The sequence below is a fragment of the Chenopodium album genome, chromosome 27, assembly GCF_948465745.1.
Source record: "Chenopodium album chromosome 27, dcCheAlbu1.1, whole genome shotgun sequence".
NCBI classification, from domain to species: domain Eukaryota; kingdom Viridiplantae; phylum Streptophyta; class Magnoliopsida; order Caryophyllales; family Amaranthaceae; genus Chenopodium; species Chenopodium album.
The window spans coordinates 2,754,227-2,876,122 of record NC_137860.1 but is presented as its reverse complement, the minus strand read 5'-3'; the positions used below and the strand labels follow the sequence as shown (position 1 = coordinate 2,876,122).

The 121,896-nt window shown below is 34.5% G+C and overlaps 11 protein-coding genes, 1 non-coding gene and 2 pseudogenes across 19 annotated transcripts; 9 read left to right on the top strand and 5 right to left on the bottom strand.

Moving 5' to 3' along the window:
• The first annotated feature begins 288 nt into the window (after positions 1-288).
• Positions 289-8,762, top strand: LOC145620897 (heterogeneous nuclear ribonucleoprotein 1-like). Of its 3 annotated transcripts, none has more exons than XM_081675622.1 (5): positions 289-837; positions 966-1,095; positions 1,351-1,576; positions 1,797-2,997; positions 8,215-8,762. In XM_081675622.1, the coding sequence occupies exons 3-5, from the start codon at positions 1,355-1,357 to the stop codon at positions 8,226-8,228; spliced, it is 1,437 nt and encodes a 478-aa protein (XP_081531748.1). In that variant the 5' UTR covers positions 289-837; positions 966-1,095; positions 1,351-1,354; the 3' UTR covers positions 8,229-8,762. The 3 variants fall into 3 exon arrangements, with proteins under 3 accessions (XP_081531748.1, XP_081531749.1, XP_081531750.1); XM_081675623.1 differs by having other exon boundaries at positions 289-856; XM_081675624.1 differs by lacking the exon at positions 966-1,095.
• Positions 8,763-10,254: 1,492 nt separating this feature from the next.
• Positions 10,255-10,335, top strand: TRNAL-CAG (transfer RNA leucine (anticodon CAG)). The gene has a single exon. It is a non-coding gene; the product is annotated as a tRNA-Leu (tRNA).
• Positions 10,336-10,747: 412 nt separating this feature from the next.
• On the bottom strand, positions 10,748-12,210 carry LOC145621264 (cytochrome b561 and DOMON domain-containing protein At2g04850-like). Its single transcript, XM_081676004.1, has one exon. The coding sequence runs from the start codon at positions 12,208-12,210 to the stop codon at positions 11,002-11,004; it is 1,209 nt and encodes a 402-aa protein (XP_081532130.1). The 3' UTR covers positions 10,748-11,001.
• Positions 12,211-16,717: 4,507 nt separating this feature from the next.
• Positions 16,718-22,334, top strand: LOC145619458 (GCN5-related N-acetyltransferase 9-like). Its single transcript, XM_081674148.1, has 6 exons — positions 16,718-16,951; positions 18,997-19,068; positions 19,149-19,236; positions 20,496-20,628; positions 20,736-20,774; positions 21,200-22,334. Exons 1-6 carry the CDS (start codon positions 16,777-16,779, stop codon positions 21,278-21,280), a joined length of 588 nt encoding a protein of 195 aa, XP_081530274.1. The 5' UTR covers positions 16,718-16,776; the 3' UTR covers positions 21,281-22,334.
• On the bottom strand, positions 21,694-22,257 carry LOC145619012 (cytochrome b561 and DOMON domain-containing protein At5g47530 pseudogene; annotated as a pseudogene).
• Positions 22,335-22,863: 529 nt separating the features above from the next.
• On the bottom strand, positions 22,864-28,362 carry LOC145621172 (26S proteasome non-ATPase regulatory subunit 11 homolog pseudogene; annotated as a pseudogene). Its single transcript, XR_014108360.1, has 2 exons — positions 28,211-28,362; positions 22,864-24,460 (listed from the first exon to the last, which is right to left on the bottom strand). The product of XR_014108360.1 is annotated as a 26S proteasome non-ATPase regulatory subunit 11 homolog pseudogene (transcript).
• An 8,860-nt stretch (positions 28,363-37,222) lies between these two features.
• Positions 37,223-42,996, top strand: LOC145620356 (cytochrome b561 and DOMON domain-containing protein At5g35735-like). The gene is made up of 4 exons (XM_081675021.1): positions 37,223-37,775; positions 38,893-39,123; positions 40,703-40,957; positions 42,500-42,996. Exons 1-4 carry the CDS (start codon positions 37,395-37,397, stop codon positions 42,809-42,811), a joined length of 1,179 nt encoding a protein of 392 aa, XP_081531147.1. The 5' UTR covers positions 37,223-37,394; the 3' UTR covers positions 42,812-42,996.
• Positions 42,997-44,707: 1,711 nt separating this feature from the next.
• LOC145620903 (F-box protein CPR1-like) lies at positions 44,708-62,904 on the top strand. Of its 2 annotated transcripts, none has more exons than XM_081675634.1 (3): positions 44,708-46,073; positions 46,655-46,725; positions 62,548-62,904. In XM_081675634.1, exons 1-2 carry the CDS (start codon positions 44,944-44,946, stop codon positions 46,692-46,694), a joined length of 1,170 nt encoding a protein of 389 aa, XP_081531760.1. In that variant the 5' UTR covers positions 44,708-44,943; the 3' UTR covers positions 46,695-46,725; positions 62,548-62,904. The 2 variants fall into 2 exon arrangements, with proteins under 2 accessions (XP_081531760.1, XP_081531761.1); XM_081675635.1 differs by lacking the exon at positions 62,548-62,904 and adding an exon at positions 48,778-48,890.
• Positions 58,402-59,520, top strand: LOC145619011 (F-box protein CPR1-like). The gene has a single exon (XM_081673614.1). The coding sequence runs from the start codon at positions 58,402-58,404 to the stop codon at positions 59,518-59,520; it is 1,119 nt and encodes a 372-aa protein (XP_081529740.1).
• Positions 62,905-69,418: 6,514 nt separating the features above from the next.
• Positions 69,419-74,482, top strand: LOC145620900 (F-box protein CPR1-like). Of its 4 annotated transcripts, none has more exons than XM_081675631.1 (3): positions 69,419-70,665; positions 71,266-71,344; positions 74,085-74,482. In XM_081675631.1, exons 1-2 carry the CDS (start codon positions 69,542-69,544, stop codon positions 71,300-71,302), a joined length of 1,161 nt encoding a protein of 386 aa, XP_081531757.1. In that variant the 5' UTR covers positions 69,419-69,541; the 3' UTR covers positions 71,303-71,344; positions 74,085-74,482. The 4 variants fall into 4 exon arrangements, with proteins under 4 accessions (XP_081531757.1, XP_081531754.1, XP_081531755.1 ...); XM_081675628.1 differs by having other exon boundaries at positions 71,263-71,344; XM_081675629.1 differs by lacking the exon at positions 74,085-74,482 and adding an exon at positions 73,942-74,024 and having other exon boundaries at positions 71,263-71,344.
• A 16,666-nt stretch (positions 74,483-91,148) lies between these two features.
• On the bottom strand, positions 91,149-94,531 carry LOC145619010 (uncharacterized). Its single transcript, XM_081673613.1, has 3 exons — positions 92,565-94,531; positions 91,693-92,193; positions 91,149-91,521 (listed from the first exon to the last, which is right to left on the bottom strand). Exons 1-3 carry the CDS (start codon positions 94,529-94,531, stop codon positions 91,149-91,151), a joined length of 2,841 nt encoding a protein of 946 aa, XP_081529739.1.
• Positions 94,532-95,003: 472 nt separating this feature from the next.
• LOC145619009 (uncharacterized) lies at positions 95,004-97,088 on the bottom strand. The gene is made up of 2 exons (XM_081673612.1): positions 95,806-97,088; positions 95,004-95,754 (listed from the first exon to the last, which is right to left on the bottom strand). Exons 1-2 carry the CDS (start codon positions 97,086-97,088, stop codon positions 95,004-95,006), a joined length of 2,034 nt encoding a protein of 677 aa, XP_081529738.1.
• Positions 97,089-104,108: 7,020 nt separating this feature from the next.
• Positions 104,109-104,780, top strand: LOC145619008 (F-box protein CPR1-like). The gene has a single exon (XM_081673611.1). The coding sequence runs from the start codon at positions 104,109-104,111 to the stop codon at positions 104,778-104,780; it is 672 nt and encodes a 223-aa protein (XP_081529737.1).
• Positions 104,781-118,247: 13,467 nt separating this feature from the next.
• Positions 118,248-119,693, top strand: LOC145619007 (F-box protein At3g07870-like). The gene has a single exon (XM_081673610.1). It carries the CDS (start codon positions 118,248-118,250, stop codon positions 119,691-119,693), a length of 1,446 nt encoding a protein of 481 aa, XP_081529736.1.
• Positions 119,694-121,896: the final 2,203 nt, after the last annotated feature.

Below are 121,896 nucleotides of genomic sequence, written 5' to 3'. Positions count from 1 at the left end.
TTGAGATTTGATCTCAGGTTTTGAATAATATCCCTGATTGAATCAACTCCTTTCTCGATCGACCACTAATTTCGAAACCTAAACCCCTTTTGCAAAGAAAGAGGGCCAATGCAAATAAAATGGGCCAAAAAAGGAAGAGCAAAAACCAAGCAAATAAATGGGCTAAAACAATAGGGATGATTGTGATGGAGCAACATAAGAGAAGGTGTAATGTGTAATTGTGTACTATAACTATGGTATGAAATTGCCCATAAGTATATAAGTAGAAGAATGGGAGGACAAGCAATCTTCCCCCATTATCAGATCGAACGTCCCATTTTTCACATCACCTCCTATTTCTCTCTCCTCTCTCTTCCTCCTTCTTCTTCTTTCTTACTGTACAAAATCATTTCTTTTTATTTTTATTTTTTTAAATACCCATTTTCACCTCAAAAACTTCAAAAAAAACCCCCCAAAAATATATATTTTCGTTCACCATTTTTAATTTTCCTACACACAAAATATCCATATTTTTGTCTGTTTTTTTTTTAATTTTATTTTTTATTTTATTTATTTTGGTTGGCTGTAAAACGCTTCAATCGTCAGTCCAATCTTAATATAAAATTTTAATTTTAATTAAATTAATAAAAATAGTTGTAGACATTTTTAGCTAAATTTGAATCAAAATTATTATTTGACTTAAAATTGGAATAAATTTATAAAAAGGGGACTCCATTTTTAATTTTGTTTGGAGGTTTGTATTGAGGAAGATATGCTTAACATGTCCTCAATCTTTCCTCTCATCAGATCTTAGCCTTATTTTTCTCTCAAATTCCGCATCCGGGTCATCTTCAATCGGTGGGTAATTTAATTTAATGTATGTTCATAATTTTGATATGGGTATTTGATCTTTGTTGAGTTAGCTGTTTTTCTTGATCTGGGATTTTTTTTATATAATTGAAATGTATATGATCGGTAATTTTCAGGGTATTATTTCATAATTCTGGATTTTATTGATCGAATGAAGGATCCGATGTTTTTTGATTGAATCCGAAAACATACCATTTTGTAATTCGGCATTGTGATTTTGTTGGGGTTTGTGATTCCTTAGGCCAGGTATGGTTCAATTGCATTTCAATTCATTTGCGTAGTAGAATTGAATTTGGTCAATGATAAATGTTGTATGTTTGAGTTTCAACTATTGTTAGTTGCGGATTATAGCTGAATTTTATGTAAATGTATTGGATCCACGACGAAAGTGTGCTTAATCTTGTTTAGAAAGTTGTGTGTTTGTGTTGGATTGACTTGTTAGCTGTTTGAGTTTGAAAATTCGGTGAGGTTTAATGAAAATATTCTATATTTGGTTTGTAGAAATATGCAATCCGACCTTGGTAAGCTATTTATTGGTGGAATCTCTTGGGAGACGAATGAGGAACGTCTTAGGGATTATTTTAGCACCTTTGGGGAGGTGATAGAAGCTGTGATCATGAAGGATCGGACCACTGGCCGTGCTCGGGGCTTTGGTTTCATTGTCTTTTCAGACCCAGCTGTTGCTGATAGAGTTGTCCAGGAGAAGCACAACATTGATGGAAGAATGGTAATCAACTGGCATATACTTGAGCTTTCTATACATATTTTTTTGTTGTTTTTTTTAATGAATTTTGCACTTAGAATTTATGTTTTGATGTGGAGGCTAGCTTCTGAAGCTTCCAAGGTTTGATTTTGTCAATTAATATGGTGTTTGGATGAATGCTGAAAGGTTTGCATATATGTGTAGTCCTGTGCTTTCATGCTGATTTTGGTTTTTTTGACTTTAGGTTGAGGCAAAGAAGGCTGTTCCTAGAGATGATCAAAACATTCTAAGTAGAACTAGTGGCAGTGCACATGGCTCTCCAGGCCCAAGCCGCACTAGGAAGATTTTTGTTGGAGGCTTGGCTTCCACTGTTACTGAGAGTGATTTTAAAATTTACTTTGAGCAGTTTGGTACAATTACAGATGTTGTCGTGATGTATGATCATAATACACAGAGACCAAGAGGTTTTGGGTTCATTACTTATGATTCAGAGGAAGCAGTGGATAGGGTTTTGATCAAAACATTCCACGAACTAAATGGTAAAATGGTCGAGGTCAAGCGTGCAGTCCCCAAAGAGTTATCACCTGGTCCTAGTCGTAGTCCAATTGGTAGTTATAATTATGGTCTAAACAGGGTCAACAACTTCCTAAATGGCTACACTCAAGGATACAATCCAAGTGCACTTGGAGGTTATGGAGTAAGAATGGATGGCAGATTCAATGCAATTGCAAGTGGACGAAGTGGGTTCCCTCCATTTGGTTCTGGTTTTGGAATGGGTATGAATTTTGAGCCAAATCTAAATGCTAATTATGGTGGAAACGCTAACTTCGGTAGCAGTCTCAGCTACGGACGTGGTGTGAACCCCTACTTTATGGGTAGCTCTAATAGGTTTGGTAGTCCGGTTGGCTATGATAGTGGAAATGGGGGAAGCTCATCCCTGTTTAGCTCATCTAGGAACCTGTGGGGAAATGGGGGACTTAATTATAGCTCAAACTCTTCTACGTCCGCTGCTTTTAATGGGTCTGGGTCAGGGACTGGTAACGTTGGAGGATCCTTTGGAAGTGGCAATGTGAACTGGGGTTCCTCACAAATGTCTGGTCAGGCTGGGGGGAATGCTGTTGGCAGTGGGAATCTGAATTATGTTGGGGCTGATACCAGTTATAATCTGAGTGGTGGAGGATATGGAAGAAACACTGGAAATAATGTAGCCCCAACATCATCATCTTATGCATCATCAAATGGTGGTGGGTATGATGGGGCATTTACAGACTTGTATGGCAGTAGCTCGATTTATGGAGACTCTCCTTGGAGAGCATCAACTCCTGAGAGAGATGGTTCTAGCTCTTTTAGTTATGGGCTCGGGAATGCCGGTCCAGATGTATCTGCTAAAGGGTCTGCTGGTTTTGTGGGAGGATATAGTGTTAATAAGAGACAACCAAACAGAGGTTAGATTTTATGATGAATATTTTTCTTTTTTGTTCCTTTTTTCAGCTGCATTATAGCCAATGGTGATTTGCTATCCTAAAGCCCTCTAAAAGTGGTAGGAGTTTGTACAACTGAAATATCTTGCCAAATACAAGAAAAACATGGATATGAGAATTTAAAAACTCGTGCATTAGAAGCTGATTTTCGATGGAGTTTTTTTAATTCCCCATCATGTAAGAACATATCGTTTTATGCTCACCTCTTGTCTCCTCCTTAGTCCTTATCGGCCGTGAACCTGAAACCCTCCTTATCGTGTATAATTAAAATTTTATTTTCCTTTTTTGTTAGTCAATTTGCTGTACTTTATAAAACTAGAACATGACCTTGTTATTATATCAATCTAGATTTTGAAGTCAGTATGGAGTAGAACTTTTCGGCAGTTGGTGCCCGTATATCTCCTTAATATAACCAGACTAATTTGTCTCATTTAGTGCACTATGGTTTTAATGTGAGCTTCGATTGTAAGAAGTTAGATATCGATGGCTCTTCCTGAGACTCTTTACCAAGAAAGTGCTTAATTTTGCACCTTGGCTATGCTTCTTTGTATAATTAACATAGCCTATCCACTAGGCATCAATTGGCTATAGACTTAAGGTTGAGTATTTATTTAAACTGAACTAAATTGATGAAACTTTGTTATTGTCAACTTTTTTTTTCTTTTCAAATTGGTTATCTCAAATTTGGATGCATAAGGTTGATGATTTGGGTTCTAGCTGCATCTGATAATCTGAGTGGACAATTTTGCTTAGTTGGTCTTGTATTGCTTTTTCTATGTCGGACTCAGATCCTTTTCTAGGATGGTATTCTTATCATCAACATGGAAGTGTAGTTTTGAATTTCTGACATTACTCATCATACTTAATAACATGATTTAACATATCTTTTCATGTTTTTTCTCTAAAACTTACTCCATAGTTAAATCAAGATAAGATTTATTACAGCCCCTTTATCTTCTTGTTGGGAGGTCTGAGTGAGGGTTGGCGAGTATTGTGCTATGGTACATCTGTAGAAAACACTGATATGTTCTCATATATCCGCGGCATCCCATTCTTGGCGAGGTACAATATGTGATGAAAGACCCTTTTCTCTGCCGCTAAAGGTATATAGTTTGATCATATTTCTAAGAGGTCATCTACCTATAAGGAATTAAGGGTTTAGACCCCCCCTCTTTCTCTATTTCATCCCCTCACATAAAAACACACAATTGCAAACGTAAAAATTGAGGACCTACATTTAAGGATATAACATTTCGGTAGATTGGTTTACTTGTGCTCTAGTTTCTACACCTGTTTCTTCCTCTCAGTGGCTCTCTATCAAGAACTCGTTGTATTCTGTAAAACTTTTTCCTAGGGTTGGAGACTGGTGAGTGAAGACCTGAGTGCATCCTAAACATTGGTTAGTAGATTTAAGGAGTTAGTAAATGTTTAGGATATGGATCAATTTAGGTTGATTGTTTAAATTACACAAATGAGATGTTATTTTAAGTTTGGGTTAGTTGCCATATTTTTATTTTGGAGCTTTGCTGATTCTCTGCTGGTGTTGGTGGATGGATTTGCACATATTGGGGGTCGAAGTGGGAAAAGAGAAGTTTAATTAGAGGTGTGCTTGCTATATCTTTTTATGAATTATGTGATATTACGCCAAGCTCAAATTGAGAATTTGTAAATTGTTTATTTGTTTCGTTCAAGCATCAACTGCTGTATATTTGCTGCTTTACCTTTCTGCAATTTGTGCAAAATTTCCTGCAGTGGATCCACAGACGTTCTTGCATTAGGTTGATCTACAGATGGACTTAGTGCACTTTGTACTGGCCAAAGGTGGATATTTTTCAATGAATAAACTTACATAGGCGCTCAATCAATTTTTAGTTGAGCTGATTGATTCACTGTCCTTTGAACTTTATTTATTATAATTAGGGGGAATTATTTTAAGAAGAAAGAAAAAAGTTCTGCCAAAGGGGAAAGTGTTTTGTAGAGTTGATTACTAATAAGTGGCTTGCCAATTTTGCTTAACATTATAAAATCTAGGACAATCTCCACAGAGTGGCACCGAAGGAAGAATTCATTGAGTGTAAAATGCTAAATCCTGCACATTTGATGATTACTAGTAACACAAAACCCAAAGAATAACTAGGCATGCCAATCTTCAAAGGAACTTCCTCCCCTTATTCTTCCAAAACTTACACATGTTGTGGATTTAATGTGATGATTTCTTTTGTTAAGGTTTTCACTAATGTGCTGCTCTTTTTGTATAAACATTGTGTCTTGATAATTATTTCTTTATACAATTGGACCAACCAAGCTGAGCTAGCCTTTAGGACGCAATACCACAGCTTTTGGCACTAAAACAGAACTTTCGCTTGTTGTAGCCATGGATGAACTTGGATAAACCCTGGATAGACTCTGATTTGTTGTTCTTGAAAATAATTCTCCCTCAAATGCTTATCAACAAAATTAGAAGTCAAGCCACCAACTACAAATGTAGCACTTACACCATCAGCAAGTGTAGCATTTATTCCATAGATATGGTGTTATCAATGACCATTTCTAGATTACAATACACACATGAAAAACACATTAAGACTATCACCTATATCCTATTTATACTTGTCTAAGGTCAGCTAACATATGTTTGGGAAGTTGGTTCACAAATTAGTTCACAAGCACATATATACCCTATTTCCTTTTGAAATAGTGCTTTTTAGATTCAACTTTGCTGAGTGTTTACTATGATGAGCATTATATACTTATAAAAGTCGGGGTGGTGAAAGTGTGAGCTCAAGTATCCCAAATTAGTCATAGTGTGAGTCTCTTCTTAGAATGGTATCCTAAAGTATACTGTGTTCCAGAGGACCAGAACTACTTATGTGACCCAGTTGTACTTGGCATTATATAATGCTGCCTGGGAATTCCTCATAATGGAATCCAGTATATGTAAGAGCCTAAGAGGACTTTAGAAAAGGCACCCAACAAAACAAGCAAACTCATTGAAGGCACAAAATCAAAGTTTTGTTATTTAAACAATAGGATCTACCTAATTTAACCACAACCCTAGCCTAGGAATGTCCCATAATGGACTGTTGGACTCCATTGGAGAAAGTTGCTTAAATCAGAATGCCTCGTTAAATTACTTCCCATTATCCATGGTAAAGGGTCTAGCAGTGTCTAACAGAAGCAACCTCTGTACTATTGTAATGAAAGGCTATGTACATACATCTAAGTATCTAACCACCTTTACCATTTACACTGCCTAAGACAAGCGCATCTTAGAGGCATTGGGACAATGTCATTCAATTGTTTTGGTTGTTGAGTCAGTAATTTGGTGATCAATAACACTGGAGTTGGTTTTGTGATTATGGGTCATGGAGCAATTCTGGTTTAAAAATTATGTTTTTGTGTGGTTCATACTTGGCAAATGTTATGGCTAGATTATGTAGAAGTTGTATGTTCTTTTTACTTGTCAAATCATCCTAGTTTAAATCCTGGAGACATTTTTCATACCAAGGGTTATATTATGTGTAGCTATTATCTTAGCTAAAGTAGAGATTTTTTGTAAAGATGTACACTATAAACACTGCTCTGACTGATAACAGTGCTGGAATAAGAAGTGTTTTTTAGGCAGTCACTACTCACTATTCATTAGTGCTCTCTGTCTTGGCCTTAGCAGTTACCGAGGAACAGATGCTGTTTAATTGATGGAAAGTGGATTCTCTGAGCCAAGGAACAGAATATATTGTTTTGTTGATGGAAGAGGACTTGCTACTTTTTCATTGGCAAAACATGAGTGATGCAAGAGCATAATCACGAGTCTTCTATTATGTGATATAAGAACTAGATAAAATTGTTGGAAGCATGCTGATTGAACTATGGTAGATGTTTTTATTCAGAAGATCCTTGTGCTGTATTCTTTTAGTTAAACTTATTTGGAGGTGAGAATTTTAGTCATAGTTTTGAGAAGAAAAACCACCTTAACATGATGCGCCATAAAGGTCCATAATGCTATTGATTGTTACCTGTTAACAAAGCGGATAGTCCATAACTCCATATATAGCAGCTCTTATATGTTCCATTTACTATTTTGACATTGCTGAATGTGTAACCCCAAAATTTTATTCATTCTTACTTAAAAGCCCTGCTGACATTAAATTCTTATTGCTGACATTTTACAAATTACTAAATGTTTATTATGGGTAGAAAAGTGGTTACATGGTAAACAACTTCTTGTAGGACATGATATAGTTGCATACTTACTGTTGCCTCATTAGCATTGGATAAATCTGTCTTTCTGGATACATAGCATGTATCCACTAACTGAAATTGAAAAGTTTTTGCTTACTAATGCTGCAGTTCTATTTCTTCTTCTAATGGATGCATTGAACCTCATACACAATCAGTTATACACTAGCTATACTGTTTATTTTCTCTAGAAACCTGTTCCTATGATATTCAGATCTCAATTACTTACAGGCTGTTGTACTGTAGGATCTTCCCATGAATTCTAACAATGTCAACCATTGCCTAGAAAAAAAATGCCATAGGCTAGTAGCGTTTGAAACATATGGAGCACTAACTAGATTAATGAGTCGTATTCTGTGTGCATGGCTGCTTTTTTCATGACCTAAAATTAACCTGAGCAAAGCGTTCTTTTTACTTGTGTCTGGTTTCCGTATCAAAAGTGCTTTTGATTTGTCTCTGTGTGTGTGTGTATGGAGGGGTGGGAATTTAGTGATTGATTTTTGGGGGGGGGGGGGGGGTGGGGGTTACTAAGTTCAAGGCTCCAGGGTGGGGTCATCTTATTAAGACTAAGCTCAAACAACTTTTTGATTGATTTTACATTTTTTAATAGTGAAGTTGGTTGATTTTTTTTTTTAGGCTTCATGTATACAATCTATACATGTTCTTTGATTGATTGATTATATGCTAGTCATCTGTAAACATGTTCTTTGCGTGAAGAAAATGTGTATAAATGACACACTTTGATCTATCATGAATATGTAATCATGTTTCAGAATTGCTTATATTGAATTTTTCTTGGTAATATGTGTTTCTTTAAGCTTAACATTTATTACTAGTGAATACTCTTGAACATTATTCGAAATATTCTGATCTCATGCAATTCAATTCCAGAAAGTTGATGCTCCATATCAATTCTGACTTGTTTTTCTTCTTCCTTGACAGGACTTCCTAGCTAGAAGGCTATATATCAGGAAATTATTGTAGATGGAGCAATCTGGCAATGCAGATGAAGGTGACTGAATATAGTCCAGTTTAAATTCTGAAAGTTAATTTACATAGAACTGACTGGAGTGCCTGTTCTGAAGATTACGTAGCAATAGGGAAGTTGTAAGGGATTTTGTTTTTGTGGCTTGAGTATTTTGAGTCATCATTCTAGGGTTTTTGAGTGAGGTGTAAAATCAGATTGCGGGATATAGTCAAATTGTATCATTCATCTCCGGGAGGTGTTGGGATACATGGTAAAGGATAGACAAGCCCCCTTTTTTCTCTTTTCCTTCTCCAATTTTACCATCAATTTTCTTTTCTTTTTTTTTTTTTTGTTTTCCATATATTTTGTTATGTGATGTAATAGTTATGACAGAGCGTGGGTTCTTGTCAAGTACATTTTCATTTTTCTTTTGGATTGTACGGGGGCTTCTTGTTGATTTACTAGTGTGGAACTATTGAAGGAACCCAACTAGGGTTCTCATGAATAAGGTTCTTTTTATATTTTTCTGATCCTCATTCACTGTAGAAACTTTATGTGGCTGCTGAACTTAATTGTTATTACGATATGACTTGATGAATAATTCTCATCGTTTTTCTCGTCTCTTAATAGCAATGGACTAAATTTTTTTTTGCAATGTTTGTATTTTCTATCTCATGATATCGGCAACTCCAAAGTTTACATGCAAGTTTAGGTGGTAGTTGAGCATGAAACAGTCTATTAGTTTCTGTCAACTGTAATGTAAGATAACTTGCATCAGGCTCTGTAACAGCTAGACTTTTGAAGAAGATGCTAACCGTCGCAACGGTTCTATGCTTCTATTGATGCTTAATTTCTGCCAGTTGATCAGTTGTTATGATCTTAAAATGATAGTATTTTCATTTGTCGAAGTATTCAAGGAATCAGGTAAAATGGTAAATCCTCCCTTAAAGTTAGGTGAACTGTCTTGTGAAAAGTGATAAGCTGGTGATTATAGTCAAGGTTTATATACTTAGGTTTATACGTAGTGTTGACATTTTGTGGAATTATTGGCATATAAGTTTAGAGAGATTGTCAATGAAGATATGTTAGTACAGTATTAACCACTCATAAAAGACTTTTGAATCAAAATTACAAAATTCTAAGTATTATGTAGCAGTTAAACATAAATAATACTACTCCTTGGAGATAACTTCGAACAACTAAAGAACCACATCTTTGGGGTAGATTACGTTCATGGATATCTCCATCCTCCGAGAAGTACTAGGAGAATCTATTTATTGAGACGATTCTAACAAGGTCGCACAAGATTATTTATATATATATATATATATATATATATATATATATATATATATATATATATATATATATATATATATATATATATATATATATTTCTTTATGTATAATTCACAAACATTAGTAAAAGTATGTCAAATGAATAGTGCAAAAGTGTCGATGGAATAAGTAATAAAATACGGCAGGAGTAAATATTTTCAAGCATTAGACAAACATAACTTGACTCGCTTATACGAAAAGAAAAAAAAAAAAAAAAAAGGTTTTTGGGTTATTCAATGCTGAAATTTTGGTTAATAATTAGCCCGTTCGAAAAAACCCTATCCATCTGATTTGCGGATTGGGCATGGGATATTTGGCGCGAACACAAATCCAAATGAATGATCGATACTTAAGCTTGAAATGATCTCTCCTTCGAAAACTAATTTGGAGAAGAATTCGGAGAATCCTAATTTGCATTTGCAATAAAACCTACTCGTATGATGAAAAACCAATAGCATTAGGCATTAGCTTTGGTTAATTATTTCAAAAAGATCAATCCAAATGAGATTAATCCTAAAGATAAATTATGTGCCTGAAAAAAAGGAAAAAATAAAAAAGGGAAAAAAAAAAAAAAAAAAACCATAGATGATTTTTTGGCGGTAAAAGATTTCGAATTCTGGAGAACGTCATAAGTAATAAGTAGATATATAACTAAACTCTGCAAATCATAATAAAAGGTCAAGATGGCCGAGTTGGTCTAAGGCGCCAGTTTCAGGTACTGGTCCGAAAGGGCATGGGTTCGAATCCCATTCTTGACATTCTATTTTTAATTTTTGTTACATGTTCTAGATCACATTCTTGACACACTTTGACCTTTTAAAGAAAATAACTTTTCAACTTGAATGTTTTATTAGTATTATTTGGAAATAAAGTAGCTAGATTAGCATCTCATATAGAGGGCCAACTTTTTATTTTTTATTTTTTCTATTTGATGTTTAGAGAGCTACAAAGATGGGTGATGAGAATCGGTCCTAGGATCACTTAAAATCGGAAGAGAGCTCTAACCACTTGAGTTATCCCTCATCACTTTTAGATGGCCAACTTATTAATATGGAGGGAAAAAAAATTGATGCAAGAGGCGAACTAGTAATTAAGTTGGGGTAAATCAGTAAATGAAGCTTAATTAGCCAAAATATGCACCGCTTGATTCGCTTCTTTGGGCGGTGATAATTGTATTCATTTTCTCCTATCAATTGAATCTTGTAACTTACATAGGAAAAAAAAAATACTAGGGGTAGTAAGAAAAATAGAAGAAAGATTAGGCCCCTTTTTTGTCTAAATTGGTGAAGATTATGGACATTATAGCTTCAATTGATGAACAAAGGAGTAGAATTTCTCGATTATACATTTGTAAAAATAAACCTCAATAATTGCGAAAAAGAATTTGTTAAAAACGGAAAAAAGTATAAAGCAAAATTTGTTCATCAATTGAAGCTACCACTAGCTTTCTCCGAGCTTGGATTTGTTATGACTCCATCTCTTTTCAATTTTTCTTCCTCGGCTTTTCTACAAAAAACAACCCAACTATTAACCTCCAATGCTATACATATACCAATCAAGGTAGATAAGCACAAACAATAGGCCAATTTCGCGTATGACCGGCTTGCCTCCATTGCTTCAAACCCTTGAAAAACATTCACAACCCCTAATACCACACAAGCATACCCTACAAAATGATGGTATGACTTCCAATATTTTCTATACTTGTTCGTTGTCTTTGGCCTAAATAATAATGCTAGTGTTTGTAGACTTCCCAAGCATACCGCGATAAACCCTAGCTTCCTATGCAATCCATATACTTTGCCGGGTGATAGTTCCCCTAGTTTAAGCCCTATCGCGAAACCAATGGTTCCTAGGAAGAATCCGGTGAGTTGCATGCCGGCATGCACGTAGAACCACGTAGGGCCTAATGCTTCTATATGTCTTAAGTAACGTGACATGATTATACCTATTGGAAGCATGACTCCCCATGAGATTCCATTCATAACACCATGTACTATTTTCAAGGTTTTTAGGTCATTTTCGTGTCTTGCAACACCGGAAAGGAGGTCTATGGTGGTTGTAGAAGAGAGGTCATTGATCGTAGTTGGATGTATGGTAGGCGAATATCCTTGGACATAAACACCGCGATTCCATACAACATGGATCTTTGTTTTGTTAGGGGAGAGCTTGATTGTGGCATATATTTCAACTTGGGCTCCATCATGTATTGTGGCTAATTTTCCACCATACATTTTTGCTGATGATGTTAACAAGTGGATATGATCAAGAGGGCGCGATAATAATGGAGTCTTTTGGAGTTTAACCGTTGGATCTAAAATATAAGGGAGGAGGACTAGTTGGCCTGAGTTAGGATCCGGGAAGGCAATTAGGGTTCGGGTGCCTGTCATCTCTGCAGTAGTAGGATTGATCCCCCAACCTACCCATCCCGAAGGAGATATGAAGTTACCAAAGAAGACAACATCAAGGGTGGCATTGTGCGCGTGGTAAGTCCACGCAAGGGATGCTTGTTGGGTAGGGAGTGTCATACATTTTTCAAAATTTTTGGTACTAGTAATTGTGGTACAATGGGAGGATGTTACGGGTCGAAATTGAGGGGAGAAGACAAGGGAAAATAAGAGAATAAGGATCATGGTGGTAGAGGAAGAGCAAGGAGATACTAAAGAATTTGAAGATATATTTAGTGTTCATGATGTCTAATGATGAAGATGGATAAATGCATATGAGTGTGTGTGATAATTAGATGGGAAAATAATGTCTAGGACATGATAATGCGTGCTTAACTTTGAAGCCAAGACAATAGTATAAAATGTTACTTAAATTAGTGGATTATATGTGTGAATTAAATACAATGATGTTTGGTAATGTGTTGTAATAATGATGGCTCAAATTCATCCTAACAACTTTATTGCTTGGAATGCAAAACTCATGATGATGAGCTCTATGTTTGTTACAATGTGTGACGCAGTTTTTAGTGGAAAAAAGGTGCATCAAAGCACATACAATATCTTTAATTTACGTCGTTGCTTTGTGCTTGGCTTTCAAGCAAACTTTAAGAACGGATAATATACTCGGATATGTATGTATAACTTGATTTTTATGATACTCATTATTTTAATTTATTGGACCATACACAAATTTATAACATAAGAGATTAGGGAAAATTTTATTACGTACAAACCCAATTACTGAGCAACCAAGTTTATCTTAATGTTCCATCCTAAAATAAATTGACAAAGTAATCTACTAGTGTTATAATTTGGACGTACTTATTCTACTATGTATTTCTTATTTGTAGCTTTTACTTGAAACAATTAATCCTAACGCATCATATATCATATAAACTGCTTGTTTCCAAAAAAAATAAAAAATATAGGATAAACTGCTAACAATATTTACTCTAAAATTCGCCTACTTAATTGGCTTGTTCTCTTGGTAAAAAACCTCCTAAATAAAAAATTTAAGCTTGAAAATGTTACGTGATGATAACGGTCTTACAATTGATGATATATCATGAAAATCCATCTATTGGACCTGTTATTAAAGAATAGGTTCAAATATTTTATTAAGGAATACTTCTTATATGATTCATTCGTTATAGTATCCTACGTTATTTTACATGATTAAAGTTTTAGGTTTTTTTTTTTGTTTTTGTTTTTTTTTTTTTCTTCAACAAAGTTGATACGGAGTAATTAATAAATTTCCTTGGGAGCATTTGGATAAAAAGATATTCCTGTAATATTTTAGTAGAAAGGTATCTTCTTAAATTTTATACATAAGTCATCATAAATTCATAATGGGTACACCAAAAAATTGATTGATGGTTTGTTAGCCAACAATCTTCACTAACAATCATGAAAAAATTATCCAACAATCAAAAGTTCAAATTTATGTATGAAAAACGAGCAACAAATAAAAGTAGAGGAGTGTACAAGTCTATATATAGTATTTACACTTAGGTATGTAATTATGTACGTATACTAAAATCTGTATTTTAGGTGGTTGGTGCAGAGAAAATTATTGAGTACCATATTTCATATGATAAAATTGATAAAGGGAAATTATAATGAGTAACATACACTTGTTATTGCATAATTGTTCATCTTAAGTGGCTTAGAATTTCTTAAAAGAATATGAGTAAAATAAGTATTATGTACATACTCTTTAGTCCGTACTATGTTTGATAACATTGTACATATTGACCAAAAATACATCACAAGAGCACGATTGAATTTTATACGTTGTTAAGATAAAACTATTGATGTCTCCTACACTAGAATCAGTGTATTACGTGGTTATCAAATGTCACTCTTACGTGATAAATATATATTATAAAAATTTTAAGGTTTTTTTTTTTTTTTTTTTTTTTTGACAAGAAAAAAAAAATTAAAAGGTGAAAATGAAAAGTTGATACTTTTCTCTTTTCATAAAATGGGAGAAAGAGCGATCCAGCTTGTTAATAAGTTCGACTAATAAATCTATAAAGTCGCGTATGGTCAAGTATGACAAATAAAATATAGTGAACAAACTAAATAATTAATTATCATGACTCAATCGACTCTAATCTTATGTACTACTGTATTAATATGACAATATAGGGATCATGTTTCACAATTCACGAGATAGTAGTGCTAACGGAGTATGATTGATATAGGCTATCTCAACTCTCAAAGTCTATCATGTACAAAAAATCACTAATCTGCAATTATTTTATTTAGATGGAATAACATGTTTTTTACTATAGGCTACCTTTATTTATTTATTTATTTATTTTTGGTGAAACAGAACTATTAGTAATTTAGTATAGGCTACTTATAAAGTTACAAGTTATGATTTGTAGAATATTAAATTGGGCGATTGGATTGATTACCAACGTTGAATTAAGCCTACTCACTTGATGGGCTTAATAAGTGGGCTTGAGTGCTTATATCAACTTATCAAGTACTTCATACATTATTGTCTTTAGATATAAGCTTCGTTATCAAGTAAACAATATGTTGCTTCAAAAAAAAAGTAAACAATATGTCATCCATCCTTTTAATTGAGCACTGCCCAATTCATTCTCCAAGTATAATCGTCTTTTCAAGTGCCATTGTAAGGGTACATGCGTCATTTGCATTGAATGGCCAACTTACAACTGTAGAGCAATAATTGCATGAATGGATGGATAGTTGTCCAAAATCAATGAACTAATGGTCACGGTATTTGAACATATTTACGAAAAGTGCCACCAGATTAACATGGCATTTCAACTTGTATTTGCTGCTTTAAATTTAATCGTATTACTTTGTTTATTTTAACTTTTTCACTATTTAGACTCATCACTTTGACCAATATTCATACTTCATATACTAGTACTAGTATAAAAGTAAACATTGTCACGTTGGTACTTGCTAGAATTACCTCAATGCATAGTTTAGGAATATTAATATTTAAAATTTGCACATATTGATGATAATTAAGGATATCATCGTTCAAAATACGACATTGGCAAATGTTTGATTAAATTGGGGCGCTTAAACGAAAACAGGGAGAGTACATGTTACGTTGAGGTGTCCTCCCTTACCACTTTTGGTATGTTTTTTCATTTGCTCTTTTCTTATGTGCACAACTTTGTCGGGCCCTAATAATGTGAAGATTGGAGATATAGGACAATTTTTTAAAGAATGGAGAGAGTAATTGAGATGTGCAAGGCACAATAATGAAGAGACAGAGGAAATGAACCTTGCCTAATAGTATACCCGTGGAAAGACTCTCATAGTCTCATGGAATAATCTTTTTGACTAGCTAAACTGGGTTGGAAATGACTCAACCTAAAAAAACGACGATTATTCTTGAGTGTTTCCACCTGAAGATCCTTCATATTGAACTAAATTAAGGGAAAATGAAAATTAAGTGGCAATATCGCTCTCATCAACTCTACCCAATCAAAAAATCATTGATAAAACACGAGCCCAAACATAAAGGAACGGAGGAAATACCGAACAGTAAAGTTGAGTTTTTTCTATGGAGGCGGATGCACCATGCTTGGTGCATCCAATGTTCTTTAAAAAAGGCGGAATGAACATTTAGCTATTCAGTAAAGAACATATAGTTGTTTTGTAAAGAACATATAGCTATTTTATAAAGAACATCCAGTTTTATATTTTTTTTGTAAATCTAAAGAACATTTGTAATTTTAGTAAAGAACATGATAATATTAAAGAACATTATTCATATAGTAAATGTATATTTGGTATAAATGATCATGTATGTATATGAAAATGTACATTTTACTGTATTATAATGTACATTGTATTATATTCTAATGAACATATATGTTATAATGTTGGTTACATGCATGTTTTATGTACATGTTATTATTTGCATCATATAAGTATATGAAAAAAGAACATTTTACTGTATTTTAATGTACATTGTATTATTTGGATCTACAACTTTTTTCTAAATTTGTCTATTTGCTTGCTTTCTTCTTCCAAAATATATTAATCGGTTGATCTTCTTCAAGAATTTCATTTTACTTCTCATTGCAACAACAAAATTATATCAAAATCGCAATTAATTTTCAATAAAATCAAATTTATAAAAAACAAACACTCAAACTCAAAATAAACAAGTATGAATGTCAAATAAACAAGTATAAATGTCGAATTTGGTCTTATCTTTGGTTTTTATTTGTCATATTGAACAATTTTGGGCTTAAAATTTCGAATTTCTTGAAATTTTGTTTGAGGTTTGAGGAATTTAAATGGGTTTGAAGTTTTGTTTGGAGAGAAAGTGAAATTTTGGTAAAAAAAAAAATTTAAATGATTTGTAATTAATTTATGGTAAAAAATAATAATTATAGTACTATTTATCTATTTGATTATACAAAATTTCATTTAAAAAAAAAAAAATATACAAAATTGTTGCATAAAAAACTGATGTACATTATAAATGAACACTATATTCTTTTATATATATGTCCATGTACATTATAAATGACTACTATGTTCTTTTATATGACCATGTTCATTAGTATATATTTAAATGTTCTTTCCGCGTTTTTGTATTTTGGAGGGATGCACCACGTGGATCGTGCATCCGCCGTCACGAACCAACTATTACCCGAATTGGACGAAATGGGTTATAGACAAAAACTTTCTCAATTAATTGCGTTGCCGAGCAGCAGAAGTGTAAAAGTAGAAGAAAATACAACGATGGGAGTAAGCTTGGAAGGAGAAAAGGTGATATTGGTGCCATACATGAAAGAACATGTTCCCAATTACCATCAATGGATGCAAGATCCTTACCTTCTCTTTGTTACTGGCTCCGAGCCACTTACCCTTGATCAGGAGTATGAAATGCAGCTCTCTTGGTCCCAAGACCCCCTCAGTACTTCTTCTTTCTCTCCCTTTTCCAGGTTTATGTTGCATGATACTTGATGGGTTTTGCTGATATTTGTGTAATTGTTGAAATTTTTATAGTGGATGCATTTTTTTTGGAATAATATATGATGGGTTGTTAAAATTTTGTAAGATTTTTCATTTGTGGATGCATTTTATGTGATAGATTTTAATTTAGGTTTTGTGGGATTGTTGTTGATGTTATTATGCTTGGAGTTTAATGTATGATTGACTTGATTTAGGTTATCTGCAAGTTTATGAGTAAATAGCTCAATTAATTAGGTGCCTTAGGATTCATTGCTGTTGTACTAGTATGAAATATAGAAGAAAAATGAGGACCTGTATCTTATTATCCTTGTAAAAATTGCAATTACCCTTCAATTGAATGAGTTTGGGAAGGAACAACCATAGCTTGGTTTTAGCAAATGAAGTTTAGTGGTGTCAACTGTTAAATCTTTAGTAAAAATGTCAGCTTTTTCTGAAACTAATAGGATATCTCCTGCAATTCATTTCCATAGATAATAATAGTCGAAGAATTTGTTTGTGGTGAGTCAGTGATCATGGAAACTGCTTGTTGAGTTTTATATGACTCTGATATATCACAGTAAAGTTAGACTAGGTCTTTGAGGGAAGGACTAAGTTCAGCTAGATAATGCTTGATCCAGGCAGTATTTGTTACAGGACTAGAAACTGTCCTACATACAGCCTCTATGGATGATTTAGAGGCAAAAACCACCTTAGACTTGAGCATTATACACCAATGAGTCCGGCCCAATGTCCATATGCCATCTTCGATTGTTGATTTAAGCTTTTAAAATGATATTACATATCATGATAGGCCATTCTTCTAAATGCTCAGCAAGTACATGCAGTGATGCAGATAAACTTAAAAACAAGATGTGAAGTAGGGATGTGTACATAATTGGAAAACTTACACATCATATTCAATCAATGGGCTTGTCATGGATATATTTTGTATTATGGACTATTCTCTGAGAGGGATAATGTGTTTCAAGAAGCAATGGCCAGGGGATGTAGCATTATGGTTCTCTAGTGTGAAGATGAACCATACAACTATTGTCAAGAATGTTTTTTGAAAAAGGAAATAACAAATTAGAGTGCACTTCTCAGCCTGAATCTTAAGATATTATTGGACCTCACCTTAAATTTTATCATTTTACCCGTAGTAAGGAATCTTTTTGCCATCTTTTTACAGATTGAGGGAATGTTAATGCTGACTCGGAAAAAAAAATCTGGGTTCATTTCCCCAATTTTGCGTATTTGTTTCCCTTCCATGCAGTGTGGGGGTAATAGTAGATCTCCAAGATACTACTTAGAGAAGTATGGAGATGGAATATAGATTCAATTGCATGTTTCTGACAATAGGAGATGACCCACTCTGGATACGACAAATAGTCACAGTAATGGCTATGGATTTTTTGAGTGGCTAGAATTAGAATAGCCCTTATTAATAGTGTATATACAATGAAAGATTTAGGGTAAATGCAGATTTGATTAAACCCAAAGAAAGGAACACTGGGAAAACATGTGAGGGGCTACATAATAGAGAGGAAACTTGGATGGAGATAATTGGTATTAAAGAAGAAAATAGAAATGTTGGTTAAATTGTTGGGCATCAGCACTGCATGTTGTGACAGACAATACAGGAGATATTGGGTAGACAATAGAAAAGGATACTTCAAATGCAGGCCATCTATGAATTTCAATGAGCTATAGGAGCAGAGAAGAAGTTATGTGGGTGAAAGAAGAGAATAAAAGAGAAAGGAATCTCAGATTTTTGGTACTATGAAATTCTGATACTATGTGCAAGTTTATATTGAAGAGTCAACTCATAAGGAGCCCTGGATGACATGTATATGAAAAGGAGAAAGAATACACATTATTGTCGTTCTTTCCTGATTGATAGATTCTGTTATTTTTGTGTGATTCTACGTGCCGTCATGTTTGGAAGCGTTTCTGTTGCATAATACTCGATTCAATTTATTTAAGTTGCGGTAACTGGATATCTTTCAGAGCGCACTTTCATTGTTCTGGATAAGCAGATGATTGTGGGGGAATATGTACATGGCCAACCCCATATTGAAGGTAGATTTAATCTCTAATCATTCTCATGACTGTAATTTTTATGGTGTTCCTGAGTATATTTTTTGTTTCTTTATCTTCAGCTATGGTTGGTGATGTTAATATATATATGAATGATCCTGAGGACCCTCTTTTTGCGGAGATTGAGATAATGATAGCTGAGCCTAAAAGGTGTGTCCTTAATTATTTACTCATAAATTCAATAGATTTGGAAATTCCTGGTTGACCCCTGCAAAAAGTTAAATTAATAGCAGTATATAGTGTTGTTGTTTTTTTTTTTTTGATTTTTTTTTTTTTTTTAAAGACTATTATTTGTGACATGATGTCCAAAAAAGTTGAGGCTTGTGCATGTATATCAATTGTTAGTCTTCTGTATAGATCATGATTTGCATCACTTGTCTTTTGTAATTTAATGTTAGAAATAGGTCATTCACCTTTGAAAAGAATATAATGGGAGAAACCAAATTGAAAGGTGAAGGAATGCTTTGAGACAGTGTGTGTAACTATAAAAGCTAAGGTAGTTCCAGTATGATGATTTCTTCATAAGAAAGGTAATCACTGAAGTATAACAAAACGAGAATAAGAGAAGGTTATAAGTTGTTTTTTAAAGATCTCTAAAATTGGGAAGCCTTATAATTGATACCCAGGTTGTCTGTCTCTCCATACAAGATCGGAACAGACTATGTATGAAAATTCTTGGAAGATATGTGATTATATCTGAACCCAAATGTCTATACTTGAAATGATCAAGTGGAACGTATTATGATGTTGGCTAGCTTGTGCAAGTATATGATGTTTTCATTTATTAATACATGAAACGTAACATCATGAAAACATTGTTTCAATGTACTGTATTATATTTGTAACCCACCTGGGTTCTTCAGTATATCCATTTGCTTGAAATTATGGTAATTATCTCCGTAGTAGAACTAATTTCAGTACTTCTGACTAGTATGCATGTCTATAATAAATTGAGTTGTCTTCTTGCCTTACCTCATAAGATGTATATGTGCATATAGATTGAGATCGTTCTGTTGTCTACATGCTGCTTTGGATATGACTGTGCAGCTATATACTTGCATTTTAATTGCAGTATGTATATTTGCATATAGATTGGGAGTGTTTAATTGCCTCCGTGCTGCCTTGGATATAACTATGCAGCTACAGACTTGCATTTTTAATTGCAGTTAGTATTATTGAGAGCGATGACATCTCTGTCTAGTTCCACTTGACGCTAAAATAATGCAAAATTGTGAATTACCTATGATAGTCTCTTGTAGTATTCAGGGCAGGAAAAAAAAAAAAGAAAAAAAAAACAAGCGTAACTATGGGCTAGAAATCACTTAACTACTGCCAATGTTTTATTTTATTAACTAGAGAAATTCACAACAAATATATCTTAAGCTATGTAATCTCTCTTGGTAGAATAGTCGTGGCAAAGGACTAGGAAAGGAAGCAGTCATGATGATGATGGCTTTTGCTGTTGAGAATGTTGGGATCCATACATTTCGTGCCAAAATCGGAGAGTCAAATCAAGCATCGCTTCTTCTGTTCCACAAATTGGTTTGCCCCTCTTACTGCCACTTGCGTATCTCTCTCTCTTTTTTTTTTGAAGGAAACTTGCGTATCTCTTTTAATTACTCCTTGGTTGATCTCTTCTTTGACACCAGGGTTTTCAGGACTCCTCATTCAGTGAAGCTTTTAAGGAGGTGAGCTCAAGGGGAACATTTAGATCTTTAATCATGATTCTAACTCATTATCTACATTGTGTATTACTTGTGTTGTTGGTTACTGGTTAGGGTTGTTTGGATTTAGACTTTTCTACTTTCTATTTTCTTTCCCCTGGCCGATATAGTGACATAAGATGGCAGTCACTCAATCGCTGTAAGTTGGGATGTTGGGTGGTAACCGAAACTGTAGCAGTCGCCATTGTATCCTCAGAATTGTAAAATCATTTCCGAGGAGAAGTGGTGATCTGGCTGGAGTAGTGCAGATCTCTATTTTTTGGTTGCTTTTAACTACAGAACTATATAAGTTTCACCAAATCTGGAATTAGTATCCATTTTGATGTAAATTGTTTACTTCACAATATCATTTCTGCGAAGTGGTACTCACTTCTTTTGTGACTTTGCAGTGGACATTGGAGTTGCCAGTAACGAAACCCAAAAGGGATGAGTTGCTGCAAAGCGTTGGTAATATGGTCACTCATTCATAGCCTTCATCGCTTGATTGAATACATTCTTCTGAGTGGCAAGGAAATTGCTGATTCCATCTCTCTTGGTCATGACGACAATAAATCAATGACAAGAAAGAGATGATTTATTTTTAAGACACACTACTTGGAGGAGTCAGAGCAATTTCTCAAACATTTGTTGAAACTATATAAATGAATTTATCTAGTGTAGCTGAAAAAATCCAGCCAGATTTAGGAAATGAGGAATAAGTAGCTTTTACACTTTACATACTTGAACTTTTTTTTTATTTTTTTATTGCACTAGTGTTTTTGGTGATGAATAGGATATTGTGTGTGAATTACAAGGAGTGCTTGTAGTAATTCTTCTACTAAGGTTATGTTATCTATTTGCTTAAAAAAAATCCTATATTAGGGCTACTGCCTCGAAGTTTGATCTATACTGACAGGAAATTCAGTGTTCCAGATGACCTAACATATGGTCCGAAATGTGGATGAGACTGGGGAATATCATTTGACACTGCATTCCCAGCTTGCCAGGCGATGTTAAAAGTTGTTTCGTTGCTTAGCGGGCCAAGAAGAGCAGAGATGATCATCTCATCGTTTGAGTACTCTGCTGAAAGCTCTGAGACCGGGAAACTAAGAGGTTCAGGTTTCATGTTAGGGTTGTAGCTTCTGATTTGACTAGTGTAGGCTTTCATATTGCCTTTGAGATCCTGGAAGGCAACCAGTGCTTGTGTTCCAACCATACCACTTCCAGTTGGGTTAATCCCCCATGCAATCCATCCTCTAGGTGTCTGGCTTGCTCTGTATGCTATGTGAACTGTTTCTGCCGTAGAATTGTAGTTCCAATGGAGATAGGCTTCTAGAACTGGAAGGTCAGCGCATGACTGAAAATCCCTCTGGTCGGAAAATTTGTAGTTTTTACAAGTTTGGGCCGAAGACATGAGAGACAATGAAGCAATGGTACAGACTATCAGGATGGTTCTTGTGATGGCCATGAGAGCTACCGCTTTACTGATGTTTTTTTTTTTGAATTTTCTGATGGGAAAGTATGAAAAATCGAATTTTTTACTGATGCTTGAGAATGCTGTTTAAAAAAGGTTTTCTTGGTTTAAAAATTCGAAGAATACAAGGTTATCTTTTTCATGTTAAGGTGGTAAGCATTTTATTTATATATTTCAAATCTGTGATAAATATCATGAAGAATTTAAAATTAAAGTAGTTGGCTGCTTCAATTTGAATGTTTCATAGTTTAAGCACTGGAAATTAAATATGAACTGGTTATTGATATTGGAACAGACTCAGTCTTGAGTGCATGCTCCATTATTTGTTGTTTATCATGTCTTTATCATGGTCATTCCTTAAAAAATTCACCAGGACTTTCAAATCAAGTTTTGTTTGGTTTTCTATGTTATCAAGTAAGATGGACCTGTTAATGAAGGAATAGGGGCAAATTAGACCATTTCCCGATTTGATTTATCAATCTCGTGTGTTTTTATTCCAAAAATGTAACCTTTTTGAATTGAAATGACAAATGTAACACAGAAGCCATAATTCTCCTGTTAAACAAGAATTGAAACCATTTGTGAAATGCCTATATGCACATCAGCATACCAGATGTAACACCTGAAATAATAGCAATTCAAATAGAAAGCAAACGTCAAGCAGCATCACCTACAAATATTTATTGCCCTTGCTATGAAACAAAAGCAATTCTTCAAATGCCGTTGACAAAATTAGACATCGAATGGTAAATATCTATTTCAAGCTAGATCTGAGACGATATGCAAACACAGAAATCAAAAACAGTTTCTACAAATTTTCGTTTTCCACGACAATGGCAGACTATAACTCCAATTAGCTTTCACGGAACCACAATAGGAGCACTTTGAGACCCTGTACCCTTACGCCATAATCTTAGCAGATCTGACAAAAAGGCTGTCGACAACCTTTGCAACATTGGAAATGGTATCCAGGGTAGCTTCATAAATAGCCTCAGTCTTGGGATCATCAAAGATAATAAGGCATCCTGCACCCTGATCAAGAGTCCCTGCAAATTTCTTGTCCAAAATCATCTGAGATAATTTCCTCTCCACATGATCAAGGGGGAGTTCGATCAACTCAGCAATGTGGGCGATCTCAACGCTTGAAAATGGCTCGATCAGTCTGCAAAGATTCTGCTCCAACAGAGTGTCATAAAGAGATGATAGATGCCTGTGAACAATAGGGTCTTCTTGCAGTTGATCCTTAAAGTTTACCAATGAAGCCTCAAAAAGTTTAAGAGAACGCTTTGAATAAGCATCAGCAATAGCTTTCATCGCATCAAGATCAGGGCCCAAGTACTGCAAGCCTGCTTTGGAAGATATAATTCCAGCAACATCATCAGCTTGATTCACCATGACTTTGCACAAAAGCATGTATTTCAGACTGTATACTGCTCTGGGATCCTCAAGAGCATTAAAGGCCTCAAAAGCTTCAAAGAAGTAACTGTAGGCAGTTTTATAGTCTTTCTCCTCGGCATGGAGTATCCCACTCTGCAGGTCTATTGTCCCCTGCTGAGCTGGAGGCACATATATGGCATTGGCTGCTGTTCTAGCTGCAGTAAGGGCAGCCTTGGCTTTGGGTAGGTTTCTCAAAGAGAAATGAAGCTTGCTCTCCAGTAACTCAATGTCCACTAAGAGAAGTTTATCATCTAATCTTCTGACCTCCTTTATCAGACCTGAAAGGAGAGACAACGCTTCAGAGTACTCCTTGATCTCCATCAACAAAGCAGCAAGTCTGGCCTCAACTCGTTGGCGAAGGAAAGTTCGTTTCTCGTCACGAGTCCACTGTACCATATCTTTGCAAAGGGAGATCTGGAGTTCAGTTGAGTTAGGTATTTTAGCCACTGTGTCAATGATTCCTCGCACAATTTTCGCAGTTTTAGCTTTGGGAATCATGGAAAAGTAGGACCTCAACTGAGTCAACAGAATCCGAAGATCTTCAGCCTTGTTTTCTTGCCTAAGATAATCAGTGAGCTTTGTGATTGCCTGTTCCTTTATGCGCAAAGCATCAGGTGAAGAAGAAGGATCTGCAAGCACTCGCTGCAGAATTGTAATTGACTCTGCAGCACTATTTGCTTCCAGAGCCTGTTCAAGGGATTCTGTGGTTGCAGGCAGAAAGTTGGCCATTGTTGTTTAGTATTGGTGATAAAATAAAGTCCTGTGAAGACAAAATAAAGCAATATTAGTGTTACGTTATTAGCAATATGTTTAGTTGTATACAGTTCACACACACACACACACACAATACCAGGAAAGAAAGAGGCTGGGGTATGCGCAATACATAGTGGAACTTCAAATGGGCGAGCAAAGAAAACTAATTCTGCACTACGTTACAAAAACAACAAATAGGAAATAATAATCAACTAAAAAAAGCAACAAAGTAACAACAGAAGATAGAGAAAAAATGGTTGGCAAGGAGGTAAATAACTGATTACACACTGTAAAAACTTTCCAAAGCCTAAGTTGTGGAACATAGAATAATAAGTAACATATCATAGGATCATGAAAAGACAGGCAAGCAAACCCCCCACCCCCCTCCCTCCTCCTCCTATCCTGCTCCATCATCATCATGAATTCAAAGCTGCTATGGGCATCTTAAAAAGCTTGTGTATCAAAAAGAAAATAAATAAAAGTTTTAATCCTGGAATTCCCCATTAGCACAGAAACCATAGCCTGTTAGGCAGTAAATTGAAAAGGCTCAATCCAGTTAAGAAGAAAAGTCATGAATTCCTTTTAACAAACCTATTGAAGAACAATACTTAACAATGTAAACCCATTCGGACAAACACCCTCCACCAGCATTCGAGAATAATAATACAACCCAACTCAAAACAACCCGATTGGAGCAAAACCCAAAATTAAAGTATGAAAATTTCTCTCACATTTCGTCAAACAGGTTCTAGGCAGAACCCAAATTTTAAAATTTCGCATAACGACTCAACACATACTGCCCAACATTCAAATCAACAATGGAAACACTCTTTATTAACATCCCATGAAAAAGATGAAGGATTCGTTCATCCTTCAAATCATCAATAAAAGCCAATAATTTTCATGCTGATTAGAGGAGAGAGAAGGATGTAATCGTTGAATTTGTTTCTGGGAAATCACAATTTGGGTTGCTTTAAAGAAATTAGGGTTTTAAAGGGATTAAAGCAATTGCTCATCAAAGTGACGGAATAACAGAACCATACAACTGACATACAGACAGCAAATATGTGGAAATCAACCGGCAAAACCATACAACTCACATTCAGACATGATTCAGATCTCAAGAAATGAACAATTATACAAGATCTAATAGAAGAAATGAACGAATAAATCAGTATTCAGCCTCACAAGCTAAATGCATGAAATTCAAACTAATTGTACAAACAAATCAATCATAATCCACACACAAAACAGTAGTGATTTGGGACGAAAACTACAAGAAATTTAAGAACTTACAGCGAAATTCAAGATGATTGGTAGCAATTAAGAGATCAGATCGAATTAGTTCTCTTGAAAAATCTTAAGATCTAGAAATTGAAACTAGGGGAGAGAGAGAGAATGGAGAGCTACAGCACAAGAGCGGATTAATGATTCAATTTGTTACGTTCAGGGCTTCAGGCTTTAGCCACTAGGGTATACTGGTACAATAGGTTTTCCTTTTTTATTTTTTTTTTAAAAAAAAAAAAAAAAAAAAAAAAAAAAAAAAAAAAAAAAAAAACTAAACTAAACTAAGGGATTTGGCTTGGCCCTAAATTTAAAATGAAAGCCAATATAGGTTGGGTCACAAGTCATATCACTAAGGTGAGTTCAATGAACCTGATCCAATTAGTTAATTGGGTTAGGCACTTCTTTAGCAAGTTATTTGTGAGTTGGAAATTTCAATCTAAACCTAGCCCGTTTAAATTTTAGGTCGTTTTGGGTAGACATTTGAAGATCTCAGCCAAAACCCATAATTTTGTGTAAGGTTCAGATTTTCCCATCCCTACATAAAATGGCAAGCATAAGGGTAAACACCTTCAAATTATATCAACAAACTCTAATTCAGATGTTTTGACAGCAAATATGTTGGAGATGCTACGATGGCATATTTTGGGACATTTTGAACGTATTTCAGCCATTTCATATCTAAAAGGTTTCTATAATTCCGGAAAGCCAATAGCTACAAGTTTTAGTGGAAGACAAGGATAATCTCCAACTGCAAACTAAACATGCTACACTTCCAAAATAAAGTAGTAGCAGTTTGAGAAACATCAGCAGTTATAGACTTGTACATTTGTACGTCTAATACACTGTTATAAAGGTTGTCCTCAAAAGTAAAGTTTCATGATCTACGGGGTAGAGTACCCATACCCGACACTTCACATTACAATTAGATAATTAATGCAATGACGGAACTATGAATCTCTAACAAAGACGAAAGAGGGTTAATAAGCCAGAAAAGAAGAGAGCTTAGGGAGAGAACAACTTATCTTATTGTAATTGGTTGAAGGGGAACTTAAAAGCGTCACAGGAACTGCTTTAGGCTACAATGTTATAGTGGTATTTGTACGCATGGATGTAGAAAGGCATGATTGGAAGGCATAATTGGGTAAACACCAAACTAAGTTACTCATATAATATTGGGTTTGAGGGCCTTAATTTCTGAAAGCATTAGTTTGAAGCTTTATGATTAGACAATTCTTGATAAAAACTTAAATCAATATTTTAATCCTATTCAAAATATCACAAGTTCGCACAATTTTGACTTTGGCATTATTTATATAATAACTCTAACGACATTTTCATACTATTATATAAAAAACAAATATTATTGTGTAATATGTTCGAGTATTGGATTAGTCTATATATTTTTCAAATACTAACAATTATACTTATTACAATATTAAGGGTCACAAACTAGGGAATTGACAAATGTGTCACTTATGCAATTATTTAGGAATAGGAGTACTATATTGAGTCCAGCAAAAGTGCCCAATTTTACTACAAATTCTCCATGTCCTAAGTTTGAGCCATGTCAAGTCATTCTTGTAAATGACACTCAAACCAATGGTCCCTAACTGAAAGGTGATGGAAATGTGGAAGATATTGATAATAGCTTCAAATGGAGAGTGCACTTGACATCAAATTAGCAATACAACATCAACAAGTTTAAATGCCTTTTTACAATCAAATACTTTGTAAACTCAATCTGAGCTTTTAAGCTCTCCTCCGATTGATCTAATCCAAAGTTACATAAAAACCTAAAGATTACCATCCACCATCAGACCCATCTTTTGTATCATACCCTCCTCAGATTTCACACACCTAACATAGACTTGTCCAGCTCGGAATAACCGATAACCTAAATACGAGTAAAATTTTAGGTCATTTATCTAAAGAGTATTAGAAGTTTAACAAGATGGCCAAAACTTCATCCATGACTCCCATCCCCTTTCACTGAGACATTTGAAAGCCCCTATACAGCTTAATTCATCCTCTTTATAAGCAAATGATACTCATAAAAAAATCCATATCAAAAATAAACTTGTGACCATATTATTCGAGGCGAAATTTAATCAAACTAGTTACAAAAAAAATCGAAAATGACATATAATAATCCAACATTCAATAAGTTCGATAAACAATTCAAAGTTCAAACAAATACAATATCATATCTGACAAAACGAAATCTAGGAAAAATAATATATAAACTGAAAGCAAATTTGACTAAATTTGGCTAAATTTCACAAATGAACATTTAAAATTAATTCAATTACAGCTTAAACCCCAAAGATCATGCAATTAATTCACAATTTCTGGAATATAAAAATGAACAAATAATAGATCTAATGAGTAAATTAAGGTTACAAAGATGCGCTAAATTTGAAAAAACAGTAGTAATTGAAATGAAAGAGTGAATTGAAGAAAAATGAAAAACCTGAATTTGGGGAAATCTTAGTGAATTGGAGTTGTTCGTCGACAGTGCGTGGCCGCTTTTCTCTCTCCTGTTGTTCTGGGTTTTGTCAAGTTTTCTTGCTGAAGGAGCAACTTCTGGGTTTTCTCTTTCTAACTACAATTGTAGATGAAATCATGAAATTAGTGAAGTAGTATTATTGGGCTTAGAGAGACTGGACTTTGATTCAATACAATACCCAAATTTAAGCCCGATATTGAGAGGTTGTGCTTGTTGGCTTGTGTCAAGAGCTCGAGCTATTTGAGCTCGACTCGATCAATATAATATTTTATGTACCCGGTTATATATATAGGTAGGTTCAATTAAGGTGTATGTTTGCTCCTTTTAAGGTTTAAAATGTTCGAAAAAATTAAATAAGCCTTAAACAAAAAATTTCATCAAAATTAGGTTCAACTATTATTTGTATGGGCAAAGTTTCAGGTACGGCAAGAGATAAACTACTTTTAACAAAAATATGATGGAAAATGATATCATAAGAAAATAGTACTATAATAGATAATTGTTGATTAGATCTAATTTAGCTTAGTTAGTTAATTGGGGTTGTACCCAAGGTCTGTGATCAAATCTTGTCAGCATCATTGTCTACACCAGAAGAAAAATCATTCGTCTATCAATGCGTAATTAGCAAACTAGCCCCTAACTATTGGGGTACAAATTACCTAGAACCCAATAATTTTACAAGATCGAGTTAAACTTGTCATTGAGTAAAAAATTTAATGATCTAATGATATATAATTAGTCTCATGACTTAAGATTATAAGCATAAAACTTAACAAATACAATGTGACTATGTGAGTATGATTAAAAAAAACTTTGGAACACAAAAGTGGGAACATAATAAAACACGCAGGTAGACGGGAAAAGCGAAAAGCATATGATTCATTCAACAAATCAATCTACGTACGTGTAAACACATTGGAAAAAAATATTAAGGATTTGGGCCCAAATCCAACTTCTCTATCGGTTGCAACTACTTGCCGAACAGGTGAACTTCCCCCACACTCTTTTTTTTATATTCGTGGCGTACGTACACTGTACACATGGCTGCATTTCTTCTGCATTGTGGTCTCATTCTCAAACCGATAACTCTCCCTTCGTCCCAGATTAACTAGACAACTAACATATGGTGTTAAGAGAGCCATAAAGGCGAGGATGAGAATCGATCCCAGGATCTCCTACAAGCAGGAGAGAAACTCTAACCACTTGAGCTATCCCTCACTCTCAGCTTAATTATAGCTTAATTATAGCTTAATTATTATGTGATGTAAGGAAGTATCATAATATTAGTAACTTCATTTTAAATTATTTGGAATCTTTTATTTAGTAAGGAATTCTTTATTTAGTAAATTCATTCTACTTGGAATTTCCGAGTCCTTGTACATGGAATCTTGGATTGTACTCCAATTTTTAATAAACTGTCTATTTTTCGATGACAAGATCATTACTCAACCCTTATGTAACAACTAAGAATCTTCTAAGGTTGTACGAGTATGTAGCAAACTCTTTCAATTCTAGTCTTAAATTCTACCAATACTATCTTTGGAATGTCAAAAACTATTTTTCCACTAACGGTATCCTACGCGCGCGATGCGCGCGGAGGGGCTAGATCTTGCGGAGAAGTTGTATTGACGTGTATTTACACCTTTGGTTAGGGTGGTAGACCTAGTAATTTTAATACTGACTATTTGATTTATGTGCATATGTGGTGAATTTGTAGAATTATAAGAAAGCCACCAAAATCTTTTAAGACAATTATTTTTTAAATCCTCAAAAGTTTAACAGTGTTATTTCAAAATTATTATTATTATTATATAATATTTAATTGTTTTCCATCCCTTCATATTTTAAGCGGCCATTGTTAGTTTAGAACTCTCAATTGTTGTGCATATTTCAATAGTACTTAGTATAATATTTCTATCGTGTTTTTCTTCAAATGAATTTTTTTGTGAGCTTTGGTCATATGGAGTAATAATATGTAAACAAGTTCTTTAATGTTCTACGACGACCATCTAATATCTATACCAATACTAAAGCAATAACCAATTAGTTATATTTTTCATCTTAAATTCTCTTCATAATTAATACCATTTTTTTCTACCACGGATTTCCCTTGATTTTAGGATTTTTAGCTCTTTATACCTCTTGATAACATACGCCAGCTCAAATATCACCAAATATATGATGTTGTTTATATGTACACTTAAAAAGCTAATTAACCACATAGTGAGGGATAACTCAAGTGGTTAGAGCTCCCCTCTCGGTCCAAGAGATCTTTGGATCGATTCTCATCATTCGCCCTTGTGGCTCTCTAAACACCAAAAAAAGCTAATAAACCTTAACATTAGTTGCAATTAAAACACGACAAGATTTTTTTTTTTTTTGGGGGGAGGGGGGGAGGGAATGATAAGTTAGTAGGATTTTATTCCAAATCAAACTTCGCAAGAGTCAAGAGATTTTGCGGAAATAAGAAGAGCAACTATGAAAAAGTAAAAATAAACAGTCACTTGGTAATAAACCGTTTCATTGTACATACAAATTTTTTCTTTTTAAATAATAATAATAATATCATATAAGTGTAAAGCATTAGAATTTTTTTATTTTAAAAAAAAAAATCATTACAAATTATTTGTTAACAAAAATAAAATTAATTGATGATATGTTTAATGATTAAAAAACATTAAATATATTAATGATAGTAAACATATTAATGAGGGTATTAAAGTAAATACACATTTTGTACACAACTTTGTACATAGTTTTGAGGGTATAATTGGTAGTACACTATTCCTGAGAGATGTTTTCTACTTTTTATAAGGTAGGGATTATAAGATAGGGATATAATCCATAAGAGGAAGAGATCACAAAAAATTAGAAAAACCAGAGAAGAGAATGTGGTCATCTCTTTCTGGAAAGGATGTATGTTGTGGATCCTATATTCATTTATGATTTGTACTTCGTATATGTTAACTTAAGCAATCTTGTCTAAAACAAACATTGAACCACAAGACATCAAGGTTGCTAGTTTGTTTCAATTTTAAGGAAAAAAAAAGGATGAATAGAACTATCAATTTTACCAATATATACCCGTCAAAAAAAAAAAAAAAAAATTTACCAATATATAGCGCAGATAAAGGGTTAGGAAGGATGCATAAATTCATTTATCAAAGAAAAAGCGGTTATAGAAATTGTACATGCATCGTCGATTCACCGACAATGTTTGCTCCCAAGAAGATTAGTAACCATGGAGAAATAACTTTGAACATACTCTTTCTAAATCAGAACAGGCCCTAAGAGTGTGTTTTTTTCACCCGATTTACTTATATGAACTTATTTTATCTTATATGAAACAACCTGAACTTATTAAACCTTATGAAAACTTATTTTAGTTATAATTTGTACTTAGATAACCTTTATTTTAACTTATTTTTCTTGAACTGGGTAACTAAACTTATCTGAATTTTATTACTAGTACATTTGAAATAAATGAAAAAATAAGCTGAACAAAACAGTCTTCTAATTGAATTATTAATAACTATAGCAAACCAATCCAATTACTTAAATTTTTGATATATGTATAATGTCTTTAATTAGTTAGGACATACAAATTTATTGTATACCTTAATTAAGGACAAAGATTTATAAAACCCATCCCTAAAACTTTTTTGGTGCTTATGAACATCATAGCGATCATATATCAACCACTATAATTATATGAAGTCAAAATCACACGGATCAAGTAGTAAACATTGAGAAAGATTTGATGTATGTTTGTGTGGAATACTATGCCCCAAATGAGAGTGAGTCTAACCACAACTGGAATTATTCTAATCTTAACGGTGAAGTTGGTTGTAATTTTAAAGGATAACTAATCTCATCATCAAACTGCCATAAAATGTATAGATGGATACATGTAAATTTTGAAAGACACAAAAGTGAGTGTGACACAACCGGTACTTTTGTTATTTATCTCATGAGAATAAAATATTATGTTAAGTGATTGAAAGATTAAAATTATGTCTACTTATAATTCAAAATTTGACAATTTCTTCACTTTTTCATATGTTTTTATTATAATGTAAAAGCATAACAATTTGCATTTGATTGGACTCTACCCTTACACATTAACAACTTATTTGGAGAAAGTCGAACATGACTTACCATTTACACTTATCCAGGAGTATAGTATTATTGTCTTTGACACAAGGAAAGCAAGAATCAAATGAAGAAGATGAGCATATTCAATTAAGGAAATCAAAGTAATTAGGTGTAAACTCCAACTACATTATAACTTGTAATTAACTTCTATTGAGTCTAGCTAATTGTAAATTTGTAAACATGCTAATTTTGTCCTTAATAAATTAGACAACTAAAGATAGAGAAGAACAATCAGTTACGTTTTTTCAACTAATTGAATAATTCACCATTTGTCGGATATTTTGATTTCTTGTTAGTTTAATTAATTGTTTATAATAATTGGGAAATCGGACCAAATCCATGTGAATACGGGAGTTGCCGAGTTGGTGCATATGAGCAAAAGGCCAATTTGACAGGCCATCACCATTCACCACCGTATGAGTATGAGGTATGACCAAGTAATTAACTTTCTTCTCTTTCTTTATTGCTAACTTCGAATTTTCATTTTAATCACTTTTCTTTGTTTTCCTTTGACCATTACTATACTTTGACTTTCTAACAAAATAGAATCCCAAAATCTACATTTTGTATACCAAATTCGGCTAATTGTCTAAATGATTTGATAAATTATGAAACAATATGAAATGGACCTAGGCAACCCGAACAGGGAGGAGGATTGGAGGAGAGTTAGGCCCACAAACAAGGCTTTGGACTTTCCATACTAAAACCAATTGGCAATAGTAGGAGTTCCTCCTCTACTTTATAAAGTGGAACCACCTCTCCTCTTTCTCCAATGTGGAACACTCAAAAGTGAACATTGGGTTCCAACATAATTAATTTTTGAAAATGATATACGAGTATAAAACCTTCAACATTACATGTAAAGAGTTAAAGGGAAAAATATCTTGCTAATGAGCGTCCTGGGTCGTTAGATAACTAATTAATACTGCGTATAAAATCTAAGAAAATATTAATTTTGAAATTAATATTAAAATCACATGTCAATTGGTGTAATTAATACAGAGTAATGTTTATTTTACCTTAATATATCTACTTTTAGTCGATGACTCTAGACTAGTAGCCGCTAGAGGCCTAGAGATATGCATTAGTGAATCACCAGAAAAAAGGAAAAAAAAAAAAAAAAAAAAAAAAAGTATGAGAGAATATAAAAGGTTTGAAGCCTCAATTGAAGCCTTAGTACTTATCAACTTAGCACAAATCTATGAAGTGAATTAGGTAATCAGCAGATGCATTAACAAAGTTGGGAGACAAATAAAAAACTCGACTTCCCCTTTAAAAAATTTCTCCGTATCAAAGTGTACATATAACTTTGACTTATATTTTCTTGATTTATATTAGGCATACTTCCTTAAAATCCTTCAATACCGTACAATTCCAAAATAAAACTTCAAAGAGTAAATAAATATTGAGCTAGATTAAGAAATAGAAAATACGTTATCATCTCCAAATTATAATACTCCGTATCAAGCAGCCAAGCATGATTTAGTATCTTTTGTGATTGGATTTGTTGACCATGGACTTTAAAAAATATGCAGCAATGAGGCCCCATATCTTATTTTTACAAAGGACCTGTTCACATTTACTTAATTTCAGTTCAGTTCAATTCCAATCAGTTTAGTTCAGTTCAGTTTTATTCAGTTCAGTTCAGTTCAGCTCTTAATTTCCCTCTCTTATAAAATATTCATTTCAGTTCAGTTCAGCTCCAATCAGTTCAGTTCAACTCAGTTCAGTAAATATGAGCATGCCCTAAACTAAAATTATTTTTACTTAACTGATAATATTTTTGCTGAACTTACATTATTTTTACTAAACTGAAATTAATTTTACTAAGCTGAAATTATATTTACTGATTCTCTGTTATATTTTCTTCTTAAAGGTACTGATTTTTACTGAACTGGAATTATTTTTACTGAACTGAAATTAATTTTACTGAACTGAAATTATTTTTGTTGAACTGAAATTATTTTTACTGAATATAACTATTTTTTAAGGTGAAATGAACAAGGCCTAAATTATAAAGTCAAAATAACATTAAATCCATATTAATTATTTTAAAAGTTTTTCAAGATATTATTATTACATACTCCTATCCCAATATAATAAACCATAATTATATTTTGATTTGTTTTAAAGTAATTGCTCACTTTTTTTTTTTTTTTTTTTTTTTTTGCTGAACTTTAAATTATTTTTGCTGAACTTAAATTATTTTTATTGTACTGAAATTAATTTTGATGAACTGAAATTATTTTTACTGAATCTCTATTATATTTCTTCTTTACATTTACTGAATCTCTATTATATTTCTTCTTTACATTTACTAAATCTCTATTATAAATTGAGGATTTTCTAATGTATGTCCAATAGGCACGTTGCACATTTTGCATTAAAAAAAAAGGCACATTGGACATAGACATAAAAGTTTCTTTATCAATAAAGTATTCTAATAAATAATAATTTTCCATAATAAAAACTTCTCATTAGCATTCCTCTCAAGGTAGTAGATGTTTTTATCAAATCATATTAACATAGGTTTTATCTTACCCAAAAATCTTGTCCTTAAAATATAAAGTCTTGTGAATTTCTTTATTGCGAGTAGAGTGTTTTTGTTTTGTTTTTTTTTTTTTTTTTTTTTTTTTTTTTTTTTTTTTTTATAAAAAAAAAGAAGAAAAGATATATGTATTATCAAAAAGAAAAAAAAAACCTACATCCCACATTGTAATTTTCTATTCACAGCTAATTACTATCGTCTTAATTTATAGTTGTCTTTAATCAACCCAACTCCCATCCTTAATTAAATTGATACTCCCGATCTCCTTTGAAAGACAAGGTTTATCTCTTCTTTTTGGGAGAGAAATTTCTTAGTTTTGAATCCATTATATTAGATCTAATGGATTGTCGTGAAATTATTTCGTTGGTGAAAAAGTTATCAGGTTTTTCGAATACAGACAGATGAAGCCGAAGAAAAACATCCTCACGGCTACAAAGGATCGTTAGATTATCTCTCTAACAAGGATGCATTTTCTAGTGATATAAGCGGGAGATGTTCCACAATGCAAGATCTACTCGACGATCATAGTTTTTATGAAGGAGAAGTTAATTTGATTCAATATCTTATGTATTTGTTAACGTTGAATCTCTATGGTAGATGTCGTATGACATTTAATTAATGAAATATTTTTGCTATTCCAAAAAAAAAAAAAAAAAAAAAAATTAAAAACTCCCTCCATCCCAAAATAATTGAGACATTGATTTTTTTATTTTTTTTTCACTATTCATATATTAGCTTTGACTATAATTTTTTACTAACATAATAAATCATATTTTGTCATAAAATATATCGTTAAATAGGTATTCCGTATTAAATAAAGTTTCATAATATAAAATTTGCTATAATTTACAATAGTATTTACTTATATAAAAATAAGGTCAAACTAATGCATCAACATGTATACAAAGGTTGAATGTGTCCGTTATTCTGGGAAAGAGGGAGTAACAACGAAAGTATCACGAATACTTAGGGCCTGTTCACTTCAGCTTAATTTCAGTTCAGTTCAGTTAGTTCAGTTCAGCTCTAATCAGTTCCGTTCAATTCAGTTCAGTTCAACTCCAATCAGTTCAGTTCAACTCTAATAAGTTTAGTTTAATTCAGTTCAGTTCAGCTCATAATTTCCTTCTCTCATATCATTTCAGCTTAATTCAGTTCAGTTCAGTTCAGCTCCAATCAGTTCAGTTTAGTTCAACTCCAATCAGTTCAATCATTACATTCCTATTAGTAGGTACTTTTCAAATATGAAATTTCATAATTTTAAAAATTACGAAAAGTGAAGACATTCAACGATAAATAATCGCAAATAAGAAAATAAGATTTGATTTGATCTAATCTGATTATTTTTAAAATAAATTGATATCAATTTATTTAAGTTGAACTACACATACTCTCTTAAAAACCCTAAAATTTTCTCTGTTCTCTCTCTTAAAAACCCTAAAATTTTCTCTGTTCTCTCTCTTCAAACCTAGCCACCCTACCATATTAAAACTTAGGGGCTGCCATCGACTTTTATTGATGGTAAGCCCCAAATTCTTCTTTAATTTAATGTTTTTGGTCAATAAAGATCACAATCAGTATGGTGATTATAGTCAGTCCCTCCATGTAGGGTTTTGTCAGTCCCTCCATGTAGGGTTTAGTATTGTTTGGTTGTTTGATTTTAGTGTGTGCAGGGATACAAATTTTGAAGATTCGTCTTGTAAATTTGTGGAATTGCGCGTCTGTTGGTATAGGGGTGCAGATTTAGAAGATTCGTCTGACAAATTTGCAGATCTTGATGATCAATCAAGTTATATCTCTTTTGCGACTATACATCAATGGAGCTCCGTCAAGAACGATGCAAAGACATCTAAAATTATCCAGGAGCAGTTCAGAAGCAATGCCATTAGTTTAGGAGTATTTAATTCTTGTATTGAGAATTTAGATCTCTTAAGGGATGATTGTAAGTGCCGAATGACTATTATTATTTAATGAAATCACCCCTCCCTATTCCATTCAAAAAAAAAGTTGAACTACACATAGCCTTGTAAAGGAGAAATTAGGGAATATTATTAAAATATAAAATGGGTAGTTGTGGATTATGTTTGGGTCTCGGCCTTCCCCACCAAAGACCAAAGCTTTCCTTTAATTCCAAAACACTAGTAGCAAGAATTGGTCAACTACTCCAACTCTTCTTCATGCCTATAACTCAATCAAAACTCCCCACCCTCACCAAACCCAACACATAAACCAATAGAACCTTCCTTTTTCCCACACCCCCTTTTCATTACAATCTCTATATAATTCCATTTTCCACCCCTTCTTTCCCTTGATCAAAACTTCCTCCCTTTATTTGGTCCTCTCTACCCAATTACTCTCCCCCCTCTCTCTATAAAACCCACAACCCCCATTTGAGCACCCGCTCGTCTGACAAAACTGATTCATATCCGATTACTCGATTAGTGGAAGATGGGATCAACAACGAGACTTTCGTTGCTAATACTATCAATATCTTTCTTAGTCACAACGGCGATAGCACAAACAACATGTAGAGCACACACCTTTACAAACAACCAACAATATAGCAGTTGTAGTGATCTCCCTGAATTGAATTCATTCTTATATTGGACCTATGACTCGACAGCCGGTACCGCCAACATCGCCTTCCGAACCACCGGGGTTAACCCGACCTCGTACTGGATCGCGTGGGCCCTTAACCCGACTGGGTCCGGCATGGTTGGGGCTCAGGCTTTGGTTGCCTACCAAAATTCTTCCAGCAGCGTTCACGCCTACACATCCTCTGTTACTTCTACTGCCACCACTCTTGCTCAAAGTAGCATCAGTTTCCGGGTATTTACTATTACTCCTTTTTAATTATTCAACAGATTATACTTTTATTATTATTATTATTATTATTATTATTAATCCCAATGAAATTGTGTATTTTTTAAAATTATTCATTACATTTTTTTTGAAGGATTAAATTTCACTCTAAGAAAATTAATAGAGTATCTAAATCAATTGTGATCGTCAATTACTTTTAAATTTCTAATTAAATTGATCGGTATCAAGAATCAGCGTGATAAAAGTACGGAGTAGCTTTATTTTCTCTCTATTTGATCACTAGATACAAGTATATGGGCAAAAGAAGTAATCTTGTTTTAATACAGAGTATTGCATAAGATATTTACTACCGGCTATGCCAAAAATAAATTGTCACTTTGTCAATAATAGAAACGTGTATTAGCTAATACGGAGTATTATAAAATAAAAGTATATGAATTTCCCATGAAGAATTAATAATAATTAATTGTGATTTTAATGTTACAGTCAAAAAAAGATTTTTTATATTTAATTATTATTTCTAATAAGTTGTGCTTTAGGATGATGTAATTGTTACACTATGATGATATTGGCAATTTGGTACCATTGCGGTACAATTGGGTAAAGGTCAATACAAAGTTTTAAGTTAGCATTGATTTATTAAAATACAATACTTTTTCAGTGGAAGAAAAGTCTAAATTTTACAGGTAGTTTCTTATGGAGTTAGAGAAAAGAAAATGTGATTTGGTATCTAGATTAATTGTATGTTATCATCACTAATAGGAAAAATAAAGATTTGATTTGCAATAATAAAAACCAGCTATTTATTCCTTATGTGCATGTTATTAAATTGACTAGTGTTTAATTTTAGAATCAATCAAAATGATCACTAGCTGCCCTATTGATTGAAATGGACAGACTAGCTCATCACTCGTTATTATAGTCAAGTTATAATTGTTACATTACTAGTTTAAATTAGTATAAACTAAATAGTGTTATTTTTATTTGTATTATATATTTATTCCCATGCTAATAATTGGTGTATTGTTTACAATATGTCATTATTAGATAATTATATGTACGTGGTACATAATAAAATTGGTAACTCGACTAATTCATATGAGATGGTACAACTATAATTCAGGTGAGCAACTTATCGGCAACTAGCGGGACCAATGAGATGACAATATTTGCAACTATTCGGCCACCAAGTACGACGGTGAACCAGGTGTGGCAAGTGGGCCCAGTGAGCGGAGGCAGTCCAGGGCAACATCCTCTTAACAGTGCTAACACCAAGTCCTCTGGTTCTATTAACTTCCTTTCTGGCCAAGCTACCGCAGGTGGTGCAACTATTCAAAGACTTAAACAAAAGAATGTAAGTTTTCAATTTCAAAACTCTCACTCGGTTTTTTACTCATTTCTAATACAATCGACTCCATAAAGCTGTAGAGGTGTTCAAAATTACATGACCTGACCTTTTATTGACTCGTGACAAAAAAATTGTCTAATGCTATTACACATTTACACAAAGTTTAGGAAAAATAAATACAATTAAGCCCCTAAGCTAGTTGGGATTAGTTTAATTCCTACCTCTGTTGAAATTTCAACCAACTTACCTACTCTTCTTTTATTAAAGCTCATTCAATTCTTGCGTATATCTTTGAAAGAGTCATTAAGCATTATGTTATTGCTTGTTTCTAATGTTATAAATTAATGCATAAGTTTTAAGTTGTAAGTCCCTTTTAAAATTTAAAATCAAGTGTCAAGCATACTTAAGCACATTAATTAAGTATTGTATTACTCATTTGGTTGCAAAATATAAGAAGTTTTAGCCATTTTGAATGTTACTACCAATAATTTAATTTAAGGATTAGGCGTTACACTATCAATATAATAGTTCTTTGTCTTCTTCCATCATCAATATACAATTAACTAAAATAGATTATTAAAACTTATTTAGTTCTAATAAAAGAGATTAAAGTAATAATGCCTACTTTGTGAGTTGTAACCTTAGCACATGTGTTTGGTAGTCTTTGATCATGATGAAATCATTAAAATTAAGCGAACAAATTTGAGGCTAACATGTGTGTAAGTGTAACCACTGCCTCGTACTAACATGGAAAAATTATGTAAACAAATTATTGGATCTTTTGGTTGGTGAGCTATTTTCGTGTCAACAACGACATGCTCTTTTTTTCAATCTCTTTTTCTTTTTCTTATTATTTCCGCGTTTAAATCCTATTATGTTGTATTCAAATGCACTTAAAATTAGATGCATCGAATATAATTTTTTTCCTTATTTGATACGAGTAATTCTTGTATGCATTCTGATGCATTTAACGCAAAGATTATCATATATTCATACAGTATATGTTAATATCTTTTGATACCACTTTTAATAAATGCACCCGAATATATGTACTATAAGAAGTTTCGTTGTCGAAACATCACACGCTTAGATATTGAAAAAATCATTCTGTCAGCGTTTTGAACTAGACAAAGAAAAGAATGTTATTGTTCACCCACTACCAATAAGCATGATGTTGATGTGAAAATTAAAATTTAGAAACCATTTCTTTTGAAAAACTTGACACTTGAACATCTTAACTTTTTTTGTGGTTATTTAATTCTTAAGACTTTTTAGTCAATATATTCATGTTTTCACTTTTTATTTTCTAACTATTAGAGTATTATAGATTCACATGTTTACTTTATAATTTCCTCAAATTTTATGTATTACACATAGTCAAAGATTTATAGATATAGTCAACAAAGGTCAAAGAGACATCAAATTAGACATCTAATTCTTGGCAATATGTTAAGATGGTAGTTGGTACTAAGTTAACCTTACATTTTGTTTTTAATTTTTAATTGTTGTCATGTTATTTGAGAGTGTGTAAACTAATATTAAGCAAATTGGATAATCGTAATTAAATTGGGGCTGTTAATTGCAGACACATGGAGTTTTGAATGCAATTAGTTGGGGGATTTTAATGCCATTGGGAGCTATAATAGCAAGGTACGTGAAGGTGTTCCCATCAGCAGATCCAGCATGGTTCTACCTTCATATAACTTGCCAAATCTCTGCCTATATCATCGGAGTTGCTGGTTGGGGTACCGGTCTTAAACTTGGTAGTCAATCCGTGGGTATTGTTTACCACGTCCATCGTAACATTGGGATCGCTCTTTTCTGCCTCGCCACTCTTCAGGTTTAACTTACTTCTCTTATCATTATTTGAATTGATATATTACATCATCTTAACCCGTTATTATTATTAACGGACTATAACATTGTTGGATATATAAAGAGATAGGGTTATCAGTTAAAATATCATCTCGTAGAACTGTGCATCAAGTAATGACATGTTATATTCTAAGTGTATGAGAATCAATATCATTTCACTTTATTGATACAATATACTCCAATATCTTTATCTTTCTATCTTCTAGAGACTTGTAATGGACTATAAACACGATACATTAGAAAATTCATGTTAAGAACACGTAACATGAATTATATGGAAAGTGATGAATAATGCATATATAGCTTTTTTGACTAAGTTGCCATATTTATGGGGCCAGGTAGGTAAGTTAACTCAACTAACACGGTATGTTCTATAAATCATAAAATTTCAAGGTAGAGTTCGTAGGAACTTCTGACGTCTAGCTTTTAGATTGTCAATTTTGGTTATAATGTAAATTTATGCGGTTATGCCTTTTAATGCCGGTCCATTTTTTATTACTACTACTTGCATAAAATTATACGAGTACAATTTTCTAGTCTAGATAAAACATCACCACCTAACACCCTTATTCTAGAATTACCATATAACTTTGATTAGCAATTACATGTACGTAGATATATGTTTCAAAATAAATGTCTCGTTTAGTTTTGATAATTTAATTTTGGAGAAAAACAGTAATATAAGAGGAGGACAATGAGATTTAGGTGATTAATTTTTATTTGCAAAATTTATCAAATTACCACGAAACATAAATTTGTTACTTCCTTAAAAGTTAAAACAATGGCTCTACAATGGAAAAAAAGGGGTTTGAAAAAGTATCATATTGATATTGTTTAAAGTAGTACCAACTACCAAGTACCAACTACCAAAGTCAAAGAATTCTAAGTCTACCTAACAGTCATTTTCTAACTTCAAATTTTGGTTGATACGTACTTTTGTTTCATTTTCTAAGTACTCGTATGTATCTTGGCTCAAAATCTAAGATAGAATTGATTTTTTTTTTATATTCAAACCTTTGGAAGCTTCTTCTTGTTGTGGACTTATGGGACTTATTTCAACTCAACATTTTATAATCACACATTATAAGACATACATTTTCCATGAACAATATAATAGGAGATTTTGTTTGTGTTAGTTGACTAATATGTTCATAACTTCATATATATTGTGTCGTACTAGGAAGCTCGTTTTTATTGTCTCTATATATTGTATAGAATATATATGTATTCCCGAGGTTTTGTCCTTATTAAAAGTGTGGATTTTTTTTACAAGTCAGATAAATGATTGCATTTTTATATTTTTTCGAAATTTGAATAGAGTTCATAGAACTTCTAATAGAAAAGATGATTTTCTTGATACTGTACTTTTTTCTGTAAAATCTAAGATACTCGCCCAGCTTAATGTTAAATTACAACTATATATGTACAAACATCTGAACCTACTTGTCACACAATTAGAGTAGGAGAGAAATCGTTTTGACATAGTTTCAATTTCTTTGAATTTCAGGTATTTGCCCTACTTCTAAGGCCAAACAAAGACCACAAGTACAGATTGTACTGGAAGGTCTACCATCACGGCATTGGATACATAGTGATCATCTTGAGTATCATCAACATCTACCAAGGATTCGACAAAGTGTTGATGCCAGAGAAGAAATGGAAGAGAATATACTCAGGCATCCTCATTGCTTTGGGAGCCATTGCTGTTGTATTGGAGGCATTTACATGGACCGTCGTGTACAAGAAGAAGAAGACTGATCAACAGAAACATGGTCACCATGCTAATGGAACCAATGGATTTACTAATAGTTATGCATAGACTGCATGCTGCTGTTTTGTAAATTTTTCTATACGTTTGTTTCAAATTTAGGCTTATTATTTTAGGTTGTATTATAAACTACAGATTTTGAATATTTTCTTCTTTTAAATCTCCTTTTGTATTATTGTTGCCAGTGAGTTATAGGGCATATTTGATTGTTTTTATTAATATGATAGTTTTGGTCCGATCCATTGCCTTTTGTGCTCTTGCACACAATTTTTTTCCTCCTCCTTTTTTTTTTTTTCCTAATAAGTGATGAGCTATATTTTTTATACATGAATTAAGGGCCTACTCTTTAGATTAATTTCAGTTCAATTCCTAATATCCCCTCTCATAAAATATTCAATTCAGTTCAGTTCGGTTCAATCAATCAGAACAGGTCCTAAAAATGTGCACTTTCTTTTTAAGCCATATCAAACTTTCTCTATGATGATGTACGCAGGTACCAAATTATGCAACTTCGATCTTTTTTTAGTGAAGAGTGGATGTCATTTATTCTAATTATTTAAAGTACTAGAATTATGCAAGACATGAGATCAAATTTTATCTAACAATAATACTCTAATAATAGAAATGTAACTCCATGGTTTTCAAAAAAAAAAAAAGAAATGTAACTCCATGAGAATGTTTTATTTACAACAAAAAAAAAACAAAAAAAAAAAAACAAAAAAAAAGGCAAGCATTGAGCTAGACAAGTAATGAAGGTAAAATATGAAGGGACACTTGTGGTCATAGTTAGCCATGACTTTCAAACCTATTGCTCCATTTACCTTCGATTCGAGTAAATGAGTAATGGTGGTGAAAGCAAATTGTTTCAAACTAAAGGTTACCCATATTGTGTTTCACAAAAAAAAAAAAAAAAAAAAAGGTTACCCATATTGGGCATTTACAATTATAAAGCTCGCATTTGAGCTTCAACTTTGCATATAAAAAACCAATGAAACTTTGCATTTGAGCTTCAACGTCTTAGGATTTGTGATCAATTTTTAAGTTGCTAAGATCACCTTAATATTAAATTTAGTTGAAAACGACTTTAAATGTTTGGAGTCGAACTAAACTAATCAGTGGGTTGAAGGCTCTTTCTCAATTTCAATAATTTTCAATTACATTTTGTTTTATGTAAAAAATTTGCTAAGTGCATAGAATATTGGAATGTATTCATTTTTAGTTAGTTGTATAACGAAAATGTATTGTGTTTTATCTTTAACATATTCATAGTTATTGCAAATATTCCGATTCTTACAAGCTACAGAAAATTATTTAGCATAACATGATACGAGTAATACATTAAAATTCATCTCAAATTCCCAATAGCATGATATGCACTGCACTCACCTTTGATTCAATATTTCAACTACCAAGATTAATAAATTTGGCCTTTTGGGAGTGGGTGGAAGGCCGAAGAGAGAATCTCCATCCCAAAATGCCTCTAGTGAGGTTAGAATAAACCTTAATCACCTATACAAAATAAAGCCCACAATGTTGGGCCAACCGGTTTTGTGTTAAAAACCCACCAAAATCTTTAATCACCCATGGGTCCTGTTTGGCAAAACTAGCAATAGTAGGGAACTTTTAGCGATTAAGTAGCGGGTAGCTGTTAGAGTAGCAAATACTTAGTAGTGGGTAGAGGTTGCCTGTCAATATAGAGGGTAATAGTATTAGTCAATGGCAAAAATAGCGGTTGAAAATTTAAAATACAATAAAAATACATGCATAATATTTAAAAAAAGTAAACAAAATTTATCAAAAACTACCCGCTACCTTTCAAATGCTAATATTTTTAACGTTAGACATAAGCTATCTAAATGCTACCACACCAGACACACCGCTATATGAAACACCACCATACTAGACACACCACTTCCGCTACATGAAACAATACCATACTAAACACACTTAACGCTAACCACTACTTAAAACGCTACCGCCAAAGTGCCAAACGGGGCCATAAACCAGGTCGGCTTCAAATTGTAGATTTCCGCGCAACAAATCTTCCCCAACAAGCTTCACAAAGCGTGACTGTCAGAAAAAAAAAAGAAAAAAAAAACTTCACACTTCCTCTACAACCTGCCTTCCTGTAGTAACAAGAATTCAAAATCACAATTATAGCTGAAGCTCGAACTAAGGCAACAATGGCGGCACTTCCGACTGAGATGATCACCGAAATTCTCTTACGCTTACCTGTTAAATCACTTTTACGCTTCAAATGCGTCTGCAAATTCTGGAATTCCTTAATGAAAACCCCCAATTTCATCAAACTTCACCTCAATCAAACCCTAATTTCCAACTCCAATGTTCAACTCCTCTTCTTTTATACGTCTCTTTATTCTGCAGATTTCGACCATAACCACATCTCCTTCTCGGGGATCCAGCTCCCTCTCTCAACTCAAGGAATTGAGGTATTTGGGTCTTGCAATGGCATCGTTTGCATTGGCAACAAAACTGAAATCTTGTTGTTCAACCCACTTACCAAATCACAGTTTAAACTACCTATTATTCCAAATCCTAACAGGGTTGTTCGTCTGTTCGGATTTGGGTACGACAGTAAGAACGACGATTACAGGGTTTTGAAGTTAGTTCCATGTTTTCTTATAAATGATATGGGTAAGTTTGTTGAAGCGGAATTGTATAGTTGCAATGATAATTCCTGGAAATCTGTTCAAGGTATCTATGATTTTACCCCTGATTATCATCGCCATGGTGTTCTTGTTAGTGAGGCTTTACATTTCAATGCTCGCTCCAACAAATCTGACTACATAATACTTGGTTTCGATCTTCAGACTGAGAGTTTCTTGTTTTTCGACTACTCCAAATTGATTGATGATACTGAGTTTTATGTGACGCCACAGTTTACGGAATTGGGTCGATGTCTGTGTGCTTTTGTTAATTATCATGAAGAATTAAGGGAGTATGTGGATTTTTGGAAATGCGATATATGGGTAATGAAGGAGTATGGAAACAATGAGTCTTGGGTTAGACTGTTTAGTATTGGCAACAAGTGTATCCCGAGATGCGGGCTAGTATTGCCTATTGTTTACTCCAAAGATGGGAAAAAGATTTTGTTGGGCATAAGCGACCTCATCTTTGGTTGGTATGATTTGGAGTCCAAAAAATTTGATGCAATTAACTTTAAACTTCATGGAATGCCAAGGGATCATTTGATGATGGGGCGTTTTGTGGGGTGTTTTGTGGGCAGCCTTGTTTCGATCGAAGATAAGCTGCGTTCTCAAAGGGAAACCTTGCCAATGATAAAGAAGAAGAAGTAAGCAGAGTTTTTGAATGTCTTGCTTTTCTTTCATTGCTTCCAAATCCAAATGCACATATTTTCTTAGCATATGACTTTGAATCCTGTTTGCTTAAATGCATTTTCTGTATTGTGTTCTGTGACCTGTTTGGTTGATCTGCAGGGATAATAGTTAATAACCATCTAGTAAATTACAATTGATTTGTAACTAATGCTTATTGCTTTTGGCTAATTGTCACTGCTAATCTGTAGTAAGTTACTTACTATATGGTATTAAGTTAGCTAAAATTTCCATCAGAAGTCTATAAATTATAGGCGTTTATTGACATTGCTCTCGTCAAACCAAAGTATTGCTTAATCTATTACCTGAATGGTGCTTCAATCTTGATTCTGTGATAATTTTATCTGGAGTATATTCAGAAGCTCTTTATAACTCCATTTGTACTTCCTCTTTTGGTTTCTCTTGCTTCTAAAATAGTCTATTTTCTACCAATTTTGCATCCATTATATTATGTTAAGCTTTGTTATTATCTTTGAAGAACCATGTTGTATGTAAAATCAGCTATGAAAGGTCTGAATCACATTCTTCATTTCTTCAGACGTACTGTGGATGATGTGCAAGATGAGGCTATGACATAATTGATGATGCCACTGCCAGGACTTTGTTAATGTAAGTATGAAGCCATCCATATTAAAATAGTAGTGTTTTTCTTGCACTGATGTTGGCTGAAACTGAACAATACATCTAATTTTTCATCCATATTCTAATAATAAAGAAACGTTGGAGTGTTTATTAAGAGTGAACCCAACATAGACCTTTGATCTTGGTATGCATTATGTAATCATCGATCCTTCAAACTAGGTGGTCATATGGGATTATGCACAGAATTACATTGACTTTTGCATGTTAAAAAAAAAAAAAAAAAAAAACAGATGTCCTTTTTGCTGGCCTTTGCTAAATTTGTTAACCTGAGAGATTCCTATATCAGCATGATACTTAGGGTGCAGGGTTCCACTTTTAAATGAGGTTAGTTGTATCATTGAATCTTCATTCATTAGTGCAACTAGCTAATGATTATGAGCTTCCTCTTAAAAAAGAGACGGGGAAAATTATGGAGACTCGGGATGGGGATAGGACAGGACAGAATTGATATTTGTAAGGAGTGGATAAGAGTTCAGAGTCATATTTTGTTGAATATAAGGCTTTGGTATTTATTCTATTGATAATTGCTTAAACAATGCTTATTATCTTCAATTGGTATATTGATCAAAGTAAGGAATGTTAAATTCTACATGTCTTGCTCATTTACATAATCTTAACACTTTTCTATATTAAAATATATTGATTATTGCTTAAACAATGCTTACTATCTTCAATTAGTATATTGATCAAATTATGGGAATATTTAATTTCTTCATGTTATGCTCATTTACGTAATCTTAACACTTTTCTATATTTAAAATATAAGTGTATATTTGTGCTTCTGTTTCTTTGCAAGTTTGCAATTTGCGCTTGCACTATAAGTTGACTAAAGCACTACTTAAATTGATCGGATGTTATATGCCCAGAAACCTAGGCATTTGTGCTTCTTTGGTTGCCATTAGTTGTAGGGGACATCATGGCTCCCGAGAAAAGTTATTAATAGGGAGTGCAGTTTGGGGTGGGAGGAAGCATCTAATTCCTCGTTTTCTGGTGATTGGGTTTGCCTCGTTCACTTGTTTCCTCTGTGCACGTTTATTCTCTCTAACTGCTAGGGTGACTCCCTGCGTGATGTATATAGAGTAGACAGATCATTGAAATGGTAATTCTCATTGATGCCCTTTACTTCCCTCTAATAGTGTGAGAAGATTGCGGCCTTGCCAACCATTTGTCAATTTCATTTTAGTGACTCCTTAGTTGCCAGTGTACATCTGCTAAAATAGAGTCATGGCTTACAAGTCACAATGGGCTGTTGGTCCTTGTGCAATAACCTTCACTTTGAAAAGATTTAAATTGAGCTGGTGGACTGATGTTGGCCTTGCTCTTTGCTGAACAGAAATTCTTTTATTACCTTTATAAAAGACCAATCTTGACCTTTTTATGCATGATTTTTAAAGTTTCAAACCCTCAAAGTAGATGGAAAACCCAGCCCCCTCCATCTCCAAAGAAATAAAAAATAAAAAAATAAAAAATAAATAAAAAATTAAAAATGGGGAAGATTAGGCTAGGATAGGACTTATATTCAGTGTAAAGCTAGGAGTGGAAAAGCATTAGATTGCATAGTAGGTCACTCTATAAATGCATGACTTGTTTGTGAGAGTATTAGTATCAATGCTTGTGTTCTTTTGTATGTAAATTTACGTGCTCACTTAGAAATTGGACCCAATGCTTTTGTTCTCACTAATAATATGTATTTTAGTTGTAACTTTCACATTTTACCTTTTTTTTTTTTTTTATCTCCTTTAAATTTTAATGCAATTCTTGGATTCTGTGCAAAGGAAAGTGTGTAAATTAGAAAAATTAAATAGAGGGAGTATGTTAATTTGCAAAATGTATATCTAAAAACTTGGATATTGAATTGACATGAATCTACTACACTAAGAACCCATCTACTTCTGGGATTGTTGTTTGTTTGTTTAAGGGTGCCTTGAGTCTCAAGAAAGTTTAAACCTTTTTATGCAATTGTGCATGATTAGTTTATGAATATGTCATGCTGATATTAATATGTTCGTCTTTCTGCAGTGTTGGAATTTCACATCGTTAAAGTATGCACATTTGGTTGTTTTCATGGTTATTGGAGGAGAAGCAGCTAGATGATTTCGCATGAAGGCCATTGCAAGTAGTTTTAGGGTGGCTAACTTCAAATTGTGATACTAATCATTGTAGCAAGCTTAATTTCATGTTGATGTGACTAATTTTGCCAAGTGGAAAATAAAAGGTGCAATTTGAGGTCTGAAATTTGAATTATGGAATTTCTATTGAGAGGGTCAAAATAAGGAGTTACTCTTTTGTCAAAAAAAAAAAAATTAAGGAGTTGCTCATTTATGATGAAAGATGTTAAAATTTAAAAAATTGATGTGTTATTTGGGATCTTGTGAAGGAAAGATGTAAACTTGAAACTTAAATTGACTTAAGAATATAAAAAACGTCTTAGGATTTGTGATCAAATTCTAAGTTTCTAAGATCGCCTTAATTTTAAATTTAGTTGAAAATGACTTTAAATGTTTGGAGTCAAACTAAACTAATAAGTGGGTTGAAGGCTCTTTCTCAAACACTATATGTTCTTTCCGCTTTTTTTTTTTTATTTACCGGGTGTACCATGCACATGGTGCATCCGGGTGTATTATCTTATTTTCACCTTTTTCTAGGTATTTATAAATGTGTTACGTAAAATGACTTTCATATATACCATGTACAAATGTAGAAATGATGTTACATTGATATAATAGAAATGAAACAAATCAAATGGTATTTTTGTTCCAAATTCTTCCTCTTCTTCTCCCGCTAAATCAAATTTCCTTGCCATAATGTTTCAGTTCCTATTAGTATCAATGATACATGTTGGATCCTGGATGTAAAAGTCTAACTGTATAACGAAGATGTATTGTGTTTTATCTTTAACATATCTATTCGTACAAGCTACAGAAAATTATTTAGTATAACATTAAAATCCATCTCAAATTCCCAATAGCATGATATGTACTGCACACACCTTTGATTCAATATTTCAACTACAAAGATTAATAGATTTGGCCTTCTGGGAGTGGATGGAAGGCCGAAGAGAGAATCTCCATCCCAAAATGCCTCTAGTGAGGTTAGAATAAACCTTAATCACCTATACTAAATTAAGCTCACAATGTTTTTTCCGGCCGGTTTCATGTTCAAAACCTGCCAAAATCTTTAATCACCTATGGGTCCTGTTTGGCAAAATTAGTGGTAACAGGTAACTTTTAGTGGTTAAGTAACGGGTAGTTGTTAGAGTAGCAAGTAGCTGTCAATTAGTAGTGGGTAGAAGTTGCCTGTCAATATAGAGGGTAATAGTATTAGTGTTTAACAAAAATAGCGCTTGAAATGTTAAAATACAATAAAAATACATGCATAATATTTAAAAAGTAAACAAAATTTATCAAAAACTACCCGCTACCTTTGGCGGACCTACCCTTGGTCCAGGTAGGTCACGTGACCTAGCAAAATTTAAAAAAAAAAAAATTAAAAAAACAAAAAACACGGACAGTCAGTACTGGAAGGGGAAAAGAAACAAAACAGAGACCATATTCAAAATCACGCACTCTCAAATCTCAATCTCTCTCTTCGCTCTTCGCCGCCGCACCGCTTGTCCGCCTCGCCGGTTGCTCCATCCGCATACACACACACTCGCGTTCTTTGACTCTCCTTGCTGCCAAGTAAGTTTGTTTTTAAGTTTTTAAATTTGTAAATTATACCCAAATTGTTGAATTGTTGGGTTGAGTACTTGAATTTGTGATAAATTGAGTTGATTATGTAATTTAATCTAGTTAATTAGTGTGTGTTCTATTGTTTTTTGAAATTGTTGATAATTTATCAATTTAGGGAGTTAGGGTTTCTGATTTTTTAGGAATTGAATTGCTGCTTTTTTTTTTTAGGAATTGAAATTTTTTCCTGTAAATTGATAATTTGATATTATAAATTGTTTCCTGTAAATTGATATTATAAATTGATAGTAAAATTGATTAATTGATGATTTCATATTAGAGTCTTAGTGAGCTTTCCGTGAAACTTGTTGAGACGGGAAAGCATGAAACCCATGAACGAGTGTACTTGCTTTTGAAGTTGGTTCTAACTCTACCCGTTGCAATGACAAGTGTAGAAAGGGTATTTTCAGGAATGACGCAAGTGAAAGATAAATTGCGTAATAGCATGGGAGATCAAATGTTGAATGATTGCTTGGTTACTTATATAGAGCGAGATATGTTTTTGAATGTTGACATGAATGATATTATAGATCGATATCAAAACATGAAAACTCGTAGAGAGCAATTGTAATTTCCTTTATTTGGTTGTAATATGGATATTTATTACTTTTGTGTTATGAAATATATAGAAATTAGAGGATTAAGAGAAGAAGGTAATTAGAGAAGTATTACTACTTTTATGTATTACTCTTGGTAATATTTTGTGCATCATACAAGTGAAATTACATGGCTATTTATAGTAGTAAGAACCACTATTACATTGTGGGCTATAACCTTAGAGGGTGGCAATTAGGGTTGGCTACTACATTAAATGCAATGAAGAATTGGAGTGTGGACATTCACACCTTGACTAAATTAATTAACTCTTAACACTCCCCCTTGAATGTCCATACAGAATAGGGTATATGTTGCCTCGTTAAAACCTTGCTAGGTAAAACCCTTTAGGATAAAAGCCATAGCTAAGGGAAAAGAGTACAACAATATATTACTATATGCTTTAGTGTACTGCCTCATTAAAAAGCTTGTCAGGAAAAACCCATTGGGATAAAAACCTGATCGAAGGGAAAAAGAGTGCAGTGCATATAATGCTCCCCCTGATTTTAACATAGTTTATGAAGACGACGCATCCCAATCTTGTGGACCAACCGCTCAAACACTCTTCGAAGGTAGGGACTTTGTAAACAAGTCTGCAAGATTATCAGATGATTGGATCTGTTGGACATTTATCTTCCCTTCCTTCTGCAAATCGTGTGTAAAGAACAGTTTTGGGGATATATGTTTAGTCCTATCACCTTTAATATATCCTTCAGTTACTTGTGCGATACATGCAGTATTATCTTCGTAAATGATGGTTGGACTTTCAGTTACTTCTTTCATCCCACATTCTTCTTGGATATTGCCGATCATTGACCTTAGCCATACACACTCACGTCCTGCTTCATAAAGGGCAATCAACTCAGCATGATTTGATGATGTTGCAGTTAAGGTTTGCTTTGTTGATTTCCAAGAAATTGCAGTTCCACCATAGGTGAACAGATATCCAGTTTGTGACTTGGCGTTTTGTGGGTCTGATAGATATCCAGCATCTGCATATCCGATGAGGGTGGCATCTTGCCTTGATTGATAAAACAAACCAAGATCTTTCGTTCCTCGTAGATATCGTAGTAAGTGTCTTACTCCTTTCCAGTGTCTCTTCGTTGGTGCGTTGCTAAACCTGGCTAACAAATTCACAGAAAAAGCTATGTCTGGTCTAGTATTGTTAGCTAGATACATTAGAGCCCCAATTGCACTTAGATATGGTACTTCAGGACCAAGGACATCCTCGTTTTCCTCTCGAGGTCTAAATGGATCATATTTCATAGTCAAAGACCGAACAATCATCGAGGTGTTTGTTGGGGTCGCTTTGTCCATGAAAAAACGTTTTAACACTCTTTCGGTGTAGTTAGACTGATGGACGAAAATACCATTATTTAAGTGCTCAATTTGCAATCCAAGGCAAAATTTAGTTTGTCCAAGGTCTTTCATCTCAAATTCTTTCATCAAGTATTTTGCAGTTCTTTCAAGTTCATTTGGGGTTCCAATGATATTCAAGTCGTCAACATAAACTGTAACAATTGCAAACCCTGATTGTGATCTCTTAATGAAAACACAAGGACTGATTTGATTATTCTTGAATCCTTCTTTCATAAGGTATTCACTAAGACGATTATACCACATCCTCCCAGACTGTTTCAATCCATAAAGTGACCTTTTCAATTTTATGGAAAGTAAATGTCTAGGCTTGTGGTTTTCTGGTAATTTTAGTCCATCTGGGACTTTCATATAAATATCTGTATCGAGTGACCCATATAAATATGCGGTTACTACATCCATTAATCGCATCTTTAGTCCTTCTGAGACTGTCAAGCTTACCAGAAATCTTAACGTAGTTGCATCAACTACGGGAGAATATGTCTCCTCATAATCAATCCCTGGAATTTGAGAAAAACCTTGGGCTACAAGTCTTGCCTTGTATCTAACAATTTCATTTTTCTCATTTCGTTTTCTCACAAATACCCACTTGTATCCAACTGGCTTTACACCTTCTGGTGTAAGGGTTATTTTTCCAAACACTTCTCGTCTTTCGAGTGACTTTAACTCTGTCTGCATTGCCTCTTTCCATTTTGGCCAATCATGCCTGCAACGACATTCTTCCACTGTTCTTGGTTCACTATCATTTTCGTTAGATGCCATTTCAATTGCAATGGAATATGCAAATATTTCATTTACGATAACATCATTTCTATTCCAATAATTCCTGGTAGAAACAAAATTTATTGAAGTTTCATTGTTATCGATGTCATGGTCATCTTGTTCATCCCCTTTCAGATTATCATCTTTTTCTCTATTCTCATCTGTACTTTGTCTTTCTTGACCTTCTGTAAGGGGAATATTGTTGATCTCATCAGGTCTTTTTAATTTTCTTGGTTTAGAGTCTTTTGAACCAAGTGGTCTTCCACGCTTTCGGCGTGCTAGAGATTCATTTTCAGTGATCTTATCACCAGATGGAATTTCAATTCGTGCAGGGGCATTTTCAGCTGGTATATGTGATTTTGTCACTTTCTTTGCATCTATAAATGCATCAGGCAGCTGATTTGCAATGCTTTGTAAATGAACAATTTTCTGAACTTCTTGTTCACACATATTTGTTCGTGGATCAAACATTGACAATTGTGTTGCATTCCAAATGATTTCTATTTCTTTCTTTCGTGGGTCCACTTTCTCTCCCCCTAAGGCTGGGAATACTGTCTCATTGAAATGACAGTCGGCAAATCTGGCCGTAAATAAATCACCGGTCATTGGTTCAAGATATTTAATTATGGAGGGTGATTCAAACCCAACATAAATTCCCAGCCTTCTTTGTGGACCCAACTTTGTTCGTTGGGGTGGAGCAATAGGAACATACACCGCACAACAAAAAATTTTTAGATGTGAGACATTAGGTTCTCGACCAAAAACTAATTGTAGTGGTGAGAACTTATGATAAGCAGTTGGTCTCAACCTAATTAGAGTTGCCGCATGTATTATGGCATGACCCCAAGCAGATGAAGGCAATTTTGATCTCATCAATAATGGCCTTGCAATCAATTGTAGTCTCTTAATTAATGACTCAGCAAGTCCATTTTGTGTATGAACATGAGCTACTGGATGTTCTACAACAATTCCAATCGACATACAATAATCATTAAATGTTTGGGATGTAAATTCCCCTGCATTGTCAAGCCTTATTCTTTTTATTGTATGGTCTGGAAATTGTGCTCTTAGTTTAATAATTTGAGCAAGGAGTTTTGCAAAAGCAACATTTCTACTGGATAAGAGACTTACATGTGACCATCGAGTTGAGGCATCAATTAATACCATAAAATATCGGAATGGTCCACATGCAGGATTAATTGGTCCACAAATGTCTCCTTGAATCCTCTCTAAAAATGTTGGAGATTCAGTAGCAATTTTGTTCATAGATGGCCTTATTATTAATTTGCCAAGTGAACATGCAGAGCATGTTAATTCATCTGATCGAGGGATTTTAACATTCCTAATTGAATGTCCTACTGAATTTGCTATAATCTTGTGCATCATTCCTGTACCAGGATGACCCAAACGATCATGCCATAAATTTAGCAGATTCTTATTATCTAACTTCTGGTTAGATATCGAATTTATTTCAACTGGTCGTATATCTATATGATATAACCCTGAAGAATATGCTGGCAATTTCTCATACACATGTTTCTTGCCATGTTTTTCTGCCGTGAGGCATAAATATTCCTTTTGATCCACTATCATTGTTTCTAAATGAAAACCATTTTGACGCACATCTTTAAAACTTATAAGATTTCTTCGAGATTTACTCGAATATAAAGCGTCATTAATGATTAATTTTGTTCCATTTGGGAGTATTATGCAAGCTTTTCCAGAACCTTCTATTAGCTTGGCTGACCCAGAAATGGTATTAACATTTGCTTGAAATAATTTTAACTTAAAAAAATATTTTCTATCCTTCAGAATAGTGTGTGTTGTTCCACTGTCCAATAGGCATTGAAATTTGGAACCAACTTCGGGCAGATCCATATCTTCATAAAATAATAAGTATAAGATTAGTTTAAGATAATTAAACTGGACTTACTTTATTAATGATGAATAATTAAGAGTACATAACTTGAACATGAAAAAAAAAACATACAAGAAAAGTACATAATGAAAACATAATACATATCATAGTAATTGATGAATTATCTAAACATGATTATTCTCTCCAAAGATAAATTCACCACCAGCTTCACCATTGTCTATGTGGAAATCAGACACATCAAGGCTAATTCCAGGGACATTTTCTTCATTAACATAATTTGTTTCGGCATGTTTTTCTTTCCCTTTAATGGAAGCCTGGTATAGTTCTACCAGATGTTTGGCCGTACGACAAGTACGTCCCCAATGTCCAGTCATGCCACATCTATAACATGTCTTTTCCTTTTGTGGTGGCTTGATTTTTGTTTCCTTGTTGATGCCCCCTTTGAGTGTTGTTTCTAGGGGGAAATTGGCCTCTACCACGGCCATAACCACGTCCACGGCCACGTCCGCGGAAATTTCCACGACCTCTGCCACGGTTATTATATTTTCCACGTCCACCTCTATGAGCAACATTTGTCTCGGGTGGATTTGAGCTTTCTACAGCATTTGTTTCATTGAATGCTTGAGACCCAGTTGGTCTTAGGTTGTGATTCTTCAACAGAAGATCATTATTCTTTTCAGCAACCAATAATGTAGAAATAAGCTCAGAATATTTTGCAAAGCCTCTTTCACGGTATTGCTGTTGCAATACAATGTTGTTAGCATGGAATGTAGAGAGTGTTTTCTCTATCATTTGCACTTCAGTGACTGGTTGATCACAATATCTCAATATTGATACGATTTTATATAGTGATGAATTATAATCACTGACAGATTTAAAGTCCTGAAATCTCAGGTTTGTCCACTCAAATTGTGCTGAAGGAAGGAGTACCCTTTTATGGTGGTCATATCTTCCTTTCAGGCTATCCCATAGTTCTCTGGGATTTTCCACCATTAAATACTCAGTTTTCAAACTGTTATGTAAATGATGCCTTAAGAGAACTATAGCTTTTTCTTTCTCTTGATCAGTTGGAACTTTAACTTGAGCAGGGGCATCTTTTTCGTTTCCTGGGATGGTAATTTCTTTGATTATATGTTCCAATCCCTGAGCCTTCAAATTTATTTGGGCATCAACTGTCCATTCAAGATAATTATGTCCGGACAAGTCTAATACGTCAAATTGTCTTTTCATCAAGTCTCCCATTTTAACTACAATCAAATAGGTAATTATTATTAAGCCAATTAAGCAAGTGATAATTAAATTAATCAAATTATAATCATAATAATAATCCATTTAAAACATATTTGCTTCTCCCCCTTGGGTTATTATTATGATGTACATAAAGTTAAGCTAAAATTAAACATGATAATTACGTTAGTAACGACAACAACAATAATAACAATAACAATGATAATAATAACAATAACAATAAATACTACTACTATCACTACATCACCGACAACAACAACAACAACAATAATAATAATAATATTAATTACATACATTAATGATAAGACAAAAGGAACATTTATTATAACAAAATGCACTTATAATCTACCTAGAAGACAAAAAAAAACTTGAAGTACTACGGAGATTACATGCATGAATTCCCTTTGTCGAAAAACCGAGCGTTACTTATGTAAAATGATGAAAATCATCATTGCCATTAATAAAACTACTAGGGCCATAATTAAAACTAAATATAGTTTTAATTTCCTTAAATCTTCTTCAAAGGTAAAGGGGTGTGGTGGTTGTCGGTTGTCGACGGGGAACATGGTGTGTGACCGGTGTAAATGGAGGAAGAAGAAGAGGAGATAATTTGGGTAAAGTTTAAGGAGGGGATAAGGTTTGTATGGTGAAATAAGGGGGTGTAATCCGCCTTTTATAGGGGGGTAAATTATCCGTTTCAGCTTTACACTACTGTAAAAATATCATACAATGTTCTAGTAGACTGGTAAAATAATCGTAATCAAACTATTAATATTTACGAACGTAAATAAGTATCACACTGGGATGCAAGCCGTAGTGGTCCGAGAACCCTAATCTATTCATGAGGTCAAGGGTTCGAAAACTGAAAGAAACATAAAAGTGTGTAATCTAAAAATTAAATAAATATAAAGGCTGCATCATTTTTTTTTCATTTTAGTAATTATGCACAAGTAAGTAAGTATAAACATGATTTGTGTGACCATGAAATTTACTCTATTAACATGCATACAACAAATATTTCCACATGCACAAGTAATTATATATTACTTTCTATAACCATGCATGAGAGTTACCAAACTAAGTATCATAAATAAGGTATGTATTGATATCATCATTTTTAATCAACATGGCTAATTATGTAGAGTAATTTTGTGGAGAAATATATTGTGAGTTTCTGGTATAGAGGATCTCATATGGGCAACTATAGAGCATACTCCTCAAAATATATTTTGTGAAAGAAATTGAATCTTTGTAAAAATTGGATAATCGGTATAAGTATACCTGATTGAAGATGGTGCTGATAACGTGTTATGAAATATATAGAAATTAGAGGATTAAGAGAAGAAGGTAATAAGAGAAGTATTACTACTTTTATGTATTACTCTTGGTAATATTTTGTGCATCATACAAGTGAAATTACATGGCTATTTATAGTAGTAAGAACCACTATTACATTGTGGGCTATAACCTTAGAGGGTGGCAATTAGGGTTGGCTACTACATTAAATGCAATGAAGAATTGGAGTGTGGACATTCACACCTTGACTAAATTAATTAACTCTTAACATTTTGGAATTTTTTTTTTTTTAAATATTAGCTTTTTTTTAATATTCTTGCATTAATTATTGATTAGTAGTCGGTGGTGATCTAGCACCTGAAAAATCCTGGATCCGTCACTGCGGCCGCTACCTTTCAAACGCTAATATTTTTAACGTTAGACACAAGCTATCTAAACGCTACCATACCAGACACACCGCTATGTGAAACACCACTATACTAGACACACCACTTCCGCTATATAAAACAATACCATACTAAACACACTTAACGCTAACCACTACTTAAAATGCTACCGCCAAAGTGCCAAACAGGGCCATAAACCACGTCGGCTTCAAATTGTAGATTTCCGCGCAACAAATCTTCCCCAACAAGCTTCACAAAGCGTGACTGCCAGAAAAAAAAAAAGAAAAAGAAAAAAAACACACACTTCCTCTACTTCCTGTAGTAACAAGAATTCAAAATCACAATTATAGCTGAAGCTCGAACTAAAGCAACAATGGCGGCACTTCCGACTGAGATAATCACCGAAATTCTCTCAAGATTACCTGTTAAATCACTTTTACGCTTCAAATGCGTCTGCAAATTCTGGAATTCCTTAATCAAAACCCCCAATTTCATCAAACTTCACCTAAATCAAACCCTAATTTCCAACTCCAATCTTCAACTCATCTTCTTTTATGGGTCTCTTTATTCTGCAGATTTCGACCATGACAAAATCTCCTTCTCGGAGGTCCAGCTCCCTCTTTCAAAACAGATAATTCAGGTGTTTGGGTCTTGCAATGGCATCATTTGCATTGCCAACAGTAATGAAATCTTGTTGTTCAACCCACTTACGAAATCACAGTTTAAGCTACCTATTATTCCAGAACCTAACAGGATTGCATATCTTGTTGGTGTGTTCGGATTTGGGTACGACAGTAAGAACGACGATTACAAGGTTTTGAAGTTGGGTAACTACGTTGAAGCGGAATTGTATAGTCGCAACAATAATTCCTGGAAATCTGTTCAAGGTATCTATGATTTTACCTTTGATAATCATAGTGGTGTTCTTGTTAATGAGGCTTTACATTTCAATGCTCGCTCCAAAAAATCTATTAACATACTTGTAATAGTTAGTTTCGATCTTCAGACTGAGAGTTTCTTGTTTTTCGACTACTCCAAATTGATTGATGATAATGAGCGTTGTGCGATGCCACAGTTAACGGTATTGGGTCAATGTCTGTGTGCTTTTGTTAGTTATTATGATATTTTAGGGGAGCATGTGGGTTTTCTGAAAGGCGATACATGGGTAATGAAGGAGTATGGAAACAATGAGTCTTGGGTTAAATTGTTTAGTATTGGTATTAGTAGTGAAACAATGAGTATGGGAAACAAATTAGTATTCCCTATTGTTTACTCCAAAGATGGGAAACAAATTTTGTTGGAAACAGAAGACCGGAGGTTTGGTTGGTATGACTTGGAGTCCAAAAAATTTGATGCTATCAAACTTCATGGATTGCCAATGGGAGGTTCGTGGATGGAGTGTTTTGTGGGGTGTTTTGTGGGCAGCCTTGTTTGGATCGAAGATAAGCTGCCTTCTGAAAGGGAAACCTTGCCAATGATAAAGAATAAGTAAGCAGAGTTTTTGAATGTCGCGCTTATCTTTCATTGCTTCCAAATCCAAATGCTTAAGACTTTGAATCATGTTTGCTTAAATGCATTTTCTGTATTGTGTTCTGTGACCTGTTTGGTTGATAATAGTTAATAACCATGTAGTAAATTACAATTGATTTGTAACTAATGCTTATTGCTCTTGGCTAATTGTCACTGCTAATCTGTAGTAAATTACTTACTTAATGGTATTAAGTTAGCTAAAATTTCCATCAGAAGTCTATAAAGTATAGGCGTTTATTGACATTGCTCTCGTCAAACCAAAGTATTGCTTAATCTATTACCTGAATGGTGCTTCAATCTTGATTCTGTGATAATTTTATCTGGAGTATATTCAGAAGCTCTTTATAACTCCATTTTCACTTCCTCTTTTGGTTTCTCTTGCTTCTAAAATAGTCTATTTTCTACCAATTTTGCATCCATTATATTATGTTAAGCTTTGTTATTATCTTTGAAGAACCATGTTGTATGTAAAATCAGCTATGAAAGGTCTGAATCACATTCTTCATTTCTTCAGACGTACTGTGGATGATGTGCAAGATGAGGCTATGACATAATTGATGATGCCACTGCCAGGACTTTGTTAATGTAAGTATGAAGCTATCCATATTAATATAGTAGTGTTTTTCTTGCACTGATATTGGCTGAACACTGAACAATACATCTGAATTTTTCATCCATATTTGATTAATAAAGATACTGTGGAAGGTTTATAAAGAGTGAACCCAACATAGACCTTTGACCTTGGTATGCATTATGTAACCATCGATCCTTCAAACTAGGTGGTCATTTGGGATTCTGCACGGGATTACATAGACTTTTGCTTGCTCAAAAATCTAAATAATTGTCTATATCCCTTTTGGCTGGCCTTTGATAAATTTGTTAACCCAAGAGATTTCTATATGAGCATGATACTTTACAAATTCTAGGGTGCAGGCCAGGGTTCCACTTTTATATGCGATTAGCTGTATTATTGATTCTTCTTCTATTAGTGCAATTAGCTAATGTTTATGAGCTTGCCCTTAAAAAAAAGACAGGGAAATAGTGGAGACTCGGGATGAGAATAGGATAGGAAAAGTATGGGAATGTTTAATTTCTACATGTTATGCTCATTTACATAAAATCTTAACGCTTTTCTATATTTAAAATATAGTATAGATTTGTGCTTCTGTTTCTTTGCAATTTGCGCTTGCACAATAAGTTGACTAAGCACTACTTAAATTGATCATATCTTATATGCCCAGAAACCTAGGTATTTGTGTTTCCTTGCTTGCCATTAGTTGTAGGGGACATCATGGCTCTAATGAGAAAAGTTAATGATAGGAAGTGCAGTTTGGGGTGCGAGAAAGCATCGAAGTCCTCGTTGTCTCGTGATTGGGTCTGCCTCCTTCACTTGTTCCCTCTTGATGCTCTGCATGTTTATTCTCTCTAATTGCTAGGGTGACTTCCTGCATGATGCATATAGATTAGACAGATCATTGATGCCCTACTTTGAACTGTGGAATCCTGAATTCATTCACATAACTTTTCATGTATAGAATATCTTGTTAGGACAGAGCATTTCTATTTGAAATTTATTGAGAAAGTTAGATTGCTCAGCTAAACTTTGGCCCTATTTATGTGTAATAGGATTTGTCTATCAGGGCATCCATTGTTATTAAGGTCGAATCTAGGGTTTTTTTTTTTTTTTTTTTTTTGAGGGGGTTCATACAGGAAACTTGGAAAGATAATTTACTTCATAGAAAATCTGGTGGATATTCTTGGAAGGTTTTTTAGTTTCATGATCCTAGTTGGTATAGGTAGGATATAATTTAGGCCTTGTTCAGTTCGACTTACTTTCACTTAATTAATATGAGTACAAAATTAATTCAAACAAAATAAGTCGAATAGAATTGACCGATATAATTTAGGATTTATTTCTTCTCTGTAAGTCTGCAGAACCAAATTTGAGGGTTTCTGACTTGTGTTGTATTACTCTAATGTAACTAATATTGTGTCGTGATGAATCCTTTGTGTTAGAATTCATGTGTGTTTTTCGCCACCTTTGTTATTATTGAAATAGTAATTCTCATTGATGCCTTTTAATTCCCTCTAATAATCTGAGAGGATTGTGGTCTTGCCAACCATTTGTCAAAATTCAATTTGTGACTCCTTAATTGCCAGTGTACATCTGCTACAATAGTCATGGCTTACAAGTCACGATGGGCAGTTGCTCCTTAATTGCCAAGGGCCCAGTGTTTCAACATCAGTAGAGACATAAGGTTAGGCTAATACACAATTACATCAGTAGAGACATAAGGTTAGGCTTATACACAATTACAGCGCTCTTGTGCAATAACCTTCACTTCGAAAATATTCAAATTGAGCTGGTGGACTGATGTTGGCCTTGCTGTTGGCTGAACAGAAATTCTTTTATTACCTTTATAAATAATAATAAAAATAAAAGACCAATCTTAGACCTCTTTATGCATGATTTGTAAAGTATCAAACCATCAAACTAGATGGAAAATCCAGCCCCTCATTCTCCAAAGAAATAATTAAAAAAAAAAAAATATAAGGAAGATAAGGATAGGATAGGACTTATATTCATTGTAAAGCTAGGAGTGGAAAGCATTCCAAAAGAATATTAGATTGCATAGTTGGTAACTCTGTCCAATTGGTTTGTTAATCAGTATTTTGAGAATAAGAAAGTTTCCTATTAATACATGTGATTTGTTTGTGAGAGTATCAATATCAATGTTTGTGTTCTTTTGTATGTAAATTTACGTGCTACGAGTACATTTTAAAAGCTTGGATACCGAATTATTGATTGATACTTCCTCTCTTTTCTTTTAATTTACACACTTTTACTTTAGGGATTGTTGTTTGTTTGTTTAAGGGTGCCTTGAGTTTGCACGAAAGTTTAAATCTTTGTAGATTATTTATGCAATTGTGCATGATAATTTTAGGATGGATATGTCATTCTGATATTATTATGTTCGTCTTTCTGCAGTGTTGGGATTTCACATCGTTTAAGTATATACATTCGGTTGTTTTCATGGTTAATGGAGGAGAAGCAGCTGATTTCACATGAAGGCCATTGCAAGTAGTTTTTGACTTTTAGGGTGGCTATCTTTTTTAGTACTTTTATAAATACCTAGTTGTAGTGGTGAATATTTTCTGGTATCTACAGCTTTTTGGTGCTCTTCTATGTGATAGTGCAAATGTGCAATGCATACTGTACTTGTGTGTAGCTTATGGTGTCATTTGACTTGCTTGTTCTTTTGAGCTTCTTTAAGGTCTATTATGATGTATGAATGTACCTAGCAGTGAAATTTGAGTAGAATTGAAAAAGCTGTTCTTTGCTGAAGTACATGGTTTAACAAGATACTACACAAATTTATGATGTTTTTATTTCAAAACTTTTAATTATGATACTAATCATTGTGGCAAGATTAATTTCGTGTTGCTGTTACTATTTTTTTTTTTTTTTTTTTTTTTTTTGCAATTTAAGATTTGAAATTCAAATTATGGAATTTCTATTGAGGGGGTCAAAATAAGGAGTAACTCTTTTGTCAAAAAAAAAAAAAAAAAAAAAAAAAAAAAAAAAAAAAAGAGTTTACTCATTTTTTTAGGTAAGATGTTAAAACTCAAAAATTTGATATGTTTTTTGGGATCCTGTGAAGGAAAGATGGAAACTTGAAATGATTTTGAAGGCTGAAAAATGTAATTAGATTGATATTTGAGCTTTAGACATTCAGGTATTAATTGGATGAAATATGCAAAAAATTGTTGTTGATAGGCTATCAGAAATAAGCTGGTGTCATGTAGCTCTTGTAGTCTTGTAGCATGGTAGGCATACCTGTTCTTTTTTTGAGAAATTGAGGCTATAACCAATAGGCTGGTGTCATGTAGCTCTGGCAAAAAAATTGTTTTTCATATGCTATCACCAATTTCTGAGTTCTTGTTTGCTCTCTGAAAGTGAGGATAAGCTCTTGTTTGCTTTTGGAAATCGGGGATAAGTTCTTGTGTGCTCTCAAAAATCGGGGATAAGTTCTTGTGTGCTCTCAAAAATCGAGGATAAGTTCTTGTTTTCTCTCGGAAAATTGAGGCTATATGACTCGATAAAAATAGTATAAAACCATGGGATGTATTTTGTATTTGGCTAATGTGGCATGGCCTCATATGAATTACTCTGTAGAATTTAGGTTACTGGGCATGAGACCGTGGTTGCTAAGCTTCTTTAAAATGTTTGAAAAATGGTTTGCTTTGGCTATGTTGTTCAATGAATTAGAGTATGTTTAAAGGATATCTTTTTTTTATTTTTTTTTATAAAAATATTCAGCTCTAGCATTGTGTTCCTCATATAATCATTTTCCCTAGCAGGATTATATAACCATTACGAGTTTTCTCTGTTTGGTGCTGCTTGAATGCAACATTTATCAGTTGGACTTTTTGTGCAAAAATTGAGCATTGAACTTAGTAGTACAGAGTTACAGACTACAGAGCATTGAAATGTGGTTCTGTAGTTTCTTATCTATTTATTACTGCTATGTGCATTTTTTGCTATTAGGATGTAAAAATAATCTATCTTATCAGATTCCTCTCTGTTTCTTCTCATTTGCCTAAACCAATTATGCTCTTAATATACTTTGATAATTGATTCTTATGAGAGTGGACCCTTTGCGTTATCACATTTTTGTAAAAATACAGAGTTACATGACTGCATATTAATTTTTTCATCGCATTTCTTTTGAGTTGATTATATTGGTAATTAGTACTTTAACTCTAGCATACATCTTTGCCTTGTGGCACATGTATATGGCCACAGGCTGTGGCCATTTACAAGCAATACCCAAATTTGATACAGACTCGAAGGGAATTCGGGAGATGATCAATGCACAACTGTTTATCGATTAAATTCTTCTTTGTAGAACCTTACTAGTTATGTTTAAAAACTGTTACGGGGCGTTTGCAGGGCTGCATAGTTGATCGGAATGTACCACTAGTTTGCAATGAAGTTTTCAGAATAAAATAACCTATTAGAATCAGGGTTTCAAAAAAAAAAAAAAAAAAAAAAAAAAAAACCTATTAGAATCATTGCATTTGCTAGACTCTGAGATCTGTTTGGTTCTTTAATATTTTTATGTTCTATCAGTTGTGAAATTTGAGAAAATACAAGTTTGTACTTTATTGGCCCGATAAACTTGTAATGTTTATAGAGGTGATTTTTTAAAAAATTATAATTTTGGTCTATTTTGGCTTCAATAATCAATAAGGGTTTGTTCTCGTACGATCATTTTCAGTTCAGCTCCTAATTTTCATCTCTTATAAAATATTCATTTCAGTTTAGTTCAGCTCAGCTCAATTCAGTTGATGAGAATAGGCCCTAAGTATGTGTCAATTTCTAATGTGTTTTTAGTTTTTTTTTTTATTTTAAAAAAAATTATTTAAGAAACAAATTAAATCTCTCTACATATAAGATATAAATAATAATTACATTTCCCTCAAAAAAAAAAGTAATAATTACATACAACTTTCCAAAAAAAAAAAAAAATTGACAACTACTTCCTATGTTTTTTTAGTTGACATCTTTCTTTTATCACATTTGTCAACACATGTTTTTAACGCTTAATAACTTCAATTATCAACATTGTAAAATTATAAAAAGTGGATCTTAATAAAATATACATATAGACGATTTAAACAAGATCTTACATAATTATGTTTTATCGTATCTATCAATCACAAAAGCGAGTCAAAGTATATTATGTGAATAATATATAAAAGTCAAATGGTATCAACTAAAGGCTCGTTCTGATTGACTGAACTGAAACTGAACTAAATTTATTGGAGCTGAAAAATTGAACTGAACTGAATTGAACTTATTGGAGCTGAACTGAACTGAAAATAAGCTGAAGAGAACAGGCCCTAAAAAACGGAGGAAGTATAACTTAAAAAAAAAAAAATCTTAACATAATTTGTGACATATGAACAATTTTTTAGGAAAGAGATATTGTGTACTATATACGTTTATTACAACAAAAGTATATATTATTTTCTTGATTTTTTAAAAAATTATGTAATAGAATTATAGAAGCTACAAGCTTAAAAATAAAATGTGAATGTCAAATCAACAAATGATATATTTTTTTTGAAACAACAAATGATACTTTTGTAATTTCCTTGAATAATTCATGATTAGAAATTCAATCAATTAATACTCTATGACATTATGAATACTTCAATAAAATTTGAAATATAATACATTTATATATATATATATATATATATATATATATATATATATATATATATATATATATAAAGTAAAAAAAAATTAATAGTGTTATTTTTAATAACATTTATTGAAAATTACCGTGCATGGCACGCTATCTAACCTAGTAACTATATATATACCAGTATTATACGTACTAAAACATCAACAATACACGTGTTATCTCCTGCCTCCTGGTGTGTGATATGAATTTTAATGGATATAACCTTCAATCGCAGTTGAAAGGTTTGGAATCTTGAGTCTCGGTCAAGAAACGCTAAGCAACACGAGCTTAAAACCTAAACTAGGCCAAGAATACACAAGCACAAAATTACGTAAAACTTTATAAATTTTAAATCAATCAATCATAATTCCGTTAAACACCATCACGTATTTATAAGCTAAATAATTAGCCTAAAAATCGTGTAAAACAAATTCTAATCTAACTAGCTAGGAAACTAACCCTAACTTGTAAAGATAATATTTTGCAAATATGATCTTTAAAGTTAAGCTTATCTTCTACTAACCAAATTAAACTAACAAAAATATCCTAATAAATTCGGTCACCTATTAATAAAATTAAAAATAACAATAAAAATAATTATAACAACAATATTGATGCCTTGGAACCGCATCAGTGTGTCCTTAGGGTGTTTCTTTTTTTAGTTTACAGAATTCTATCAAAGAAACAACACAAAATTTCGTAAATAACTCCTTTATGTATACTAAATGACACATGTCATCTCCTGAGGTGTCCTTAAGTAGTTTTTTATTTTTTTATTTTTTTTAATTTTATTTATTTATTTTTCTATTAAAGAAACAACACAAATTTTCATGTGTGGCTAGCTATACCGTGTGGCCAGAATTGCTTATATAGGAGTAACCCCTTACCATTCGAGTAGCCCTGACTGAATAAATAACTCCTGACCGATCAGATAAGCCCAAACCAAATAAGCCTTGACCGAGTAACACTTGAATGCGTAATCCCTGAGCGATCGAGTAACCCATAAATAAGTAACCCCAACCACAGAGTGTGGCCAGCTACACAAAAATTGTGTTGTAGAAACAAATCTTATAAACTCCGTAAAAATAATACCCTACTTTTAAAAAAAATGAATCAATAAGAGATAATAAAGTTATGTGGGTCTTGTTAAATTTATCACATTGTATTTTTTTAAAATATCAACTTATCAAGTTTTGATAATTTTTACACGAATGAAATGAAGTTATATACTTCCTCTTCCCTCAAAAAAAAGTTATTACCTCTGTTCCTGAAAGTTCAACTCACTTACTATTTATATATGTAGTCAAAATAAAATAACTTTGACCACAAACTATGATTTATGCAATAGAAAGAAATTAGCATGTGAGATCTTATTAGATCGCCCTTCGCCCACCACCATCCCCACCAGGCCACAACCACTCAAACCTAGAACCCAAAACCACCACCCCCATCCAGACCCAAAACCGTACCACCGCAACCCAAACGCGCCAATCGAGATCATACCCTAACCAAACCAACCCCAAAACACCCTTTGAAAAAGTGAAAACCACCAAACCCTAGGAAAAAGGTTGGGGATCAGAGATCGACGCAACCTAAATCGAGGTAGGTACAGGGAGGACAACGCGGTCGGAATAGGGGATAGGGAAGGTCGCAGCACCCGAAAAATGGACGGGGGCGGAGTTGGGATCGGTAGTTCGAGATGGGAAAGGGGTTTTCGATGGTGGTTTTATGCTCGCCGCTGCATGGACTTCGTGGGGGAGGGAGGGGTTGGTGGCTCAAGGGAGGGGGTCGGTCGGTTACGCGCCGGCGTAGGGGTTGGGGGCTTGCTGGTCGAGCCACGTGGCAGAGGAAAACAGTGGCTTGTGCAGGTTTTTTAAAATTAATTTTTTTATTCTTTAAAAAAAATCTATAACTTTTTATTTTTATTTTTTGACTAATCACAGGCCGCCACGTGTTTGGTAATTTGTTATAACAAGTTATATGACCGGTTGGGACCATTTTGACTGGATTGAGTATAAAGGTCGGAGTATTTAAAAATAACCCAAAGGTAGGATTATTTTTTTAGCGGATGCCCCAAAGGTGAGATTATTTTGAGCAATTTTTCCTAAAATTTTCAAATATTAACTTCTTATAATTTTACTTACACATAGCTGAATATATTTATGATCAAAGATGATCATTGGAGGCCGCACAAATTGAAAGTGAGTCAAACTTTCAGGAATGGATATAGTATGTACTTCTTCTGTTATTTTATTTTATTTTATTTATATTTTTTATATATTTTTTTTTATCATAGTCATGTTTGCCAATGCGATAATTTACCATTATTATTTATAATTAGCGATAAGCAAAAATTACGAAAAATTGATATTTTGAAAATACATATCATGACGAATCCAAGCAGGTCTAACAAGACTATATTTTTTCATCAATAATCTATTAACTAAACAGAAGTTGCCGACGTCATCATTGCACACGTGTCGCTCTCTCAATAAAAATTTTCCCACCTAAATGCAATGATGATGTCTTTTTTTTTTTTTTGCTATCATATTTTACATTTTTGAAATTTAAATATTAGAAGCTCCTACATTACAACTAGAACCTATCAGTTTATCGTTGGGAATTTAAACAATTTTGAATAGCACATTAATATATGACCTACTACATTGAACTATGAATTAGACAACGTTGATCACTATATCATATTTTTAATGAAAATAAAAAAAATTAAAATTACAAAATATACGTAATTCTTATTTATATTCATATACAATAGTGATTTATTTTTAAAATGTACAAATTAAAAATAGGTTTTATATAAACCGTGCATCGCATAGGTTTCAACCTAGTTATGTACTAAAAGATACACTAACAATGACACGTAATGTCTCCTTAGTTTTTTTTTTATTATTTTTTTTTTAAAAAAAATTTAATTTGTGACATGTGGACTATTTTTATAAGGAAATATACATATATATTATGTACTACATAAGTTTATTACAACAATATTTTTTAAAATTATGTAATAGAAGCTATAGTGAAATGTAAATATCAAATTAACAAATGATAATTTTGTCATTTTCTTAATAATTTATGATTAGAAAATTTAATCAATTAATACTCAGGATACTTCAATTAAAGTTTTTAAGTTAATGTGATCTGAATATAACATACGAAAGTCAAAAAATTTTACTAGTGTTAATTTTAAAAACAAGTATTGAAAATTATCGTGTATGTATGACATCGGATCTAACCTAGTTATGCATAAAGCATGAAACACGGTCAAATAGGAGTGTGTGTGTAAGGGCCTATTCACATTTACTTAATTCAGTTCAGTTCAGCTCCAATCAGTTCAGTTTAGTGCAGTGCAGTTCAGCTCCTAATTTCCCTCTCTCATAATATTCATTTCAACTCCAATCAGTTGAGCTCCAGTCAGTTTTGTTCAATTCAATTTTGCAAATGTGAACAAGTCCTAATTGAGTAAATATTTTAAGACGCGTTTTGAAAATCGTAAAAAGCCAAATAGAGAAAGTATTCAGTCTTTCGTGCCACACTGCCACGAAACAACTTTACTTCGTATCTTCCTAGTTCCGGCTTCCCTAACAAGTTTCACTAAACAGATGAAATCTGCGGAGTACTACAGTACCAAAGACAAAGACAAATACAAATACATTTAGCTCACTATAGTTCTAGAGCTGAAGCTCGATTGCTCGAAGTAGGGCAACAATGGCGGCACTTCCGACTGAGCTAATAACCGAGATTCTCTCACGATTGCCTGTTAAATCAGTTGTACGCTTCAAATGCGTCTGCAAATTCTGGAATTCCTTAATCAAAACCCCCAATTTCATCAAACTTCACCTCAATCAAACCCTAATTTCCAACTCCGATCGTCATCTCATCTTCTGTAACGAGTCTCTTCATTCTGCAGAATTCGACCATGACAACATCTCCTTCTCGGAGGTCCAGCTACCTCTCTCAACTCAGGAATTTGAGCTGTTTGGGTCTTGCAATGGCATCATTTGCATTGCCAACAAAACTGATGTATTGCTGTTCAACCCACTTACCAAATCACATTTTCAGGTGCCTATCCCTAAGCCTAACAGGGTTACACGATATGTTCAGCGGTTTATGATGGGGTTTGGGTACGACAGGAAGAGCGACGATTACAAGGTTTTGAAGTTGTCAGATGATATGGATTGGAAATCAGTTGAAGCGGAATTGCATAGTCGCAATAATAATTCCTGGAAATCTGTTCAAGGTATCTATGGTTTTACCCTTAATACTGATTGGCCTGTTGGTGTTCTTGTTAATGAGGCTTTACATTTCTTGGTATGCTCCCAGAAAACTGAGTACATAATAGCTAGCTTTGATCTTCAGACTGAGAGTTTCTTGTTTATTGACTACTCGAAATTGATTGATAATACTGATTATTCTGATGATACTGAGATAAAGGAATTGGGTCGATGTCTAAGTGCTTTTATTAATTATTATCATCCTACAGAAGAGGACTTGTATTTTATGAAAGGCGATATATGGGTAATGAAGGAGTATGGAAACAATGAGTCTTGGGTTAGATTGTTTAGTATTGGCAACGAGTGTATCCCGAAATTATTTGGGATTATGCCTATTGTTTACTCCAAAGATGGGAATAAAATTTTGTTGGACATATGTATTCTGAAGTTTGGTTGGTATGATATGGAGTCCAAAAAATTTAAGGCAATCAAACCTCATGGATTGCCAAAGAGACCTATGTCGATAGGGTATTATGTGGAGTGTTTTGTGGGCAGCCTTGTTTCGATCGAAGATAAGCTGCATTCGGAAAGGGAAACCTTGCCAATGATAAAGAAGAAGTAAGCATAGTTTTTAAATGTCTCGCTTTTCTTTCCTTGCTTCCAAATTCATATGCAAATATTTTGAATCCTGTTTGCTTAAATGCATTTTCTGTATTGTTCTGTGACCTGTTTGGTTGGTATATATGCAAGGATAATAGTCTATCATTAGTAAATTACTATTGATTTGTAACAGGTGCTTATTGCTCTTGGCTAATTGTCACTAATAAATTCTAATCTATCATTAGTAATTTAGTATCATACCTTGTGAGCACATTGCCACAATTTAATTGCTATTCGGTATATTACTTACTTTATGGTATTAAGGTAGCTACAATTTCCATTAGAAGTCTATAAAGTATAGGCATTTATTGACATTGCTCTCGTGATCTCGTCACACCAAAGTATGATTGTTCATCTATTATCTGAATGTTGCTTCAATCTTGATTCTGTGATCTTTTTATCTAAAGTACATTCAGAAGCTCTTTATAACTCCATTTTTACTACCTCTTTTGGTTTCTCTTGCTTCCTAAATACTCCATTATCTACCAATTTTGCATCCATTATAAGGACCATGTTTGTAATATTAGTTATGAAAGTTCTTCTTCTTTTCTTCAGAAGTATTGTTGATAATGTTCAAGTTGAGGCTATGACCTAATTGAAGATGCTACTGCTGGGACTTTGTTTGAATGTGTGTAATGTAAGTACCAAGCCATCTCTATTAATTTAAATTTGTTGCTCTTATGCGTAGTTTTGCTTTAGCCTTAAACTGTTAAGAGTTTTTTTTTTAATCGACTGGGGTGTGCTCTTACAGTTTGAAATAAATGATAGTGTTTTTCTTGGACTGATGTTGGCTGAACACTAAGCTATACATCTGAATTTTTTATCCACACTTGAATAATAAATAATAAGGTTTATATAGAATGAAGCAAACACAAATTCTCGACCTTGGTATGCATTAATTTATCATCGATCCTTCAAACTAGGTGGTCATGGGATTCTGCAATTTGCACAGGATTACATGAACTTTTGCTCGTTCAAAACTTTAAATGTCTAGTCGTCTATACATCTTTTTGCTGGCTTTTGCTAAATTTGTTAACCCAAGAGATTCCTGTATGAGCATGATACTTTACAAATTCTAGGGTGCAGGATTCCACTTTTATACTTCCTCTGTTTCTTTTACTTGCAACACTTCCCTAAAAAGGAAATGTCACAATACTTGCAACACACTATAAAAGGAAAGTTACTTTAGGGAAAAACTATACTATTTCCCTTATTTAAAGCACATGGCCCACTAAATTACACTCCTAACAACCACTCATCCCATTTTAAAGTGTATTATATCATGTGAACCCCACATTTCTTAAATACCGTGAAAAAGTGTGTGTTGCATCTAAAAGAAAACGGAGGAAGTATGTGATTAGCTTTATCATCGATGCTTCTTTTATTAGTGCCATCAGCTAATGATTTTGACCTTCAAAGAATTATTCCTCTCCCCTTCTTAAAAAATATACAGGGAAATATATGGAGCCTCGGGATGGGGACAAGATAGGACAATATTGATACAAGTAATTTTAAGGAGTGGATAAGAGTCCAATGTTATGATTTGCTGAAAATAAGGTTTTGGTATTTATTCTATTGATTCTTAAAAAATGCTTACTTTAATTAATTGGCATTCACTTCATGCTCATTTATGGTTGTTTTTTTCACACTTTCTGTATTTAAATTATAGGTATAGATCTGTGCTTCTGTTTTTCTGAATTTGGCTTTGCATTATAAGATTACTAAGAGTTGATTGGGTTTTATATGCACTGAAACTTAAGCTTGAAATTTGTGCTTTCTTGGTTGCCGTTAGTTGTAGGAAAGGACAACATGGCTTCCACGAGAAAAACCATTAATAGGGAGTGCAGTGTGGGGGAGGGGGAAGCATCGATGATACAGTGATCCTTGTTGATGCCCTTTACTTTTGTCTGGTGATTGGTGATTGGGTCTGCCTGCTTCCCTTGTTCCCTCTTGATGATGTGCACGGTTCTCTAATTGCTGGTGTAACTTCCCGCGTGATGCATATAAATTAGACTGACCATTGAAATAGTGATCCTTGTTGATGCCCTTTACTTTCCTTTAATAGTCTGAGAGGATTGTTGGGTCTTGCCAACCATTTATCAAAAGTCATTCTAGTGCCTCCTTAATTGCCAGGGTATCATACTATCATCTGCCACAGTAGAGTCTAGGCTTGGCTTACAATTCACATTAGTCAGTTGCTTCGTAAATGCCACGGATTCAAACTTTTAACATCTATAGGGACATGTAGTTAGGCTAATACAAAATTACTGTGCTCTTGTGCAATAACCTTCTCTTTGAAAAGAATCAGATTGATCTGTTGGATTGATGTTGGCTGGGCTGTAAGCTAAAAAGAAATTCTGATACTTCGTATTACCTTTACTACTACTACAAATAATAAAAGACCAATCTTAGACCTTTTTATGCATGATTTTTTCAAAGCCACAAACTCGATGGAATGGAAAACATTGCCTCCTCCTCTCATCTTCAAAGAAATAATTGAAAAATAAAAGAGAGGGAAGATTAGGCTAGGATATAACTTATATTCAAAGTAAAGCTAGGAGTGGAAAAGCATTCCAACAGAACATTAGATTGCATAGTGGGTTACTCTGTCAAATTGGTTTGTGCTATAGACTGAAAATCTGGTTTGTATAAATTAATGAATAAGAGTAATTTTAAGGTGAAAGCTTAATTTATAATGGCAAAAAGGGGTTCCAAATGATAGGTCCAGAGCTTTAAGCTATTGCTCTCTTATGATAAGTAACTTTAGGTTATCACTCTCTTAGTAACTTGAGGTTACCATTCTCTCTTATTTCACATTACAAATTTCATGCCTTTTAATACTATTACTCCTTATATTATCACGCAAGCTACACTAGAACGGAGGAAGTATAAATTAACTTTGTAACTCTTCAACAGAGTATCAAACTAGCAGGTTTTTGTTACTCCTTCCCTTAGTGTTTCATTGATGAGTTTTGTCCTCTGCTTCCCATTACACTTGGGTGGCAAGTCCATTGAGTCTATCACAGCTTGTTGATAAGTAAATTGAGAATAAGATGTTTCCTGTTTGTGAGAGTATCAAATCAAATTGTTGTGCTATTTTTTATTTGTGAATTATCTATTAAATAATTATATGGAATTATTGATTGATGCTCCCTAATTTAACTTCTCTTCAAATTGTGGCTTATGCTTTAAGTTGACATGGATCTACTAGACTAAGAAGGCCCTTTATTTCAGGTAGTGTTGTTTGTTTTAGGTGCCTTGAGCCTGCAAGAAGCCAAGTTAGTGCTTCCTTGGTAGAAAACATATACTTTTAGATTAGTTGCTCATGAAAGTTCATGATATGTCTTCCTGATATTAAAAACTTCGTCTTTTTGCAGTGTAGGGAAATTGTGTCGCTAAAATGTTCACTTTTAGTTGTTTCCATGACCATTGGAGAAGCAGCTAGATGATTTTGCATGAAGACCATTGCAAGTAGTTTTAGGGTGGCTATATTTTGTTATACTTTTATTAACACCTAATTAAAGGGGTGAATATTTTCTGGTAGCTTCAGTTTTTTGGTGCTATTCTAATGTGCAATGGATAATTGGATACTGCACTTTGTACTAGTGTGTAGGTTATGTTGTCATCTAATTCCCTAGTTCTTTTGAGCTTCTAAACACTCTGCTGTGATGTATGAATGTTCCTAGCAGTGAAACTTGATTAAAACTGAACAAGCTGCTCTTTGCTGATGTACAAGTATTTGATTTAACATCACATTACACATTTTTATGATGTTTTTATTCACAACCTTAAATTATGATAGCAATCAGAGTAGCTGCTTAAATTGGCGTTGTTGCGACTAATTTTGCCAAATAAAACTAAAAAGAAAATGCAAATTGAGATGTGGAATTTTGAACTTTAAATCCCCTAGCAAAATGATGGCGCCACCTTGAGGATGGCCAAATGGCCACATATACCTAACAGTCCAATTCACCAGTCTTTCCCGTCGAGGAGATCTGAGATTACAATTAATCTTCCTATCAATAAATTATTTGAGGTTATCAATTAGCCTTAAATTTTAATTACAAGGTGTCGTTAACGATGGTGGATTAAATTTGGGTTAATATAATTTAGCTTATCGAATTGTGTAGTAAAACGTGTTGTTATTTTAGTTGCACTTGAATTTTTTTTTGGTATAAATGGGATTAATGTAGGTATTGTTGTACTTAATTTGGTGAATATTTTTTTTTCCCTTATGAGAACCATAAATTGTTAAGTGTTATGTGAAAATTACAGAGGATTTTAATCTTATGGAAAACCTAGAGGGCTAGAGGGCACTTTAGAAAGAATCATCATGGAGCGTGAAGGGATATTGGCCAAAGCTTGTCAAAAGTGGGAATGACCTTCTAATAAGGACAAGAAAGAGGTTGATTTTATGGAAGGATATTGGCCAAAGCTTGTCAAAGGTTGCTGGTTTGATAATGAGAGCCCTATGGTAGATAATCTAGATGATTTGATTGGAATGAATATGAAATAAGATTAGGATATTGAATACACTTATTCAAATATTCTCATTATTTTCTTTATTTTCCTTTGTTTTTTAATTTTAGTAAGGGTAAAAAGGTCTTTTTTTTTGCTTTATCCCTATCCTTCCCCTAGCATGAGCAATGGTGAGTTAGTAGTAAAGGTGGGCATGGGGTGCCGGCACGGCACGACCACTGGCACGGCACGGCGGCCCACTTGTGGGCCGTGGGCCGTGCCGTGAACACAAATGTTGAAATTTGGCACGGCACGGGCACGATCGTTGGCACGCCGGCACGTTATTTTATAATATATATATCGATTTTGTATAATATATATATTTTTTTTAAAAAAAAATTAAAAAACTGTGGTGGCCCGCGGCACGGCACGGCACGACCCGCCAATCACGTGGGCCGTGCCGTGGGCTAGGGTGTGCCAAAACTTGGCACGGCACGGCACGGCCCGCCACCAAGCTGGCACGGCACGGCACGAGCCCAACCCCGGCACGGCCAAGCACGGCCCGCGACAGCACGACACGATGCCCATCTTTAGTTAGTAGTAACTCACAACACTCTCTCCCCTCTTTGTGAGTTAACTCACCATTATGGGAAGATGACCCACAAGTTACTCATGGTAAGGAGAACTCCCCACTGCCGAGTAACTAACATGCTCATAATTTTTTTTTTTATTATCCAATTATAAGATGACAAATGTCACTTACAAAGCAAATATGATTAGGAGAGCGAGTGGTAAGTAACCTTACAATTGTAATTAAAAAAGAATAAGGTGAATCGTAATAATAACTTTAAAATAGTGGAAAGTGAGGTGGAAGATAATTTGGAATAGAGAGAAATAGATGAGATGACTTGTAATAGTTGTAACTACGCCAACCTTGATTCTCATTAAAATAATAAGAATAAAAGACATAATTTATCAACTAACAAATCATGTATGTAATGCATTTTTTTTACAGTCGTGTATTCTTATACAGTAACTATGAATGTTATAAAACTCATACCATTACATATTAAATTATTTAAATTTTGAATATGAGCATTATAAGAGTAAGAACATATGAAAACTTAATGGTTATAGAATGAGAATATTTTTCATATAAATTTCATTGATATTTATCTATGTTAAAACCAAAAACTATTTTATATACGCATCATTTTTTGGCATAGTTTTGCTTTGTGTATACTTGTCTTCCCTTAATTGTAGGAAATTAGGCCTACTTTATAGCTTACCATACGTAGCTTACAATGTATATAATGCCTTTGATAGGCTTGTTAATATTTACCGAATTATCTTCTTTCATTATGAACATAATATTCTAGGGAGAATATGAATTACCAATCTACCATGCATAAACATATGTTATTTTGATATTTTTTATACTAAGATTTTTTTATTCTTATGTAGCTATTATTATTTACATATACTAACATATTTTATGATACTTTTCTTAATATACCTTGCAATCTTGTATGTGTATATGTCTATTGCTTTAATATAATAGACTTTACTATAATAGTTTTTGTATTAATTTAGAATAAAATGTACAGATTTTTTTTTGTACATATGGAAACATAATAATAATAATAATAATAATAATAATAATAATAATAATAATAATAATAATAATAATAATAAATTAGTAAAAGACAACGAATCATAATGAGACATTTGTCAGTCTCACATTGAGGCGCTTGTCTTTTAGTATAGTATATAGATAGATAGATAGATAGATGAGTTATCCACCATTGCTCATGCTCTTATAACACTCCCCTTAGTAGCTACGAGTACTAAAATAGAGAGATAAAGCCAATTTATCCCTGTCCCTTCATAATCCCTCACAAACAAATGATTTACCAAAATCCTACTCCTCCGTCTGTTTCCCTTTCTTATCCCTTCTAACAAATGAATAAATGATGACTCAATTGGTGGTTGAGGGATCAAAATCAGTCATTTGATAATTGAGGGATGAAAATCAACCTATAATTACAACTTTACCCCCTAACATATATCTTGCTTGAAAAGGGACAATTGATATTGGCACACCTCTAATTGATTTGACACACCCCAATGTGAGAAGAGTATAGAAAAACTGTGCCCTCACATAGAGGTGAGCCAAAATCAACTTGGGTGTGCCAAAATCATTTCCCTTCTAAAGGGTTGTATTTCCTCATTCTGTGCCAGTGTGCCACACAAATCCGAACCTGATAAGACCTAACCTAAATACAACCCGTATATTATTGACTTGAACCGAACCTGACCTAAACCGAGATTGACCCAAACCCATTTTAACCCGTCAAAACCTGAATTTAACTCGACCTGCTACTAACTCGACCTGAATTTAACCCAACCTATTACTAACCCAACCCGAAATTCAACCCGATTCATTACTTACCCGACTCGAAATATAAATTAATCTGCAATCACTTCCTAAAGTGAGTGGAACCAATGAAAAATAGATCAGAATAAGGTCTGAACTTATCTTCCAAAAATCTTAACTAAATCTATCTTATCGGAATTAATATGAACTTAGTGTATCTTATCTTAAATTTATATGATCTCATTAGTTCGAATTTGAACTTATATGAAATTACATATTCTAAAATAAGTAAAAAAATGTAATCAATGAAGAAATTGATATGGATTAAACGTAAAAGTCAATACATGACTGATACAGAGTAACAACCGACCTAAAAAATGTACCCAAACCCGATATGACCCAGCATGAAATCAACACAAGACCTAAATTAATAAACTAATATTTGAAACCCGAATCTGAACAGCATGATTCGACTTGAAAATGACCTGACCTAATTATAACCCGCAAATTAATTTACTTGAACCAAACCCGACTCGAATCCGAGAATGACCTAAGCTAACTCGTTTTAACCCGTTAAAACTCGAATTAAACCCGACCTATTATTCACCCGACACGAATGTAACCCGATATCTTATTGACCCGACTTAAACCCGACCCAAAACCCGGTAAGATATATAATCCGACGTGACCCGACTCAAGCAACCCCACCCGAATCCGACCAATATAGGTTACGATAATAACCCAAATTGACCCGACCCAGACTAATCCAACTCAAACCGGACCCGTTTACTCGAATTAACATTATTGATAACACTCAATTTTTGATACTTCTACAGTTTTACTTGGTAATTCCCTTTTATTTCTATTCTACACTCACTACTTTTGCGGATTTGGGTAAGAGAAATTATGTTAAGGTCCGACCTGATTTTTGATCACCTTTGAGGTTAAATTTAATAAAAATGCAAACCAATGGTTAACCTTAATAATAATAATTATAATTACTTATATGCCCCTACTAATTCATCTCATCAGTCATCACCACCAATTCATCTCATATTCTAATCACCACCGATCACACCAGTCATCATCATCTCTGACCAAATTTTCTTGCTGCATTACCCAACATCCAGGCCAAAAATTTCATATCAAGCCCACCTTTATTCAAATTTTACCCAGAAAAATTGAAGAAACACAACAAAATTAGAACCACTCCTCCATTTTTCCGAACAAACCCAATTCATTTTCTTGAAGACTCGCAAAAATGGCGGAGTACTACAACACCAATTACTGTAGTTCTAGAGCTGAAGCTCGAAGTTGGGCAACAATGGCGGCACTTCCGACTGAGATAATTGTTTTGGTCAAAAAACTGATCACCAGGTTTGACCTGGGTTGCGATAACTACAGCTAGATTAAAATGACGAAACTGGCAGGATTGGAATCCATAAGAACGAAAAAGGGACAAGGGGGAGAAGACACAAGAGATGGTGACGCAGAAAACCCCAAGAATAAGGGTAAAAATTGCGGGTGGCTATGAGTCCACCAATCCACTAGATAATCAAGGTTTACAGGTTACAATGTAGGTTGCAATTTAATCACTAGGATAATAATGTAGGAGTTTATAGGTACTACGCAGCGGAAATAAACATGAATCATATTCATACAGTACCTAATCCAAGGATCTAATGCATAACACATAAAGCACAAATAATCGTACCTTTGAAGCGTGATTCCACGTGCGATCGAGCAAGAACAAAGGGAGATAAAGAACCTCAAGCGTGATTCCTCTACTTGGTCCACGGGCACAGATTAAGACCTCCACTAATGCTAGTTAGTCGCGAAAGAACACTTCTATCGACCTTCTACGGAGATGGACGAACGATCAACTAGGCAAGAACCACCGCGCAACACCACGTGGCCACTAGGGGTGGCCGGCCGTGGGTGAGAGGGGAGGAGAGAGGCGTGCGTGTGAGAGAGGGAGGATGAGGGCCTTTGGATGGTGGTTGCTTGATTCACAATTCACTGTATTGTCAATTGTGACTTCCATATTCAACCCTAGGCAAGGTTATTATTTATAGATCATATCTCTAAATAATAGCCCAAGTCCAAATCCAAGCCCACTTCCTAATCCCACTCAAACTATACTTAGCCCACTCATGCTTATGACTAATTGATTGCTCATGAGGCCCATTAATGGGCCTCTAACTTGCTTAACCCAATACCCTTGTGTGTGACCAATATAGGATCCATTCTAAAGGGCTTTGGGCTATTTGACTAGCCCAAAGATCATCTCTCATAGTCTAGCAACAGAGGATGACGCCCCAATAGAATGAACTTATTATCTCCATAATAGTGATCCTTGATATATCTAGTAATTGCACTTATCGAAGACATAATTCCTTCAATCTCCCACTTGTCTGAGACAAGTGCGCAATATTCAAATTCCTTAAGTCATTTTGTGTCGATTTGATAATATGATTGCATCTTATGCGATCTATATTAATCTACAAATCGTTTCTTGAAATCCGAGTTAGAATTACAAAACAAATGGTTACTATATAACTCATTTGAGCACGGCCATGCATTTTCTGAATTCTCCCTCTTCAAGAGGCCAAAATATGACACATTCCTAATTTAATAGGAAGACTCTATCCAATCTTGTGGCAACCAAAGCTCCCACTCAACTTCTGAAACAACCAGGAAACACCCTTTATAATCTCCAGTTACGGGAAGACGTTTGAATGTACCACAGTTATTTCATCCATTGAATGAAACCAATGTTCCACTCATGTCAAAGGAATCCACTAATATATCCGGAAGTTCTATATTTGAACTTCAAAGTAGGTCTATAGTTCGATCCTGCATCATTCATGCATATCCATGTGATTGACCGAGCCTTATCACTATGCTCCCATAGCCCATGAAACCGAGCCATCCAATCAATCTTACATGCTAGTCCATTCATTGAAATCATTTATGTCCACTTTAATGATTTCGAACTAGGAACTTAAATAATATGTGGATTTTGTTCACCTGTGGGGTTTCATACACCAGGTCTCTATCGGATAGACAACCTGATGAGCCCATCAATCCATAATTATTTTGGACATTTTATTTAATCTTGAAACCACGATTAAATAAGATTGAAACTTTGTTTCAATTGATAAACATAATTCTGCAAGCTAATGTATTTACTTTTGTAATATGTTTTCTCAAAACATACACAACTAAAATTACATAACTTGCTTCAATCCAAAACCTTAGTATGACTCTCATACCTTGGTCATGGAAGGGGTTTAGTAAGTAGAGTTCATGAGACATTCTCATAAATATGAATTTTGCAATTTCTAAATCTTATAATCATTTTCATCTCCATACACTAATAATTTTCCTTCGCCCTTTTGCAAGGAATGAACTTAGGAATTTCTAATTTGTATTCCAACGTTACATTGGATTTCGATTGAAATCTATCATCACTTGTTAAAAACACGTGAATTAAATAGACGAGTATGGTCCATGGCATGCATGATGCATCCTTTGCGAATTGCATAAGCATCATCACTCAAAGTCTTAATTTCATCAATCCTTTCTCAAGGTATTGAATCATTAAGCAACGTGCCATGTCATATGGGATTGAAACTCCTTTCAATATAATGTTGAACTTTATAAGAATCTTATCAATATAAGTTTCTTAATCAAAATTCAAACATCCTTCGAGACCTATCTATATAGATCTTGAATCCCAAATGTATTCATCTTCTTCTCCAAGGTTTTCATACAAAATGCATTAACCATTACTTGACTATTCAAGCAACAAATAATCGCTCTTTGTACTAGACCAAGAAGACTTCATAGCTCCCACTAAACGTCTTGTACACTCAAGACCTTTTGCTTCATTTTACTAGAACATCAAACGATTTGATTAACTCGCAAAATTAAGAACATTTACTCCCTGATGCTAACTACAATCCATTATGGATCTTCTATGCATCCCTAGGATTATTGGATCTCCAAATTTTTATTGTATCATATACAAATCTTATTTCATGAACAATTTCAAGAAGGCGTTTAGATATCCATCTACCAAATCTCATAAGGTAGAAATCACTAAAATCTCTTTAATAGATCTTTGCAACATGTAAAGGTTTCATCGTAATCATAGTCATACTATGAATTAGTTGAATCCTTTAACAAGTTTTTGCTTTAGTTAGAAAACATTTTTCTTTCTTGTCTGCTTTGCTTACAATGGGTTTCACCCAATATAAGCAAATTATTCAAGTGTCATACACTTGCTTACAGACTTAGAATCTATTTCAGATTTCATGGTTTTAAACCACTTGGAGTCATAACTTGTCAAATCATCTTTATTACTTGCATAATCATGATGTTCCAAAATGAATATTTTAGAACTCTTAGTCAATATGAAATCATATTCCTTTGGCTAAGTTTTACGTATGCTAGACTCATTGTGGGTTTGATGCAACAATTGAAACTCATACAACAACTTTGTTTAGCTTTCAATGAGAAACGACAATAGAGGATGTGCACTTGGAATGTACTACCTTCGACACATGGTTATTAATCCCATTACACATAATGAGACCACGCGTTGTCATTTGTAACATGAGGTGAATCATGCTCATATTGTTGCTGTTATTCGATAACTTCTCAAATTTCTTCGAGATTTTCGAAATCACTTTTCTTGAACTCTTTCAAGGCTCTCGAACTTTTCGAGATTCTTATACTCCCACTTGCCTTTTGAGGAGGCATATTTAGCATAGGGTGAACCAACCAAGGTTTTGAACCATGTTTGTTTGTTGCTTTTCTCGAACTCTTTTGAGATTTACACTACTCCCACTTGACCTTTTGGAACAATTTCCATAAGGGCACCTACTTGAGCAACAAACATTTTGTGCTAAGTATGGTTTGTGTAGTAGTACCCCGTGCTCTATATAGGAATCGAACGTGCATCAAACGGTTTAATACATGTTCTTGTTTTGTAGAAAGACTTAATAAGAACTTTTCTTATCCATATCACATATGAAGTCTTTGCTACTTTTGACTTGACGTATGTAGTTTGTTTAGTTTTGTAGCTTTTCTTAAAGTATATCCCTTGAACAATGGTTGGAAGATAGGTAATTTACATCCATTATCAAATTATATCTCATATAGATTGATAACTTCCTACGTAAACACTTCACAAAGTTTTCTTTCGGAGTTTGTTGTAAAACGATTTCACAACTATTGGATGTTTATCAATGTCTTGGCTTAAATTCTCATTATTACGATCATATCGCAATATTTCGAATGTGTTGCCAAGTACATGTCTTGACTTAAATTTTCACAATTACAATCATATTGTAGTGTAATCATTATCTTGTCAAGTTGATACTGAACTTCATACTGAAAATTTTGAACTTTTCAAAATCTTCACTTCCATGCTTCAACTAAGCATAAGTAGTGATCGTATCACAAATGAAGTTTCGTTGTCCGTCTCTAGCCTTTGAACCTTTGGTTTTCTTACATCAATATGTATTTGACCTCGAGTTCACATCATCATTTCTCTAAATGGTGACTTAGTCATAATTTCAAATTAGAATGTAAATTACATATATCAATAGATTCATAATCTAATGATATTGAAAGTCCATCCCTTTGGATCTTCCACATGCAATTTTCATTTTCATTCGAATTAATTGACATATTAGAGACAATTTATATATATAGAAATTGTTTAATTATGTCTATCATATAGAATTTTAAACCTATTTAGCAATTCAAAACACATTATGACTCAAAGAAGCATAGAATAACATTTATTCCACGTTTTGAATCTTCGATGTTTAGTCATTACTAATCATTGAATGGTGTTTTGATAATGGCAAGAATGAATAACATTTATTTAATTCTAGCCAATTATTAGTGGTGAAATACTAGTTTCTACTTGTAAAGTTGCAACTTTTGCTTCCAAACTTGTAGATTCTACTTGTGAAGTAGCAACATTTGCTTTTAAAGTTGTAGATTTATTCCTCCTTTAGCTATGACTTCTTCCTTTAGATCGACCAAATTGTGCAATGAGTGATCTAAACAAGACATCATATGTCCAAGAATTAGCAATATGCTAAATCAATTTCTATAGTATACTTCTTAAATTGGAACATTTCCATTCTTTACCTTCCAACTATATGAGGTAGTTTCTAATCAATTGGAATGGGTCCATTTAATTTGAAACATTTGTTGTTCATAACAACTTTTAGCATGTAAGTAGTTCTAGGTTTGAGAAGTAGCAACTTGTTTGCATTTCTTGGCCTATTACTTCTTAATGCGATCCTCATATATTCCTAAACCTTTCCCTTTGAGCCACTTAGAACATTTCTCTTAGGTTCAAAATGATACCTTGCTCAACTACTTTAAGCATTTTTCATGATTTTGCTAAGTCTATTCTATCATTATTTATATTTGAGTTTAATCAAGTATTAAACTCTATATAAAGTAGATGAAGAATACTGTCATTTGATCAACTTTTGATCATAGATATTTCCAATCACTTTCTTATATTCAATCATATTGAGGATAAGAGATTTTATTGGATTTTTTATACTTGTCTTTGGAGGGGTTTGTACCTCTCATCTCATTATATCCCTTGAAACATTTTTCAAAATGAAGATGTGTTGATATTTTACTCAAACATTTTGAATAAAACCAACCTTAGACATGTAACATGAATTTCTAAAACTTGCCTTTTAGAACAATCTTAGCAAAATTGGAATATAGGTTTATGGATTATCTTTTAAACTCTTTTGAGAACGTTTCTCAACTTTATTTTCAATCGAGGAGATTATATATAATAATAAAATTAGAACGACATGTTACTAATAAGTAAACGCAAAATTCAATTATGTTTATAAAATTTAAAGTACCATAAGCGAATTAAATTGGTAACTTTAAAACACTCTATTCAATTTAAGTGATCCCATCTTGAATTAAGTGATTCCAAGATCCTTTATTCGTGCAATAATTAACCGGACTGAGGCCCTGCCATCAACCATTACATTTTCAAGGTGAGTAAACTCTTTACTGATTACAACTCTTGTAACTCTTGGTTGAATAATTAATCATCACATGTTTAATTATTACCCTTAGCTTCAAGGTTCTAAACTGATCTTTAGGTAACCTTGTTGAATATAACCAATTAAAAGTGTAGAACGTGATCTACCCCCACTTCCCCAAGATATATTATGATGCTCTGCTGAGGCCGACCCATCACAAACGATCAAGGTTTTCGTCGGGTTTTTAATTGGAAAAGCTGCATCAATATTACTGGGATCTAGATTTATTATGTTGTGATTATATAGTGAACTCTAGCGCATCATCAAGCAACATAAATAAACCCAAACATGCATAAAATACTGAATGCATAAATAAGACATAGCATGGCCCCTAATCCTAAGAAAACTAATAAAGTAAATGCTCCCACTTGAACCTTCATGGATTTCATCCATCTTGCTCCATTGGGCCTTCACTTCATTGGTTTTTGGATTAACTGCAACCTGTAATTCTACTCTATTCTATCTATTACTTAAATAAAATAAAATAAAATTACAAAATACTTTATCGGTACGTAGACCGTACTAAGATTACAAAAATACATCACGATGCGCAGATCGTATTTAGCAATCTACTGGGCCATACTAGTCATTATATAGCGATAAACAATATCATATATTATAAAATTGCCACATAATAAATCACTCATCATGCTTTCCTAAACTATAACATCTGATGATCATAATAAAGGAAACATGGCATCTAAATATCTCATATTTTAATTAAAGCAATTAGATAATATCATATATTATTCATGATCATCAATAAAATATCATATATTCTAAATTAGTCATGAGATAGAATCAAATCTTATTTTAATCTTTAAAAGAAAGATAAATCATATTTATCCTCAAAGATTATCCTAACAATGTTAGGAAATTCTATCCTAATTACTAGCCAATCACAATATTTTAAATCAATTATATCCAAAATAATTATGGGATAATCACATTATTTAAATCAATTATTATCCTTTTGGAATATGCTCAGAATATCCTAACAAATCTTATCCAAAATTAACCACTTTAATTTAGGATAATTACCAATTTAACAACTTAAATATGGATAATATCAAATATAACAACTTTTGAATATTTGATTTTATCCTAAAATAAAAGATTTTATCCAAATAAAACCAATTTTATCTTTTAAAATAAAAGATCATATTATTATTTTTTTTTTTTTTTTAAAAAAACCGCCAGCCACCGTGGTGTGGCCAGCCGAAGCCAGCCATGGTGGCCGTACACCACAAGGTGTACGCTGCTGTGCAGCGGCGCAGGGCAGCAGCAGCAGCACCGTGTACCTGCGGTGCGACACTGCTGTTGCTGCTGTTCTGATCCTTGCTGCTGCCCCTCCCCGCCCCTCCCTCCGGACCACCAGCAGCGGCACCACCGTGGCAGCGCCACCCAGCCGCGGTGCTGCTGCTGTAATTTCCCTTTTTTTTTTTTATTTTTATTATTTTAATTAATTAAAACAAAACAAATTTTGTAAAAAATCAATTAAACTTTATGTGGTCCTATTAATCCCAAAATTAAATCATATTCAATTTTAAAATTAGGGTTCTTGATGAAATTAATCCCCAATTTAATTTAACACTTAAATTAAATAATTTGATCATGAAAAATTCATAATTTTAACATGTAATCAAATAGATTAAATTCCTTAAACATATTACCATCGAAATAAATCAAAATCAAAACACAAATTTCACAAATTCGGGCTTATGGTTTCGAAATTTTCGAAAAAAAAATAGGGTTAGGGTTCGAAAAATATTCGAGCATAATAGGGCAAAAATCGGATCTCTTCATGGCTATTTTGAGCATTATTAAATCACATTTAATCAATTCCAAGAGTTAAATCACATTTAATATAATAATTGACCCATAATTAATTATTCTCCCTCCTAATTGAATTAAAATTGTGGATTATCAAAGAATTATTGGCAATATGCGTAAATGCAATAGGCTAACTGATACCACTGTAGGAGTTTATAGGTACTACGCAGCGGAAATAAACATGAATCATATTCATATAGTACCTAATCCAAGGATCTAATGCATAACACATAAAGCACAAATAATCGTACCTTTGAAGCGTGATTCCACGTGCGATCGAGCAAGAACAAAGGGAGATAAAGAACCTCAAGCGTGATTCCTCTACTTGGTCCACGGGCACAGATTAAGACCTCCACTAATGCTAGTTAGTCGCGAAAGAACACTTCTATCGACCTTCTACGGAGATGGACGAACGATCAACTAGGCAAGAACCACCGCGCAACACCACGTGGCCACTAGGGGTGGCCGGCCGTGGGTGAGAGGGGAGGAGAGAGGCGTGCGTGTGAGAGAGGGAGGATGAGGGCCTTTGGATGGTGGTTGCTTGATTCACAATTCACTGTATTGTCAATTGTGACTTCCATATTCAACCCTAGGCAAGGTTATTATTTATAGATCATATCTCTAAATAATAGCCCAAGTCCAAATCCAAGCCCACTTCCTAATCCCACTCAAACTATACTTAGCCCACTCATGCTTATGACTAATTGATTGCTCATGAGGCCCATTAATGGGCCTCTAACTTGCTTAACCCAATACCCTTGTGTGTGACCAATATAGGATCCATTCTAAAGGGCTTTGGGCTATTTGACTAGCCCAAAGATCATCTCTCATAGTCTAGCAACAGAGGATGACACCCCAATAGAATGAACTTATTATCTCCATAATAGTGATCCTTGATATATCTAGTAATTGCACTTATCGAAGACATAATTCCTTCAAATAAATCTTTGACAATACTTGATAATTATGGCTATATTATTTGTGATGTCTTTCCCTATGATCGTTCCTCCTTTTATATGCTTGGCGAGCCTTCTAAGATCCCTTCAACGGCACTCCTTTGCTGCTCCTAGAATCACGGGGTTGAGGGCTGGAGTGATTCCTTCTTTTTCTCCATATTTCCTGGTCAAAGGCTCTTCAATTTGAACTGGTCTTCTCCAACGGCTAGGTTGTAGAAAATGGCTCCTATTTCCACGGGTAAAGGCTTGACTCAAAGATTCTGGAGAATATTCCTCGAGGCTACTCCCAGCTTACTTGATTCTTGGACGTCAGCTTCATAGCTATAGAGAACCTGTGCTTCGTTTGACCTGTAACCTGACTACCTGTAGAACATACGAATTTACAGGTGAAAATTTTAGCATAACAGTTTGCCCCCAGCTTGTCTCTTAGATGTTCCAGTTACTTCTATGAGGCAAGCTTCAAAGAATTTGCATTTTTCTAAAAAAGATAAAAATTCAATTTGTTATCCCAAAGATAACCTTTAATCCGTTGCAAAAGATAAATATGAAGGAGTTATGTCTTCGATAAGTGCAATTACTAGATATATCAAGGATCACTATTATGGAGATAATAAGTTCGTTCTTTTGGGGCGTCATCCTCTGTTGCTAGACTATGAGAGATGATCTTTGGACTAGTCAAATAGTCCAAAGCCCTTTAGAATGGATCCTATGAGGTCACACAACAAGGGTATTGGGTTAAGCAAGTAAGAGGCCCATTAATGGGCCTCATGAGCAATTAACTAATCATGAATTGGATTGGGCTAGCATAGTTAGATTGGAATTAGGTTTTGGGCTTTTGACATGGGCTCTTATTTAGAGATGAGATCTATAAATAAGATCCATGCCTAGGGTTTGTAGAAAGCAGTCATAATTCACACACAGTGAATTTTGACATCAAGGCAACCAATCCCAAAACCCCAATCCTCTCTCTAACTCACGGCTATCTCTCTCCTCCCCTCGTCCGTATGGCCGGCCACCCTAGGTGGCGCGTGTGGTGGTTCGTGGTGGTTCTTGGTTGGTATGTCGCTCCTCTCCGTAGAAAGTCAATTGAAGGGTTCAATTGCGACTAACTAGCATTAGTGGAGGTCTTAATCTGTGCCCGTGGACCAAGTAGAGGAATCACACTTGAGGTTCTTTATCTCCCCTTGTTCTTGCTCGATCGCACATGGAATCACGCTTCAAAGGTACAATTATGTGTTCTTTATGTGTTATGCAAAGATCCTTGGATTAGGTACTGTATGAATATGATTCATGTTTATTTCCGCTGCGTAGTACCTATAAACCCCTACAAAATACTCTTTGAAAAGATAAATTCAAGCCGTTAGACTCATTAATGCATTATAAATAGATAAACAAGAATCCTCCAACCACTTCTCCTCTCACGATAAACATAATCTCAGAAAATTTAGGGTTTTCTTTTGCGAAAATTGGGGGAATCAGATCAACGAAGAGGCAGCACGATTTAAGCTTGGATTCTGCTGTAGGGAAGTCAAACTTCGCCAATTTCCTCTGTCTTGGTAAGTAATTGAGTTTCTCTTTTCTCAATTTTGCTGTTTTCTCGATTTTTCTTGCGAAATTTGTTTTCAATTATGGTAAAAATTAAGCATGTTGCTAAGAAAAAATGCCATAGACATACGAATAGGAACTTGAGAGTGAACCAAAATAAGATGGGGAAAGCTGATGAGGACAAAGCTAGCAAAATTACAGAGGCCGATTTGGCGGAGCTGGAAGCAACAGCTGGGTTCCCTGAATCTGCTGTGCTCGTTGCGCCTGGACCAGATGACAGGCCACAATTTTGCAATGATGATAACATCGTGTTCTATGAATACCCCTTTAGACATGGTTTTACCCACCCTTTCTCTCACCTGGCTAGGCAGATTCTTGAAACATTTGACCTGAGCCCTGGGCAGCTTATGCCTGTGGTTTGGAATTTGATAGCAATTGTGAATGAGGCTACTGCTAAATGAGAGACTAGGGTGACTGCTGCTGACTTTGTGAGATGTTATGAGTTGAGAAAGAAAGATCTTGACAGGGTCACTATATACAAGAGAGCCTCATACAACCCTCCCCCCTTCCTTGGATATGAAACCCAAGACAGGTCATGGAAATCGAGGTTTTTCTTTGTGCTAAAGGATTCTCTAGGGGAATCTGGAAGGTGGATTAGGAGTGGCTGGCACAAAGGTAAACTTTCTGTCTTAAGTGTGATGGGTTCTGGAGTGAGGTATATTAACTAAGTGTTTTGAATTGGTGTTTTCTTTTCAGATCTGCGTTTGGATATAATCAAACCAGAGGACGGTTCAGAATCTACTGTGAACCTACTGTACCAGGTTCCTGAGAGGACTCTAGGGACTCAATCTGTTCCGGAGAAGGTTGTTGGTACTCACTCTGTTCCCTCTGCTACTACCACTTGTGCTACTATGACTTCAGGTGCGGTTCATTTCTTTTAGGCTTTATTAGTTGTGTAACTCTTGAGTGGTGTGCTAAGGGTATTTGCTTATTTGTTTTTAATAGGAAAGGCTGGCATTATGTCACGTGAAGAATCACTTCAGCGTGTAAAGAGGAAGAGAGGTAATGGTTCACCGGGAGGTTCTATTGATACCACTGTCCATCAGGCTGAGGATAGCCCTTCCAGGACTTTGTCTAACAGGGAGGCTACTAAGACTCATCGTACTAGGTCCACTACTGGTCCTTTTGAAGCTGTGATCATCCCAGACACCTATGACGTCAGTCTTCCTCCTGACTTCCTAGCTGAAGAGGGTTCTAATAATGGGATCTGGCCTGATGCTCAGAAGCTCCTGTTTCCAGCAGCAGCTAAGCGTTTGGCTAACTTGGGAGGTTCTTTGGCTCTAGCTGATGGGGCCCAACTGGTTTTACAGGTTTGCTCTTTGCTCGGGCTAAGTTTAATTTACTTCCTGATAGTTTTTGTGTTGACTTAGTGTGTTATGGTCGTTGACAAGGTTTCCAAAATATGTTGTATTCTAAGTACCACTTTGATGGCTTGGAGAGGAAGTTGCAGGAATCTGATAAAGCTAGGAAGGAACTGCAGCTTAAAGCAGATGCAGCCCAGAAAAAGGTGGAAGTTGCTAATCCGCTGTTGGAGAGCAAGCAGAAGCAGTTTGAGGAAGAGATGAAAAAGAAGGAGGAGGCTTTGAAGGCTAAGGACTTACAGCTGAAGGAGAAGGACAAAGAAGTGAGTGACTTGTACTAAAGGGTGGTTAATCTTGAGAGGATGATCTCAAGGATAAAGAAGCTGAGGTTACTTTGAAGATTAAGGCTTATATGGCTAATGGCTTCTTGCTGAAGAAATTTGAGGGTGATGCAGGTACTCAGAGGCTTCGTCAGTTAGTTGATGACTACCTATCTGTTGGTCATATCAAGGATTTGGCATCTGAGGAGGCTGACCCTGGGGAACCTGAGGCTACAAAATCTACTGCTGAGTCTTCTCCAGGTCATCATGTGGAGTCTCCTCCCAAGAGGGTTAATGAAGATGAGCAGATGCCTGATGCTTAGTTCATAACGTTCCCAGCTTTCTAAGTACTTTTAGCTTTGTTATCATAATAATCTTTAGTTTTCTAGGGCTTTTGTTTTACTTCGTTTGTGGAAACGGAGGTTTAAACTTTGGATCATCTTTTTGCTAAGAATCTTTGAACGTTAATTTTTCTTTGGATGATTCTATGATACCTTAGCTTTGCTTTGATTTCTTTGACTTGTGACAATGCTTGGTATTTCCTTTGATTTTGTGAATCTACGGTGTATGACGCTTAGGCCCATCGTTGCTTTGTTCATTGAAGTTGTTCCTGCATCACAAGGGTTAGAGGTGGCCGTTGGCATAGCCAACGGCCCTCCAATGCTTAAGTCAGTACCAGTTGTAGGAATTAAATGAACAAAGATAAGAGTTATGAGGTTAATCTCGCTTCTCGTGTTATCCTGCTGCTTCCCAGGTTCCTTTAGAGTACCTGCTTGTATTGCTCTGTTTCTGCATATCAACAGGTTAGAGCTGACCGTTGGTGTTGCCACCAACGGCCCTCCGATGCTTAAGTTAGTACTGAACGTTTTTGGAGCTAAGAAAAAGAATATGTACAAACTTTTTTCTTTTTTTTTTATTTTTTTTTTTTTATTTTTTTTTTTTTGCAAATGAAAATTCTAGAAGTGATAAAGTTTCAGGTGTGCTGCGTTCCAGCTTCTGGGTACCAGCTTACCGCTTGTGGTAGCTAACCTGTAGGCCCCTTTGCTGATGACTTCTATGATTTGGTATGGGCCTTCCCAGGTTGCCCCCAGCTTACATGCGTTGAGCTCTTGGGTATTTTGGAAGACTTTCCTCAAGACCCAATCTCCTATCTTGAACATCCTTGCTCTAACATTCTTGTTGAAGCTTCTAGCTACCATCTGTTGGTAGGTGGCCATCCTTATGTATGCTAGGTCTCTTCGTTCCTCTACGGTGTCTAGGTCATGCGACAGCTCTTCGTTGTTGCGCTCTGGTGTCATCAAGCCATATCTAGCTGTTGGGGTAGTGATTTCTGTAGGTAGCACGGCTTCACATCCGTAGACTAACGAGAAAGGTGTCTGGCCCGTTGCGGTTCTAGGTGTGGTTCTGTTGGCCCAAAGGATTCTTGGTAGCTCTTCTGCCCATTTACCCTTCTTATCTTTCAGCTTCTTTTTTAAGGACCCGATGATGACCTTGTTGCTAGATTCAGCTTGCCCGTTTGCTTGAGGGTACCTAGGCGTCGAGGTGACCAACGTGATATTCCATTTATCACAAAAATTCTGGTTGGGGCGCTTATGAATTGGGACCCGTTGTCGCACACTATTTCAGATGGTACTCCAAACCTGCAGATTATGTTAGTCCAGATAAAATTGATAACTTCTTTGTCTCTGACTTGCTGGAACGCATCTGCTTCAATCCACTTAGAAAAATAATCTATTAGAGCTAACATATAGACCTTTTGGCCTGGTGCAACAGGTAGTTTACCTACTATATCCATACCCTACCTTATGAATGGCCAAGGTGTTAGAGTGGGATGCAAAGGCATAGAGGGTTTGTGAGTGATACCTGAATGTCGCCGACAGCTATCACATTTGCGTACATACCTATGAGCGTCTTCTCGCAGGCTTGGCCAATAGTATCCATATGCTAGTATCCTGTTGGATAGGGTTCGTCCAGCTGAATGGGCTCCGCATTCCCCATCGTGGAAATCTTTCAGGATCTGCTCGTAGCCATCTTCCTTTATGCAGCGCTGCAAGATATCTCTGGTGGATTTTTTGAATAGGACACCTTGTATGACTGTGTATCTGCTAGCTTTAAACCTTAGTGCCCTTGCTTCTGTTTTGTTTTCAGGTTGTATGTCACGCTCCAAATAGTCAAGTATAGGCTGCATCCAACTGGTTGGGTTGATAACAGGTGCAATAAAGTTGGGTTCCTCTGGTTCAATCTTAATGGTTTGGCTTTGAGAAGGAGTGGACATTTCCAGGTTGTCTGGATCTGGCTTCACAGGTTCTGGAATGCTAGGTTTAGGTGGTGGGCTGGCTGTGTCCACGGCAGGAGCTAGCAAATGGATGAGAGGGATGGAAGAGAATTTGGACTTTCCTAAGGCTGATCCCAGGTTGGCCAGGGCATCTGCTTGCATGTTTCTATCCCTAGGTATTTGCTTTATGGCGAAAGTTGGGAACTTGGTTGCCAAGGATTTAGCGAAGTCTAGGTACAAAACCATTTTGGAGTCTTTGGCTGTGAATTCACCATTCATCTGGCTTGCTACTAAGAGGGAGTCGCAGAACACTTGTAGATTGGTGACACCTAGGTCCTTCGCAAGATTCATACCTGCAATCAAAGCTTCATACTCTGCTTCATTGTTATTAGCTTTGAAATTACAGCAAATAGCTTGTACCATCATGTCCCCCTGTGGCGACTTCAGCACTACGCCAAGACCTGCACCTCGAAAGTTAGAAGAACCATCAACATAAAGTGTCCAGGTACCTGGGTTTAGGACTTGGTTGATTTGCTCAGATTCTAAGGCTGCCTGTTGTTCAAGATCAGGGCTGAAGTCAGCCACAAAGTCGGCTAGTGCTTGTGATATGATGGCTGTTCTTGGTTCATACGTGATGCCAAATCCACTAAGCTCAATTGCCCACTTGCTCATTCGACCTGTTAACTCTGGTCTGCGCAAAACAGCCTTCACAAGGTAGTTAGTTTTCACCACTATGGGGTGAGTTTCAAAATAATGGTGAAGTTTCCTACTAGCTACAATCAGTGCTAATACCAGCTTTTCAAGAGAGGAGTATCTGGTTTCAACACTTAAGAGAGTTTTACTAACATAATAAACAGGTAACTGCTGACTTTCAGCTTCCCTTGCTAGGACAGCGCTGACAGCTTGGGTGCTGACTGTGAGGTAAAGCTGCAAAGACTCTCCATCAGCAGGTTTAGACAACAATGGTGGCGTCATTAAATAGTGTTTGAGGTCCTGTAGGGCCTTCTCGTGATCATCAGACCAAATAAAACCTTTATTTTTCTTAAGGACGTTATAAAATAAGTGACATTTATCTAATGATCTCGAGATAAACCTATTTAATGCAGCTACTCTACCTGTTAATTTTTGTACCTCTTTCAGGTTTCTTGGTGATTGAATATCAATTACAGCGCGTACCTGGTCTGGGCTAGCTTCGATTCCTCGCTGAGTGACTATGTAGCCCAGAAACTTACCTGCAGCTACTACGAACGAGCATTTGGATGGATTCAGCTTCATCTTGTACTTCCGGAGGATGCTGAAAGCTTCTTCTAGATGGCTCACATGATCAGCTGCTTGCTTGGACTTGACTAACATGTTGTCGATGTAGACTTCCATGGTGTCCCCCAGCTGGTCTTTAAACATTCTGTTAACTAGCCTTTGATAGGTTGAACCTGCATTCTTCAGACCGAACGACATCACTTTGTAGCAATATATTCCTTTATCTGTCATGAAAGCTGTCTTCTCTTGGTCCTCCGGGTGCATCAGTATCTGGTTGTAGCCGGAATATGCGTCCATGAAAGTGAGGAGCTCGTGGCCAGCTGTAGCGTCTACCATTGAATCTATATGAGGGAGAGGAAACGGGTCTTTAGGGCATGCTTTGTTTAGATCTGTGAAGTCGATGCAAACCCTCCAGGTTCCATTCTTCTTGCTGACAACAACCACGTTAGCTAGCCAATCTGGATATTTGACTTCCCTTATCTTCCCGGTATCTAGCAACTTCTGGACTTCTTTATTAATGATCTAGTTGCGTTCGGGCGAATTTTCTCCTCTTCTGCTTTACTGGTCTTGCACTGGGATCCACGTTTAGCTTGTGTGTAATTATTTCGGGGCTGATTCCTTTCATATCTTGATGTGACCATGCGAAGCAATCTAAATTTTCTTTGAGGCACTTAATGATAGCATCTTTCTGTTCTGCTATTAATGCAGCTCCAATTTTGACTTTCTGCTCTGGCTTTGATTCATCCAGCACAACTTCATCTAATTGTAACTCATCTGGACGCTTGGGTGCTGGATTTTTCTGTAATTGCTAGATGGCGGGGCCATGGGGTTTTAGGGCAAGCTGGTAGCATTCTCGTGCTTGCCTCCTATCCCCTTCGACTACTGCTACCCCCCATGGGCTCGGGAATTTGAGCAGTTGATGATAGGTTGATGGAATGGCTTTCATTTTATGGATCCATGGGGTTCCTACTATCACATTGTAAGCAGTCTTGCAGTCTATCACGTAGAACTTGTGCATCATATTAACCCCTTTGAGCAGCGTTGGAAGCTGGATTTCTCCTAAGGAATTCATAGGTTCGCCATTGAACCCAACTAGGACTGTAGACCTCTTGATGATATCTGACTCCTTGAAACCGGCTTGATATAAGGCATCTTTGAAAATTATATTGGCTGAGCTTCCATTATCTACCAGTACCCTCTTCATCTTGCAATGACCCACATGGAGGGAAATCACCAGGCAGTCATGATGCTCGGGCTCGTTGAACCTGCTCTCATCGAATACGACTGCCATATCATCTAGCTTCTTTTCTTCACTACTTGGATAGGTTTGGGGGATGCTGGATGTTGAGGTACCAATTCTTGAGATACGCTTTGCACTGGAATAGGTCAAACCGCTGATGCTAGATCCTCCTGATATTGCTTGAATCACGACACCTGGGGTTGGTGAAGCTGGCGGTCCTGACTGGACTTTTCGCTTGATTTCAGGTCCCTTTCCTTTTTTCCCGAGGAGGTCTTTTAGATATCCTTTCTTGAGTAGCCAGGCTACTTCTCTCTTAAGACTGTTACATTCGTCAGTCCTATGCCCATGATCTCCGTGGTATTCACACTACTTTGATTTGTCTTTCTGATGTTCAGGCTTGTCGCTCTTCCTGGGCCATCTAACAGGTGGCCCGATATCTTTGAGGGCGTTTACTATCCCTACTATATCAGTGTCGAAACCATACGAGCTGACATCTGGGTGGTACTGTATCGCTGGCCTGCTGGAGCCTTCACCCGCTCCTGGTTCAGATATGTTGTTGATATTGCTGCGCCTTGGTTGCCAGCTACCTTGCCTGGTTCCGGGGTTTTGACTGTTGAAAGACTGGTTCCCCGCATACCCTGACGATCTCCTTTCGACCCAGCTTCTGGCATGCTCGTCCTCTTCTACACGGACTTCGGCCATTGCTCTGGTTCTGACTTCTTCGAATGAGGAACACGGGTACCTTGTCAGCTCATAATATAACCTGGATCTGTAATTGAGACCCTTACGGAAAGCTTCAATAGCAGTTGAGTGGTCACAATTTTTTATGCCGACCATTTCCCGATTGAACCTGTCCCAGTATTGCCGGGTCATCTCGTTTTGCTTCTGAACGATCCGATACAGGTCACTGCTCTGCTTATCTAGCTCTCGGCTAGTGGCGAATTGCTGATAGAATTTGTTCACCAAACTGGAGAAGTTGGCGATGGTACCTGGCTTCAGATTAATAAGCCATTGGAGTGCAGGTTCTGATAAGGTAGCGCCAAAGGACTTACACATGGTGGGTTCAATCAGTTCCCACGGTATTGATAATTGCCACATTTTCTGCTTGTACTGGGCCACATGATCTAGAGGGTCAGTGGTCCCATCGTACATCTTTGAAAAGGAGGGGATGCTTAGCTTTGCGGGAATGCGCACTTTTGCTATTTCCTCCACAAAGGGGGATTCAGCGAATCCATCACGAGATTCATAGGCTACAGGTTTGGGAGCACCCGGTAGCCGAGTCAGGAGCTTCATCATCTTCCGATTTTGAGCTTTGATAACGGCAACTTCTCTGGCCATAGGGTTAGGATCCCCACCACCTTGCTCCTCATTACTGCGAGATATTTCTCTCTCGTCTTCTTCTTCAGACTCATCAGAGGACACCAGGGTGAATTGGGGTATATCATCGATTTTTACCCTCTTCTTTTTGTTGCTCCTGACAGATTCGAGCTCTTTGGATAGCTTCTCCAAGGATGCTTCAGATTCAGCTTTAAGCCTCGCCAGGGTTGCTTGAGATTCTTCTTCTAGCTTCTGGCTTCGCTCAATGGAGGCTTTCAGCTCGTCGCACAGTTGCTCGATCAATGCATTTGCATTTGGATCTGGATCTTCTCCCATGATGAAGGGTGGACCAATTTATCTAACTGTATCTCCACAGACGGCGCCAAACTATTTTGGTCAAAAAACTGATCACCGGGTTCGACCTGGGTTGCGATAACTACAGCTAGATTAAAATGACGAAACTGGCAGGATTGGAATCCACAAGAACGAAAAAGGGACAAGGGGGAGAAGACACAAGAGATGGTGACGCAGAAAACCCCAAGAATAAGGGTAAAAACTGCGGGTGGCTATGAGTCCACCAATCCACTAGATAATCAAGGTTTACAGGTTACAATGTAGGTTGCAATTTAATCACTAGAACAATAAATCTTTGACAATACTTGATAATTATGGCTATATTATTTGTGATGCCTTTTCCTATGATCGTTCCTCCTTTTATATGCTTGGAGAGCCTTCTAATATCCCTTCAACGACACTCTTTTTCTGCTCCTAGAATCACGGGGTTGAGGGCTGGAGTGATTCCTTCTTTTTCTCCATATTTCCTGGTCAAAGGCTCTTCAATTTGAACTGGTCTTCTCCAACGGCTAGATTGTAGAAAATAGCTCCTATTTCCACGGGTAAAGGCTTGACTCAAAGATTCTGGAGAATATTCCTCGAGGCTACTCCCAGCTTACTTGATTCTTGGACGTCAGCTTCATAGCTATAGAGAACCTGTGCTTCGTTTGACCTGTAACCTGTAACCTGACTACCTGTAGAACATACGAATTTACAGGTGAAAATTTTAGCATAACAATAATCACAGAGATTCTCTCACGATTACCTATTAAATCAGTTGTACGCTTAAAATGCGTCTGTAAATTCTGGAATTCCTTGATGAAAACCCCCAATTTCATCAAACTTCACCTCAATCAAACCCTAATTTCCAACTCCGATCGTCATCTCATCTTCTGTTACAAGTCTCTTCATTCTGCAGAACTCGACCATGACAACATCTCCTTCTCGGAGGTCCAGCTCCCTCTCTCAACTCAGATAATTCAGGTGTTTGGGTCATGATTATAATCGCCATGGTGTTCTTGTTAGTGAGGCTTTACATTTCAATGCTTGCTCCAAGAAATCTGACTACATAATTGCTAGTTTTGATCTTCAGACTGAGAGTTTCTTGTTTATCAACTACTCCAAATTGATTGATAAAAGTGAGTTTTATGTGATCACCAAGTTAACGGAATTGGGTGGATGTCTGTGTGTTTGTGTTAATTATTATGATGATACAGAGCTTGACATTGATTTTATGAAAGGTGATATATGGGTAATGAAGGAGTATGGAAACAATGAGTCTTGGGTTAGATTGTTTAGTATTGGCAACGAGTGTATCCTGGGATTATTTGGGATTATGCCTATTGTTTACTCCAAAGATGGGAATAAAATTTTGTTGGAAAGAAAAATTCAAAATTTTGGTTGGTATGATTTGGAGTCCAAAAAACTTAAGGCAATCAAACCTGATGGATTGCCAAGGAGACCTTCGACGAGAGGGTATTATGTAGGGTGTTTTGTGGGCAGCCTTGTCTCGATCGAAGATAAGCTGCATTCGAAAAGGGAAACCTTGCCAATGATAAAGAAGAAGTAGAGTTTTTAAATGTCTCGCTTTTCTTTCCTTGCTTCCAAATCCAAATGCACGTATTTTCTTTAATATCTTAGCATATGCGAAGTATAAGATTTTGAATCCTGTTTGCTTAAATGCATTTTCTGTATTGTTCTGGGGTAAATTCAAGTTGATCTCAGAGATAAATGATGTGAATAAATCTTCTCTCACAATTTATTCATTTTCTTTTATTTTTTAAATGATAAAAGTAAAATAATAAAGTGGCACAGATTTCAACACATAAAGTTGTGAGAGAATATAAATTAGATTGTTAATCTCTGAGATCAACTGGGGCTCCCTCATTGTTCTGTCATCTGCTTGGTTGGTATGCAGGGATAAAAAATAACAATTGTCTAGCAAATTACTATTGATTTATAATATATGCTTATTGCTCTTGGCTAATTGTCACTGCTAATCTAGTGTACCTTGTGAGCACATTGCCACATTTTAATTGCTATCCGGGATATTACTTACTTTATGGTATTAAGGTAGCTATAATTTCCATTAGAAGTCTATAAAGTACAGGCCTTTATTGAAATTGCTCTTGTCACACCAAAGTCCTCATATAACCATTTTCCTAGCAGGATTATATAACCATTAGGAGTTCTCTCTGTTGTGCTGCTTATATGTAACATTCCTCATGGTCTTTTCGCAAGAATTGAGCATGTAACTAAGTGGTGAGGATTGATTTAGTATGCTAAATTTATTGTGGTTCTGTAGTTTCTTATCTATTTACTACTGCTATGTGCATTTTTTGCTATTAGGATGTAAAAATAATCTATCTTATCCGATTACTTTCTGTTTCTTCTCTTGAGCCTAAACCAATTATGCTCTTAAATACTTTGATATTCTTATGAAAGTGGACCCTTTTTGCCTAATCACATTTTCTTAGATATCAGAGTTACATGACTGCATATTAATATTTCCATCACATTTGATGTAGTACTTTAATCTATGTTTCCTGTTCAATCTGAAGTAACTCTAGTATACATCTTTGCCATTTGCACATGTGTTGGCTGTGGCCATTTACAAGCAGTCATGCAGTACCCAAATTTGAAAGTGGTTGTGCTGTTGGACCGTGGATAGATAATGGATCTTATAAGTGATACAGACTCGAAGGGAATTCAGAAGGAGATGATCACAGCAGAACTGTTTATCGGTCAAAATTTTCTTTGTAAAACCTTAAAAGTGTTAGCTCAAGGTTCATAGTACAGAATTAAATCCTTACAATTACATTGTCTGCAGGGCTGCATAAATGTACCACTAATTTGAGATGAAGTTTCCAGAAGGAATAATGGCTCAGAATAAACCTTACAAACTGGAGATTTGAGTGTTACTTGATATGAGATAGCCCATTATAATCATCGCATTTGCTAGACTCTGAGTTCTGTTTGCTTCTGTAATCATTTTTATTTCTGTCAGTCGTGAAATTTGGTGTTAAAGATTACTGATTTGCTGCTGCTTGCTACCCATGTTATGTTGCCTTGAGTATTTTTATTTTATTTTTATTTTGTTTTTTTTTTTTTTGGAAAATAAGAGCACGTATGGAGAATTGGACCAAGTAATAAAATGTGGAGGGAGTAAACCGTAGTCTACAAAAATGAGACCGAGAAAGTATTAGTCTACTACAGTTTCTATTATTTTCTCGTAGCAAATATCACACTTGTGCCACAAGTAGCAGTGTAGCAATTTAATATTCCTGTGGCAAACTTTACATTTATGTAACGAGTAGCTCTTTTCCCATGTCAAAGTTTACACTTATACCACATATAATAATTTTGGTGACAAACTTTACACTAGTGCTACATATAATAATTTTCCCATGACAAGGATACACTTGTGCAACGGTTTTTGCTACAATATAAAATTTTCGTACCTAGATATACACATGCCATAGAAAAGGAGGAAATCATAGCATACAATAACTTTACTAAGAATAATAATTTACATGGATTAGCCATGTTATTTCGTTTTTCTTTACTATTAAATTGAAGATATTCGAAATACCATACACTGATTGATACGGAGTAGAATATGAACAATAATACTCCCTCCGTTTTTAAATACTTGCTCCATTTCTCCATTTGCGAAGTTTTAGGAGAAATTGGAGAAAGTAATAAAATATGGAAGTAGTGGGGTAGTTGAGAGAATAAAAAATTGTAAAAAGAAACAAAAATAGTGGAAGAATAAGAGGAGAGATAATATTATGTTGGGTCCACTAAGTATGAGAAATGAATTTAATATTGTAAAAGCTTTCCAAAAAGAAAATAGAGCAAGTATTTTAAAACGGATGGAATACAAATTAGAGGTCCAATATATTTATATATACAATCTATTTCTTTTTTGACGAAAATATATGATCTATTTCTAATATACACAATTAATTATTATTAACTTATAGATATGCTTGGTTTTTATTTATTTATTTTTTTTATTTTTTTCAAAATAACACTAATAGTAGGGGTAAAAGTTTGGTTTTCGGTTTGGTTTATTACCCAAACCGAACCACACCACACCATATTAGTTTTAAAACCAAACTAAACCACTAATTTCGGTTTTCCTTAAAAAAAAAAAAAACCAATCCACACCGATTTAAGGCCTGTTCTCGTTGACTGAACTCAGCAAAAGTGAACTTATTAGAGCTGAACTAAACTGAAATGAATATTTTATAAGAGAAGGAAATTAGGAGCTGAACTGAACTGAAAATAATCGTATGAGAACATGCCCTTAATTGGCCAAAAAAAAATTATCATCAACATTAAGGAATATAGCAGTAACAAGCAACAACATAGCACAACGGTAGTAACTTGGCCAAGCAGCAACATTCGGACTTTGATTTGAATCTCAGAGACATGAGTGAAGCTTTTAATTTGAGAGAGAACTCGGAGGGGTGTAGAGGCCTAGAGTGAGAGCAGTCAGATGGTGGAAGCTGGAGTATCGAACGGTGTACGTCGGAGTGTCGTACGACACTTCGGTGGACGGTGGATGACCGAGTGAGGGAGTGAGAGTGAGAGAGGTGGAGAGGAAGTGAGGAATGATAAATTAGGTTTTTTTTTTGTTTTCCTCATCTATATATACTTAGGGTAGAAATCAGATTGGGCTAGGCTATAATTGGGATATAGGCTGAAATTCAGTTTGGATTTCGGTTTTTCATAACCAGAAACCAAAACCAAGCTGAAAACCGATATATTTTTTTTTTTGAAACCAAACCGAATCATATTAGGAAAAAAAAACCGCACTGTATTTCTAATTCGGTTTGATTTGCGGTTGGTTCAATTTTAAACCAAATTAGTTTCACCCCTAAGCGACAAGTGTATATCACTAATCACTAGTACATATGAGTAGAAAATTTTAAAGACACCAAAGGAATTCAATCCCTATAAAACTAAAATAACATAAATTAAAACCGCTAATGAATTTTTTTTTAAAATGAAACTGAAAATCATCAAAAAAATAAGCAATTAAAATTCAAATTCAAATTCAACACACTTTTAGCATCTTAATTAACATTAAATCTCAAATTAATCAATAGTTAATAAATAACAGCTAAAATATATAAATATATATTAAATTGATCATATAAATTCTGCAGTAAGTGATAATATGAACCGAATGTTCAATATCATATTAAACGAATTCTAACATAATTGTTTGATAGTTTAATCAACAAATGATCAAATTCATCACAAATTAATAAAAAACAATGAGAAATCAAAATCTCATCGCAAATTTCAGCAGCTTAATTAAAATTAATCAATTGTTCATCAATTAATCAATTGAATTATATAAAATTAAGACTAATTAAACCTAAAAATTATACGATCAGTTCAATCAACAATCACTCAAAAAAAAGTATTAGAATCAACAGAAAAATGAAAAATCATTAACTAGCATCAACAACAAAAAAACCTTATTAGCGATAATTATCAAATAAAATAAGAAATCTAACATGCAGTGTCGAGAACCTCAAGTACATAAATTAAATCCGTCGCGATGAACAACAGTGATGAACAAATTCAATAAAAAAAGAGGAATTAACGGTGGAGAAAAATCGAGGAGAGAGAAATTATGTATGATGATTTAAAAATGAGAAAAGTTTAAAAAAAAAGAGAATTGAAGAGAAGGAATTGAGAAACTAAGAAATAATTGAAAAGGGAAGGGCGTGCGAAATAGTAGAGGAAGAACACTAAGAATTTGAAAGAAGAAAACTACAGTTACTCCCTCCGTGTTTTTTTAAGTGATACACTTTGACCGACACATAGTTTGAGACAATTTAATTGACTTAAATAAAATAAGAGGTAAGTGGGGTAGTGGAGTATTAAAAAGTTGTTAAAAAAAGATAGTGGGGTTAATAGTTTATTGAAAAGTAATGAATGTGAGAAGAAAGATATAATAAAAAAGTAGTAGTGGGTTTGAGTGGAGACCATGAGAGGAGAAAGATATAATATTTTAATGTATTTTTTTGCCAAAAAAGGAAGTGTATCTCTTAAAAAAACACGGCCCGAAATAAAAAGTGTATCACTTAAAAAAACACGGAGGAAGTAACAAACATGTGGCATTAATCTACCAGTGGAGCATATAGTTTAAGGTGCACCATGGTGCATCTTATAATTTGTCCCGCTATATGGATCGGGCCTTACTTAAATAGAGGCGCGAAAAGAGCTAGTGATGCATCTTTGAGTGAAGAACGCCTTCTACTTTCTCTAATAACCCTCCTTCTGCTGACAGCCGAGTCGACTATCACCATTAATACCGGCGAAGTCAAGCTTCAACATCCTCCAAATCTGAACAAGTAATTCCTTCTCTCTTTTTCTCTCCTCTCTATAAATTAATACTACTACAATATTTGAATTTAGTTAGGGTTTTAGAAAAACAATTGAATATGACATTCACGCATAAAATCAAGCATCACTCGAAATCTATCTGTTACTGGAGCTCGAAATAGGGCAACAATGGCGGCACTTCCGACTGAGATAATCACCGAAATTCTCTCAAGATTACCTGTTAAATCACTTTTACGCTTCAAATGCGTCTGCAAATTCTGGAATTCCTTAATCAAAACCCCCAATTTCATCAAACTTCACCTCAATCAAACCCTAATTTCCAACTCCGATCGTCATCTCCTTCTCTATAATCAGTCCCTTCATTCTGCAGAACTCGATGATAACCACCTCTCTTTCTCGGAACTCCAGAATCCTCTTTCACCTTAGGGTATTCCGCTGTTTCGCATTCCCATCTATGGGTCTTGCAATGGCATCATTTGCATAAGCAACAAAACTGATATCTTGTTGTTCAATCCACTCACCAAATCACAGTTTTATCAAAAAAGTTCATTCGGGTTTGGGTATGACAGTAAGAGCGACGATTACAAGGTTTTGAAGTTGGTTCAATGGTATACCAAGGAGATTGAACACAGGTTATCTGTAAATACAAATGAAATGGTCTACATTGAAGCGGAATTGTATAGTCTCAATAATAATTCTTGGAAATCTGTTAAAGGTATACATGCTTTTATCCTTTATGATAATTGTCATGGTGTTCTTGTTAATCAGGCTTTACATTACTTGGTTATCTCCAAGGAATCTCACAGGATAACTAGTTTTGATCTTCACACTGAGAGTTTCTCGTTCATGGACTGCCCAAAATTGATTGATTGTAGTGGGGCTTATGCGAGTCCCTATTTAATAGAACTTGGTGGAGATCTGTGTGCTTTTGTTAATTATAATACAGATTATCAGTCGCATTTTCGGAAATGTGATTTATGGGTAATGAAGGAATATGGAAACAAAATGTCTTGGATTCGATTGTTTAGTATTGGCCACGAGTTCATCCAGGCTGAATTCCAGATTGAGCCTATTGTTTATTCCAAAGATTTGAAAAGAATTCTGTTAGATATTGGCTATACGGAGTTTGGCTGGTATGATTTGGAGTCCAAAAGTTGTGATGCACTAAAACCTCATGGATTGCCAAGGGGAGGTTTGATGATTAAGTGTTTTGTGGGCAGCCTTGTTTCGATCGAAGATAAGCTGCATTCTGAAAGGGGAACTAACCTTGCCAATGATAACAAACAAGTAAGCATAGTTTTTGGTTATCTTGCTTTTCTTTCCTAGCTGCCAAATCCCAACTAACATAAGAGTTTGAATTGTGTTTGCTTAAATGCATTTTTGTATTGTTCTGTGACCTATGTGGTTGATATGCAAGGGAAATAACTCATAATCATCTACTAAATTACTACTTGTATTGATTTGTAAGAGATGTGCTTATTGCTATTGGCTAATTTTCATTGTACATGTTTAGATTAATATTGTTTAGGTCATTGCTAATCTATTGTACCTTATATAAGCACATTGCCACATTATATTTTAATTTCCCTTACTCCATATTTGGGATATCACTTACTTTATGGTATAATTGTAGTTACAATTTCCATTAGAAGTGATAAAGTTAAGGCATTGATTGACATTTCCCTTGCCACACCAAATTAGTGTTTAATCTATTGTCCGAATGTTGCATCAGTCTTAATTATGTGATTATTTTATCTTGGAGTATGAAGCTCCTATAACTTCACTTTTACTCCTGTCTTTTGGTTTCTTTTGCTTCTAAAATACTCCATATTTAGCAATTTTGTAGCTATTATAGTACTTCATATTATATCAAACTTTGTTATTATCTTGTTAGGACCAAGTTGTATGTAATGTTAGTTATGAAAAGTCTTCTTCTTTTCTTCAGAAGTACTGTGGATGATGTTCAAGCTGAGGTTATGACCTAATTGAAGATGCCACTGCTGGGACTTTGTCTGAATCTGTGTAAAGTAAGTATCAAGCCATCTATATTAATTTAAATTTGCTGTTCTTATGCGTACTTTTGCTTCAGCCTTATACTCTTAGGGTACCTTTTATTTTTTTATTTTTTATTTTTTTAAAAATTTCTATATATATTTAATTGACTGGTGGTGTGCCCTTATACTTTGAAATACTCTTGGACAGTTGGCTGAACACCGAGCTTTACATTTAAAATTTCATCCATGTTTGAATAATAAAGAAGCGTAGGAAGGTTTATATAGATTGAACCAAACACAGATTTTCGACCTTGGTATGCATTACGTTATCATCGATCTTAAACTAGGTGGTCATGTGGGATTCTTCAGGATTACATGAACTTTCGCTCTTTCAAAAATCTAATAATTGTCTATATTTCTTTTTGTTGGCCTTTGCTAAATTTGTTAACCCACGAGATTCTAAGGCGCAGGATTCCATTTTTATATGTGATTAGCTGTACCACCGATGCTTCTTTTATTAGTGTCATTAGCTAATGATTTTGAGCTTCAAATAAGCATTTGTCTCACCCTCCTCTTTAAAAAACAATACAGGGAAAGATATGGAGACTTGAGATGGGAACAACATAGGACAAAATTGATAATTGTGAGTGGGTCTTGTCCGGAGTCTTAATTGGCTAAACACTACTGAAATTGATCAGGTTTTACATGCATAGAAACTTTGGCATGAAAATTTGTGCTGCCTTGGTTGCCATTAGTTGTTGGAGGGGACATGGCTTCCATGAGAAAAATCGTTGATAGGGAGTACAGTGTGAGGGTGGGGGAAGTATCTAATTCCTCATTATTTGGTGATTGCGTCTGCCTCCTTACCATGTTTCCTCTTGATGCTGTGCACGGTTCTCTAATTGCTAGTGTAACACCCTGCATGATGCATATAAATTAGGCAGACCATTAAAATGGTGATCCTTGTTGATGCCCTTTACTTCTCTCAAATAGTCTGAGATCCGTTGGGCCTTGCCAGCCATTAGTCAAAAGTCAATAGAGTTGTGGGCTCGTGGCTGACAAGTCACAATGGGCAGTTGCTTTCTAAATACTTGGGTTTTAACATCTATAGAGACGTGGAGTTAGGCTAACACATAAATTACCATGCTCTTGTGCAATAACCTTCTCTTTGAAAAGATTTAAATTTATCTATTGGACTGATGTTGGCTGAACAGAAATTCTTTTACTTCGTATTACAATTACTACTACTAATAATAATAATAAAAAGACCAATCACCTTTTTATGCATGATTTTATATATTTCAAACCCTCAAACTAGATGGAAAATACTGCCCTCTCCCACTTTCAAAGAACTAATTGAATAATATAAGAGAGGGAAGAAAGGCTAGGACAGGACTTATATTCAGAGTAAAGCTAGGTGTGGAAAAGCATTTAAAAGGAACATTAGATTGGATAGTAGGTTGCTCTGTCTACTTGGTTAGTATAATACGAGTGTGCGAGTCACGTGACCTCCTATATTGCTTAATACACCCCTTTTCTCTCTGTTCTTTAAATATGAAATGTCTTCTTCTGTTCTTTAAAAGTACTGTGGATTATGTTCAAGCTGAGGCTATGACCTGATTGAAGATGCTACTGCTGGGACTTTGTTTGAATTAGTGCAATGTAAGTATCAAGCCATCTATAATAATTTAAATTTGCTGTTCTTATCTGAACTTTTACTTCAGCCTTAGATTCTTTACGGTGTGTTTGGATAAAGAAATTAGAAAGAAAAGAAGGGGAGGGAGGTGAAGGGGAGGGAAGAGAAAGGGAGGGAAGAGAAAGGGAGGGGAGGGAAGAAAGAGGTGTTCCCTTCCAAATCTCTCCATTGTTGGAGGGATATTTTCTTTCAATGTAATCCCTCCATTTCTCTTCCGTCCAATTCCCTTCTTTCCTTATTTGTTATCCAAATGAAAGATACCCCATTCCCTATTTCTTTTCTCTTCCTTTCCCTCTATTTCCTTCTATCCAAACACACCATTAGAGTACCTTTTTTTAAGTTCTAAACATTTTTAAAATGACTGGGGTTTGACCTTACACTTTGAAATGAATGATAGTCTTATTCTTGGATTGATATTAACTGAACACTAAGCTGTACATCTGAATTTTCATCCATATTTGAATAATAAAGAACCTAGGAAGCTTTATATAGATTGAACCAAACACAGATTTTTGACCTTGGTATGCATAGGTTATTATCCGATCCTTCAAACTAGGTGGTCATATGGCATTCTTCACAGGATTAGATTAACTTTCGCTTGTTCAAAAATTTAAATGTCTAATTGTCTATATTTCTTTTTGCTGGCCTTGGCTAAATTTGAGAGATTCCTTTATAAGCATGATACTTTACAAATTCTAGGGCACAGGGTTCCACTATTTTATGTGATTAGCTGTATCATCAATACTTCTTTATTAATGCTGTTAGCTAATGATTTTGAGCTTCCAAACTCATTCCTCTCCCCCTCCTCTTAAAAAAATATACAAGGAAAAATATGAATTCTCGGTATTAATTCTATTGATTCTTACTTAACCAATGCTTTCTATGTTCAATTGGTATACACTTCATGCTCATTTATGTTTTCTTTTATTTTTTTTTCACTCTCTGTATTAAAATTATAAGTATTGATTTGTGCGAATTTGGCTTTGCTTTATAAGTTGACTAACACTACTTAAATTGATTGGGTTTTATATGCACAGAAACTTAGGCATGGAAATTTGTGCTTCTTTGGTTGTCATTAGTTGTAGGAGGGGACAACATTGCTTCCATGAGAAAAATCATTGATACTCCTTAAGTGCAGTGTAGGGGCAGGGAAAGTATCCAAATCCTCACTGTCTAGTGATTGGGTCTACCTCCTTCCCTTGTTCCCTCTTGATGCTGCGCACAGTTCTCTTATTGCTGTTGTAACTCTCTGCGTGATGCATATAACTTAGACAGACCCTTGAAGTGGTGGTCCTTGTTGATGTCCTCTACTTCCCTCTAATAGTCTTGGTCTTGCCAACCATTTGTCTAAAGTCATTTTAGTGCCTCCTTAATTGCTAGGGTATCATCTGCCACAGTAGAGTCGTGGCTTACAAGTCACAATGGGCAGTTGCTTCGTAAATGCCACGGTTTCAATATCTATAAAGACATAGACTTAGGCTAATACAATATTATTGTGCTGCTGTGCAATAACCACAATAACCTTCTCTTTGAAAAGATTTAAATTGTTCTTATGACTGATGTTGGCTGGGCTGTTGGCTGAACAGAAATTCTAATACTTGTATTACCTTTACTACAACAATTACTACTACTAATAATAAATACCAATCTTAGACCTTTTTATGCATGATTTTTAAGTTTCAAACCCTTTAAATAGATGGAAAATGCTGCCCCCTCCTCCCATTATCAAAGAAATAATTGAAAAATAATAGAGGGAAGGTTAGTCTAGGAGAAGACTTATATTCAGAGTAAAGCATTCCAAAAGAACATTAGATGGCATAGTAGGTCACTCTGTCCAATTGATTTGTTGATCAGTATTTTTAGAATAAGATGTTTCCTGTAAATGCATGTGACTTGTTTTTGAGAGTATTAGTATCAAATTGTTGTGCTCTCTTTGTATTTTTATTGTGAATTATATATTAAAAATTATATCAAATTATTGCTTGATGCTCCCTAATCTAACTTCTCTGCAAATTGGGGCTTATACTGTAAGTTGTTTGTTTAAGGCGCCTTGAGTCTGCAAAAAGTTTGTGCTTTCTTGGTAGAAAAGATAAGCTTTTAGATTATTTTCGCATGAAAGTTCATGGATATGTCATGCCGATATTAAAATGTTTGTCTTTTTTTCAGTGCTGGGATTTTGCATCGTAAAATTTCCACTTTTGGTTGTTTTCATGACCATTGGAGGAGAAGCGGCTGGTTAGGGTGGCTATCTTTTGTAGTACTTCTACTAATACCTAATTAAAGCGGTGAATATTTGTTGGTACTATTCTAATGTTATACTGCACTTGTACTAGTATGGTGTCATATAATTCACTTGTTCTTCTGAGCTTTAAAAACTCTACTGTGATGTATGAATCCTAGCAGTGAAATTTGAGAACTGAACAAGCTGCTCTTTGCTGATTACTTGATTTCATTTCATAACCTTAAGTCCTTAAATTATGATACCAGAGGTCCAGAGTAACAGCTTAAATTGGTGTTACGATTAATTTTGCCAAATAATTAAAATTAAAAAATGCAAATTGAGGTGAGATTTTGAACTCCAAAGCCCAACTCCGTTAATTAATCAATCTTAGTTATAAAAAATTAAATTCAAATTGGGCACATCATTAGTTATGTTATGTTATTAACACCTAAAAATTGAGAAATTTGATCGATTTTTAAATCCCCAATTCGGATGTAAGATGTTAAAACTCCAAAATCTGATGTGTTATTTGCAATTTTGTGAAGGAAAGATGGAAACTTGAAATGTTTTTAAAGGCTAAAAAATGTTTTCAGATTGAAATTTGAGTTTTAGACTTATAGGCAGTCAATTGGATGAAATATGCAAAAAATTGTAGTTGTTGGTATCCTATCCATTATGATGTACTTCTATTCTCGATCAATTTAAAGGTCGTGGAAGATAGTCTGCTTGAGCACTTATACCAATCCACTTCACTATCAATATCAGGAATTCTGTACTAATCTCACAATCAATAACAAATGCTGATGTGATTCAGGAAGGCTACTACTTAGGCACTTACAGACGTGTATGTCTCAGTGACAATTATTCTGTGTCTTGTATCAGCATGAATGTCAGAGGAGTATTACTGTAGTATTATTCTAGTATTCAAAAAGTGCATCTATTAAACACAACTACTGAAGATAAATTTACAGTAAACATAGATACAATCTGTTGTATACTTTAATATATACAAGGCAGGAGACACACGCAAAATTGCGTGTGCAAGATAAGAAAATATATGGCTCGATTTTTATTTTCCTAAATATTATCTTCCAAATTCTAAATATATTAGTGACTTTATAAATTGATGAAATCATGGATATGACTTCCTTTAAAAAAAAATTTAAAAATAAAAAAAATAGTTAGCTTTTAACTTTTAATAAAGAATGGTAGCTTTTTTTTTTAATTAATTTTTTTATTTTATTTTTTATTTTTTTATTTATTTATTGATGGTAGTTATTTTCAAAAAAAAAATGAAGGTAGTTTTTTTTTATATTTTTTTTAATTTTTAAAAAAATAAAAGATGAGAGGGGTATTTTGGGAAAGAAAAATTTATCACCCAAAACCCCCTTTCATTTTATATATTACTATAGATATATACAGAATTGAAATCATGTGAGAACCAAGGTGAATAATAGGAACTAATCTCAGCCATTGATTGCACTCCATCTAATGGTTCACATTGCACCCGCTCTCATTAATGACATTCTTGTAATTTCGCTGTTTTAAATTATTTTTCAGTTTTATTTTTTTAAAATTTTTTTAAAAGCCAATTTCATTTACTTTAAGCTAGATTTGATTTACTTTTACTAAATTTTCATTTATTTTTGAGAAATGAAACTGAAAACTACTTTATAAAGTTAAATATTACAAAAATGCCATTAATGACACGGGAAGCATGTGAGCCGTCTAATTAACATGATCTATGGGCCTAGATTAGTTCCTAGTTTTTATTTTAGCCTTGGTTATGTATGTATATATATATATATATATATATATATATATATATATATATATATATATATATATATGTAAAAGCGAAATACTGTCACGCTTAACCTTTTAAATCAGTTGTAAGCTTCAAATGCGTCTATAAATTATGAAATTTCTTAATTAAACCCTCAATTTCATCCAACTTCACCTCAACAAAACCCTTATTTCCAACTCATTTCATCATCTCCTCCTCTGTTATCGGTCTCGTCATTCTACAAAACACGACCATAACCACATATCCACATCTCTTTCTTAATATAGTTGAATCAGAATTGTATAGTCTAAATAATAATAGAGATAACCACAACTTAAAAGCTAGTTTTGATATTCAGACTGCATTTCTTGTTTATCGATTGCCCAAAATTTATTAATAATAGTCATTTTTTATAAAAAAATTCAATTTATGGGTAATGATAAAGTCGGCGTGCTTTACATTACTTGCTGTAAACACCTGATACTGTCTCCAAAAAAAAAAATCCAGTGATGAGTACCTTTCACGTTTTCGATGATTAAGTAAGGTGGGCCGTGAAATGTTGAAGAGTCTCGTGAATTTCCCCTTTTCTTACTTTTTTAAAAATATTTTAAACCAAAATAATTCATTTCATGTCCTAATTATGAAAGAACGTCCAATCCAGTTTAGTTTTGTCCATAATCTGGGTTCAATGACTGTGTGGTTGATGGAGTTTGAAAAGAGCTTTCCAACGATATATTATAAGCCCAAATCCAAGTTATAATGAAGAAGTTATGGTCAAAATACTAAAGAAAAAATACACTTTTATAATCCCAACTAAAGCTGATTTATTTCTAATAATTTCAACTAAAGTTTATTTTTTTATTAATCCTAATTAACTGTGCCTTGAGTTTGCCTCCAACAGTCCCAAAAACCGGTTACTTGCTGAAAGGGTAAATTTTTATTTTTTGTAAAAAAAACGCCACATGTCAGCACATGATTGGCTTAATATTAAAATAATTTAAAAAGGAAAAAAAAAAAGAAAAAAATTAAACAAAATTCATCCCAGCAACCCCCAGCCCACTGGAAACCGCCAACCAACCCCAGCCAACCGGGAAAGCGGCTGACCAACCCCCAAACCACCCAACCACCTTTCCCCACCACGAAACCTTAACCCTACACCACCTAAACTCGCAAGATTTTGGCCGCATACCCCCACTAACCACCAAAACTAGCCAGCGAGCCCTTTATGACCCCATGTGACCTATCCTAAACACATGAAACTACCTTCCCAGCCACCCCGATTCCCAAAACCACTAATAAGTCAAACGAAAGTCCATCTTGGTGGCTGGGTTTGTGGTTTTGGGGGTCGAGGTTGGGTTAGTTGGGGGTGTAGAGGTCACGTCGGTAATGTCCGGTGGGTAAGGGGGGCGGCCGGCGAGTTTCCGCCGGTGAGGTTAGGAGAACGACTACTCGGCTAGGGTTTTGCGGTGGTAAAAGGTGGTTGGGAATTTTTGGTTTATTTTTTTAAAATTTTTATTTTTGTGTGTTTTTTTTTATTATTTTTTATTATTTTGTTTGTTTGTTTTTTGTTTTTTTAAATTTTGGACCAATCATGTGTTGACATGTGTCATGGTACCTATTATAACAGGTCATTAACTTTATGTTGACCGGTTTGGAACTATTGGAGGAAAACTCATGGCATATTTAGGATTATTTAAAAATAAACCTTAGTTGGGATTATTAGAAGTAAATCTTAATTATATTTCTAAAACTATTAGGATTTATCATAAGCTTCTAGAATTATCTAGAAGGTTGTTTTGAATTCTAAATCCATTAGGGTTGATTATTAGCTTCTAGAATCTTCTAGAAGGTTCTAATTTATCCTCTTTTTGAAAAGATAATGATTAAGATTTTTATATTCGGATAAAACATGTATTTTTAATAGATTTAATTCTAATTTAATAAAGATAAGTATGAAAATTCGTCGAACCCAATTTGATTAAAAGATGGATTCCGTACGAATCCTATCTTCCAAAAAAACATCGATGGGCATCACGCAGTGATATAAGCATCGCACAGTGATATAACCATCGCGTAGCGATGGATTCATCGCTTCGCGATAAAATGTTGTTTTATTCCAGATGGAATTCGGATCGTTTTTTGATCTTTTTCCTTCATTTTTCCCTATAAATAAGATCTTTTTTCTCCGTTTTCATTCACCAACAATCATCTAATTCTCTCTACAAGCTTTAAGTTTCTTATCTCTCTTTCTTAACCCAGCCTAAATACACAAACACCATATGTCCCTTGCGAGACTCTAATACTCCTAGCCAAAGTCGCAGTTGCATGCCTTCGTCATCGACATAAAAGGTTGATAATTCTCAGGGTTTGGTCCCAAATCTACATTATTTCAATTAATATTATTTTATTTGTTTGATTTAATATTTTACTGAAGTTTACTAACGTGTGTATTCTTTTAATAGAAAGAGGTAGGAGACCTCAAAGTGAGTATTTCAATTGCTCTATTCCTTCAAGCATGTTTCCTTTAAGCATGCTTAGATCATTAATTTAATTCCTATATCATGTTAGGATGTTTATTTATTTATGATTTGTAGTAATATGTTAGGCTAAAGCTATGATTTTTATTATTAGTGACATTCTAGGATTTGTTATTAACCATGTTAAGAAAGTACATACTATGAAAGTTTGTATACCTTAGGAGTGAAATATATGTTAGAGCATTTATAGATTTCCCTAAGCAGGTGCCACGTGTAGGCCCACGTGGGTGGTAGGTGTTCACATGGTTGAAAACAAGTCACCACGAAGAGTCGTGGATGGTGATGTAGGCTGGCTGATAGAAGACATGATCCAAGTGAAAAAAAGATCCAGCCCATTTATAAGGCCCATATCGATATAGCTGATATCATCATGTATAGTACTTGCCTTTTATTTTAAAATGGTCCTACATCTTCAATTAGTAATAGAGAAGAGGATTGAGGATTGAGGATTGATAAAGACAATTAAATACTTCTTGAGAAATTTAAGAACCAAAAAAATGTTCATCTTATTACATAAGAAGTATGAGAGAATTCTAAGAGAAGATTAACAACTTAGATATAAAAGGTGCCTCATGAAAGTGAAAGATAGATCAAATGGTTAGAGTTTTTCTCCCGGTCTTAGGAGATTTTGGGATCGATTCTTATCACCTACCCTTGTGTCTTTCTAAACACCAAAAAGTTCAATATAAATAAGGCACCTTGTTGAAGATTAATGAGATATCAGAATGTAAATGATGGGTCAAGAGAGATAAATTAGGTGATGTTTAGTTCACATGATGATTTAATTTGATTTGATCTAGTCTGATTTAATTTTCTAATTCGATCAAATTTGATCTTACTTATATATACACTAATCTTTAAATATTATCAAATGATAACGTCTAGAGGGTAATCTCCTCCTAATTTCTAATTATGGAACGACAACGTTGAACTTTGACTCGTTGACCGTGCAACATGACTCGGAGTCGTAGTAGTCCATTTGTAAAGGAACATATAGTCAGATGATATTTTAACAATTATTTTATTTTGACGAATCTTCTTGTTAACATCAAATTTATCATATGCTCCATAATAATGTCATTTGTACGAATTTCAAATTCACCATATATCCTTCATTTTCTTACTAAATCCACAAAATTCTTTTAATGACTAACAAGCATCAACTCAGTTAGTTATTAAGGTTAATCATTACAGAAGTGATTCTTTTTTCATTACTTTAAATAATAATTAAATTAAATTTTTTTTCTCGATTTGCATGTCAAAAAAATATTCAATTGTGATTCCGGGGGTCATTTTAGCCCTTTATTGGTTCAAATTAAGCTTGGTACTGGCAAAACAAAAAAACCTAATTGTCTCATTTTGTGTGTAAAGAAATATCTCGATTTATGTATTTTGACTTACTCGGGTAAGTTCAATTCGTTGGTCATTTTAGCGCTTTTGTGCGCCAAAATTAAACTCAAAATTGGCAAAAATTAAAGTAATCACCTCGTTTTGTGTGTTCAGAAATGTATCAACTAACATGTCTTTATTTTTTTAATCGTGAAATTGCTTGGGGAAGGTTTTTGGGGTCATTTTAGCCCTATATAAATCCAAAATGTGCTCAAAATTGTCAAAAAATAATGTTAACTTCTTATTTTACGTGTCTAGACGTACATGTTTTTATTTTTTTAGCTGTAAAATCGTCCGGGTAAGACATTTGCATAATTGCATGGGTCATTTTAGCCCTATATGAGTCAAATTAAGCTCATAATTGGGAAAAAAAGTAAATGTCTCGTTTTACGTGTTATGAAATAATGCAATTGACATGCAAAATGAGGCATTTATGCTTTTTTTTTTTCAATTTCGAGTTTAATTTGGACCCATAAAGAGCTAAAATGACCCAAAAAACTTACCCGAAAATTTTATGGCTAAAATAAAATAAAGAGGCATAATTGAGACATTTCGTTTTACATTATTTTTGCTAATTCCATGGTTAAATTTGATCCACAAAGGGCTAACATGAACCTAAAAATAGTTTTGAAGGTTTCCGTTTTTGTTTACTTCACTAACATTCCTAAAATGGAAATGTTATATTAATTCACCTATACTATATGTGGTAAGCTTTTGGTGGATTAATTCTCAAAATTACCCTAAAAATTGCACATGGGGGAAACTTTCGGGGTAATAAGATAAGCCATGTGCAACAAGGGCCACAAAATTACAATTTCTCTCTCCTATCCTTAAATATTGTGCCCAAGGCTATGCATAAGTTAAGTAAATAGAAACGGAGGAAGTATAAGTTGGTTGCTCTAAATTTTTGGATAAGTTGTATAACTTTAATTTATGTATTGAACTTAATAATTTCCCAACGAAAGTTTGAAAGCATTTTTTTACTCGAACATTATATTGCTGCAAAAAAAATAGGAAAAACGTGTGAAATCTGTTTGAGACCAAGACCTAGATTCAGAGGACTCGTTGGATCTGGATCTAGATGTTCATTTCCCAGACCCGACGGATATGGATCAGATTTAGATCCAAGGTAGAAAAACAAATCTAGATCTAGGTCTGAATGGACCCGGATCTAGATCTGACCCATTGCCAGATCTCTACTTAAACTTGAATTCCTTATTATTTGGGAAACTAATAGAGATTTGCCAATGAGTTTTTGGAAAACTCATAAACCTCATTCATACCTTTCTCCCAAGTAGAGTTCAAAGGATAATTAGCATGAATTATAAGTTTATTATTCATGCCGAAATTGGTCTACTAAACTAGTTCGGGAGCGAGGGTACTAAGAAAACGTTTGTTGAGAATTTTGAGAATCAATCCTAACTTTAGTGCGGCCTAGACTAGCTCTTCCTTTTTCACAATTTCATTACTTTATACCAAATAATATATGCCACGTGATGCCTAAAACTAAGTTAGTTGATTTTATTTACAAGCAATAATCACTAAGAGTTACATTGCAATGAATTGACTTGATTGATAAAACAACAATTTAATTATTCCAATTCAGTCTTTTATTAACCCAAAATACTATGGGAAGTTAATCAAATGTAGTTTAAGTGATCAAGCAACAATAATTAATTGATTAATTAAAATTTATGTAAAGCAAGTAGAAAAAGGTGATGTAACAAAGTGCTCAAGAAACTAACCGTTCTTTGTTTGCTCGATCTCCATTTTAGGGTGTTTATGGACTTTCCTCCTTCTTCGTACCTTCAAGGACTTTAAAAGATAAAATTAGGGTTGAAGAGCACTTAGGAAGAGAGGGGGGAAGTATTTTGATAGCAAAAGAGTTTGAGAGATTTGGGGTTTTCACAATTATAGGGTTGGATTTCTGAATTTTTATGTTGTGTTTAGGTCTAACCGAAGACTCCTATTCATTGGTGTAGCCTTGTAGGAATATAGGTTTAGGGTTTAAGAGCCAAAGCGTCAAAGGGCGCGTTCCACTCTCAAAGTTGCACTAGGCCGGTGAGCGTAACTAAGAAGTTCGCGCGCAACAGTCACACAACATTGAAAGTCGCGCATGGCATAGTTTACCTTATGCAAAAACGTGTTTATTTAAACTTCCATAAATTTTGATTTCGAAGTCGGATTTAAGCAAATAAGATATCGTTGTAATGATCTTAATGTCTACTTTATACTGCTATTGTATTTAGGTTAAATTATTTTGTGGATTAAAAAACATGGTTTTTTTTTTAAGTGCAAGGGTGTTGGTTTCGGGCCTGGTTTAGCATTGGGCTTATTATGTATCGTTTGTTGGAAATATCTTTGAAAGGGTTATCCAACTAATTAGGGTTTTCATGTATTTTAAATTAGGTGGTTAATTATTCTGGTTGGCTTGGTTTTTAGTAATGTAAGACCCATTTGGTCTAATCATTGCATATGAAGCATTTGGGTCCGTTACCGATCAAGATTTATGTATGAGCAAATTTTAGGCCTTGTTAGTAAATTAAGATAATTTATTCTAAAATAAGGGATTTATATTACTTCATAATGCATTTCAGAGTTCATAAATACTCTAACTTTTATCTAGCATGATTTACGAGGTTTTTTTTAACATCTTCGCACTTATGTCTGGAGCAGAGGCGAATACAATATTTATATGTTGAATTACAAGTTAAACCGTAGTTTATGTGATCCACTTTGTTGGCTGGCTTTGGAATAGAAATCATATTTGAATATTGTATCAACTTAGATAATCACAATTTTACAGAAACAAATTATCTTGTATGATGCTGAATATCTGGCAGATCGAATCAAGTAAAAAGAGAAACAAATAATCGTGATATGATTTAAGAAATGAAATCACGATCGGCAAAGATCATTTCCAAATATTAATAATTACCTCATTTAATTTACTATTTTCTTACATAATTGAAACAAATTATTGGCCCATACAATAAGTACTGAGCTTTCCAAGTAATTTAAGACAAAGACAGTATAAATAGATACATAGGGTGGTGAGGTTGTTTCACACTTACAAAATCAACCTTCTTCAGAGCTATTTTCTATTTTCATCCTCTATTACCTCATATCACTTTCTCTGTCCTTTGTTTTCTCCACCTTTTAGTCTGTCTATGGAGTGGGAACATATGGGAAATAGAAATAAAAAGCCCAAAAATGCTACCCAGATTTCTTCAACCACTAACCTAAAACCCCACAAAAAAGAACAAGAACAACAAGAATCGTCTCAGGATTCAGAGTTCAAAAATCTAATGTTATGGTTATCATCCTTTTCATCTTCATCAAATTCTCGGGTTGTAGAAGCATCAGATATACCATGCAGCATTTTGATCGACATCTTGGCAAGAATACCCTTGGAATCATTATTTGATTTCAGGTATGTTTGCAAATCATGGTGTTCTTTACTCACCGAATCTTATTTCTACAAATTATATTCTCACCACTTGCCTACATCTTTGATCCTTCAAGTTAAAGGCACCTTGTTGGCTACTCTAAAAGAAATTTCTTTAATTGAGCAACAAACATGTGGTGGTGTTGCTATTGATAATGGTGGTTCACTTATTCGTAAGATGCGGCTTACATCAAATCCTCATAAACCTGTAGCAGATCTTTGCAATTTGGGGTTGAAACCACCGAATTTTCAGTTTCAACTCGGAAATGGGTGTAATGGGTTGATCTGTTTGAAGGAGATTCAGACTCAAGAGCCGAGTTTGGTTTGGAATCCAATCATGGGGCAATTTGTCATTCTTTCAAAACCCGTCACCACGGCTGATGATAAGGTGGTGGCAGGTTTCGGGTTTTGCGAGCATACCAATCGGTACAAAGTGCTTCGTATCTTTCATAGGGAAGGAGACCCATCGTTGAAACAGCGGGTTGAGATTTATGATCTTGGGGTCGGGCAAGAATGGAGAGAAATTGGGGATGCCCCATGTCCAATCCTCTCAAGGTCTTCTTGCTTTTTCACCAATAATTCTCTACATTGGATTTTGGACTACTACCATTGTAAGAAAATTAATAAGAATAACAATGCTAATGCTCGCAATAATATAAATGAAGATCAAGATAATATTAGCTTAAATTTTGAGCTAATTTGTGGATTCGACTTCGCGGAGGAGAAATTCAAGTCGATTACAGCACCACCAATATATTCATCAACCAACAAATACAAGTACCATTGGTCGAACTTAGGGATCATTGGAAACTGCCTTTCGATATGTGCTATTGATGCTAAGATATTCAGGCCTGACCTTCAAATTTGGGTGATGGAGGAATATGGTGTGCCAGAATCATGGGCTCTAAGGCTCTCTATTCGGGACCCCGTAGTTGATTGGTGGGACCCGTACAAGTGGATTCAAGTGACTAATTTTCACAGAAACGAGGAGATACTGATGTTGTTTGCACATTATTATGTATTTTCCTATAATGTTCGGGAAAGGCAATATCGAAAAGTTAGGGCGCTCGACTTCCCTGTCATTGCTCATGTGCCTAGCTTTATCTCCTTGGAGGATGTCTTGAATGAGAAACATGGGACTGGCTCACTGAATGTGAGGTATCTATAGAATAAACAGGTTTACCTTTGTTATGTCTCAATTGGAATTTGGGTCTTTAATTCGTTTGGATTATAAAAGTTATGTTCGACATAGATTAAGGGGTATAAGTAAGTTTGGCTTATTTCATTATACATAGTAGTAACTAGTAATTGAGTATCTTGTTAATTAAGTTGTGATTAGAATTAATAACTTTCTAATAAGTTGCTCTGTGTTTTTTAGTGTTTTTAATTTTGAAAAGAAGTCCTAAATAAAATTATATTTCATTAATTACAGCCATATGACATCTACAATTGATAATTAATGATAATGAAATAGATTTAAAAGTCAAACAAGAATTAATCGAAGAAAGGCTAAGAATCCAAATTCAAAGATATAATAATTCATCACAATCTCGATTCGATGTCTTATACAACTTTTTGAGTGGTTTTTTTGTCACTTCATAATTTTATTAGAATGAAAATTCTTGTGATGATTTCGTAACTTCAATCCGAGTAGCAGTCAATTGTAGCCCCGCAAAACTAGAGACCAAATTAATCGCAAATATAACCCTTTCTTTTGAAGTAGGTTTTAAAAATCTTGTTTATCGAAGGAGATAAACCCTGTTTTTTAGAAGGAGACATTGTTATAACCTAAGAAACAATATATATATATATATATATATATATATATATATATATATATATATATATATATATATATATATATATATATATATATATAATAAAAAAAAACATAGAAGAAATGAAAATTAGGGCTTTTTTTCCACCGTTCAATCCAATAGAAGTCCATTCAAAATTAATAATGGAGGCTAGAATTTAAGAGAGAGAAGAGAGGAAAAGGAAGCTAGGGTTTTAATATATAAGAGGATTAACGACATTAAGGCATGTTTTATTTAATGTCAGAATTAATTTTGTAGAAAAGTTGGTTTGGATATTCATCAAAGGACATGTAGCTTGTTTATTTATTCTGAATAGTAAATGGAACACATAATTCTGCCAATAAATATAAATTAAACCATGAAAATCACATCAAGCTAAGTGATTAATAACAAATTGATAAAGTATTACTTTAGGAATTCATGACAAAAATTATGTGACGGTCAATGTGATTGGTGTATACTTTAACCGAATAATTGCAATTTGGCTCTTAATATAAAAAAATTTAATAAACAAAAAAAAAATGACTTTTAAGATCTAAAAATATAATGGAATTGAAATTTTATTTTTAATCACACTTTTGTTTTAAATCAAGTAAACACCAAATACTTCATACATATCTTTTCAGCAAAGTATATTTTGGCAAAAATAATCTCAACTATCACGTATGAAGTATTTGCTTTAAATAATCCAAACTATCGATTGTACATATATTAATCCCAACTTTTGGGATATTTGCTTTTATTGGTCTTAAATAAATATTTTATTTGCTTTTATTTGTCCTAAGTGATCGGTAAATTGTTAAAACCAAACCATGCCACTTCCCCACCCCACTGCACCCTTAAAAACGTTCCTATCATGGCCCATTCCCCACTACTGTCCCCACCCCCTCCTCACCCCATTGCCCGAGACCTTCCCTTTTCCCCAACCCACAATTAGGAACCACCTCAATTCCCTCCCCTACCCCCCCTAAAACCACCTCTTCCCCTTCCCTTACCTTGAAATCCACCCCTTTCCCCTTCCCTAACCTCGAAAATCCTCTTTTGAAGGGATTTTAGGGCCGGGAAAGGAGAAGGGGGTGGGGTTTCAAGGCAGGAGAATAGAAGGGTGTGGTTTGGGTGGTGGGCTAAGGGGTATGAGGCGGCGATTTTGAAGGGAGGGTTAGGGTGGGGGGGGGGGTAGCTGTTTAATTATGGTGGTAAGGGTTGTTGGCTCTCGGTGGTAGGGGCTGCCACTTGCCAAAGGTTTGGGTGGTGGCAGAGGCTAAGGGAGGGTTTGGGTGTTTGTTATATTTTATTTTATTTATTTATCTTTTTTTTTTTTTACCAATCATGTGCTGAAATGTGTTCCGTAACTTGTTATAATAGGATAGGTCATTGGTTGGGAACACTAAATCCGAATATCTCTCAAAGTTCAAATGATTTGAAAATGATCTAATTATCTAAATTTGGGATTCCTTAAAACGAATGTGCGAAAGTTGGAGTTATTTAAATTCCATAAAAACTTTGTTCAAGACCCATACAACCGGGTCGGGTTCAGGTTAGGTCGAAATTGAC

Excerpts from the sequence above, each read along its gene's own strand:
- LOC145620900 (XM_081675628.1), top strand. The coding sequence starts at position 69,542 with ATGGCGGCACTTCCGACTGAGCTAATAACCGAGATTCTCTCACGATTG. Across the intron at positions 70,666-71,262 it reads TTGCCAATGATAAAGAAGAA|AAGTATTGTTGATAATGTTC; the intron begins GTAAGCATAGTT and ends TCTTTTCTTCAG.
- LOC145621264 (XM_081676004.1), bottom strand. The coding sequence starts at position 12,210 with ATGATCCTTATTCTCTTATTTTCCCTTGTCTTCTCCCCTCAATTTCGA.
- LOC145619458 (XM_081674148.1), top strand. The coding sequence starts at position 16,777 with ATGGGAGTAAGCTTGGAAGGAGAAAAGGTGATATTGGTGCCATACATG. Across the intron at positions 16,952-18,996 it reads TTGGTCCCAAGACCCCCTCA|AGCGCACTTTCATTGTTCTG; the intron begins GTACTTCTTCTT and ends GATATCTTTCAG. Across the intron at positions 19,069-19,148 it reads TGGCCAACCCCATATTGAAG|CTATGGTTGGTGATGTTAAT; the intron begins GTAGATTTAATC and ends CTTTATCTTCAG.
- LOC145619011 (XM_081673614.1), top strand. The coding sequence starts at position 58,402 with ATGGCGGCACTTCCGACTGAGATAATCACCGAAATTCTCTCAAGATTA.
- LOC145620903 (XM_081675634.1), top strand. The coding sequence starts at position 44,944 with ATGGCGGCACTTCCGACTGAGATGATCACCGAAATTCTCTTACGCTTA. Across the intron at positions 46,074-46,654 it reads CCAATGATAAAGAAGAAGAA|ACGTACTGTGGATGATGTGC; the intron begins GTAAGCAGAGTT and ends TCATTTCTTCAG.
- LOC145619008 (XM_081673611.1), top strand. The coding sequence starts at position 104,109 with ATGGTCTACATTGAAGCGGAATTGTATAGTCTCAATAATAATTCTTGG.
- LOC145620356 (XM_081675021.1), top strand. The coding sequence starts at position 37,395 with ATGGGATCAACAACGAGACTTTCGTTGCTAATACTATCAATATCTTTC. Across the intron at positions 37,776-38,892 it reads AAAGTAGCATCAGTTTCCGG|GTGAGCAACTTATCGGCAAC; the intron begins GTATTTACTATT and ends ACTATAATTCAG. Across the intron at positions 39,124-40,702 it reads AAAGACTTAAACAAAAGAAT|ACACATGGAGTTTTGAATGC; the intron begins GTAAGTTTTCAA and ends TGTTAATTGCAG.
- LOC145619010 (XM_081673613.1), bottom strand. The coding sequence starts at position 94,531 with ATGGTAGACGCTACAGCTGGCCACGAGCTCCTCACTTTCATGGACGCA. Across the intron at positions 92,194-92,564 it reads CTGCGAGAAGACGCTCATAG|GTACCCTCAAGCAAACGGGC; the intron begins GTATGTACGCAA and ends CTCGACGCCTAG. Across the intron at positions 91,522-91,692 it reads ATCAGCAAAGGGGCCTACAG|TACTAACTTAAGCATCGGAG; the intron begins GTTAGCTACCAC and ends AAAAACGTTCAG.
- LOC145620897 (XM_081675624.1), top strand. The coding sequence starts at position 1,355 with ATGCAATCCGACCTTGGTAAGCTATTTATTGGTGGAATCTCTTGGGAG. Across the intron at positions 1,577-1,796 it reads ACAACATTGATGGAAGAATG|GTTGAGGCAAAGAAGGCTGT; the intron begins GTAATCAACTGG and ends TTTTGACTTTAG.
- LOC145619007 (XM_081673610.1), top strand. The coding sequence starts at position 118,248 with ATGGAGTGGGAACATATGGGAAATAGAAATAAAAAGCCCAAAAATGCT.
- LOC145619009 (XM_081673612.1), bottom strand. The coding sequence starts at position 97,088 with ATGGGAGAAGATCCAGATCCAAATGCAAATGCATTGATCGAGCAACTG. Across the intron at positions 95,755-95,805 it reads CATCAGAAAGACAAATCAAA|TCTTAAGAGAGAAGTAGCCT; the intron begins GTAGTGTGAATA and ends CGAATGTAACAG.